Consider the following 116,571-nt stretch of genomic DNA (forward strand, 5'->3'; position numbering starts at 1 on the left):
ACAACCACCAGAGGGTAGTGTTGGACTAATTTTAGAATAGAGTGTGTGTGTGTGTGTGTGTGTGTGTGTGTGTGTGTGTGTGTGTGTGTGTGTATGAGGCTTGATTCATGCCTTTAATCCCAGCTCCGTGTAACACACCCGCGTGATTTTCTGCGTGCGTGTGACACAGCGCATAGACGTGTCATGTACTTTCCCATTCATTTCTGACGGAACGCGATTAGGCGTGCACGCGACACGTGCACGCCTGACGTGCACGCGTACTCGTGTAGTTGTACACGACTACGCGTAGTTGTGTACCAACATGGAGAACGCACGCATTAACACACGCATAAAGATAACATTTATTTTTTGGTCACGCGATTACATGAGACGAGCAATGAGGTGCGCACTGCGCTTTACGCGTGACTGGGAATGCGCGACTCACTGGATCGCGTGCGTGTGCGCGTGACAGCTGTTTGTCAAAGTCACACACACACAAGCGCGTTCGCTGATGGTTCTGCAGCAATGCGCCTGCTTTAAATTATATTTAAATAATACTTTATCTACTTGAAAAAGACGGGATACAAAGTTAGTAGCCTACCCTAGATACAGTTTATATGTTCTTCTACATTAGCTATTTAAAATCATGAATTATTTTAGAAGGAACTATTTTAATTAAATATTCTCCTTGTAAGGGACATTTAGCAGTGGTGGAAAGTAACTAAGTACATTTACATAAGTAGCCTACTGTACTTAAGTACAATTTTGACGTATTAGTACTTTACTTCTAGTATTTACTTCCAGAGTATTTCCAATTTCCAATACATTTACTTCTACTCCATTACATCTCGGATCCAAATATTGTACTTTTAGTCCACTATACTTTTATTTGAAAACTTTAGTTACTAGTTACTTTGTAGATTTTGATTATTATTACAAAACATTTATGAACCACTTCAGCAGCACACATTTCGACCATTTGAAAATAGGAGATCTACAAGCTCACAATTCATGCATGTGAGCTTGTAGATCTGCTATTTTAATATCAAAATATTAATTAGAGGGAACCAAATAGTATTTCGTAGCCAAGAGTAGGGTGACCAGTTGCCCCCCTTTGCGCGGTGGGACAGTCCCACATTTCCATGACTTTTCAGGCGTCCCACAAATTGAGACGCTGTCCCACATTGTGACTGGCAGGCTCCAGTGTACATACAGTAGCCTAATAAATCAATGTGCAGGTGTTGAGAGGTGCGCTGATTGTTGCTGAAGCTCTTAACATGAGCACACAGAAAACTAGACTGGACCACACTGGACACAGCACTGCTCAAGCGGCACTAGCCATGGTTCACATGACGCTCGGTATGACAGTCAATTCAATTCAATTCAATTCAAAGGGCTTTATTGGCATGAGAAAACATACGTTTACATTGCCAAAGCAGAAAGCATAATACAACAATACAGCAATACAATCAAAACAAAAAATATGTACATTTGAACAGTCATGTTTCAGGGCTAAAGCAGCACGTGAATAAATGATAGGGACACATTTATTTTGTGGAGAGACAATGTTCAAAGGAACTGCTGCAGCATCGTTGATCTAATCGAAAGCAAAATAGGAGTATAGTCTACTACAGAATCAAGTTAGATAACAGTTATTTGCAAACTTGTTTTAAAAGCAACGGTTCAAAATGAAACAATGTAATTGTTGCATTTTGAACCTCGTCCTCCTAATAGTTGGCTTTCCACTTGTAAATCTCTCTCATTGTCTCTTTTCCAGCAAGACATGTTTTTAAGCCTGTTAAAATAACATGAGAAATATCCCATAGCCTACAGCAGGGTCATAACAAAATGATGAGCAGTATTAGGCCTATGGACGAATATGACATCAATGCATCTAATAGCTAAGTAATAATTTGCTATAAATTCCCGCCCGTCCCACATTGTCCCACACAAGTGGTACTTCTGTCCCTCCAATGAACAGTTTGGATCTGGTCACCATAGCCACGAGATAGTTAATTTGAGACTTCAATGTAAGGTTTTATAAACCAATTATGTGTTTACCAACATTGAGACTGGATGCACACAGGTGATTGTTTCACAAAATCTATTCTCAACCTGTTGTTTTGGTGTGTTGGCTGGTGAGGCGCGTCATAGCGAGACCTTATAGAATGGGTTTCATTGCGCGCAAACTGTTTGGTTCTTATCAGTGTGACGTCGTCTGTTAAGGGGTCTATGAGCTTGATATCGTTTTATAGAGGAGTAATGAAAACATGATTTATACACCAAATGAATATAGACACGTCACAGATTATTAAGAACTTTTAATTATAACATTTGCTTGAGAATTGACAGAGTAAGGCTTAATTAAAGTGATATGAATTGGGACATAGTTTCTCTTATTCTAAAGCCTATATTTTATTATCATCAAGCTATTCACCAAGCTAATTCAGGTAATTTCTCCCAAATAAAATCCATAATTGTTGCGCCCTTGGGAAAGCGGCAAGCGCAAAGTGCGCAGATTCCACACATTTGAAGTAATAAGGCTGTCCAGGTGCACAATGTAGTGCAAAGTAGGCCTACAGCAGATAATACTATACACTGGCAACTAGGCTGCCTTATATCAATTACAATGAGCAGTCTGAAAATGCCCTGTAGCCTACATCTTCATTAGGCGGGTGCAGTTATGAAAAAAAAGCACCTTACCCAAAACAAATAGCAACAAAAAGTTTTTCAACAGTTTTTTGTAGTATTAGGTGTCCTTAATAACATACTAAAAGTTTACCAAAGTTTGATCACTGGAAAGGTGTTATTTTCAAGATGGCGTCCAAAATGGCCATCCTTCATTATTTATCCTAGACAAGTACTTTTTGTGTCTAACCCTATGTTTTGGGGGCATAGAAATCCACAGGACTTGTCCAAATTGCAGAGATACATTTAGATAATGTGAAATCCAATATTTTGTTTTTGATTCTATTAATACCCTCTGAAATGTTCACCCGTTTCAACTAGTTATATTTGTTTTACTGGAACAAGGCTTCAAGATATCCTCAAAACACAACAAAACAATAGTCACAATAGTCATTCAGAAGGTGGCAGAGAAAGAGAATATTGTCAGTTGATATAGTATTGCTTGCAATATTGAAACATTTTGGATAGCTCTGCGGATCAAATGTGAATCAAACTGTCATCTTGTAGACAAGATTTTGAAAAACTTTTTTAACACATTAGGAAGGCAATCAGTGTGAGTGTGTAAAGAGGGGTGGCTACGGAGGTTAGTGCAGAGCTGTCAGAACCCATTTCTCTACTGGGTGCCTAGGCAGAGGGGAGTATGAGGGTGGGGTTGTGTGAGGAGGTAAAATGGGGTCTGGTGTAGAGTTTAGTGGGCCTCGGGTTCCCCTCAGGTGGGTACAGGGGAGTATGGGGAGTGGGGGTCACTGGATTGCTCCCTGGGCACACAGTTATAGGAGCCAAGGAGACCCTGAGCTTCTCCTCTCCCCCATGTCCGAGGTGCAAAACCTTCAACAGTTGGCTCAGACATGTCCCATTAAAGCTATAGTGGGCACTTGGGAGCTCAGGACGAGTGCTCATAGGCAGCTAAAGAGAATGGGGCTTGTCAGCCCCTGATGCACGTTGTGCATCGCGATAGCCAAATTCCAATTTTCAAGTGTCCATCCTCAAGTCCTCCACTCCCGCCTAAGCCCTGCCTCCGAGCGAGGAGGCGAGGAGGCAAGGAGCGTAATTTTGAAGTGACAGCAATTATGACGTGTCACACAGTTGGATTGCTGGACTATTCCAGAGCTCGGAGGGTCGTCATGTTGAGGAGGAGAAATTATACGCCACGCATTTCAACGAAGACAGTTCCCCAAACGATACATGAAAGATACACTTGTATCTTGCCAGATTTCACTCCAAGTGGCTTAGGGAGCCTGCGCTCACCTCACGCTGGAGGACAGAGTGAGGAGGAGGCAGAAATGAAGCTTATGCGTTAGGCTGAGAGGAGTATCCCTATGTCGCCTGGCTCACTGGATAGTCCCACTGGTCCCAAGTGGACCTCTATGCTGGCTCCTATGCCCGAGATGTTAAAATTATCCAGAAAAAAAGATTTTAAAAAAAGATCAAAGTTCAAGGTTATTGCCAGCAGTACCAATCACAAAATAAATGACATGTGAAATTAATTTTGCACTAAAACCCCACACAACTACTACAATCTCAGGAATAAGATGTCTGTGACAAGCAAATCTGAACCCTATCCGGCCACACTCCTCTACCACCCCTACCCAAGACAGTTGACACTAAATGTTGTGATAGCTCTGTGCTGACTTACAATGTTTACAAATGTCACAGTACCACCCAGTAATAATGAATTTATTCCTTTTTGGTATGAAAAGAAATCTCCTGAAAGCTTCAACAGAATGTGAATTACCAATTCACCAATCCTGGGCATTATGTAGAAAAGGGAGACATGTCAAACTACATTGTTATATATATATATATATGTGCTTATAACCATGCTTATAACCAATTCCTTTATAATTGAACTTGTAATCACTTGACAAAAATTTATATATGCTAATTAGATTTCAAGATTACCAAAACATGGGGTTAGGCACCAACATTACTTGTCTAGGATGAATAATGAAGGAGTAATGGTCTTTTTAAGGAACTGGCGGCGGCCATCTTGAAAATGTTACCTTTCTAGTGGTCCGATTTTGGTAAACTTTTGATATGTTATTAAGTACACCTAATACTACAATAATCCATTGAAAAACCTTTTGTTGCCATTTGTTTTGGGTCAAACCATAACTGCACCCGCCTACATTGAGACCATCTCTTTAAAGTTTCCATGATTGACTTGGACACACATTTTGCTTATCCTGCATGTTATTTTTTATTATTGTGATGACAGTAGAACATTTCTTTGACCTTCACAGTTCATATTTATTAAAGCCTCACTATGCACTTTGATGTTGTAAATCCAATTTTGAGAAAAAAGCATAATTGATTATATTTGCATATTGTATTTTATTCACGTTTCTTTCTTGCATTACGGTATAACTTTGCAATGGCTCTTTCAAAATCAATCAAACATGACAGTCATGACTTACACTTCAACATAGTGTTTGCACTTTCTCCCTATTCGGCCTGTAAATCTACATAAAAGTTCATAATCATGTACCCAACATAATCCAACATAAAGGGGGTCCAGAGCCCAATAATTGTCTATTTAGGGGTCCTTGACATTGAAATGTTTAATAACCGAGATAAACCACTTCACCTTCATAACATTTCACTGCCGTGTTTTCCTTCCCATTTACTGGGTGTTTATGCACACTTAGCCTATACTCACCTGGATCAAGGTGCATCGTCAGGACATTAAAAAAATGAGTTTTATTTTCATCATCAATTGGTTTATTACTTTCACTGGTGGCAGTGTGTGACCTCAGATATATAGAGCACAACGTATTTAATTTAGTTTAATAACTACACTACTGTAGTGCAATAGTCTAGTTTTAAAAGTAAATAAACAAGCCGTTTTTTGGTGTTGACGTCATAGAGTAATGCATAGATATAGTGACATCAGTTAATACAAACAGTCAGAGGACATACGTTACTCAATGGTTCTCCACCACATCGAACAACATACATAGTGGCGTTGCATACTCATATCATATACTATAATACAGTAAACCAATACTTTATAGCTGGGGTAGGCAACCTTAGGCACGGGTGCCAACGTTGGCAGAGGGGAGGATGATCAGTGGCACCCTGGCATAAGTGTGAGAGAAGTTTTTTTTTTCTTTTAAATTTTAAATATTCAAAAAAGGGTTTAGTCAAGTTAAATTAAGTCCCCTCACATCTATGCACAAATTACATCCTGCACATAATTCTATATTCATTCAAACTCCTAACTCTGACTGGGGAGGGAGTCTGGGAGATAAGTGGGTTATTGATCCGAGTTTAATGATCATTACATCATGATAAAGAAGAAGAAAAACAGTTATGTACAGTATATGGACAATCAAAATCAGTTGGAAATATAACATTTTGATGTGGTGTCATAATTAAACTTAATGTTGACATGGCACACTGACTATCAAGAAATTAAAACATGGCACTCATGTCAAAGGTTGCCATCCCCTGGCCTATACATTCAACCGCAACTTTAAGTGACAAGTTTCAGGTAGGCAAGTATAGAGAAAACATTTTTATAGCGTGAAGTTGGAACGGTGGGCATTGGTCTGCAGGGTAGCTTGGGTTTGAGCGATGGCAGCCAGCAGAGTAACGTAGAGTTGAACGTGATATGGGCATCAGGTGTAGAGTGGGAAGGACTGGCGGTTGGTGCCGACTCCTGTGGGGAAGGTGGTGCTCATCTGTTGGCTACAACAATCCTCCCTGGTCATCTGGAAGGCAAGCCTACGAAACTGATGACATCAAAGGGCCACAATGAATTATTACACAATTGGGGTAGGCACCCTTACATACGAGTGCCAACATTGGCACAGGGGAGGGTGATCATTGGCACACTGACATAAGTGTGAGTGTGTTTTTTTTTCTATGAAAATTAAATATTCTAAAAAAGGTTAGTCAGTTAAATTAAGTCTCCTCACATCTATATACAAATTACATCCTGCACATAATTCTACATTCACTAGGCAAAGAAACACACCTTTATGGAAGTTTAAGGGTTTTTATTGAATAAATGGAATGGAATGGAATGGAATGGAACGGAGGGGTGGAGGGTTCCGGGGGAGGGTCGCCGACCCTCAAGTCTCTGGGGTGGAGGTCGTTAGCGTGATCAGCACGGTGCTCGAGGTTGGTAATAGGAGTCATCAGCACGGCACGTTTAGGCTGTTACCCCCAAAAAGTTAGCAAAGATCGGTAACTAAATTACGGTGAATTATGTGCAATTCTGAGGTCCTGGAGGTTAGTGCGGATGTACCTCTGATAGGCCTGAGAAATTCTCTGCGGAGAATCCGGATCGGGTGAGGATTTGGCGGAGGTGGTGTAGGAACCAGCTGCGGGGTGGCTACAGTTCCATGCTCGTTAATGAAAAGTGGGTCTGATGGTAGGGGGTTTTGGGAAAGTCTGGTGTGGACGTAGTTAGCCAGAGGTTCGAAAGGGCTGACTGGGGAATTGAGACGGAACAGATAGATGGGTGTTAGGCGGTACTGGGACGATTTGCTCCGTTTGATGGTGAAGACTAGTGAGTCGTGGACTGCTAGGTCGGAAAGGCAGGGTGAGATGGAGGAATCGAAATGGGTATTGGCTGTGGTGAATTCGGAGCATCTGAGGAAGCCATAGAAGACTATCAGAAACATGGATTCGAGAGTGAAGTTGGTGAAGGGGTTGGCGTAGCCGGATCTAATAGTGTGGATACAAGCGGTGAGAATATCTAAGGTGAGGGGTAAACGCCTGGGAGGAAGGCACGGTTCGCTGCGCTGCAGTCCTTTGAGTATGAGAGCGTATGGAACGGGCGGAGTGACAGTGACTAATGTAAGCTGAAAGTGTGATGAGGTCTAGGGAGGGAAAGTGAATGTCGTGAGTGTGGTGGAAATACTTATAACTTCTCCAGGCTGTCCAGTAGGAGGACAGGGTGGAGTCGGCTACACCTTGGAGGGCAGACTGCTGGGACTGGAGGATGAGGTGGTGGAGAGGATGGGCTATGGAAAGATGATGTCCAAAAATGGAGGAACCGGGACAGGATGCGGGTCTGAGTGTGGAGCCAGTGTCTTGAACTTCTGAAACAGAAAAGGGGAAAGTGCATCAGCAATAGCATTGTGGTGACCTGGGATGTGGGCAGCTCTGATTATGAATTGGTGGGTAACGGAAAGACATGTGAGACGGCGCAGGAGTGACATGATGGGAGAGATGAGGAACGGCCTTTGTTTATGATGTGGACGACAGACAGGTTATCGGAATGGATGAGGATGCTGTGGCTGGTCCATTGTGAACCCCACAGGGCTGCAGAGATTACAATGGGGTAGAGCTTGTACGGGGTGGAAGATTGTGTGTGGTCCGGGTCGAGCTGGTGGAAACCGTCTGGCCAGGGGGACGAAAACCATTGTCCTGCGTAGTAGCCTCTGAATCCTGCGGAGGGGGCGGCATCGGTGTAGAGTTGTATGTCCTCTGGGGAGGAAATGAAATTGTTATAGAAAAAAGTGATTCCGTTCCAGTTTGTGAGGAGGAGATGCCAAAGGCGGAGTTCCATCTGGCACTGAGGGTCAAAAGTGACCTGGTGGTGGAGGGAAGGGACAGAGGTAGAGAGGTGTAGTCTGGGTGGAGTGGGAGGACCTTAAAGGCTGCAGTGGCGTCTGCTTTCGCGAGCCACACGCCTTTGCCGGCTAGCCGGATCAGATTAATGGCGCCGTCTACTGTGGAATATTACATTGAATAATGTTGACTGGGGATGAGGCTGTTAATGCTGGTGTGGAAGTGCCGTGGGGGTAGGAAAGGTCGACTACGATTCTCTTTTTCCCTGAATATTTCCTTGTGGCAATGCCGATGGGACTGATGCGGAAGGTGGGGAAGGGTGGGGTGGAAAAAGGGCCGATTATGAATCCATTGGCCACTTCCTTGGCCAGCAGGGTGGTGACCGTGTCGGGGTCGGTGGTGGCGGACTGGAGGTTGCGGCAGAGGTGGGTGTCGGTGGGGAGGGTGACAAGGCCAGGGGGAAAACCGAAATTGAGGCCTCCTAGGAGGAAGCAGACGGTTGCTGAGTCTGGGTGGTTTGACAGTTCGGAAGCCAAGGCAGGAATATTAATGGGAGTGGAGAGGTGCTTGGAATGTCAGCTAGGGCCGGAGGGTTTGGTGGGGTGTTGGGGGCAGGAAGCCCTGGCGTGTGCGCCGCCGCAGTGGTTGCAGACGTGCAATAATTTGCAGGAATTGCATACCATGAATTTCCCACAAAACAAAACTGGGCGCCCGCGCCAGTCAGTTGTTTTGTTGTTTGCGGGGTATATAGGGGAGGGTGTGGGAGGCGCAGTGGGTAGGCCAAGAAGGGAGGGGGGGAAGGGCCGGGGGCTGATCTGGCTGTGGTGGCACGGGAAGTTGATGGACGGGAAGCAGCTAGGGTGCACAGGCTGGCGGGGTGGGCAGGGTTCCCGCAGAGGCTGCAGGAAACTGCCGCCCTGCCAGCGTAGAGGCGGCAGTACAACTCCAGGTCTAAGTGGCCCCAGTAGGTGGCCAGGTTCTATTACTGGATCCTGGCAGCAGCTGTAGCGTAGAATTGGCGGTGCTACTCCTGGTAGAGGGTTCCTCCAAAACGGACAGCTTGGTCTAGTACCACCGCCAGGTAGTCATCTAGCTCTTGGCGCCGGGCTGGATAGACGGAGCAAATAACATCACGGTAGATTCCGAATGCCAGGCAGAACTCCGCTACGGTGAGAACGGATGAGCGTGTTGGGCCGGCGCTGCGGAGCTGTATCGATATATCGCCGCAGTCCACGAAGCGGGGTTCGTTATTGCTGGAGGGGCGAAGGAGTGAGCTTAGGTCGATGGCGTTACCTAGGAGGAGCTGGTTGCGGAGAGATGCAGAGATGGTCTGGGGGTTCCTGGATAGCGCGTTGGGTGGTGGGTCCACGGGTCGAGCTGTGGAGAGGGAAAAGGGAGGATGGGGGGAGGGGTTATTGAGAGGTGGACAGGAAAGCAAAGAGGGTGGTAGTGAGGCGAAGCCACCGCAGTTAGTGGCAGCGGTGTTTGGCTGGGTGGCATGCCCTGGAGTAGAAGATAAATTGAAAACAGGCGGAGCCTGGGGTGTGCTGGTGCCAGGTGTGGCCACGGCAGTGCTTGGTTCTTGAGATAAAGTGACAGAGGAAGACAGAGGTAGATGTAGGGATGGGTGAGGGGGAGGGGGGGATGAAAGTGCAGCCTGCAGGACAAGGGATGATAAAACAGACAAGAAAGACATTAGAGGGTGGGTGGCAGGCACAGAATTAGCAGTAGTAGTCATAGTAGTAGTGGTAGTGATAGATAGGGAGGATATAGCTGCAGGCTGACTGGCGGTTTCGAGGAGCCAGCGTCCCCGAAACCGCTCGCCTCGCTCCCCCGACCGGAGCCACCGAAGCACCCGGCCTCCCTTGTACAGGCTGGACCACAGATGGAATGGTGATGAGGGAGGGTCGATGGTGTGATCGGACAGTGCCCACTGTGAATGTGGAGACCCCCTACAGACTGTGGAACACATCATGACCAGCTGCCCGAAACACCGCCCACCACATGGCGACCTAGGCCTGATGAACCTGGATGACGAAACGCTGGACTGGCTTGCTGCAACGGAGCTGAGGATCTGATGACATACGCAAGAAGAAGAGAAGAGGAAGACCCTCATTTACAATGATGCCGAGATTAGACACATAAATAACATAGGAACAACAAGAGAAACGATAATGTTTACAACAGTAAAAACATTTGCATGTTGACAGCAATCAGTTAAAACGGTTGCATACAGGTAATGCACGGTTATTATATAAATTCCTAAAATGGCCAATAGATGCTAGGGTATTCAGTTTAAGCTCTTGTTGCAAGAGGTTCCAAGAATCAGGTGCACCAATGCTAAACGCAGTCTTTCCCAGTACCGAACTGGCAAAAGGAACCAGAAGGACTAGCCAATCGCTGGAGTGAGTTAGAATGTGACTAGGTTTTTGACGTAGCATGGATGAGATATAAGGTGTTAATTTTCCAATCAGGGCTTTATAAATAAATAGGTGCCAATGACTATTGCGCCTCTCAGAGAAGACCAGCCCACCTTATCACACAGGGCACAGTGATGAGTGTCGTAGCTGTCACCAGTAATAAACCAGCTGCTCCACCACTCCTGTCAGAGGATACAGGAAAACTAAAATGCATACATTTATATATATTCTATTTGTGGAAAACGTGTGCAACTGAATGATTCAAGTGTTACTCACGGAATCGGATTATAAAACATATTACAATAAGCAGTGATACATAACACACTGTATACAAGGACCCAACAGGCTATGGGTCTAGCTTACCAAAGAGGTAAACATGCATTTTTGTTTGTTTGTAATTACTTACAAATTATCATCATCTACAAATAATTGTAGTAGTGGAGTAAAAAGTTCAATATTTGCCTCTGAGGTGTGAAGTAGAAGTACAGTATTGAATTCAAGTACAGTAAAAGTACCTAAAATGCAGTACTTGAGTAAATGTATTTATATAGTTACTTTCCACTACTGCTAATCATGTAATATACAAAAATATCATTTTCATATGACAGCTCTAAGACAGGTAGCTTTACAAACAAACAGACACACGTTTTACTGTGTACTGTACACCAGGGGTTCTCAAACATGTTTGTCTCAGGGCACCCCTGTAAACAATGTCTTCATCCATGGCACCCCATCATTTTTACATTGTTACTTTGTAATATATTTTTCCATTATGACAGATTGAAAATAACTTTATACTTGACGGTTAACCACTTGAACCCCAGTATCCCCATTCTGGGAGCTGGGGGGAACATTCGCCAAAAATAGCAGATCTCACCGTGAGCTTGTGGATCGGCTATTGTTGGCGAAGAGATTTGGTGTAGAAAAAGAACACAAGTACAGTGCAAGTACTAAGTATAGAGGGTCTAAAAGCAGCTTTCCACCGCACCCATTTTGGAAGCGTTGTTCAGTCGGTTAGGGGGGTCCGAAAGGGGTCCGCCGACTCCGCCGTAACCCCGGGCCGATTAGGTTACGGCGGAGTTTTATTTGACGATAATAGCAGATCTACAAGCTCACAAAGAGCTTGTAGCTGATGTATATGTTTAAAGTGCTCATATGGCCCATAATCACTTCTTTTGGGCTTGTTTCCTATAGACCTGGTTGCTTGTTTCTCTCACAGAATCTGGCAAAAAAAACTCGCAAGCTAAACGTTATTAATCCAAGTGTTAACACAATTACAGTTACACACACAAATGTCAACGAAACCTTTTGACTACTTAGAACTGCATTTGGACCGAATGTTTGAGGGGGAAGAACATAGATATATATATATATATGTGTATATCTATGGGGAAGAAGGCTTTGTGGCTAATTTAAGGAGGGCTAACGTTAGCTCCCTTCCTAGCTGTATGCTCCAATTCATTTACGTTAAAGTTATTATTTAACATTAACACAAACTTACCACAGAGGTCTTTTTCGGATAAGAAATGTGGTTCCACTTCCAGTCCAACACACATAGTAAAAGCAAGTAAAATGTCCGGAGATTTTTACTAATTTGGAAGAACGCACAACAATGTGTACACCGTACCATGATCAATGGCGGCTCTCACTCAAATGCCCGCAGAAATTATTTTGACCACAATGCATTGCGCAAATAAAAAAACTACTTCAAGATAAATCACAGTTTGACTTTATATGTGTCATATTCAAATTGCAGATAATATGATTACCTCTTGTTTCCCTAACTCCCTAACTATTTTAGTTATGTTACAAATACATAGCTAATAATTATATTATTATTATTATTATTATTATTATTAATATTATTTTTTTTGGCTCACTGGCACCATCTACTGGAGGAAAAGGGCACTAATGGACGAACGCCCTTGTATGTGACTTTAACAAACAGCTGTCACACGCACGCGCAGGCGAAACTGTGTGTCGTGCGAAATAATTCACGCGTGAATGCTCAGCTACACACACACACGCACGCACACTCGCTCGTGTAAGAAAACGGTAGGCGTTCATGCATGCGTACTTCAGGAAATCTCATCTATTAAAGGCATGAATCATCCCTCATAGTATGTGTGTGTGTGTGTGTGTGTGTGTGTGTGTGTGTGCGTGTGTGTGTGAGTGCGTGAGTGCGTGCCTTGCGTGCGTGCGTGCGTGCGTGTGCGTGTGAGTTTAGGTACAGGTATTCTTATCTTTACAATGGGTTTACACGATGGTATAGTGGACATGTGAGTTGGACCCAGAATTCAAACCTCACAATAAAAAGTATTGACACCAAGTAATGACTACAAGAAACAACACCATTTTGTTACCACCTTTATTGAATACAATAGGTCATATTTTATGACTTTTTGAATACAATAGGTCATATTTTATGACTTTGTATGGTGACTTGAGTTGGAGAACTTATTCAGCAGCTTCTTTTCCCTGTAACAATAGGAACATCATTTTAGATATTCAACATGAATCTTTAGTTAAATCTTAGTTAAAGATAATGAACGTTCAGTTCATATTGCACATGTATTACCTTGGAGTCACGACCTTTAGCTCTCATCTTGTTGACCTGGCCTTCAGCGATGTCAGCACGCTCTTCAGCCTCCTCCAGCTCATGCTGAACCTTTCTGCACTTGGACAGATGAGTGTTGGCTGCTTCCTCCTACAATATGATAGAGATGGTTCACAGCCTCAATATTTGAAAATAGCATCTTACAAGTATAGTCCAAAACAAGACAATTTCAGGAATGTGTGGTTGTGAATAATACAGTGGCCCATGCAGCATGTTTATGAGTGCCATGGGACCACATGAACGAGCCTTGACAGGTTATCATTGGAACGGCACAATCAAGTCTGTGTTCTTGTTCAACACCCGAGCCAAAAAATATCCAGCTTATAGGCAACAAAATCTATTGCTTTCTGTAGTCCATTCAGCAAATGTACTTTTACCAATATGCCTAAAACTGCCTGCATCTGCAGCATATGTGCATTGTGGAGCAGCTTGCTTTACCTTTCAGCACCCATGTTACAGGGTCAGAGCTTCCACAACACCATGTGTGCAGTGCAGTGCAGTTCCGTGGTGCACATGCCATACTGCAGAAGCATGGCAAGCTAACGATTCCGTGTGCCTCGTGCAGGAAGCAAGATGGGCACTGAAAAATGCTCTGCCGTTGGTAATATTGGCATTATTTTTTACACAATTGATTCCTATTAACCCATTAAGACCTGAGGCCGATTGAAAAATATATTTTCAATCCTAACAGTTTTCTGAAAAACGTATGTTTCTATGTCATTGGTTTGCAACCTTTTTCAAGTCAAGGACCCCCAAAATGATTTGGCCACAGACCCCCATCTAAAAAAAAATTTTTTTTTTCCAGGGACCCCCCAGGAGAAAAGATTTGTGTTCAAAATGTTTGCTTTGAAAAATATATTTATTCAAAGATTTGCAAAAATGTTTACGGTTTAAAACAAAATAGAAGATCTACAAGCTCATAGCACGGCACGAAGTGACGCGCTATGAGCTTGTATATCTGCTATTTTGGAATATCCAAAGTATAAAATATGGTTAAAGTGGTTAAAATGATTGACACAGATACTTTCCCAGTTTTAATTAGTTAATCCTTATAGTTACACTATGACAACAACACTATGCCCCATGGCAACCACTACTAAAAATACATCACTATGTATATTTGTTACTTACCGCTTCCTCAGCCTGCCTCTTGTAGCCCTTCACCTTCATCTGCAGCTTGTCTACCAGATCCTGAAGCCTGCCAAGATTCTTCTTGTCCTCTTCAGTCTGAAGTGAGAGTGAATTTATATCATTAGTTGTATGTTCATGCAATCTATTCATTTTGTCAATGGCATGATGGTCATTAAAGTGAACATGATATACAGTACCTGGTATGTCAGCTCCTTCACTCTCCTCTCGTACTTGCGGACACCTTTAATAGCGTCTGCTCCACCTCTCTGTGCAGAGTCAACCTCTCCCTCCATTTCACGCACCTTCACAATTGAATTATACATTGTCAAATGATTTCTTCTCATTTCATTGACTATAACCCGCGTTGAAGTGAACTACATCTTACCCTAGACTCCAGTTTCTGGAGCTGCTTCTTGCCTCCCTTCATAGCCAGGTTCTCTGCCTCATCCAGACGGTGCTGCAGGTCCTTGACTGTGACCTCCAGGTTCTTCTTCATCCTCTCCAGGTGAGAACTAGTGTCCTGTTCCTTCTTCAGCTCCTCGGCCATCATAGCAGCCTGGGAAGTCATTTTTGTATTAAGATCAAATATATGTTTCCCGCAAGGAAAAGACATGTTGGTATCCATGCCGCTGCCACACACACTTGCCAAGAATATCACAATATACAAACATGGTACAGTGGTAACCACACTATAAGCGTGCTTAAATTCACATGTTGACTGTGAGACAATAGCTCATTAAAAGTATAAATAAACAGATACTGTAATAGTGTCATAAGACCAAAAGGAATCAAACCAGGTAGTAGGTAATACAATCACGATATCTTAGTACCACTGTTGTTGCTACTCATATTTTTGACATGAATATTGAAATTATTTTTGCCCAATGATCTTCATGGCTGTTTGAATAAGACATGCAAGTTTAGGATTTAGTGTGAGCCTTCTAAAATACATCCTCTGTTGTAGCCTATAGAGCAAAGGTTTTCAACATGCGCATGTCATGAGCGGGCTGATTGTATTATATTGATATATTAAGCATGCCATAAGGATGTCTCATTGTCCTGGCATATTGTATTGTATATTATGTTTATATTTAGCATGCCATAAAGATATTTAATTGTCCTGGTATATTAGACAAGGGGCGGACATTCTAACTTACATCAGTGATGGCTTTCTTGGCCTTCTCCTCAGCATTCCTTGCTTCTGAAACACTGTCATCCACTTCACCTTGGACCTGGATCAGGTCACTCTCAAGTTTCTTCTTGGAGCCCAAAAGGCTTGTGTTCTAAAATAAAGATTCAGTTTAGCAATGTAAGTATGCATGACTTGTATGTTAAATATTTGATGTTGAGAGTTTTCCATTGACTTACCTGAGAGTGCAACAGGCCAGCACGTTCACTAGAATCCACCAGTTCTTGTTCAGCCACTTTGCGGCCTCTCTCTGTCTGTTCCAGAGCCACTCTCAGCTCCTCAATCTCCGCGACCATGAGGCCGTTCCTACGCTCCACCATGGCAGCTTGCTCCTTCAGATCTTCTTGGGATCTGAGAGCATCATCAAGGTGCAGTTGGGCATCCTAAAATAAATCACATTTGAGGTGGTCATGTTAAAGGAGAATTTTGGACTAAAGTTTTATTACCTTTTCTATGATGTTATGATATCTTAGGATGAATGGTACAGTAGAACAAATTCATTTTTTTTTTTTAGATCTGATGTTCATAGTGACAGAACACTATGCAACCAAAAAGAAAAAAAAAAAAAAAAAACTATGTCTCGCTAGATGAGATTGAAATCTCGAGATTTCAATCTCGTCTAGCGAGACTTCTGTTTTTTCTTTTTTTTTTGGGACAGTGTTCTGTCACTATGAACATCAGATCTCTCTCACAAAAAAAAAAAAAAGAAGCTATTAAAATATGTCATCTAACCTAAGGCCTATCCGCGCACATTTTAAGCTGTAGCGGACCAGGGGTGGAGTTATGACATTTTTCTACTGTACCATTCATCCTAAGATATCATAACATCATAGAAAAGGTAATAAAACTTTAGTCCAAAATTCTCCTTTAAGAGAAACATCAGAATGTGACCACTCATTGTTCAGCTCCACTGTTTGGATATGTGTCTAACTAACTACTTTGTTTTTGTACCTTAAGCGTTCCCTGGACATTCCTCAGCTGCTTCTGGGCTTCAGCAGCCTGGCGGTTGGAGTGACTCAGCTGAACCTCCATCTCGTTCAGGTCTCCCTCCATCTTCTTCTTGATCCTCAGGGCATCGTTCCTGCTCCTGACCTCAGCATCCAGATTGTTCTGCATGGAGTCAATCACCCTCTGGCTGTTCCTCTTGATCCCCTCCATCTCTTCATCCTTCTCTGCCAGCTTCCTGTCCACCTCACCCTTGATCTGGTTGAGCTCCAGCTGGACACGAAGAATCTTGGACTCCTCGTGCTCCAGAGTACCCTAAAATGTAATACAGGATCAAAAGGTCGTAGGACCTTGTAATGTCACATTGATCATAAACTGCTACGCTGTTTGAATATAAAACCTATTGAAAGAAATCCAAGATATAGACAATTGCATTCTTCATCTAGAAGCTAAAGGTTTTACCTCGGCTTCCTCCAGAGATGTCTGGATCTCTGACTTCTCTGTCTCCGTCTGTTTCTTGGACTTCTCCAGCTCATGGATGCTCTTTCCAGTCTCACCGATCTGTTCAGTCAGGTCTGAGATTTCCTCTGCAGTTGATTGAAAATAGGCAATGAGGAACTTTTCAATCAGCAATTGCAAGTTGGTGTAGCCTAATCCACTTATTGATCTTGAACATTTAATGAATTTCTTATGAAAAATAAATGTGTATAGAAAAACTCACGTTGCAGGTTCTTATTCTCACGCTTCATGGTCTCCAGGTGGTCCAGAGACTCCTCGTAGGAATTCTTCATCTTAAACATCTCAGTGCTGAGAGAACGAGCCTCTTTCTGAGCTCCTTCCAGCTCTGCCTGTCCCTCTTCATATTTCTGCTTCCAGTCTGCCAAGACCTGCAAACCATTTGTAATTAAATTTGTCATTTACCCCACTTTAAGGACTTGCACACCATTTGTAATGACATGTGTCATTTACCCCACTTTAAGGACCTGCACACCATTTGTAATGAAATGTGTCATTTACCCCACTTTAAGGACTGGAGGATTATTTAGTTTTAAAATGATGAATGTCAAAGCACCTTATCAAAGTTCCTCTGTTTCTTGTCAAGGTTGGCTGCCAAACCGTTGGCCCTCTCCACATCAATCATGAGGTCTTCCACTTCACCCTGGAGTCTCTGTTTGGTTTTCTCCAGAGAGGCACACTTGGAATTCACAGCCTCAATTTGCTCCTCAGCTTCCTGAAGACGCTGGGCGAGCTTCTTCCTGTTGGTCGGTTTTGAATGGAATCAAATTATATTGTGGGCAGTATTTTGTATAGTGAGTGGTGCCTGATAGTGTAAAACATTGGTTCCCCCCTGGGGTCCTCGGGGGGAACCAACGTTGCCATTTTTGACAATTATTGAGAAATCTTGAAAGTGTTTGAAAAATGTTGAATAATCTTCTCTGCTGGGGGTCCCTGGCACAAAAGATTGACAGAGGGGGGTCTCGTCGCCAAATATCAAATTTGTGGGTCCTTGGCACAAAAAGCTTTTAGAACCACTGGTGTAAAACATTGACCACTTACTTAGCTTCCTCCAGCTCCTCAGTGCGTTGGACAGCGTCAGTCTCATACTTGCTCCTCCACTGACACACCTCAGCGTTGGCCTTGGACATTCCACGCTGCAGTTCAGCCTTGGCCTCCTGCTCCTCCTCAAACTGCTCCCTCAGAAGGTCACAGTCATGGCGAGCTGACTGCACACCATGAGCAAGGGAATTCTTTGCCTGTCAAAGGAAAATAATGCCAAAATCATGTCAACTGGTTATAATTAAAAAAAAATACAAAATAGGCCTATTTGTAAAAAATGAAAAATAAAATAAAAAGCTGTTCCTTACAATGTTAAGGCATTTAGCAGACACTCTTATTCCAGAGTGACTTAATACATCAAATGGATAGAAATGGTAATCTAGGATCATAGGTAAACCAAGAACCTAGCATCAGTATAATATACAAAATATGAATAATCTGTACATTGAAACTATACAAACTATTACAATAGGTTGCCAGGTAAACAAATGAACCTGGCACCTGTCTACATAACATACTAAACATTTTAACCTTTGCATAAGCCTGCAAGGCCATCAAGGCTATAGGGCAAGTGCTACTGTTTAAGGTGGAGTCTGAAGAGGCAGATTAGGGCGGAAGATTGGGAGTGAGACTGCAGTTCTAACTGCTTACCTTAACCTCTTCTTCAACATGTCTCTTCAACTCCTCAATCTGCTGGGTGAAGGCCTGCTTGCCTCTGGTGAGCTGAGAGACGAGAGCTTCTTTCTCCTCAAGTTGACGAGCAAACTCACCTGGTTAGAAATTTGAATTTGAATTTAAATAAATGTTTGTTGAATACATATTCCTTAAAATCCTGGGATAATTGCTGATAAAAGCATTAAGTACGACAAACCATGTAGGCAAAGCAGACTTTACGGTGAACATTTACCGTTTTCTGTCAACAGTCTTGCTCTCTGAGCTGAAACATCATTTATCTGGCGAACATTCTCATCACTCTTGGCCTTGATTTCACCAAGTTGGTCCTCAAGGGTGCGGCACATCTTCTCAAGATTTCCCTGTTAATTAATATTGGGACATATTCAATCACTGAAGTAACCTACCTGTTTGATCATTGTTTGTGAATTGTCATGTCGGTTCATTGTTTGTTACATGAAATGGAGAAGTGTCCTGTAAGTCCATATGGGCTGGGCTTCCTTGAAAGCATTACACTTTACATTGAAAATCAATCAATCAATCATGTATTCCCTCATTTTTTGAGGTTTTGGTTCATTGAACGAAGTATTTTGTATTACCTTTGCCTTAGCGACAGCTTCCATGTTGCTGGACAGGTCGTCGATCTCCATCTTGTATTCGCTCTTTTCCTTCTCCAGTTTCTGCTTGACTCTCTGGAGGTTGTCGATCTGTTCACCCAGTTCAGCCACGCTATCGGCCTGTTTCTTACGGAGGCCAGAGGCGGTGGCCTCATGCTGCAGGGTGGACTCTTCAAGGTCACGACGCAGCTTCTGGAACTCAGCCTCACGCTTCTTGTTCATCTCGATCTGAGAGGCGGTGGCTCCACCAGCCTCCTCCAACCTCTCACTGATCTCTTCAAGTTCCCTGGAGAGGTCAGCTCTCTGCTTCTCAACCTTGGCGCGAGCAGCGCGCTCTGCCTCTATCTCTTCCTCCAGTTCTTCAATACGAGCCTTTTAAATGAATGATTTTAGATTAATATATTAAAATCCTAATACACGTACTTATTATTAATGATTTTACAGAAAGGAAAAAAGAAATACCTGGAGTTCTTTGATCTTCTTCTGCAGCTGGGCCCCCAAAGATTGTTCATCCTCAATCTTACTCAGAAGTTGGCTTGTTTCAAAGTCCTTCCTGTGGAATACAGTACATCATAATTAAGTGACATTCTGCAGGTATAGTTTTTCTCCATGGCATTTAATATTGTTTATTCATTATTATTATTATTATTATTATTACACAAATTATGAATTAATTATTCATATTGTGGTCCACGTTACTTCTTTATCTTCTCATCAGACTGCTGCTTGTCATTCTCCAGGTCCATGATGGATTCCTGGGTCAGTTTCAGATCACCCTCAAGCTTTCTCTTGGATCTCTCCAGGTCCATGCGGAGCTTTTTCTCTTGCTCCAGAGAACCCTCCAACTGCACATAATAATATTATTGTTCTTATTATTCATTAACAACAATAAACATACAGTGTATGTCCACTTCTATAAACTCACATCGTCGACTTGCTGTTCCAGCTTGGTCTTGGCCTTGGTCAGAGTGTTGACTTTGTCTTCCTCTGCCTGCAGGTCATCCAGGGTCTGCTGATGTGCCTCTTGGAGGGCTTTCTTCTCCTTGGTCAGCTTAGCAAGTCCTTCATCCTGAGAGGCCATCTCCTCAGTCAGGTTCTTCACCTAAATGAACCCAACATAGACAGTGTTAATAAGTCCTTCATCCTGAGAGGCCATCTCCTCATTCAGGTTCTTCACCTAATGAAGCAGAACATAACTTGTTTTCATGGAATAGATTTGTATTACACTCGGTCTCTGTCGGGTGGAAACCTCATTACGTCCAAAACAGTTACGTTTCAGGATTCACAACCAAATATAGCAAAAGTAGCAGATCGACAATCTTGTAGATCTGCTACTTTTGATGCTTTTGTGTGACGCTGTAGTATGATCAAGTAAGTTAAAATGTGGAGATAGGTTTCTCCCCGACAACAACGACTACAAACTTGATAAAAACCCCAGAGAGTGTACGATCACGAACCTTGTTTTCAGTGGCGTGTTTCTCCTTCTCCACTTTGGCCAAGGTGAGCTCCAGGTCATCAATGTCCTTCTTGAGCTCAGAGCATTCGTCTTCTAGCTTCCTCTTCTTGGCGGTCAGTTCCGCGTTGATCTCCTCCTCGTCCTCCAGTCGCTCAGTCGTCTCTTTGACCTTTGCCTCCAACTGGATCTTACTTTTAATAAGACCCTCACATCTCTCCTCAGCATCATTCAATGCTTCATCTCCCTGGTTGTCAATGAAAAAGATAAGTGAGGGAACTTGTTGCAGCATTTGTTCTGGGTGAGATATATGAGATTTGTTTTGCAGCTGCTTCCTGGGGGGGGGGGGGTACATTAACACAGGGGACATTAACTGACTGAACAAGCTGGTGGAAAAGGCAGGCTATATCATTGTAAGAGCCTGCACCGTACGGAGGCGGTGGCGGAGGTGAGGACAAGGCAGAAGCTAGAGGCTCACAGTAAATAAAGCAATAGCCAGCACTCCGAAGTCCTTCTGGTACTTTTAATTCATATGCACGGACAACACAGCACAGCACAGACGGACGCGTTTCGCCGTCAAGCCTTCCTCAGCGTGTATCTATGATACTATCTATGAATGTTTGTGAGCCGTGCACCCGCAAACTGCACCATATACAGACTGAGAGTGCTCGTTGTTATTTTCTATTGAGAAGCTAGAGGCTATCAACCTCCTCCAAAAGGATATACTATAGTAGTGCGTGGGTGAGGAGCAGTGGCATATGCAGATTCAACCTCCCCTACAGAAGAACGACAAATTGGGTCAGGCCTTTGTGCTGGTAGCCATCTAGCTATACAATGATGCCAACAGCCGTTCGACCACCAGACATTCTCTGCCATGGTCTACATCTACATTCTACATTAGATAAAAAATAGGATGATAAGCAATATGAAATATTATCAACACTTCCTGTACAAGTGTAGCTACTTACTGATAACGCTGACTGTGACAGGTTATTCCTCTCCTGCACCACAGCCACCAGTTTCTCTTCCAGTGTCTTTTTCGTGGCCAGGGCCGCCGCCAGGTCGACCTTCATCTTTTCGTAGTTCTCCTTCATGTTCATCAGCTCCTTCTCAGTCTCAGCGCTCTGCAGAAGAGGCTTGATCTTGAAGTACAGCGCCATCCATGGCCAGTTTTTCACATTGCAGAATGAGCGCACGTTGAACTGGATGGAGTAAATGGCCTCTCTGTGGAAAAAAGTTAAAGTACTCATTTAGCACAATGTCCCATTTCACAAGTTTTAAAATGTATAAAAAAATCTATTGAAAATAGTGCAAACTGACGCGTTGCTTGTAGATCGGCAATAGTTGCCTCTTAGATGTAGTGGAGAAGAAGAAAAAGTATTGAACATTGGAAATGCTCCAGTAAAGTAACAAAATCCCTCAACATTGTACTTCAGTACAGTATTTGAATACATGTACTTAGTTACTTTCACCACTGATTGTGGAACCCTGCCGAACTGCAGATGGAGGGCTTCCATGACATACGACCGCAGGCTGTTATTATACCATTGCTATAATGGTGTCATTATAGTTGTTACTATTGTTGTCGTTATTATTGCTGTTGGTATCATTGCCGTTGTCCTCTACTCCCCCCGACAAGGTAAAGGCCAGATGGCCGCCCACCCTAGAGCCTGGTTCTACTCCAGGTTTCTTCCCCCGTTTAAGGAGAGTTTTTTCCTTGCCACAAAAGCTTATATTATAGTGATTTGACACAAAGAAAATATTTTATTGAAAAGTAATGGAACAATTGTAGTTTATACTTTTTTTTATAATAAATGATTAGTATTATTACAAATGACACTAACTATTGAATGAATTAGGTTTTCAAATTACCTCCTAGCCATCATCTTGACAAACTCCTTCCTCATGATGTAAGCTCGTGCGAGAGCCTGAGTCATTGTGACCAGAGCAAACAGCTTTTCATCTCGCATCTCTTCAAGGACACCCAGCAGACCAGCTTTGAAGAACACCTACAATACAATGTTACAATGTAACCGTAGAATCAACTTTTAGTCCTCTGTCGATAACGTTAAACAAGATTTGCAGTGTGTTTACCTTGGTGTGTCCAAACTTGTACTCATCTACAGGTACGTCAATGGACCCAAGCAGCTTCTCTGAAGCTTTCTTGTTGTCCATGAACGCGCCGTCGGGACATGCGCTGGCATTCAGTACTTTGTACCTGTTTTGTAAAAGTTCATGGTCATTTTGCACTGACGTTCAGTACTTTGTACCTGTTTTGTAAAAGTGTTAATAGGTTTGGAACTAAAAGCTGCTGGAAAAAAGGAATGAATACCTCTGCTTGAAGTCAGCATAGGGAATTCTGCTGGGGAAGCCCTTTCTACAAATCCTGATGCCCTCCAGCACACCGTTACACCTCAGCTGATGGATGACCAGGAAGTTCTCCATCAGGCCTGTAAAGATTTTGCTCCATATTATTAGGACAGAATAGTAACACACTGGCCAAAGTTACATTAAATGACCACAATCATTGTTAACATTTTTATTTTCTGTGTTTACCTGGAGTCTTGGACTCGTTGGGAATGAGGCAACGCACAAAGTGAGGATGAGTGCTCCTCAAGTTGGTCATCAGCAACCCCAAGTTCGCCTATTGAGACATACAAGAGCCAATTAGGCTTATTATTAGTAAGTCTAAAACATACATTAACCACTTAAAGGAATAGTTCACCCAAAAAACAAACAAAAAAACATATTCTTACCCTGAAAGCACTAGACACAGTCTGCATGGAACCACCCTTCTTCTTGCCTCCCTTCTTTGTTGTATCTGTTTATATTCGTTGGAATCATCAAATCAGTTTATTTATATAGCACATTTTCAACGACCAAGGTCAAACCAAAGTGCTGAACCAGAGCAAATTAAAAAGCAGGCAAACAGAGCAAAAGAAAACGAATTAAAGCAAAAGAAAATAATTAACCGTTCCATTGTGTTAGGGTAATCAGGTGGGGGAAAGAACACATTATATTATATTCTTAAACATACCTTCAGGCTCAGGTAAGGGATACAACACACCCAGCAGTTTAACTGTAGACTTCTGGTACAGCTGCACCACAGAGTCGTTCAACGGGTCTTTGTTCTTCTCCAGCCAGCCTGTGATGCTGTAGTCCACAGTTCCAGCGTAGTGGACCAGGGAGAAGTGGGCCTCACCCTTGCCTTTGCCAGGCTTGGGCTTCTCAAAGGCCTTGTTCTTCCCAAGATGCGTGCCATGCAACTTGTCATTGAAAGTTTTGTCTGAAGCCTTTGGGAACATGCACTCCTCTTCAAGGATGGAGAAGATGCCCAAGGGCTTTACAAAGGAGACAAAAGAGACACATTACAGAAACAAAAACTTAGTGCCAATGACAAAAACAATATTAACATGTCATGTCCATTAAAGCACAAACTAATTGTATACCTTCTCAATGAGTTCAATGCAGACAGCCAAGTCCATGTACCTACCTTCTCAATGAGCTCAATGCAGACAGCCAAGTCCATGATAATATATAATAGTATAATAATAATTGTATACCTTCTCAATGAGCTCAATGCAGACAGCCAAATCCATGCCGAAGTCAATGAGATCCCAGGGGATTCCCTCTTTCTTGTATTCCTCTTGTTCAAGAACAAACATGGTGTGGTTGAAAAACTGTTGCAGTTTCTCATTGGTGAAGTTGATGCACAGCTGCTCCAGGGTGTTGAACTGTGAGTGGAAATATCATTAGCCCAATCTCTTGTAGTTGTGTAATTTTGACACAAATATTTAGTCTCCCACTTAAAAAAAAGTCCATGCTTACATCAAAGATTTCAAAACCAGCGATGTCCAGCACACCAATGTAATAGTTTCTCTGCTGCTTGGTGTCCAGCATCTCATTGATCCTAATGACCATCCAGAAGAACAGCTTCTCATAGATGGACTTGGCCAAGGCACCGACTGAGTTCATTACCTAAGGAAATAGGAACATTGTTAGTAGGGGTGTGAATTTACAATTTAGAATTTAGGCATTTAGAAGACGCTCTTAACACATTGACTGCCATGGACGTATGAATGCTGCTTTGACTTCCAGAGAAGGATAGAGCTAGAAGGGAGAAGAGTCTGTCCCGGGTGTTTTAAGGAAGGTTCTGACAGCTTCCCTGTGTTAGCTGATCTAAGTGAGCGGGAGGGGTTGGTTGAATACATAAATAGTGTTTTTTTTCTTCTTTTTTACAGGTACAACAATACTGTTAAAATAATATGTCAGAGGTGCATAGAACTGCACATGTTTCTGCAGAGTGATATTTTTTGCATGCTCGTCATATATTAAATAAATAAAGAGTAATGAATTTGAATAATGTTGGAGGATCATTTTATTTCCAGAAGCTGATTTAAGACAGTCTGGACACAACTCAAAAAGATATGAGAGTTGTAATGGTATGTTGTACTGGGAATATAAGGTGTGTATGAAATCAGAACATGGAAATAATGTAACTTACTCACCTGTGGCACAGTCTGTCCCTTAGTGACATACTCGTTTCCGACTTTCACTCTGGGGTAGCAGTATGCCTTAAGCATCTCTGCTGAGTTCAGACCCAACAGGTAGCAAATCTTGTCAGCCTCTGAAATGTTCATACAATTTGTAATTTTCAATTAAGGCATTAATAGCAGACGCTCTTAATCCAGAGAGTGACTTATAGTAAGCAAGGCAAACACGAGGTGATACGTCAAATGCATAGAGATAGTAATCTAGGATCATAGGTAAACCAAATAAACTGTATAATATCAAAAAATAAACTAGAAAAAGTTCTCCTCAGAGCACAGGTCTCCGCCAGGTCAGCTCGGTTATTGTGGCCTCCTGGTGGCGCTATAATAGGCCAATGTGAAAAGGGTGCCATTTCTTCTTAGGCCTTTCATGGCAATCGGACACTGCATGCATGATTTGAGGCATTTTGTTCCAGAAATGTGTTTTGCTAAATTAAACCTGCTGGTGGCGCTATAACAGGCCAATGTGAAAAGGAGGCATTTCTTCCTCTGCCTGTTAGCCAATTAGGAAGGAATATGCAATATCGGACACATCCGCCTTGATCAGTGTCGGCCCTATGGGGGATCATTGGGGGGCAATGCCCACCCAGATAAGACTTTGTGCCCCCCCAGTTCAAATTGGCCAGAATATATATATTTTTTTTCTTTTTATAAAAAAATATTTTACAGACATATATTTTTTTCGGGTGTTAAATATATGTTATTTGTATGTTCTTTGTGATTATTATAAATATTTAAATTTTCAAATAATTAATAGTTTGATGAAAATGCAATAATAAAAGGTACACTCTAACACTGGCACCGCCACTCCACTGCACCGAGTCGGATTTGTTTTGAGTTGGGGCGCGTTCGAAAATACAGCACTGAGCGCACTGGCCAATACAAACTAATAGGCGAGTGTGCTCCGGTGCGTAATTTCCGAACGCACCCTTGACCACCTTCTTGATCACACCGGTGCGACGTCACGTCATTACCTCTGTGTGTATTGTTGTGCTTTTCATGCACGTGAATTCAAATCCGAGACTGAGAGAGAAGAAAAAAGACCAAGGTGAAGTTGACTTTTTTTTTCTCCCTTTCCTCCCGCCGTGGAGATTGCGACATAAGACTCTTATGTTATTATGAGTGATAAGACACTAGGCCTATAAATGAATGCTCAACGTATTTGTGTTGGTGCATAGCCTTTTCCCCCCCTTTTCCTCCCGCTGTGGAGATGGTGTCATTATAGCTGTAGTAACTCTCGTAGACGCATTTATGATTCTGACGTTTTCAATCTACGAGAGTTGTAGGGTTCACCCCCCATGGACACAGGGACTTTCAGCACCATGCCCCGTAGTCTACGGGGCATGGTGCTGAAAGTCCGTAACACTCCAAACATGTACACATTGAAAAAAACGGTGCTTACCCCCACACCACAAATGTTAACTCTTGCTACGGGGTAGTAGTTTAATGTAATGATCCATATCTTTCAATAAAGAAGTGTTTTAATGCCGTCTGTGGCCGATTCTGTCGGAAGTTCCCAATGGGCGGTAGGGACGCGCCCATCTGGTGAAACCCGGAATTACACTCAATGTAAATAGGAAGTAAACGAGGGCGAAAAATGGCGTTCGGCCACAGACGGCATTAAAACACTTCTTTATTGAAAGATATGGATTATTATATTAAACTACTACCCCGTAGCGAGAGTTAACATTGGGGGCGTGGGGGTAAGCACCTTTATTTTAACACCTTAGAGTGTTATGTGCATACAGTATGTATATTATGTGATATTAAGTGAAAGCCCGCCTGTTATGTGCGCAGCGGCGCAGTAAGCTGCCTTTTTTTTTCTCCCGCCGTGGAGTCTGTGGAGATGCGATGCCGAAATTACATTATTAAAGACATTATAATGCTATAATTGTATTTGTTGTTGGTGCATAATAGTAGCCTATACTACTTGTAGCCCTTTTCAAAGCACTTTCACTGTGTTTATTGTATAGGTGACGATTTGCTTGCTTGCTATATATAGGGGCAAGGTAAATGAACCGAATTAACCGAAATAGTTACAAAACACCCCAAAAAAGTACAATATCAATCCAATAACCGAAGAAAAAAAAAAAAATAATAATAATAATATATATATATATATATAATAAATACAGATGCAGCTCACCCTCCGTGCCATCAGGCTCAGCCTGCTCCTCACGCTGCTTCTGTTTGAACTTCAAGACTCCATGATGCATCACTGAACCAGTGAACTTGTAGATGTACTGTTTCTGCTCAGTGTCGAAGCCCAGGATGTCAATAGCATCCTGATGTCAATAAGCAGAGATGTATTCAAAATATTGAGATTAACCATTAGATTAACAAACATACTTTAAAACTGTGTACAACTCAACAGTAAACAAACCAACATACAGTATACAGTAAGTGTATGCAGGGTATCTGCACATTTCTAAAGTGACAATTTAAGGACTTTCAAGACCTTTTAATACCTATAAAATAAATAAACAAAAATAAAACAAATAAGACTATTAATATGCAAAAGCAATCAACAAACTATACTATACAAATTGTCAAACATTGGCCAAATTGTCAAATATTACCTAAGAAAGAGGCAAACAATTTGAAAACATGTACTGTAGATCGGCTATTTTCACAATATTTATATGTGGAACCGAGTCAAACTAAATGTAATCCCTCAACTGCTACAATTCCAAGTGCTTGTCAGGGTGGGGGGGGGGGTCCCCAGTTCAAAAATGATTATTTTGGGGGGGGCACGGCCTGAAAACTTTGAGAAGCACTGCTTTAGAAAAGACATTTTGCAGAGTAACTGACTGCAGCAGCACAGTGAGTATTAGAATGATTAAAATAATGTTCACTGACATCAGTAGCATCCAGCTCCTCTTTGTCATTAATGCTGGCCACAGTGATCTGACCCATGCTGATCAATGGGAAGTCGTAGGGGTTGTTGGTGATCAAGCACATTTCTGAAAAGGGATTAAAAAAGGGTGACATTGTGTTTTTATTCATTCATTTATGTTCTCACTGCATCATCAGTAATTCCACTTACGAATAATCTCAGGTTTGTGGTCGGTCATCATCTGGAAAAAGATGTGGTAACCTCTCTCTGCAGGAAGCTGGTAGGTCACTCTGGACTTCTCCAGCAGATCTATATGGGTTGTACATAACTCATAATAATAATAATAATATAATAATAATTATTATTATTGTTATTATTACCCTTATTATTATTATTATAATTATTATTACCCTTACCCTTATTATTATTATTATTATTATTATTATTATTATTATAATAATAATCAATATGGGTTGTTCATAGCTCAAAATGTAATCCTCAAATGAACACATATAATTTATAATCTGTGAACTTCATACTTACATGTCTCAATATCAGCACTGGACAGTTTACCCGTTGTGTTGAAATGGATTCTGATGAATTTACCCTGTTTGATATGGCACAATTTGTTGCATTGCTCTACATTGTGGAATTATTGCAGGTATTCTCATAAAATGTCATTATTTACACTTACAAAGCGGGATGAGTTGTCATTCCTCACAGTCTTGGCATTACCATAGGCCTCCAGCAAGGGATTGGCTGCAATAATCTGATCCTCTAGTGACCCCTAGAATGTTTTAGACATCGCCCAATAAAAAAATTGGTCAGAATTCTTTCAAATTGAATTGCTATTTTGCACATAAATGCTTTATGTTCAAAAACATTTCTTTGTTGAAGTTAAAAACCTGTACCTTGATTTTACCACTATCGGCCGCTTTTTCTCCAGAACTAGTACTAGCTGTTGCAAAGTACTGGATGACACGCTTGGTGTTCACAGTCTTTCCAGCACCGGATTCTCCACTGGTTATAAATGCATAAATTCAGGGAAATGCAGTTAGTGAATTTGTGTACAATGTTCCATTTGTAATGCCTAGTAGATGGGAAACTTACGTGATCAGGACGGACTGATTCTCTTTATCTGTAAAATGTAAAGCAAACTTTTAGTCATGGATGCAGCACAAAACCATTATGGTTATATATTTTTGACATTGTCTTGACTAGTACGTACCCATCAGCATGAACTGATAGGCGTTGTCAGAGACAGAGTAGATGTGGGGTGGAGCCTCAATACGCTTCTTGCCTCTGTAGGCATTTACAACCTCCTGGTCGTACACTGGGAGCCACTTGTAGGGGTTCACAGTTGCACAAAACAAGCCAGAGTAGGTCTGAAGGGGAGAAGAGAGAGAACATTAACATCAAACAACGTAGCACTGACCATGCCACATATCTTGGACAACGGATCACTAGAGCTGGGATTACAGTCACGAGTTGCAAGTGGCATCAACAAATGAGCAAGTTAACTTCAGAGAAAAAAACAAGAGTTTGTTTGCAATTTTTTTCACTTGATGATTATAACTTCTAATGTACTCTGTATTTTTCTTTCTTTGCTATCGACAGGTGCAATACTGTACAGTTCTCAGTATGTAGAAAACCTTACATAGATCATCCATGCTGCATAACGCTCTTTGAGGTTATACAGGACAGTGGCTTCAGTGAGGTGTGTCATCATGGCCATGTCCTCAATTTTGTCATACTTAGGAGGGTTCATAGGGGTGACATCATCCTCAGGTACAGTTCTTTCCTAAAAAAGAAAAAAAAAACACCACTCCAGAATGTATTGCGATTACAGTTGTACTGTTCCGTTATTTGGTTTTAGATACACCTCTACCTACCATCTTATCCAAGAGCGTTTCCACAGTGAGTTTGTTACCGTCCTTCTTTATAATTTTACACTTGAGGTACAGCTCAGCCTTATCGGCCACATATGCTGCCGTTTTGGCATCAAAGGGCGCACTTTGAGACTCCATTCTCTCCTTCTCTGGCTTACGGAGATAAATGGCGGCCTTGCCATACTGCTGCATCTCTGCGTCCGTACTCATGGTGGCGGCTTTCTGTAGACAGACAAATAGATGGTGTTGATGGCTTTGCTGACTTGAGATCTGAGCAGATAACTGTAGCACTATGAAGGACTATGGTTATAGTTTATTGTAGGTTTAATAGAAAGATTATGGACACTCACTTTTCCCCTCTACCAGTAGCAGTGTAACCTTGTGTGCAACCCCTAAGTGTGGGAAAAAACACATCATTTTGAGGACGTTAACATGAGTTGAATGATTTAATACACTACTATTTATAATCATGAATTAAATCAGATGACATGAATCCTAATCCTATCCACACACCACTTCGTAAGAGAGAATTTCTTTTTGTATTTCTCATTAGTTCCACATCCGAAAAGATTGATCCATTTCAATGTTATTTACATGTAATGAAATAAAAATGATCCTTGCCAATTCTGTTTATTGGTTTGGCTTGTTTGTTTGTTTTTAGCTTATTCTTAATTTCACCAAGTATTCTCTTTTTCATTACAGCAAAGTTTATTTTATCTGTACTGAAGCAATGCTAGATGTTTTTTCTTTTACACTTTGATTCCATTGTATGAATTAAGGTTACATTCAGAGTTGGGTTGACTAGCCAAACTGTACTCCAGTAAGAATATTGTTACTTTAAAATGATAACTCTAGTAGTAAAAGTACTCTTCCAAATAATTACTTGATTAAGAGTAAGAAAGTATCTGGTAAAAATAAATACAATGTGAATTATTGTTTAAATAATCATAACATTGTTGAAATATCTAAATAGAAAAAAAGCAAATTCCAATAAGGCCTAAACCATATCACAATCAATACACAATCAATCATTTAAATCTGTACACTACAACAAATTATTCTGTCAACTCATTCTTATGTGTGTGTAACCTCGGATCAACAGCGGTGTGTAGCTATGTGGCACTATGTACGGAGTCATAATAAAAATGAATATCTAACATGTCTAATACATTTATAAGACTATGAATAGCCAACATCTCCATAACATTTATACTACTACGAATAGCTAACATCTCTAAAACATTTATATACGACTAAGTATGAATAGCTAACATGTCTATTAAATTAATAGGACCATGAAGGACGGATGAAGTCTCACTCACCTACAAATGGAACTCTGAACTGCTGCAATGGGTCCATCTCAGCCTGCTTTATATGAGGTGTTTAGTGCATGCTGTGCAGAAAGTAAAAGTAGGAGTTGCCTTTAAAAGGTCATTACATTCCGGTTAACGTTGCAATAGTATCCATTTAGCCACTAAAACTAAACATTTAAAATCTATTAATAAAATTGTAAAATTATACTTGCAACATCCACATGATAGGCTACTTGGTGTTGCATCTTGGCAAGGTGTTTTATGTCCATGACGCTCTGGTATAAAAATACTCTTTAATTGGCAGGGTGGTTGGGTGCTACTAGGTTTATTCATTTGGTAGAGTCATTACAGCATGTCTTGTCAAATACATTATTTGGAACATTGTAATATTCAGTGAGGAAAGTAAATAAGTCAATTCACTCAAATGCTGTACTTGAGTATAATTTTGAGGGAGTTGTCATTTTACTTGAGTATGTCCATTGTATGCTACTTCATACTTCCACTCTACTCCATTTCAGGCAGAAACTTCACTTAATTTGACAGCTTTAGTTCTTATGTTTTTGTAGTCAGGGTTACAGTTCAGATGTCTATGACAGTGGTTCTCAAAGGCCGCGACCCACATAATCATATTAGGACTGGGGACCCCCCACTCTGACAAGCACTTGGAATTGCAGTAGTTGAGGCATTACATTTAGTTTGACGCTGTTCCACAGATAAAAAAAAATAGTGAAAATAGCAGATCTACAAGCTACTTTCACAATGTTTGCCTCTTTCTTATTTTATTTGACATAATGGCCAATGTTTGACCAGTTTTTACAGTATAGTTTGTTGATTACTTTTGATGCAGTAATTGTCTTTTTTGTCTCCGCCAGGCCGAAAGGCATTATTTACCCCCTGTCCGTCCGTCCGTCCGTCCGTCCGTCCGTCCGTCCGTCCGTCCGTGTGTGTGTGTGTGTGTCCATCTGTCCGTTAGCAGCTAATCTCCGGCACCGTTGGCCCGGTCGCTGCGAAACTGTGCCCATTTTTCACATGGGCCTGTTATAGCGCCACCAGGAGGCCGATTTGTGCAAAATCAATTTTTTGACATTACTCCTACAGATTTTATCCAAACATCATGCAAATTGGTACACAGTATCTCTACAGTCATGTGATCAACACGGATTTGTCCGATTTCCCATATTCCATCCTGATTGGCTAAGGTTGGCTTCCAGAGTTTGCAGGATTGGTCCGTTTTGAACAAAAGGCCTCAAATTATGCACGCAGCTTGCAATTTCCGTGAAATTTCACACGCACATTCCCACTAGGCAGAGGAAGAAATGCCGACCTTTTCACAATGGCCTGTTATAGCGCCACCAGCAGGTCTAATTTAGCAAAACACATTTTTGGAACAAAATGCCCCAAATCATGAATGCAGTGTCCGCTTGCCATGAAAGGCCTAGGAATAAATGGCACAACTTTCACATTGGTCTATTATAGCGCCACCAGGAGGCCACAATAACGTACCTGACCTGGCGGAGACCTGTGCTCCGAGGAGCACTTTTTCTAGTCTTCATCTTTTTTTACATGCCTATTAAAAAGGTCTTAAATTGTCACTTCACTGTCATCTGGGTCCAGACCCACAGTTTGAGAACCACAGGCCTATGAGCTTTTTAACAGCTCCAACAAATAGTCTGGCACTGGCTTAATGGGACTGGCTTCACTTGGGCACTGGCACTTGAATCATGACCAAAAAGTGTCCTAACGTTATTTCCATTCCCTTCCCTGTACTCATCACGTTTCATTTCAGCATTAGATTTCACCATGATTGCATTCATTAACAGACCATGTCATGTATAATTGCACACGCAGCCTCTCTCACACAGCTGATACAGTCCAAGGTAAGTGGTCACTCACAGCTTGCCCATCCAATCAAGCAGATACAAAGTAGCCTAAACCCAAATCTAGTGGGTTTAATGAATAGACTAGTCAGGGCTGAGCCCAGCACTATATGAGCACTGAAGTCCTGACGTCACTGCCGGTAGGGGGCGCTGTTCCGCTGGTTCGTGGCTTTATTTTTTGTGTTGAAATCCCCATTGGGGAATCTTAGATCACGTCATAAGAACTGTGTTCGAAAAATAAACACACCACCCCGGCAATTTTATGGATTAGAAGCATCGACTGAAGGTGAAAATGTACACATTTACCCAAAGAGTAACACAATAAACGTTAGAAACGAGTCAAACGACCCAAAGACTACATTTCCTATGAATGCGGCTGCTGTAGGGACAGTGATTTCAGACCCGGAGTAGTAGTTCTTAGGACTTTTAAGGCAGAATGAATTCCATTTTCGCCAGAAACAGGCTGTATCAAATATGAATGAATATCATAATCAATGCAGAGCCACCACCCTGACAGAATCGCCGGGAATTGAACACAACATTTTGGGTGGTCCTTGACATGGAAAAGTTGGAGCACTGAATACTAATTTAGTCCCCTTTAGTTATGCTTTTCTCCTGGACAGCGTTGCCAGATTCTGTGAGAGAAACAAGCAACCAGGTCTAGGAAAACCAGCCCAAAATAAGCGACAATGGGCCACATAAGCACTTTAACATATACATCAGCTATTTTCAAATACAATCTTGCAGGGAAATTATAATAAGCAGATCTGGCAACCCTGCTCCTGGACAGAAGATAAACAATGTGTAACCCTTCATGTCGTCATCTTTACCCTGACTGGGTGGGACCTCTTATAGAGTTTATGTCCATAGTATTAATAGTAGCAGATGGTTTAGAAGTTGTAGTACTAATAACTGTATAATATCACTTAAATGTTTTATCTAAACAGTTAAAGCTCTATAAAAACGTGTCACTTGATGTTTTTTTTTGTTTCTTCCCCCAGATGAAGACGTTGAATGTAATGATGATTTTAACAGGTGAGGCTAAAATAAGTTCAGTACATGTTGTGCAGCATATTAACCCTTTAAGGCCGGGAAACTTTGGCTATTCAAAAATAGCAGATCTACAAGCTCATAGCAATGAACTTGTAGATCTGCTATTTTTTTGAAAAATCATGAACATTTTGGCAAATCTTTGAATGTATATATTTTTAAAGCAAACATTTGTAACTCAAATCTTTACTTCTGGGGATTCTACAAATGTCTTCTAAATCCTCATGTTGCTATAATCGGTGATTCTCAAACTTTTTCATGTCAAGGACCACCCACAATGATAATGTATTTGGCCGTGGACCCCCATCTCAAAATATGTTGTTCCAGGGACCCCCCAGAAGCAAAGATTTGAGTAAAAAATGTTAAAAATGAATAAATATATATATTCAATTCACCCCCTGTTCTTTTCACCATATTTGAAATACGGCTTAATTGCTTAAAGGGGTATCACTTGTGGGGTCATTTTAACATCTACTCTGGCTTTTGTGTGCAACCCAGACAGTGTTTAAACGTTACTTGATTCTATATTTACATATTTTATTTTAATTGATACAAGAGGAGAATTATCCGGGCGATGGATAAGAAGCCCTGTACAGCATTATTCCCTATACATGCGAGTTAATGGGTTTTTAGTGAAGGAAGGATGGAGAGAAAAGGAGAATGGGTGTGGCCGTAGGTTATTGGTTCTCAAAGTGGGGTCCGGGGACCCCCAGGGATCCTCGGGAGGGTTCCAGGGGGTCCCAAGCAAGTTAGTTAATATAGCTCACAATCATTTTAACCACTTTAACCATATTTTATACTCTGGCTATTCAAAAATAGCAGATCTACAAGCTCATAGCGCATCACTTTGTGCCGCACTATGATCTGCTATTATTATTATTATTATTATTATAATTTTTAGCAAATATATACAGTATATTTTTAAGCAATTCTTTTACTCAAATCTTTGCTTCTGGGGTCCCTGGCACAAAATATCTTTGAGATGGGGGTCCGCGGCCAAATGCAAATACATATCATTCTGGGGGTCCTTGACATGAAAAAGTTTGAGAACCATTGGCATAGGTGAAGCTGAATGTTCACCTGCTATTGAGAACCTGGGCGGTACAGGGTGGGGTGACAGGCTGACCATAACTGACCCCCCTATACTGGTACGTGGCCTTTTTCTCTGATGGCTTCAGGATCTGGAAGGAACATAGGAGGGATTCATCCACAATCATCATGGCGGCGGCGTTGTCGAACTCGCCACAGTAATTTGGAGCAGAGAAAATGGTGACTAGCTGGCGTTTGGCAAATAACTCGTATCCGTCCTCCACGACCTGGTGGGCTCAGCAGACGAGGTCCAGGTCGTGATGGTGGAGGAACTTGCTGACGACGTCGGCGCCGAAGGTGAAAGAGACGCCGCGGTTGTTTTCCCCCCAGCCTGTCACGTCCCTGTCTGGGTCCGACCACAGCAGGTCACACAGCAGGCCCGAATCGGGCACATCCGTCGGCCTCATGATCCTGCGGATCTGTTCCATGGACTGCAGATCGGGCGACAGACCTCCGTGGCAGCAGAAGATCTTCTCGTCGACGACGGCGGCGACGGGGAGGCAGTTGAAACAGTCCGTAAAGGTTTTCCACAGCTTGACGCTGAACCTGCGCTTGCACTCGTCGTAGAAGCCGTGGATGAGGTTGATGGAGGCGCACTCGTGGTTCCCCCTGAGCAGGAAGAAGTTGTCCGGGTATTTGATCTTGTAGGCCAGCAGCAGGCAGATGGTCTCCAGGGACTGTTTGCCTCTGTCCACATAGTCCCCCAGGAAGAGGTAGTTGGTCGCCGGAGGGAAGCCACCGTGCTCGAACAGCCTCAGCAGGTCAGTGTACTGGCCATGGATGTCACCGCAGATCTTCAGGGGAGCTTCCAGCTCCAGGAGGATGGGCTGGCTGAGGAAGACCTCCCTGGACTTGATGCAGAGCCCCCGCACCTCTGCCTCGGTCATCTCCACTAACTTCACCCCACGACCTTCTCGCACCTCCAAAAGCCGAGAGATGATGCTGTCCACATTCAATTGACTGTCCAGCATATTCGTAAAGAGCTACTGTACAAACCCACAAACATTTTTAAACCATGTTTCAAAATGTGTGTCGCTTTATAACTCTTTGCGGGGAAAAGTTGACACATCATCATGACGTCATCACAACAAATAATGCAGATGGCACTGCGTTGGCCAGGCAAAGTGACAGTAATGGAATCTGAAAAGTACACATAGAAGAGAAGCACACTTCTATCATTGTCATTCTGATGTGATGGGCTAGACTCTAGAAATTATATATTTTTTTAACTTACTCTAGCCGCTAGACTCAGAGTAAGCTCCAAAAATATACCAAATAACTCAATCCCGCAAGATCACCACTAGATGTCACCAGACGTTTTGGTATTCCCTGTGTTGACGCCGACATTAAGGCGAGGCGTGCGCACACACACACACACACACACACACACTCACACACACACACACACACACACACACACACACACACACACACACACACACACACACACACACACACACACACACACACACACACGGCGATATGAATTCAAAAGAAAATCAGTTAGGCTATATATTCATAATGGTTTTAGATAGTTCACCGTCCTTTCTGTCTGTGCAATTCATCTCCAATAAACAGCCCCCCCGAGCGATGTGGAATTATTTAGGGAAGAACTCTGTGCAAGCAGTGAGTGCGTGGTACGGCGCTGAGCAGTGAGAGGAGATTAGTGTGTGTGTGTGTGTGTGTGTGCGTGTGTGTGTTTGTGTGTGCTTATGACGGCCCGCTTGTTTCTCGCACATGATTGGCTTGCAAAATCGTGACGATTTTGACTTTGGAGCACATCCGGAAGTAATCTATAGGGGCGGCCATAGCTGAGTGGTTAGTGAGCCCGCCTAGGGAGCCAGAGGCCCTGGTTGCCCCAGGTACCATTCCAGGCCAGGCCAGCAAATGTGTCGATGAAATGAAATATGTCACTGAGCAAGACTTTTAACCCCTAATTGCTCACAGGCCCTCATTGGAAACAAGACCGCAAGGACTTTCATGAACGGACCTGTTAAAGGAATTATCCTTATCTGCGAGCAAAAATATTGCAAACATTTTGTGATTATTAGAAGTGGAGACACATGTGAAAGTGGAAAAGAAAGTAGCAAGTTGTAGCAAGTTGGGAGATTGGACCTCTGCTTTGGCACTGAGCTGCAGCTGCACCTAATTGTTTTGGTACAGAGATAGGGTACGGACTTGAATTATGTGGTAGGATCAGTTACTGCACAGCAGATTTCATTGCAACTGTGTGTGTGTGTGTGTGTGTGTGTGTGTGTGTGTGTGTGTGTGTGTGTGTGTGTGTGTGTTGGGGGGGCTGTTTGCCACGAGAGTGCCTCTGCCCAGAGCCTTCTATTAGAGAGTTGCGCCAATGAGGGGTCAGAAACAGCGTCGGTCACGTGGTTCATGTAGCTGGAAATAGTGACAAGGAGCCGTCGACTTCAATGCATTCCATGAACTTCCGGTTTAGGGATTTGTCACTATTCGCCAATGTATGTGTATGTAGAAGACCTGGCCCGAAGAAGTGAACGGAGTTGGCGTAACTCTCTAATGGATGGCACTGCCTCTGCCCTGCTCCTAATAATTCCCCACCTCCTCTCCTCACTCCCCTGAAGCCTGTAGTGATGAGCCTGATGCACTGAGTGCCATGATCACCTGTGTGGACCAGCTGAGGCTGGTTGGGGTGACGAGCTCTCTAGAATAAAACATACTCAAAAGGTCTGTAGTGTCAGGTTCTCTCCCGTGGTGTCAGAGGTTAAGTTAGTTTGTAGTATGACGTGATTGTAGTCTGTTCTCAAATTAGTTAAGTATTGTGTGTTACTGATTGATATTGTGTGGGTGTGTAGCCTACTTTGTGTGGTTGTGTAAGCTGTATTCTTGTACTGTAAGTTATTCGTTGTTGACTGAGTAAAGTTTATTGTGATTCATCGGCTCCTGAGTAATGGTGTGTTTTGAGTTCCTACAAAAACTAATAGAATATTCAATACGCACATCATTTAGCTGACTGGGTTGGAAAGTATCATGAAGAAGAATAAAATGAGCGTCGCACTTGTCACAGACATGCGCAGAGCAAGTTCTGTCAGGGAACTCAGTGCAGTGTTGGTGGCCTACTATTGGACCACATCAGCTCCACCTACACATCCACTCATCCACTCACACTCATTTCATTCTCAGACCGCTCTATTTAAGCTGGAAGGTTGCACTTCTCATTTAGTCCATGAGCCAGAGCCCCAAAATTGAGCAATTATTATCGAAAGAGTGGGCAAAACCAAACCTATATTAAATTGTTCAGAGGGTCAATACGAGTAAATAAATGTATGATAACCTCACCACAGGAGCAGCTTTTTCATGGTTATCACACATTTTGTAATTTTCCCCATACGTACATGACAGGTCAAAAAATGACAACATTTTAAAAAGAGTTATCATAATGAAACTGCCTGAGTTGATTACTTACATGAAGACGATGATTTATCGTATTACAAGTTTTCTGAAATTGTATATTTAAATATGCAAATTAGGCATAGGAAAATATGCCCAAATTTGCATAACTTTCCAGAATCAACATTGGACAAAGCCAGAGTCAACATACTTATTTCATTTCGTTAAGATGTTGGATTCAAAGGTTTTTAACGAGGGAATATTCAATATCTGCTCAATTTTGGGGCTCTGGCTCATGGACTAAATGCCTAATTTGCATATTTAAATATACAATTTCAGAAAACTTGTAATACGATAAATCATTGTCTTCATGTAAGTAATCAACTCAGGAAGTTTCATTATGATAACTCTTTTTAAAATTGTCATTTTTTGACCTGTCATGTACGTATGGGGAAAATTACAAAATGTGTGATAACCATGAAAAAGCTGCTCCTGTGGTGAGGTTATCATACATTTATTTACTCGTATTGACCCTCTGAACAATTTAATATAGGTTTGGTTTTGCCCACTCTTTCGATGATAATTGCTCAATTTTGGGGCTCTGGCTCATGGACTAATTCTGTTGTTTTGCTGCACACACACTGTTGCTGCTGCTGCGCTGCTGTTCATTGCTGTTGCTAAAATTGCTGCTCACCCCCTCCACCACCCCATGCTACCACCTGTTGTTTGGATCTGCTGTTTATGTACGGGGGATTCTGAGTCCCTATGGTTGGAAAATGCGCTTTATCAGAGTACCTAAAAGCAGATCCAATTCATTGCCAAATCATAATAAATATATTGCCAATTTTATATTCAATAAATATATCTTATCCTTCATGATTTGTCTTTTTCTATTTATGAGTTGTCCTGACAGAACCTGCACACTCATCTGCTCCAATGTAATTTAATGAAAACATCTCGAAAAATTGTCATTAAAATACATTGGAGCAGATGAGTACACTGTTTTATTAATTTTCTTTGTGAACTTGTAGATCAGCTGTTTTCTTATATTTGACAATTATGGCCCATGTTTGACCAGTTTTTATAGTTTGTTGACTACTTTTGATGCAGTCATGGTATTTTTTCTTTTTTTTTGTTTTGTTTTTGGTATTACAAATGTCTTAAATTGTCACATACTGTCATCAGGGGACCCACCAAAATCATGTGGGGGTCCCGACCTACAAGTTGAGAACCACTGAGCTAGATGATGCTCCAAAAACAAACAATGCAGTACTAACTTAACCTGACTCTGCCAGGCTGAGGCATAACACAATACCACAATATCACCACTAGATGTCACTAGAGTCATGTTTGTTTACACCAGTAGACCAACTGCCTGCACAGATCTTGCTCAGGAGCTACTTTTCACACTTTCAATTTGCATAGAATGTGTACAATTTGAAGCCCTACACTACACAAAAACCCTAGTTCATTTGTAGAAAGTCTAAACTACTGAATGTTGCCAGGATAATTAGACATGGTTTCTTGATATAGGTTCCAGTTCAACATGGACATTGTGCAGTAATTCTTATTTGAAACACCTGTGGTATAATTATTATGCAGTGATGGGTTGTCTCTCAACACATCACTGCATAACAATTATAAACGCATTTTACATTGTAAAAAAACATGCACAATATACGTTTTATATTATTTTGCATGTATTTTGTTTATTTATTTGTTTTGTTTGGTAAAATGAATTGAATGATTTAGATTACAACAGTATTATTTCAGTAAATGTTGTGTTCCAGCTAAATGTTTTTTTGTGTATTTTTTTTTAAGGTATTGGGCAATTGGGGTGCACATGTGAATTTATTTAACAGTCATCAGACTGACCGAATCAGATTCATTGTGAGCTTGTAGATCGGCTATTTTCAAATACCCTAAGTATGTATAGGGCTGAAGTGGTTAATGTATGTTTTGTAATAATCAAAATCTGCAAGTAACTAGTAACTAAAGTTGTCAAATAATTGCAGTGTTGTTAAAAGTATGTAGTGGCGTAGAACTAAAAGCATTGAAATATAGTATTGTTAAATGTACTTAGTTACTTTATACCACTGCAATTCACCGCTACAGTAGCTGTTCCATCTCTGTTTGTTTGTTAGTTTGTTTTTGTACTAATTGTATCAGCCACCAGACATGTGAAAAGCCACAGGGTGAGTTGATCAAGTCTCCAGATGTATGTCACACAAGACATGCAGTGTTTAATTAATGTAGCTGTCTATTCATACAATATACTGTAGAAAGACAGAATAAGTGTGTCGCTGTGACTGAACATCTGACAAAACAAAATATTTTGTTTTGGTAGTTTTGACCAAGTATACACCAGTATTATGTGAACCAAGACATCAAGGAAATACAGAGTTAAAGTAACCTGTATAAAAGATGTTTGTGTGAGGATAATTCTCTAGTAAAGCAATTTCGTTTATAATGTTTTTCCCCAAGACAATAATCTAGACAACGTGACAGTGTTGGTTTATTTCATATTTGAGTATCCAGTATAATATAAAATTCAAAACAATATTATATATATATATATATATATATATATATATATATATATATATATATATATATATATATATATATATACTGATGTCTTCTTTATTTAATAGGTAGTATATTCATATATAATAACACTACCTGTGAACATGACATTCTTCAGTCCACTCATTACTTATTTAACATGGAATACTAGTAGTACTAATATTCTCTTCACTATTTAATTACTTAAGTCCCAAGCATTGTTTGTTCTAACTTAGTCAAATTTGACCTCGAGCACCACACAAGTAACTCCTCTCAAATCAGGCAGAGAGGCCTTATTTTTTCAGGAGGAACAAATTGGGGGAGAAAAAAACCTCTTAGTAAGCAGGCAGGGACTAGAAAGAGTTCCATGTTTGGCAATATAGTCCCCAAGGCCCAACCGAGAGCCCCCCTCCGAAGGGCAGCTGAACCCCCCTCCACCCCTCCCTCCAGAAGGTGCTCTGGAAGAGAGTAGTGGCTTTATTGGAAATGTGCTGAGCCAAGCGAAAGGAATGCACGGCTCCCACCAGGCCAGCAGAGAGCTGGTTTGAAGTGGTGTGGGGGGCAGGGGGGGGGGAGGATCGTGGTGTGCTCTGAACAGACTGGGAACGATCACAGTGTTCTAAAAAGCTTCATTTATGTGTACTCCATCCAGTGGTGTAAAAGTAACTAAGTACACATTTACTCAAGTACTGTACAAGTACAATTGTGAGGCCTTTTTGTTTTACTGGAGTATTTCAAATTTTCAGTACTTTACTCCACTTCTACTCCACTACATCTCAGAGGCAAATATTGTGCTTTTACTGCACTACAATTATTTGAAAACTTTAGTTAATAGTTACTTTGCAAGATGTTGATTAGTATCACAAAACTCACATTTACCACTTCAGCCCTATATACATTTCGGGCCATTTGAAAATAGCTGATCTACAAGCTCATCGCGACGCATTGTGAGCTGTGCAACGGTGTTGCTCACTGAAAATAGGCGATCTACAAACTTGCGACACTACGCATTGTGAGGTTATAGATCGGCTATTTCCAGTGAGTGACACAGTATACATGATTAGGCTTTAGAAATGAAACGTGAAACAGGCAGAATGGATACTGCAATTAGATAATGCTGAAACATACAGCTACTGTATATATGCAGTGTTATCATGTGATGTGCACAGGCAAACCTCCCAATGTCCCCCCCCCCCTCTATGAATGCATGAACCATTGTAAAGCGCTCTGAGCACTTGGAAAAGCGCTATAAAAATGCAATTCATAATACAGAATGCAATTAATTAATTCATTATAAAATCAAAGCAAACATGTTACAATATTAGAACTCCAAGTCCTCGCTAGTGTGACCATGGCATCCCATAATGCAACAGTCCCTTGTTCAATCCCCACTTGTCCGTACAGCATGTGTCCTTGAGCAAGGCACTGAGCAACCCCATAGCTGCTCATTCACTGAAAGTCACCCTGTATATTTATTGATCAAATGTAAACACACCTGCTGTGTCCCATGAAAACCAGTGATCTTGGCCTGGATTCTGACAAGAACAGGGGCCTTAAAATATATTATATAGCCCCAGCACAGCTTTAATCTCTATGCAGTGTACTACTGGCTTTATTATAATATGTTTGGTCAAAATGAGATGTATTGCTAGTCCACACCATTGAATATCACCGATTCTACGAATGCCTTCTAAATCAGTAAATCTCAAACCTTTTCGTGCCAATGACCCCCAAAATGATATGTATTTGGCCGCGGACCCCCATCTGAAAATGTTTTGTGCCAGGGACCTCCAGAAGAGAAGATTTGTGTTGAGAAATTCAAAATTATTTTTCAAACACTTTCAAGATTTTTCAAAAATGTTCAAAAATAGCAGATGTACAAGCTTGCAGCAAAGTGCCGCGCTGTGAGCTTGTACCAGGGATTCCATTAGCCGGTTTTTACCGGCCATTGACCGGTAAAATGTTTAATTGGCCGGTAATTATAAACACCACCGGCCACTGTGGCCGGTTGGGAAAATGCTGTTATTAGGCTATTTTATCATTTAAGCCTATTATTAATATTATTATTTGGATAAAGTAGTTGGCTACAACCATTCAAATCATAATCATTTAAAGTTTTTATCATGACTGTGTGGTTTAATTCCGACAGCCTGCTGCTGCTGCTGTGCGCTGCAGTTATAGATTAGCCTATTCGTTGTACGATGGTGTCGCGCGTTGAAAATATCAGAGCTACAAGCTCACAGCGCGTCTCAACGCGCCGTGTTGTGAGCTTGTATGTCTGCTATTTTTGATACGCCACAACACCAGCTGTGTCTCCTCCTAATCAGCGCTGAGTAGGGTGGTTCGCTCGGGTGTTGATAAACAGAACCGGGATTTTCCGAGGTGATAGAATCTGAACCAAGCCGGACCCAGTTGTCGATAAAGGGACCCGAACACGTGTGGGTCGTGGATATTATGCAAGCACAGTGACTGTCTGTCTGCAATGGATAAAGTGGTGAAAGTTGGTGAAAGCTGGTGACACTGATTGCAGCAGGCAACTATAGAGGCAAGTAATCAACCGTGTGCAAGGCCACATATATCATGACATATATAATTAACCTTAAACAAAACAAAACAAAACCTGCTTTTGCATATCAAGGTTGAATGAGAATCGATGTAAAGCCCAAAATATATATTAATATTTTGGGCGACGGTGTCGCGCAGGGAAAGGCTCTGGCGCAAGCTAACCGGAGGACTCGCCCCAAAACACCCTCGCCCCCATTTTTCAGGCGGACCAGCGGTTCTTGTATTCTTGTATTTGTTTTACTGAGGATAAGGGTAGAAATAGGTTTAGGATTAGGTATAGTTTTACTGAGGTTAAGATTAGGAATAAGGTTAGGTTTAGGCATAGTTTACTGATATGTTGAGGAATACCAGGCAAATACCGCCAGATTTTCCCCGGGGCGACTGTGTATTGGGGCGAGCGGGCGTTTTGGTATTCGTCGCGCAGCAGTTCACTCTTGCCCACTTTATTCATTTCATTTTTGGCAAGCGACATCTCTGCATGATATAGTAGATCATATCATTTAGTTATCTATAAAAACAGGAACAGATTGCATTTGTGATAAAGTGGAAAGAAGCGCAGCTCTAACGTAACAAGGTGTAATGATCAGTTAGTTGGGTGCATGTATGCAGTGCAAACACGCATGTGACGTTAATTATAATATATGGCCGATAAATGTATTCTTTGGCCGGTAAAATTTAATCCTGCCGGCCACCGTGATGGTGCCACCATGGTGGCCGGCCCAAAAAATGCCTAGCGGAAACTCTGGCTTGTACATCTGCTATTTTTGAGAACCACTGTTCTAAATCCTCAACACCGTTCCACAGTTAATTTCTTCCGTCAATTGGGGCATTTCTTTGACAAAAGAAGTGTTAACCACTTAAGAAGTCCTATTTTATACTTTGTCACATGATGGTGTCATGCGAAAATAGCTGCATCGCAACACGTTTTGAGCTTGTAGGTCTGCTATTATTGAAGAATTATTACGATTTTTTTCCCTATAATGACATGCCCAAAATAGGGACGCCGTGGGTTATAAGTGGTTAAATTCAGCTGTGAATGTCGGTGCCAATTCATTAGACTGAGTGTCTACTGGCTCTGGAGATCCAAGTCTCACACAGAAACCTAATTGAGACAGCCACGCAAAGTACAGGAGAACACACAACATTATTACACAAGACTAGATTATGAAATTCCAATAACTTTGGTTATATCTCATGTAACCCAACTTACCAAAAAGGTAAACCGTGGCCCATCCCTCCCAGACCTCCAGCTCATATCTACATCAATCAACCATCTCAGATGCCATGCGCCAAGAAAAACACAGTTTTCCATTTCCAGTAATGTCTTCACCAGAGGACTCTGTTTTTAGGTGTGTGCTGCACAGTATATATAAATGTATATAAACATACATGAAGACCATGTTTTGTTTATCTTGTGACTAATCCTGTATGTTCTAATTCTGGTATCTTTAGATTTTTCTCAGAGTACACACTGAGCCAAGCAGAGGACAGGTACTCGATTCTTTTTCAAAAGCCGGGATAGTGACATTAGTGGCTACCACAGTGAAGTCCTCCTATATGGGCCATAGCATGTGCTGTGTGTACGTTTTATATAAATACTTAAGATCCCAGCAGGTGGTGATGACCACACCCTCATTCTAAAGTAGAAACCGTCTAAAGTAGATCTGACCGCTGGAGTCATCTCATGGCAGAGCCCATGTGTGATTCATGAAATGGCCGTATTCTGCCAATCACTGCATAAGAATGTTTGGGTGTTGATAAATGTGGCGGCTGAAAACGATCATCAATTAAATATCACGCCCTTAAATATCCTTGTTTCAGAGGCCTCGCCCCCTCAAGTCTATGACATGAAGAAGCGGAATACGGCCCAGAAGAAAAACGTAAAAAATATATATATATTGTTTTTAATTGCAACATTTCTATTGCTTGTAACTATGTCACCCGCTAACCTCATAATTACAAGTTGAAAATATCTATTTATATAAGTTGGTGGCTGCCTCGTGACAAAATCATGTTGGGGCGAGCCCTCCCGGAGCACATCGAAAATGCACTGAAATTCGAGGGGTGGGAGAAATGCTCTTAACATGGAAGTCTATGTGAGTGATCTGGGGCGATTTGCAATCTTACTGAAGCCTCAAAGGAGCGGTAATCCTGACGCTGACTGGACATTCGGTGCCGTTACTGTCTTAAACAGACACAGATTTGTGTGTAACACTCTAGAATGGACAGTTGCAGCAGTGTAACACATGTGGTAGAATCTTGTGAATGAAAATGTCTCTCTCTTTCCCCCGTAGGCGGGGCGTCACCCTATCGCCGTAGTGACCAAACTGTCACTGGATATGACAAATAGGGTAAGGTTAGATATTAACCTTAGGTTTGATCAAACGGACTGAGAGAGTGAACTCTCAACCCTATAGGCTGATATGGCAGCTGACTGATCAGTACAAGCTAACGTGCCATCCAAAAATACTAATAAAAAAGGGAAAATAGCGGATCAACAAGTTCACAATATCCTGGGCAAGAGGCCCACCTCACTGTCACAGGTCCCTGTACCGCATCTGCATGCTCACAAATTAAATGTCAACGTTGACTGTAGGGGTAATACTTTGCTTAGAGGTCGGTATAAGGCATTATAACACGTGTTATACATGTTTAGAATCATGTATGACAACTTATAACAACGTTTATAACGTATTATAAGTGCTGATCATAAGGCATTATAAGTTCAGTGGTAAACATTATAAAGTTATAAAGTGCACCTGCTTATGTCAACCTGCGCTGCTTGATTTTGTGCCGTATCCCACATGACAGCCATGTAAACAGACACACAATGTCATTTACAACTAAACATTGCTTTCAAAAATGTTTTTAAGATTTAAAATTTCGGTAAAGCTTACATTGTACTTTACGTTGGTTCTGGGAGGATGAAACCACTTCAACCACTTTAACCTACTGTCTCCATTTTGGGCATCTCAACATAGATGAAAATGTTCCAAAACGTTATGAAATATCCAAAGATTTTTAAAAAATAGCTAAAGTATTAGATCTACAAGTGATCACTATTAGTTGTACGACTAAGTAGGACATAAGTGCTTAATAAGAGCCCAGCATATCTTATATCATAATGTTCCCTATTAGGAATCGAATCAATACATCTCAACTCATCTTATCCCATTCATGTTTATCTCATCTCATCATCCCATCTCATCTCATCTCATCTCATCCATCTATGTTTATTAGTTCAATCAATCAGTGTTGATTTCGTCGACTAAAACTATGACGAAAAATGTTCGTCGACGACCTTTTTTCACAAGTCATTTTATGACCCGTTGCGCTCTGAAAATAGCAGATCTACAAGCTCACAACGTGTCGCAGCTATTTTCAGCATGCAACCAAGTGTAAAATCAGCCATTACGACGCCATCAAGGCCCGCCAAAATACATTTTAGTCGACTAAATTTACTGTTGATTTAGTGGACTATTAATGTATGTTTGTACTATAATCTTATATATTACTCAATATATTTGATATTTACTCAACTAAAACTAGACTAACAGTAAAACATTTCAGATGACTAAAACTAAATGGAATTTGATTCAAAAGACTATGACTAAAGCTAAAAATTGGCTGTCAAAATCAACACTAGAATCAATAATGTCCTATGTCATCCCTTCCCATCTCAGTTAGTCTCGTGAGCCAGACTGTTGCCTCCCACAATGTTCAAATGCTCCCGTCATACAGTTTGGAGCAACAAAAGCTCTGAAAATGAACAAAGGATGAAGCGGATGTTGACGCCTCCTCCTCCCCGCTTCCGTTTTGTCTATACAGTCACGCAAATGTGTCTAAATCTAAATCATCTAAGCATATATAGCTTGGTGCTTATCAGAAAATTCAAAAAGAAAGTGTGAGGGAGGATGTTTTAAAACATATTTTCATATGTACGGAAATGACAAACAGATGCCAGCATCCTGTTTCGGATTTTGGGAGGTGTAGTTCCAGACCCTATACAGTAGCATTCGGAGATTGTGGAATAGTTGTCTAAATACACAAGACTACTTCTCAGTCAACCCATCTCATTCCATCTCATGTAATATCCCCCCTATTAGGAACCAATAAAATCCTATGTAAGCTCATCCCATCGCTTCCCATGCCAGGATCTGTGTCATGTTCTGTCTCCCTGCTGTGTTTTCTTGTGTTTTCGTTTCCTGGTTATAAATTAGTTTTCAGTTGTGTTCCTATAGTTTTGATGTAGTTTTGTATATTTCTTAATTGCAGTTAGCTCTGGAGATACTATGGGGGCTGGAAGCTCCACATGCAGGCGCGAACACGCACCGTCAGCGGCGAGCCGTCTTTAACACCTTAAAACAATGGCCTCAACCTGGCTGCTTTGCATAACATTACGTTCTCACTTACGTCCTTAAACGGGTTAAACGGGTATCAGCCTTGATGTTCATCAAGTTACATGGGCCATTGGGCCACCTGTAGAGGACTGGGACCCTACAGATTATGTGCTAAATTGGAATAGATTCCATCGCTTAGCAGAGGACCCAAGAACGAGAGCTGTACACTCACAAGGTTATCCCTGACCATTGTTGGAAGTTCTTGTGACTGTTCATATGATTGTTAAAACCACTGTTGAAAGCTATGTAAGTGATGTTGTCATCTTGTCTTTAAAAAATAATTAAGTCATTGAAGTAAAGATGAAGTAAAGTTGTAAAGTTGTCTGATTATTTTAAGTACTTATGTGTGGGTAAGTCTATGTAAAGGAAAATAAAATAATTAATTAATTGAAACAAAAATAAAAACAACAAATTAACAATGCAACAAAATGATAAGAAATATCATTACATTAAATGTGTTGAATACAGTATTTCAATTAGCACTGAGCTGAGTGGCTATGTGCACATGCCCGTGCGTGCACGTGACGTCATAAAATAGAGCCCCCCTAGCTCAAAAATCCACAGCTCATCACTGGTTACTGTTACCTGTCTTGTCTCATTGCCCTTGCGTTTAGTCCTCCTAGCCAATCATGTGTTAATTGTCCTTATTACATGGCTTGGTTGAATGCTTGATTCTGATTGGTCAATCGCTGAATTCAGCGGTGTGTTATTTAAGAAATATTACACTCGAGGGTGTGCTTTACCGTCATTATTGGCACGCCAGTGATGCGGTCAGGAACGAGGCGGAGCCGAGTTCCGCAAGCATCACTGAAGTGCCAATAATGTAGGTAAAGCACACCCTCGAGTGTAATATTGCGATTATACAACAGTTACCAACAAAACACATCCAAATGTATTCATATTGTGGGGCAATTCATAATAAAAATGTTTCGCTATTATCCGTTTCCCTGTAAAGAGAAGAGTTTATTTGACTGAGACATTAAATAGTCCCTGTAGCAGCGCTCTGAGGCACCGTCTCATCAACACAGCTGATTCCAGTAAGCTATATGCTCCGTCGTACGACCGTGTCACGTGGCCAAATTAGCTGATCTACAAGCTGACAACGCGTCGCGATGGCGACGCGTTGTGAACTTGTAGATCGGCTATTTTCGCATGCATAGTCCATTTTGCATAGCTGTTTGTTCACCGGTGGCGGCGGTGGGTCAGGCTACTGTCTGTTTGTTTTCCTACCGTGCAGCGTGACGTCACAGCACAGCTGTGCCATATATGGTCTAATCAGGTGCGGACTGCAATGCGCAGTGATTTATTAATGTGATTAGGCCCGTGCTATCATGCTGGTTTGAAGCACGGCTAGATAGCTATTTCAACCAATCAGATTGCTTGGTCGGAACTACCTGTTGTATAATTCTTGATAATGACCGATGAGCTCTACAACAGACCGCTGTCTAATCAAAGGCTCAGAGCACCTGCTCATATCAATCTGCGCTGCTTAAATTTGCGCTGTATCAAACATGACAGCCATGTAAACAAACACACCATGTCGTTTACAACTAAACGTTGCTCTCAAGAATGGTTTTGAAGCGAAAAAATTCGACGATGCAATAACCGAAAATGTATTCTATTTGATCAACACTTCCTTGTTTTCCGAGAAGACCGTTTCCGCCAAGCACAACACTTATGGAATACTTTCATTACCGTAAGCAAGAAAATACTTTGTTTTGTTGTTACCTTTGGGTCAATTTATTAATTAATTTATTAAGTAGCCGTGTAATAAGCAGGATAATTGACATGTCGCCGGTCATTATTGAGAAATAAATCCCTTCAGGGTGATGAGGCACCTCCGCCACGCGTCGGTGCCTCATCACCCTGTCGGGATTCATTTCTCAATAATGACCGACGACCTGTCAATTAATTATCCATTGCTTAGTGCTCATCTGTGTCCTGTTAGTCCCTGTCTATTTAAAAATGAGTGCCCTCAACTGTACCGATAAAGGTGATGATGATTTAAACCCCTGTGTCTGTTCATTGTCACGTGAGTATGTAAACATTGTTCTAGTTTCTTTGATACCCAGTATCTACGCATCTGTAGTGTGATCACATCTCTTCTCATCCTAGTGTGTCCCCAGTTTGTCAGATTATTATACTTTTTTTTATAACTTTGATAATTTATTGTACAAGAAAAAGCACACTTGAGACCCACTTAAGCCACATTTATTCCAATAGAGTGAGACAGTGCATATTTAATTACAGTAGTAGTGGGGTGGCATATACCTTGACGGCCTACAGAGGTGTTTGAGAGTGTGTAGAGATGGAAGGGTTGGACGGACGGAAGAGAACAATACAATCCAAAATGTCACAATCAAAAATATCTCACTCTTGTTACATGTCTTAACAACACAGCTGATGATACATGAGTAAAAACAACTGAACGGAAACTTTCGGCACTTCGTATAACGACTCGCCGTGACCAGCTGTCGTCTTTTTACAGCCGTGAGAAACCTGCGCGCACACACACACACACACACAAACACACACACACACCAGCACAAGTTCATTTGGAAAGTGAGATGCAGCAGGTGTGTGATCTGATCTGATCTCCTCTGGACTTCCCGGGGTCCTGAATTCTCCTCGTTTCTCAAACACAAGGTTTTTGTTTTTTTTAGGGCTGGAGAGGTCATACAGATGAGGAAAGGAACATTCTTTAGCCATGGGTTGCGGGGGAGAAACCAGCTGGTCTGATCTTCATCTCGGTGAAGGGGATGGACGAGTCTTTGCCCTTCCAGTCTATCCAGACCACGCCCTGCATCATAACACAAAACAGTTGAGAAATTACCATTTGGAAATATGTACTATACAGCTTTTACATGTTCTACTTCAAGGATCCCCCAGTTTGACATGCATTAGGTAGTCTCGCGTAGCCAGACAACTATTCCACAATCTCTGGATGCTATATAGAGTCTGGAACTACAACTCCCGAAATCTGAGAGAGGAAACTGGCACTTCCGTTCACGAAAATATATTTTAAAATATCTTTATATTTAATTTTTTAATTTCCATTTCTGCTAAGCAGCAAGCTATATACACTTAGATGATTTGTATTTATATTAGGATAAATTTGCGCGACTGTAAAGACGAAACGGAAGTGGGTCGGAGGCTTCACATCCGGTTTATATTCTAATCATGATCAGAGCTTCCGAGTCCCAGACTGTATGACCGGAAACATTTGAAAATTGTGGGAGGCAACAGTCTGGCCATGCGAGACTATGCATTAGGCGACAGAGCCCCATTTCATACGATTTTTTGGGACCCCACACATCCAGTGTTCATTTAAAGGTAGGGTAAGTGATTTTATTTTGTTAAATAAATAGCTCTATGTTCTGATACTACTCATTGCTATAGAGTGTTTGTTCAGTAACAGGGGCCTCCCTGACTCCAGCTCTTTAGCAAACAGAAAATGCATTTTCAGGTCAGGATACCAAATGTATCCAATCAGGAGCGAAAACTCATACCGGATAAACAGGTGCATTTGGAAGTGTTGACACAAATAAACGAGCAGACATAAGTTGGAACTGGAACACTATCAAATTGAAGCTGATAAATGGGTACTCTCTCCTGATTGGCTGAAATGTAGCAACCCGCCTTTTCTGTTTATTAAAAAGCTGGAGAGACTGAGAGACCCCTGTTACTGAACAAACACTCTATATTAATAATAGCCATCAGAATATAGTAGTGCTTTAACCTTTTAACACAAAACTTTTAGTTTTAACCAAAAAATATCACTTACCATACCTTTAGATTTACAGACTTGGCCATTGGTCCCTAACTGTCAGTCCTTTAGCTCAGGGGTTAACAACGTTTTTCAGGCCAAGGACCCCTTAGCCGAGAGAGATGAAGCAGGGACCCCCACGACATATTGGATTCATGTTAAATGTGTGTTTTCAGGCATTTAACGACTCTCAATACTTTGTAAACTTGACCTTTGGCTCTCAGACTATAGTACTCTTCCGACTTTATTATTCTAGATAAACTTTATTTTGTCCCGCTACTCCTCCCACAGTTTTTTTCCCCAAATGTCGTGCCATATGTCACAATGACCGGCTTCACCGGGAATCGTGTGCTATCATTTTGCTAAGAGATTGGTAACATATTTGAATTGATATTGATTTATTAGTGCATTAAAATTCCCCATCCACTTTAATGGGAAAATGAAAAAACTCCCATTCAAGTATTATTTTCTCAGAAACCGTACGAGCTACAGTTACAAGACTTGGAGGGGAGGTTCATAATTTAGTGCAACATTATTTAAAAAATGTTTACACCAGTCGGACTCATGGTGGCGCTATAACAGCCCACTTTACCTTTTGGCCTATAACTCTTGAACCATAGGTCGTTTCCCTGGATTCCTTGGGTCATGACGCAACTCCCTATATATTGACGCCCATTTGCGTCAGGATAGATTTTCTGCCATTTTGAATTTTCTTCAAAACACCCTTTTAGCTCCTCCTCCCACATATTTTGTCCAAATTTCACAAAAATCAGTACACATGATATCTGGACCCATGCTATAAACATCTCCAAGCGGAACGTTGATAGTCCATACCATTCGTCCGTAAATGGCTTCCAAAATTAGCGGGAGGGGCCTGTTTTACAAAAAAGGCCAAAAATCACAAACGAAACGTCCGGTCAATCCCAAATTTGAAACGCATGTCAAGGGTGGTTTACTCAACGAATCCCCAAAAGCATTTCCACTTTGATTCATAGGGGGTGCCACAAATGCAGAAAATGTAACCGTTTGATGCAAAAACATTATTTTGGGGGGGATCAATCCTCTCAAAATGAAACGCAAGTGATCTCAGGAGTGACGTGACAATGTAATTGTCGCAGCCTCTGACAGTATTCCTCCCTGATTGTTGCTGTTCATGTACATGTGCATCTGATTGTTGCTGTTCATGTAACTGTGTACCTGATTGTTGCTGTTCATGTAACTATGTACCTGATTGTTGCTGTTCATGTAACCATGTACCTGATTGTTGCTGTTCATGTAACTGTGTACCTGATTGTTGCTGTTCATGTAACCATGTACCTGATTGTTGCTGTTCATGTATATGTGCATCTGATTGTTGCTGTTCATGTAACCATGTACCTGATTGTTGCTGTTCATGTAACTGTGTACCTGATTGTTGCTGTTCATGTAACTGTGTACCTGATTGTTGCTGTTCATGTAACCATGTACCTGATTGTTGCTGTTCATGTAACTATGTACCTGATTGTTGCTGTTCATGTAACTGTGTACCTGATTGTTGCTGTTCATGTAACCATGTACCTGATTGTTGCTGTTCATGTAACCATGTACCTGATTGTTGCTGTTCATGTTTATGTGCATCTGATTGTTGCTGTTCATGTAACCATGTACCTGATTGTTGCTGTTCATGTAACTGTGTACCTGATTGTTGCTGTTCATGCCGTGGAGGCCATTGAGGTTGGTTTTGTAGCAGTTCTTGTACCACCAGCCACCCATGTAGGCCCGGGCACAGTGGATGCCCAGAGGGTCCGGGTCCTTGTCCCGGGTGGAGAATGGACGCCCGTTATGGTACTTCATAGAATCGCCTAAAGCACAGCAAAATGATCAGACACAGGATGTAAATTATACAGGCACAGCTGAATTCACCTTTTATCCAATGGTAAACAAAACGTACTTGAGGAAAATATATTTGTGAGTATGTTCGCACAAAATGCAAATATTAAACAGCATTTTTATATGGAGCGAGGTAGATCTTTGTATTTATTTATTTTTTGCTTCCACCCCGAGAATAAAGATATCACCGTGTATAAATGAGGCATCGACTACTGTATATGAATAGAATCACCTAAAGCACAGCAAAATGAAAACTGCATGCATTTCCTGCATAAGAAACGTTATTTGTTTCTTATGCAGGAAATGATCAGACAAGGGCACTGCAGAATTCTCCCTTTATCCAGAAGTAAACAAATCATACTTAAGGCCCTTTTTGTGCAATTAATTTACCTGAAAATATATTTGTGTCATCATGAGTATATTCACACAAAATGTGAATATCAAACAGCGATAAAGCATCGTCATTTTGATATGGAGCAAGGTTGTTTTTTTTTTGCTTGCGGCCTGAGAATAAAGGCATCACTCTGTATAAATGAGGCCTCGACTACTGTATATGAATAGTTTTGATACTAAACATTCGGCTGCGAGTATTTCACATTTTAGTACGGTTTATTCATCACGCCCCATGGTGTGTAAAGACCTTTAGAATAAATAAAAAGTAATGTTACAAGCCGCACTAGGACAGATGCTATTATGTAACTGTACCTGCTGTTCCGGTGTAGCCGGAGAGCGCGAGGGCGTAGTGATGGTCCTCCGAGTCCACGGTGAAGTTGGCGTAGTGGGCGTAGACGGTGTCTGGTCCAGAGGTCATGTCCACCCTCAGACTCACAGCGCCCATGGTGGTCAGGTTGTGCAGCAGCCCGTTTCCTGATGGTGGGATGGAGAACAAAGTCGCTTGAATTGAATTTTGTTTGTGGAATGACTGTATGAAACACTCTAACAGTAGAGATGTACCAATACCGAAAGTTGGAGAACCACTGATCTAGGAATAAATACAAATCCCATTAATAATTGTTAAAGTGCGGCTACAAATTAAAATGTAAATAGTACAGTAAGAGTATAAAACAGTCATGCAACATCAACTGAAGCATTAAAAATATGACTGTAAATAAATGACGTGGTATCGGAATGGCATACTCGCCGATACCGATACCAGCATTTTAAGCATTATCGGCAGCTTTTCCAATACTGGTATCGGTATCAGAACAACTCCACTTAACAGGATTGGATCCTGCAAGTGTTCATTTAACTCTGAGAGCGTACATAATGTAACCAGATGGACCCGTAAGGATCCATTTGGTCACTTTCTCAGAGTTACACAACCATAAGGATCCATTTGGTTCCTGTCAATCGTTTAGCTGTTATATTGTACTACATCATTGACAAGCATTTCTTGTTTGTTTTTTTAACAGAGGATGTAATAAGAATCCGGACGAGCCCCCAACTGTACCGAGCCAGAACTCTTCACTGATGTTTCCAAAACCAGTGGTGTATTCACTCCAGGTTCTGTAGAAATCTGTTTTTCCGTTCATCCTTCTCTGGAACACCTAGATAATGATCACAACACAACAAATTAAGACACTGTACAAACTAAACATACTCCTTATCAACAATAACATCGCTAAATCTTATTTTGCATGCCACTGCTTTTTAGAAGCAGCACTTACACAGCGTTTTGGTTATTTTATGCAACGAGACTGTTTACAATGTGTTCATTATCTCTGCCAGGCCCAGAGGTAAGATGGGATATTTAGTTTTCACCTCTGTTTGTCCGTTTGTCTGTGGGGCTACCGGTCGGATCGGGCTCAAACCAAACTCAAATATGAAGGCATACGTCGCAAGAGGACAGACGCCATAAACTTGCCCAAATATGGAGTTCCACCAGGGCTGGCGGAGATATTCTTTCTTAATGTATGCTCTGTAAATCGGGATACATAGTATGCACTCCGTCGAGCGCACCTCTCTAGTTGTTGTGTTGTTTTATTAGGGACACCAAAACCGAATGCACTAGATCAGTGGTTCCCAAACTGGGGGTCGGAACCCCCAGGGTGGTCCCCAAATTATTTTGGGGGGTCCCCAGATGATTAGCTTAATGTGCAACATTGTTTTCTCACTCAACAGTAAACAAACCAACATACAGTATACGTGTATACAGGGTATCTGGCACATTTCTAAAGTTACAATTTACAGCTTTTAAGACCTTTTTAAACAAATTGGCCAAATTGTCAAATAGTATGTAAGAAAGAGGCAAACATTGTGAAAATACCTTGAGCTTGTATTTCGGCTGTTTTCACAAACGTCAAACCAAATGTAATGCCTACAATGCCAAGTGCTTGTCAGGGTGGGGGGGGGGGGGTCCCCAGTTCAAAATACGATTATTTTGGGGTGGGGGGGGGGGTCCCCAGTTCAAAATATGATTATTTTGGGAGGTCCCCAGTTCAACATACTTTGGGGGTCCCCTGTTCAAATATGATTATTTTGGGGGGTCCCCAGTTCAGATATGATCATTTTGGCGGGTCACAGCCTGAAAAGTTTAGGAACCCTTGCACTAGATGAGCTTCCTCACCGTCCAGCCGCCTCCGTCTGTCTCCATGTCACAGTAGACCCTGACAGGGCCTCCCTCTCTGCCGGACGGGAAGATGTCCACCTCTCCTGACTGCAGCGCTCCGTTCAGCAGCTCCTGAGCACACTCCGTGGGGAAGGGGAAACGCAGCTTCCCTGCAACATGACAGTTGGTCAGTTAGAGCTCATGGCTACTGAAAGGATCACAATGAGGAAGAATCACATTTTCAACTACACTTCATCTACATTGCACCTACTTGACAGTCTTGTTTTCAGCGAGCGACTTTGGTCGGATAAATTATTAATTTTAAAAATACAAATTGTATCCAATCCAATCCACTTTATTTATAGAGCACATTTAAAACAACAGTGTTGAACCAAAGTGCTGTATACTCAGTAAACAAATACTAAAATTACTAAGAGTAATACAATAAACAATACATCCGGGGGGGGGGTGCAACACATAGACATATTGATAACGGATCATTGAAAGCCAAGGAGTTTCAAACGTGATTTAAACACAGGTTTGAGATCTAGAAATGACTGGTCAGTAGACCTCAAGACCCTTGTGGGTTTTTTGGGAGGTAGAAGCTCTGATATATGTGCATTGGTGCCAACCCATTTAAAGACTGTAATGTTGTACCTGTGATGAACTCTGTGGTGATGATGGAGGTGTAGTGTCCATCTCTCTCTCCTTGGACCAGAACAAAGTACTTTGACATTGACAGGAGACCTGTCAGCTTATACTCTGTGATGGTGGACTCCAACGTCACCTCCTGAACAAAACACACACACACACACACACACGCGCACACACACACACACGCACACGCACGCACACGCACACGCACACGCACACGCACACGCACACGCACACGCACACACACACACACACACACACACACACACACTACATTGTCACCCTCTTCCGGCGGAGCGAAGTAACTGCTATGTGTATCTGATTCAAATAACTTTACTGACATTGACAACCAGTAGGTGTCCTACCCAGACACAAGGGTCTATGTCACAGTGGAAGAGTAGGGAGACCACCTCCAACCACTGACACATGTGCTGATTATCATTTATTAACAGTTTAAAAATGTGTTATTCATTCAAATAAATCCCGGATCGTAGCTTTAACATTCAGACTTGAATGAAACCCTAGGCTGATTTTGTAGTTTCTTTTCTAGATCAGATTAGAAAACTACAGCAGGGTAAAACATGGCAGGCTGCATACATACGGTTGACTTTATAGTATAAGCAACACAGCTGCAGCTAATCAGATTAATAATGGGCGTGTTACAGTGGATTTAGATGTGTGAATCTCATTTAGATGTGTGAACCTCATTGGCCGCTGCAGTTCATTGGAGCGACCTGTATCGCGGCCGCCATATTTGGGAAGACTTTTCCGGGACTTGTCAGAATATAGCTGTATACAAATATTTTTGGATACAACTAGATTCTGCCAATTCCCAGAAAAGACGCGCTGTGATTGGCCTGTAGTCACTTTGATAGGCAGTTTGCCTTCCCAAAAATGGCGCCCGCAGATACAGACGCCCCCCGAGTCGGAGGAGGTGTCTACCTTTATATGTTTATGGTGTGAGTGAGCAAGCATTGACCAGTGGAACACCCATGGCCCTGGGCACGCCTAAGTCTAACACGACCATTATTGATTTTATTAGCTGCAGCTGCGTTGCTTACTAGTCTGCCTTGTTTTCTTTTTTATCTGCCGCAGTTTTTAACCTCAAGTGGAAAACAAACTAAGGGTAAGTGTGAATGTTCAGATGACTCTCTGACCTTGGTCTCCTCTCCTGCTACCTGGTACGTCACTCTGTAGCTATGGAAAGGAACAGCAGTTGCTCTCCATGCGATCACCGCAGAGCGAGCGGACACCTCACTGGCTTTAACCGCTGTGGGACACAATATTAAGCAGTTTCAACTAATAGTCGTACAGATTGTTTTTCCCAAAATGTTCAGGTTGTCCCTTGTCATAAGAGAACTGCCTTTGGGGACACTTCAAGAGTGTGGGGCCCCTGACAACATCATACACCACATGCCCAATCCTTAATGATCAAACAAATCTATAAACCGTGGCATCAACAACAACAACAAATATGACATGTTTTCAGCTGTAAAGAGTTGCATCTGACACATCTTTAAACGGTCTTTGTTAACTACAGGCCCATGTTAAGTCATGTTTGTTGTTCACCATTAGCAGTAGTGAAGGTGGTAGAGATGGACGTGCTCTGCAGGCTGTCCTTCTGGCTCAGGGCTTTGACGGTGTACAGAGTGCCTCTCTGCAGGCCTCTCAGGTGGTGTTCCACCGAGTTCCCAGACACCATCACGGTCACCGTCACGTTGGGAGCTGCAGAGTGTGGGGAGGGAGATCAAAACAAAGAAAGAGGTCGATCTCAAACACAATTCATACTACCATCGCAGGCAGACTGTTGTTGGCTGCCGAAAATAGCCAAGTTCACAACGTGTCACAGACACAATGCGTTGTGAGCTTGTTGTTCGGCTATTTTCAGTCTGTGACATCATCGTGCATAATTGTATCATGAGCCCTTTCTAATTTAAAGGCATTTCTTCATGTAAGGGTGGAATAGTGGTAGGATTGTGGGGGTTACATGTCGGCTTTCCGACATGTCGCCTTTCCGACGGTTACTAACCCTATACCTAACCCTAACCCTAACCCTAACCGCACGCGGAAGCCACTAGTCGGAGTAGTAAGATGTCGGAATGGAAGGAGCACCCCGATTGTGGGATATCGCTAAAACACTTCACTCACTCTTTGAGGACTCGTAGCTGATGATGAAGCGGTCTACCTTCCCCAGACTGGGGGTCCATTGTAGCACAGCCCTGGTGTCTGTGATGTTGACCACTTGGAGATGCGTTGGCGGGGCGGGCACTGCAATCAGGAAACATGACATGTTACTGTCTTGAAGTTCTTCCATGTGTGTCACTGTCACTGCTCGGTGTGTGTTGGAGTTTTATGACAACCACACATTATCACAATATATACAACTATACAAAAAGTTATGAATTATTTAATGTACTAATAGGCCTATCAGTACATTGTGTGCGCTCATTAAAACCACTGAGCTAACGCATGCCAAATTCCTTTGGGAAATTCATAAAAGAGACCATAAGGCACAAGGTAAGGTGATGAAATGACAAAACAGGACTGATCCCTGAAGGGGAATTGAGTTGCTACAACTAGCAGGAGAAAGATCTGCATAGACCACTATGGAAGGATTAACCAATTAGGCATACCTGTGGTGATGGTGGAGGTGAGGGCATCACTCTGGATCTTGCCCTGTGTGACAGTAACACTGACCATGTAGGAGGCCCCAGCAGACAGCTGGGACAGAACCACATGGGACTGCTGTGGGTCGACGGTCACAAAGCTGCTTTGGCCTGCATGATTGGGGGATATGCACACAGCGTCGCAAATATCACCAATAAGCTACTTACTGCAGTATCAGTAAATCATTGTTTTTACACTAAGTAATGTGATCAATGCTGGCAGGTACTCCTGAGTATGTAAATCTCATATAGCCCTGTTTGGACCAATTATTACCCTTTTACGCACATCGTATCGTTTGCAAAATAGTCGGAAAGAAAAATTTTACCGACGAGTTGAAACAGTCGTTTAAATCGCTTATTTAGTCAGCCTGCTCCATGTTTTCCCATTCAACCCCCGACCACAGGTGTCAGCACTGCTCCCAATTTAGCTGCAATGGGGTTGAATGGGAAAACATGGCACAGGCTGACTAAATAAGCGATTTAAACGGTTGTTTCAACCCGTCGCTTAAATTTGACTTTCGGTGACTTCTGCCGGGTGCAACCTCCGCCGGGGCTTGAAGCAGCGGAACCTCATCTCGGCGCTATCGTGGAGAGTGAGGTTCCAAACGGGGCTATAGAGCTCATATAGGTATGAGGTAGTTGTGTCAGACCTGTGACAGAGTGAGTGTAGGTGATCCTGAAGCCTGTGAGCGTGGTCTTTGGTTTGGTCCAGGACACAGCCAGAGAAGACTCTGTCACATTGCTGAACACAAGCTCTGTGGCAGGCTCAGGTCCTGGTGTGAGAAAGAGAGAAAAGAAGGTAGTATGAACTAGAGTGGATTCAACTTCACATGTCTACATAAACTTCTGCAAGAAACTATCTCTAAATAAACAAGTCGTTTTTGAAAGATGAACTTTTATGATCGCTATGATTACCTGTCATCACGGTCACTCTATGAATCTTGGACCTTCGTGCGGCGGCAACACCGTATATGTGCAGAGAATAGCGGGTCAGCGGACGGAGGGAAGTGAACTCCACAGAATGCTCAGTTCCAGGAACAATCACAGAGAATCTCTTGCTCTCGGCTTTACCTCTGGTGGCGGGAACTTTAGTGGTGGAAGTGGTAGCGTTGTTGCTGTTGCCGTGTACCTGGACATCGGTGGCATTCTTGGCTGTGCCTGCCTTGTCGTCAAGAAGTCCTTCCTCTACCTCCTCTTCTTCGTCTTCTTCCTCTTCCTCGCCCTCTGCTCTGTACTCCCTTCTGTTCACGGTGAAGGAGTTGAACATGTCCTGCGGGGCGGACCATGATAGAGTGAAGGTGTAGGAAGTGATGTTTGTGACCTTGACAGAGCCAAGGCCGGTAGCTGGTGCTCTCTTGGTGGCGTCACTTGTTGAATTCACTAGATACTGACTCCTCTGTACGCCTTTCCCTTTCCCAGGAGCTGTCTTCTCAGCCAAGGTGGACTGTTCAAAGGCCTCTTTCCCGGATCTGGTCTTGTTGTTGGATGCTCCGGTAACCTTGGTCAGAATGGTCAGGACTTTAGCCGTACCATTGGATTTCTTCACCACACTCTGAGTCATGTTGATTTGAGGTTGGTCTTTCAGTTGGCTGGTTCTAGCATTGGCTTTATCTGCAGCGCCCTCTTTAACTAGTTTGACATCAGTTTTGGAAAACGTTTTAGCAGTCAGGACTGTGGTTTTGCCTTTGCGGGCCTCCTCGTGCTTTCTGCCCTCGTGTTTCAAGAGAACCTGGCCAACGGTTGTGCGGACGGTTGTTCTGCCACTTGCAGAATCTTTAACAGTTGTTTTGCTAACAGAGGCTCCCTGATTTGCTTGTGTTTTAATGAGACCCACTTTTACATGTGTGGCTTTCTGTTTGGTGTCGACCTCTGTGGCCTTCTTCTGGTCCTTCTTCTGTGTGGCGTCCCTGATGTCGTTGCTTTCCTGGTTCACCTGCAGTGTCATGGAATCCACGGTTACCTTCTCTTTCGCACTTTCTGGAATTGAACAGAGCAGAGGTTGGGAGAAGAAGATACATGGGATTATATAAACCTGTCTAATAGCCCTCCCCGGCTCTACCATGTTCCAGTGCATTTGGAAGCTACAAATGAACACTTACTTTTGTTACAGTCGACTCCAGGGGCACATTTATTGCAGTCTGGACCTAGGAATCCATGCTGGCAGACACATTTGCCCTTGTCACATCTGCCATTGCCACTGCACTCATTTGGACAGTTGAGTGAGCACGGACCTTGGCACAGACAAAAGGAAACTTGATAAGAGAGGTTGCTTATGAACCAAAGAGAGCTGTGGATCATGTCAGGCATAAACCTTCCTCTTTAATGTATGTATGCGTATTAAATAATTAAACAATTAATAAAAAAATCACACCCTGTGTGAAGTGGGCGGTGTCTTGCTAGCTAATCACAATACTGAATGGAGTCAACCAATCATGTACAAAAGATAAATACATTTATTGAAACACTCTTTATGATGGACGAAACCATAACTTGAAAAAAACAAATTTTTGGTTTTTTTCAAGTTATGGTTGCTTATATAGGGCTATGCACATGTGTCATGTGACACTGGCCAATCACAGTCCTGAATAGACTGTGATTGGCCAATCACAGCGCAGGATAATTCTACAAATTTCCTGGGCCCAGATCACAGCGCAGGAAAATGTACATTTTTCCAAATCTCACTTATAGGGGCGGTTTCACCGCCCAAAAACATCATACATTTCATCTTAAGGGTGGACATCTCTTTTTCAAGCCTTGCCACGCGTCCTTTGAGCGCGGCCATCTCCCCCATGCAGCTCCCTGTGCAGGATCCAGGCACCAGGCTGATCTTATGTGTCATCACCAGAGGAGCGCCAGGCTTCAGCTTGATCTCCTGCTCCTTGGTCTGGCTGGGGTCAAAGCCACTTATCACCACCTGGATGGGCTGCACTGGGGCTGGCTTGTCTTTGGCCACCGCAGTCTGGTTGGCGGAGGAGGCGTTGGCCTTGTCTTTGGTGGTCTTTGTGTCTGGCTTTGTCTGGACCTGACTAACTGTGGCTGTGGTCTTGTCTTTGCTGACGGGCTTGTCTTTGTTCGTCTTTGTTTCATCGGTTGTAGGGGACTTGGCGGCAGCCGTCTGGCTGGCTTTGTCTTTGTTGATTGCTGTGCCGCTCGCTGTAGCAGCCTTCAAAGGAGTTGAGTGAACTGTCTGGACCACTGTGGGAGTGTTCTTGTCTTTGACGGTTTTCTGGACGCTGGTCGCTGCAGGCTTTGAGAGAGCGGTTTGAATCACTGTTGCAATGGGCTTGCTTTTGGTGGTCTTTGCAGCGTTGACCACTGGAGGTTTTTGGTTGGTGGCTGGGGCGGCTGAAACGGTCTGATTAACTGTGTTTGGCTTTGGGGTGGCCCGAGGGGTCTGTCTGGCAGGAGTCACAGTGGTTTTTGGTTTAGTGAGGGTGAGAGCGACGTTGGATTTGGTCATGTCACTTCCTGTGGAGTCTCTCCTTTCATTGGCCGGGGTTTGAAGGGAGGGGAATGGGGTGAGCAGGAGGAGAAGGCCTAGAGTAAACAACATTTTCACCGGCCAGTAGTAACTTGAGATGGAACGGCCTTTGGAAGATGTGTATGTACAGTATGCTGTAGGGAAAGTATGAACTCCTCCCTCTACTTGTCAGAGACCAGGAGGTTAGGTCCTTTCCTAGGAAAAACAAGAAGTTGAAGATTAATTGCTGCTCAGATGATTGCTTAACTTTTACTACAAGCCACTGAGGAGGTTTGGCTGTGCTGTTTTCACACACCTCAGATTCCATTAATATATAAAACACAGCTGTAAGTTATCCACAATGGATATTTGTATGATAGCATACTACAATGTTTGTTGCACGTTATATATCAAGATCAGTAATTAAAAGCACATTATTTGTTCATACTTCTTTCTCTGCATCACGCTGAAATGAACCACTGATGTTTGTGTACTGTAGATGATGTTCAGTATATACAATTTTATCAGATAAAAACAAAAAAGCTGAAGTATATATAGTATACTATATACAGTATACTGCTGAAGTCAACTATGGAGGTTAATTGAATGGCCTGGCAGGGTCAATGAAACCTCAGTGAAGCTGGCACCAACCACTTATGCTCTTTATACTTTGCCATACGGCAAATATGAAAAATAGCCTTTCTGTTATTATTTATACTTTTGAAAAATACATACATTTGAAAAACTGAAGAATTCTGCGGGGATTTATTTTTTATAAAAGTTGCTCTATATGGAGAAGGCCAGGCAGGAAGGAAAAAGGGTGACTGGTGCCTGTGCTGTGGAGAGGCTGTTGGCTGTCAGAAGACAGAGTGTGCAGAGCGCTAACAGAGCCGTACTGTATAGACCACTGGGACACTGTATGTCTTTGACTATACAGACCTACAGTTACATAATCCTCTGCACCCGCATATCATGAAACCGCTGGGAGAAATATGTTGCCGTCTCGGCCCTTAAATCTCTCAGGGAATTAAATAAATCGGGTAGTATGTTGGAGATCCATGAAGGAACTCCTAACATCTAGCAAGCAAATATTTTCTGAGCCCACGCATGCAGGGGGTTGTTTATGTTAATTGGGCTTAATGGCTAATTCAGTTTTACGAGTGCATTTACAGTGAGTCACCCTTTGCTTCGCTTTACGGCTGGAAATGGACAAACTACCACAGTGATTGGTATATGGAATATGAAAGATAATAATCAAATTTCAAATCAAATCAAATATGGTTAAAATTACAATTACTGAAGCATAATATATTGCAACAAACATAAAACTATAAAGATTGTTACCTCGCATCCAATTAAGTAAATAATTATGTAGAAACAGTGCCTTTGGATAAATAAAACTGGATTCAAAGTATTGTCCCCTTCCTATTACAGGATATTAAGTCTGAGTCTAATTTGTTATTCACATCTGTCTAATTTGTCATAATTTATCCACAATATTACTGTTATCTGGCCACAAGCAATCTACACTACACCACACAGTAAAATCCTCAGTGTTGATTTATCCATTTGTAACTCCGAGAGTTACAGTTAACACTGAGGGATTTATACTGTGTAACTACAGTAGATCAGTGCATTGATTCAGTTGATCAGTATTACTATAATATAACACATACTGTATGATAGAAAAGATCATTAACTCACCTGGATAAGGATTGTCTTCCCCCTCTCGACTTATACTTGTCTTTCTGTCTATCTGCACATTGCTTCCTCCATCTGACAGGGACAGCTCTTAGACGTAGACGTGCTGGAGACTGACGAGGAGAGGAGAGGAGAAAGGACCACCACTAGAAAGGAGGCGAGTGATAAAGTCTGCTCCTACTTAAGGACCCCCCCTCCTCCTCCTCCTCCTCCTCCTCCTCCACCCTTCTGGTTCCCAACTCTCTGCTTCATGCAGCCACCACAGAAAATATTTGTATTGGACAGGTAAGAACAGTGGCATTTCTGCATAGATTAGCACTCTGTCCGAATGTAATCCTCTGCAGTAAATGTGATTTACAGTAGAGACAATTAATTATGTATTTATTTTTAAATTGGGGGGGGTAGTGCTTCCGCAGAACATGGGTTGTAAATTCAATCACATACAACTGATCAATAATTGATCAGTTGTATGATTATTATTCTCAAAGCAGTGATTTGCTGTTAACACATTAATGATTTGTCTGTTTGGAGTCAATAGTGTTTCATAAAATGCACAGTCATAGCTGAGTGGGTATAAAGAGGCCGTCTGGGAATTAATCAGAAGGTCACCGGTTCAAAACTTGACTTTCAAAGTGCCCCTGAGCAAGACACTAAAACCAATAACTTCTCCCCGGCCACTGCATTAGCCACTTAAGCCAACTTGTTCTTTTCACCTTTCCAAAATATGCAGATCTACAAGCCCCAGAAGGGCTCACAATGTGAGCGTGTAGACCTGTTACGTTATGAACATTTTTGGAATATAATTTCGCTCAGTGGAATGTTTGGGGAATGTCACGTTCTGTTGGAAAAAAGCTGCACGACATGCATGCGTGTTTCACTCAACAATGTTTTGTCACCAAACATGAACATGAACATGAACAGCATGAATCCACTGGCTACGGCCTGTATCAGTTGGGAGTTACGTGACTAACACCTTTAGGGGCAGCTTTTTTGATTGAATAAAGCCCTTAGTCTGCGAACCATGATTCAGCTGGAACACATACCTTCACACCACAGGTATTCACCAGCGGCCCTGGCGGACAGGAACCTCTCTCCATATGAATCGGCTGTTTGTTGGAGCTAATGAGATGTAACTACGTGGGAGTTATGTAAGTGACCAAATATCCAGCAGCCTTAACGGATGCTCTATGAAGGGCGTTGCGTCTTGGACCCAGCGGCCACCCACCAGCCCACCTTTTGTAGACCACATGAAGATAAGTACACTCTGCTCATGCATACTGTACAGTACGTGTACACACACACACACACACACACACTCACACACACACACACACACACACACACACACACACACACACACACTCAACCCTGAAAACATGTGCCAGCCCACATGGACACTGACACGTACACTATGCACGCACGTGTCCAAACACGCATTTGCATGCACAGATGTGCCCATCTTTCGCGCACACGCTCACACCTCTCACCTGTCCAAACGTTATTCATAACGCCATACGGCAGAGCCAGCTTCATTTAGTCTCTCTTCGGTGGTGTTTTGCTTTATTTACTTTTATGTATCTTTTCATCACGTTTGATTTCCAGCCACGCAGCTGTTGACAGAAGCTGCCCCCCTGTAAACTTTGCGACCCGCGCTAGAAAGTGGAAAAATACTGGAAAACAATGTGTCCTATCATGTCCCCTACAGGTATGATAAGGTAGTGCATTAAGATTAGCCCCGCATTCGCATCTCGCTGGGTCTGTGATGCGAGAGACGTGCCAAGTACACTTCACGCTGAGATAAAGCGGCACAAAGAGCACTTGTCACTCCGGTGCGGACTTCAGAGTGGGTGGTCCCATCTCATTAGCGCCTCCATCTGGTGGCGGCCTCGAGGAGCAGCTCCGCCCTCTCCCTCCCACCCCTCGCTACACCACGGACGGACCACCATCACACCGCTGACCCTGCCTTGGCCTTTAGAAAAATGGCGGGTGTCAAAACCTTCGACGGTCACATACAGAACGTTACGCGGCGCACAGATTTCTACGCGGTCGGTCACACGTGTTTCAGTCTCTTGGCCACAATTCACAGAAGCTACAGAAGAATGATTTTTACTTATAGGTGATAATAATCAAGGATGTATTCCCCGGATATTCACATTTTGGGTTCCTTTATCAACTGCTCATGTTTTACCATTTAAGCTCTTATATTTGTCAAAGGATATACGAGTTTCTTTGTCATAATTTTGACATACCGGTAAGCATGACATGCAGCAGCATTATTATTGGGCACTCAGTTTAAATAGAAATCTAGTCATTTATAAAGAATCATGACGGTGAGAAGGTTTACAGTAGGCTACATATTGCCTTCCTCGTGTAAGCACAATAGGAGACCATTTACAAGCTCCGCTTACCGCAGGGATAAAAGGTGCTTACACACACACACACACAAAAAAAAAGAAGTGACGAACTTGTGACGCGCTGACGGTGTCGGCTAAGGTCTCCTGAGCTGAGAAGTGTGATGTTGAAGGCAGCGGACTGGCCTGCCCCCTTTATTGATTCAAATTTAATGAGAAGTCTAATGGTAAAGGCTGAAACAGTGCGGGCTTTGAGCGAGCCTGTGATTAAAGTGATGGTCGCTCCTCCGCGTTGCTTACGTTGGACTTGGCTTCACAGATTAGAATAATACACACACATAAGCCCCGGCCTGTTCCACCCTGCTCAGCCCCATAGCCCACTGCCCCCACCTCACATTGCCTCCTTCTCATTATAATGGCTGTCTTTAGGCTTACCTGTATACTGGATACATACTACTATGGTACCTTAGTATCCACTAAAGCACTGATTATTGACCCCCTTTCATGCATTTTGCACGCATTAATTATGCCACAGACCCCCATTTGATTCAAATTCTTCTTTTCTTTTGTATCCCTGGGACCCTGATCTACACTGCAATATCCCCAGTGTTAACTTAACTATGACAGTGTACAAATGGAACCAAATGTAAGGGTCCATTTGGTTCCCAACTACCAATCATTTAGCGGTGTGGGGGACCCCCTGGAACCCACTCAAGGACCCCTTAGGGGTCCCCGGACCCCATGTTGAGAAGGGTATGTGAGAGCAGCATTTTGCTTGCTCTCATGTCGCTATACGAGGCCACCTGTCACTCTGTCACTCTGTAACTCCACCTAGAAGCATCTCAGGCCAGGCTCTTAGGGAGAGCTTGATGTCTATCTGCACCAGTGTTGCCATGTCTGCTTATTATAAGCGACTTTGTTTTTTTGGGGCTTGTTTCTTAAGTGTAGTTTCTTATTTGGGCTCAAACATTTTCATTTTCAAGGACCGGGACCACGCCATACAAGTTTGGTGTCGTTAAAATGTTTCAAAGATATTCCAAATATTTCACTTTTTTTCCTCCAAGATTTATTTTGAAAATAGCCGATCTACAAGCTCACAATGCGTCTCATGGCGACGCGTTGTGAGCTTGTAGATCGGCTATTTTCAAGTAGCCGATGTAATATATCGGTTTAAAAGTGCTTATGCGGCCTATAGTTGCGCTTCTTTTCGGCTTGTTTTCATAGACCCATGGCTGCTTATTTCTCGCAAAATCTGGCAACACTGATCTGCACCACCTCCACCACTCGTCCTCGTCTCGCAGATGTGGGGGGAAGGGGGGAAAAGGGGGGGTGCTTTCAGCACAGAGGCCTCTCTCATGTCCTCCACTGCCAAGCAAGAGAAAAAAAAATATCCCGACATAAAAAATAAACACATTTTGGTAGGAAAGCTAAATCACACCAGTAAAAAGCCAACTGGATCTCAACTCTCCGCATGGCTGGACATCAAAGAAAGACACCATGTTTGTGGATGCTCTCTAGCCGGCCCCGTAGCTGTGCTGCGCATAGCAGCGCTAAGCTGGCTTGTTCTTGAGTATAGCCAGGAGCGAGTGATTTGTTAAAAGTGGGCTACGGTTCTGTTCCATTCTAAATATTATGTCGTGTGTTGTATATCTCAGATCACAGTGATTTACTGTACCGCTCGGACATGTATACAGACACCACAGCATTTGACAAGATGGCACTTTTTTTTGTATTGGTTAGCATGAAATGTGTTTTGAAAATAAAATGCAGCTCCACAGTGCTATAAGCAGTAGGCCTACACGTTTTAAGATATGAAACGTTTAAGTCATATTTCAGCAAGTGGCAGTAGTGCTTTCTCAGAGGTGATAACTAAATATCCCAGCAGCATTAGCAGTCATGTAAAGCGTTCTGGAAGATGATGTTCTACCAAAGCATTGGGAGAACGTTCACTGTCTGCAGCCGTCTGTTTGGTACTCAGACACAAAGGTGTTAAACCAGAGGCAGGAACGTTTGAGTGAGGACTTTTTACATTCTGTTGCTCCAGGCCTTGGTTCAATCCAAGCGTTAGATTCCAATAGATACTGCATCCTAGAGAGAGAGAGAGAGAGAGAGAGAGAGAGAGAGAGAGAGAGAGAGAGAGAGAGACCGAGAGAATATGAACAGTAGCTTAAATACATATCCAGTTAAACAGTAATCATATTTTTGCTTTTTGGATATTGTTTACAGGTACACAGTGTTAATGTATCCATTTGTAGTCTCTCATAGTTACACTAAAAACAGGATTGTACTTGCGTACCATACTTTTCAAAATGGACCTTGTGGTCTGAATTGCAGAGCACCCTCCCAGGAAGAGACCCTGTCATAATTGTGTTGTCTGCACTATGCATGTGCAATGTGACAAATTAAGCCCCCCCCCCCCAAAAAAGTGTGTGATCGTTGAGGACACTTACTTTCCGTTTGAGTCTGTGGTTTCGCCATCTTTGCCCATGATCAGATATTGTTTGCCTGTGACCAGCTTCCCTTTACACTGCAGCCTCTTGGCGAACACACGAGTGTCGCTCAGCTTCACCAGTGTGTCTCCGTCTGTAAGGCACAGTACACACACCGTCACTCACTACCCTTCACCATAGAGTTAAAAATAATAGAGAGGGCACCGGAAATCCCCGCCCATCCACTTGTATGGAGTTGCTCACCCAGCGCATACTCCCGTTGCCCTTTTCACCCCTTCTTCCGGGTTGGGAAATGTGACGGGCGGGGCCTATGTGACGCGTTTTGCGTCACCTCCGTGCGCAACCCTGTGCGCAAGCTCGTGAGTCGAGCCCATTGGTCGAAACCGTTTTCGCTCGTTCATCGTGTGTCTGGTCCCAGCCATAATAAGCTGCAGTACCTATGATTGGCCAGCGTGTCCAATGCTTTTCACTGCTCCCTCTCGGTTCTGGGGGCTTATTGCCCTTCACGCGTTGGAAACCATTAGGGCCAAAGAAAAATGCTGACCATGTAAGTTTGTGCAATGCACAAAGGTACAGTAGACACGCGTCAGCGACTCGAGTACCATTCTAGATGCTTACAGTAGCCTTACGAGTCCATTTGGTCCATTTTTTACACTCTCAGAGTTAGGATTTTACTATGTAGATTGGGGTCCCAGAGATAGAAAATTGTACGAAATGAGGTTCCATGGCATAATAGTGCATATCAAACTGGGGGTCCTTGAAATTAAAAAGTTTTAGACTGACATACAGGATGAAGGAATAAATTAACACCCTAAATTACATGATCTCTAACAATATGTCTGGTGAGTATTACTTACTTGCCCTGAGTAGCTCCAGTACTCTGGTGGTGTAGAGCTCAAAGTTGCTCTTCACAGAGACATTGAGGACCTCAACGATGAATCCTGAAATAAACATCAAGTTACACAGTATCAGCCATGAAAGGATTTTCACTTCACCAAACTCTTTAAGAGTCTGTATTTATAATGACTAGGCATGTAACGATTCACTTAAATCAAAATACGATTCGAATCACGATACTAGGTTCACGATACGATTTTTCACAACAGAAATTTATTTTCCAGACAAATTACTGAAAAATATATTTTTTTTCTTATTTCTGTTACACCTATACAGTATATATATATATATATAATATATAAATATATATTTTTTACAATACTGCGTTTTTTCTTATCTCTTTTCAATACAGTAGCAAATGACTGTAAACTATTTTTTTTATCAATTCTCTTACAAGGATCCTGTATTTTTTTACGCGGCCTCTGCTGTTTGCATTGCAATACATTTTGTATTAAATAGATTTAAATTGTCATCAGTTTGAATCAATTTTAATCGATTTACGATAAATTGTTATTAATAATGACATCATTTCTTATGGATCAGTTGGGGCTTTTGGGGGGAGAGGGGCTTTTATTTTGGACCCTTCCTTGCTGTACTTACCATAATCTACTGAAGGGAAGTAACAAGCATGTTGCTGACGCTCAAGCTGCTTTGGTCTTGTGCTCTGTGCTCCAGATATACTCCTCTCCTTATGGCAGGGTCCTCCAGAAAAGAAAATAATGTATGAATGTATGAAAGAAAAACAACAACAAACAACCCTGTAGGTCTATATTCATGTTATTACACTAAGATCGTTTCTCAATAGCTGTGATCTGTACTCGTGTTCTCGTGAACTTGAAATGTCATCAGTCGCAGCCCAAGCACTGTCCCGATTCAAAGGTTTGCGTCTATCGCAATGCAGGCCGAAGGCCCGGATGTGAACTTTTATCTTCATCTGGGATTTATCGGGAGCTGTGGATGTGGGACGGCCAAACTTCCCAGAATGCATTTCCCATGAACAAGTGGCAATGACAAAATACTACTGTTGTCGTGTCATGTAGTTTTAAGATTTTTTTTTTAGTGATAATTATTTGTTTAAACTTCAAATCTGCAGTCGATTTATCAGCCTACTTGAAAAGCTCTTGATTGACAAGCTACCCAACCAATAGCATTCAATTCCGGTTGCATTAGCTATGACGCGTATGACGCGATATATTTGAAATTCCTGAACAATCGGCTTCATTTACGGTCTGTAGAAACCAATGGTGTTGTTTTGTCCATAATTTTTTTTGTCTATGGTTTTGGCAGAGACACACACACACACGCACGCGCGCGCACGCACGCACACACTCACACACGCGATCACGTGACCTATAGCAGTGGTTCTCAAACTCCGGGTGGTCCCCTCATGATTTTGGTCGGTCCCCAGATAATTAGCTTAATGTCCAACATTCTTTTCTCTCTCAACACTACCCAAACCAACATACAGTATGAGTGTATACAGCCCTGCTAAAAAAACCCTGCAAAAACCAGCTTATGATGGTTTCTGGTTTTAGCTGGTATTAGCTGGTATTAGCTGTATTAGCTGGTATTAGCTGGTATTAGCTGTATTAGCTGGTATTAGCTGGTCTTAGGCTGGTTTAGATGGTATACCAAGCTGGACAGGCTGGTGTACCAGCATGGGCTTGCTGGTTTAGCTTCACTGTGCCCAGAGATACCCTAATGGGTAGATACCCCAGTGGGTACATTTCTAAAGTTACAATTTAAGGACCTTTTTAATACCTCTAAAATAAATAAATAAATCAAGATAAGACCGTTACTGCGTCATACATTGGCCGAATTGTCAAAGAGGCAAAAATTGGGGGCTTGTAGATCAGCTATCTTCACAATATTTATCTGTAGAACCGAGTCAAACTAAATAAGTTTAAACTAAATGAGTAATGCCTCAACTCCTACATTCCAAAGTGCTTGTCAGGGTGGGGGGTCCCCGGTTCACATTTATTTCGGGGGGTCGCGGCCTGAAAAGGTTGAGAACCACTGACCTACAGGAACAAGCCTGTCTCAAACTAGAAAGATGTGTTCTCTGGTCTCCTGAACTTATAGAACGTTCGCCCCCAAGTTAACGTGACGAGTTCATTCTATCCCGAGGACGCAAGTCGGTTCTTTGCGTCGTTCCCAAGCCCCCAGAGCCACAGCAGAACAGTGAAGCAGGCGTCGCCTGGTGGTCAAATCTGAGATTGCACTAAAAACGCTACAGTGCATGCTTCTACCGTTTGAAACCCTAGTGTGCCGTGTTGATTTCACTAAATCTATGACGAAAAATGTTCGTCGACTACCTTTTTTCAGTGACGAAAACTAAATAAAAACTAAGCTACGAAGACTAAATATATTTGACAATTTCATCAACAAATAAAAACTAGACTAAAATGTTAGGGACTAGTGGAGAAGAGATCCAGTAGAACTAAAAGACAAGTCCTTTTATGTTTGGTTGCACTCGGGTGTTGTGCTCATCTACAAGCTCACAACGCGTCATGCTGCGACATGTTGTGAGCTTGTAGATCTGCTATCTTCAGCATGCAACCAAGTGTAAAATCAGCCATTACAACCCATTTGGGCACCCACATTTGGTGCCCAAATGCGGAAGTATAGAGTGTTCTTCCGGGTGCTTCAAACGCCAGTGGGCAACTTTCCTTGAAATGAATAGCTGGGGGGGGGGGGGGCAGTCCGTCCTCTAGATATAGCTCTATGGTCGTTCCTGGTATTGAGAAAGGGCTTGTGTGTGTGTGAAGGTATGCATGTCTGTGAGGATAGAGGTTGGAATAAAAAGGCCTACTTTCTGCACATTGGCACACATCCCCTGAACAAAGTTTAGAGACCATCTTGCTTCTGTGGGGGGCAGAGTAGAACACAGTGCACTTTCTGTCTGTGGAGGAAAGGAAAACACAGAGACGCAGTGTATTCCCTGGTAAATTAAACACAGATGACCCAGTCCCTTTTTAAAGGTGATTTCACAGAGCCAGAACATACAGTACATCGTTGCTGTCAGGTGGAAACCTTGTATGTCCAAGACCATTACTTTTCAGGGAAAAAAAAAGAAAAGAAAAAAAGAATAACCTGTGTTCCAGTCAATCCAATGAAGTTATATTTAAGATAAAATGATCTTAAAAGGTAGAGTAAGTGATATTTTTTGGTTAAAACAAAAAGTGTTTACAGCATTATATTCTGATTGTAATCATTGCTATAGAGTGTTTGTTCAGTAACAGGAGTCTCCCTGTCTCTCCAGCTCTTTAATGAACAGAAAATATTTTACATTTTCAGTAGAGAGTTATCAGCTTGTTCCAGTTCCAATTTTAATTCCTCCCTGCTTTGTGTCATCACTTCCAATTTCCCTTGTTTATCCTGTATCCTGACTGACTTCTCTCATGATTGGATACAATTTGTATCCTGACCTGAAAATGCATTTTCTGTTTAAAAGAGCTGGAGAGACAGGGAGACTCCTGTTACTGAACAAACACTCTATAGCAACGATTACTCTCAGAATATAGAGATATTTTAAACTTATTTTAACAAAACAAAATCACTTACCCTAGTTTAAGTACAGTACTTGAGTAAATATACTTGGTTACTTTGCACCACTGCTTACCTGGCTCATAATAGTCATAGACTGAGGCTGGGGCAGGCTGTAGAAGGCCAACAGGAACACGCTGTACTGCCCCAAATGTGATGCATTCTGTGGGGTTCATGAGCTAGCATGGAAGAAGTACAAAAAAAAACATTTCACATTTTGTTGTTGTCGGGCAGAAACCTCCTATCTCCATTATTTTTTACGTAAATTAACACCCCACTTGAAAGCGCTGCGTTTTGAGCTTGCGGAAAGATTGCTGTTTTTGAATTTGAAGCCTGAAAAGTAACAGTTTTGGATATATGAGGTTTCTACCCGACAGAGACGATTTACTATTTAAAGTAAATTTTCAATGACAGTGGGCAGTTTCAATCTTTATTTCAACAGAGAGGAATAGAAGCTGTACTTGTAGGTATAAAAGCGGATTCCCTTCTGAAATACTGTTGCAAAAATGGATTTCCCAACATAGTAAAAAAAAATAAGAAAGAAATGTAAACTAGAAAAAGTGCTCCTCGGAGCACAAGTCTCCGCCAGGTCAGGTAAGTTATTATGGCCTCCTGGTGGCGCTATCATAGGCCAATGTGAAAAGGGTTCCATTTCTTCTTAGGCTTTTCACAGCTATCGGACACTGCATTCATGATTTTGTTCCAAAAATGTGGTTTGCTAAATCAGACCTGCTGGTAGCGCTATAACAGGCCAATGTGAAAAGGGGGGTATTTCTTCCTCTGCCTAGTGGGAATGTGCGTACAATTTCCCGGAAATCGCACACTGCTTTCATGATTTGAGGAATTTTGGTCAAAACTGACCTATCCTGCAAACTTTGTAAGCCAATGTTAGGCAAGTAGGATGGAATATGAAATATCAGACACATCCATCTTGATCACATGACTATAGAGATACTGTGTACCGATTTGCGTGTTTTTTTGACATAATCTGAAGGAGTAAGAGGAAAACATTAAGTTGTACAAAAGTCAGCCTCCTGGTGGCGCTCTAAAAGGCAGATGTGAAAAATGCAGGGCAAAGGTTTTTCCTTGGCCTCTAGGGAGTGTGCTTGCAAAGTTTCACGCAGATCAGTGCAGTTATAGGTAAAAACGTGAATCGGCCTGTTACAGAGCATGTGAGCGGAGCGGAGCGAGGAGTGGAGCGACGCGATTTTGACGTGAGCTCGGAGCTGGCTTATAAAAAAGGTTGGAGCGCTACTCAGAGCGAGGACCGCCGCTCCAACCCGCCCCGGCGGGGGCCGCACACCGAATGTTTGAGCATGCCCGGACACACAGACATCCAGCAGTGCACAGCGCACCGAGATTTCATTAGAATTTCTACTTTTTTTTTACTGTTGATTGACCCGGTTTGAGCGGAGCATGGAGCGAGAGGTGTGCAAATCAACGTGAGCGACGGGGAGCGGAGCGCGGGGGGAGTCAACGTGAGCGAATAGCGAGCGTGAAACCAGCCCCCTGGAGCGCCGTGCAGCATTTCCACCCGCTCATGTGCTCTGGCCTGTTATAGCGCCACCATGAGGCTGATGTGAACGTTTTCAAGTGGCATTTCTTCCTGGGCCAAGTGTGCGTTCATCATTTGAGGCATTTTGTTCAAAACGAACCAATCCTGAAAACTTTGGAAGCCAATCAAGGTGGAATATGTAAAATCGGACAGATCCATGTTGATCACATACTATAGAAATACTTTGCACCGATTTGCGTGTTGTTTGGACCAAATCTGTAGGAGTAATATCCAAAAATGTGTTTTGCAGAAGTCGTCCTCATGGTGGCGCTATGACAGGCTGATCTGAAAAATGTGGGGCAGAGGTTCTGCTGTGGCATCCAGGGAGTGTGTGTGCGCAGTTTCACAGCGACCGGGCCAACGGTGGCGGAGATTAGCTGCTCGCAGACAGAAGGACGGACGGACGGACGGACACACACACGGACGGACGGACAGGGGGAAAAACATCCTCTCTCGCCATGCCTTTCGGCCTGGTGGAGACAATTACAATTGGCACAATAGCGTTCATATATTTTGAAACGTTTAAAGTCTTGTATATATATATGTTTTAAATGTCTCTCTTACCTCGTTGAAGTAGAGCACCACTCTTCCCTGGTTGACTTCATAATGTGAAATGTATTGTTCTGGCATGTCTTTCAGCTGTGGAAACACAGACAAGAAGAGTTCAGAATGGGGAGTGCAATCATTCCCGTTTCGTTTTTAAAAGCTGCAATTTTAGTATTGGTCGAGGAGAACCCTAATTGTAATGATGATGATGATGATGGAGAGGAGGATGGTACATGACTCACCTTTTCCAGGTCTGTGGTTTGGGCCTCAAAGCCACTTAGCAGTCTGATGTCTGCGATGGCCATTCCTGTGAGGTTTCTACTGAGACTGTAACTGGACAGACAGACAGACAGACAGACAGACAGACAGACAGACAGACAGACAGACAGACGGACAGACAGGAAGCTGAGAGTGAGTTACGTCACTCATACAGGGCAGTAAAGACAGACAGAAAATAAAACGTGGAGGTACTTCTGTCTGTATAGCCTACTGAAGAAATCTGTTGCTGATCAGTCCAGTGGTTTGAACCATTAGCATATAGACGGCTTAGACAGCTAAACTCCTGCAGAGCCACCACAAACATGTGCAATTATGATATAAATAGCCGCATAGATTAAATATCTGTCAGACAGACAGACAGACAGACAGGTTGGTGTGTGGGAGTATGAAGGCGCGTGCGCTCAGGGATGCTCCGATGAGGCTCTGTACTTAACCCCTATATGGTTGACCGGAGTTGCCTCAGGGCTCTATACTAGTGTCTTGTAGGGCATTAACGAATAGTGATTTATGATATTCAAATTATTCGACCCAAAAGTATTCGAATAGTCGATTATTCGGTTTGATTAGAAAAAAAAATTAAAATTTAAAAATTTAAAAAAAGTTTTTGTTTTTTTTTTCAATGGCATTGATGACTCGACTCAAGGAATGCGAGTTGACGTCACACCAGAGCTCACAGCTGCGTGTCTGCTCTTTTTGCTCTTTTTTTTTTTTTTTTTTTTTTCGAATAGTGGTTTGATAGTCGAATAGTCGGTTTGATATTCGAATATTCGAATATTCGACTATTCTGTGAATGCCCTAGTACTGTCTTGTATGTTTTATGTTATTGTGGGGAAAGCTTTCGCTGAAAATAGCCGATCGTCACGTTGCGTCGCGTTGTGAGCTTGTTGATCTGCTATTTTCAGCGAAAGCTTTCCCCACAATATGGATGCTAGGGTTTAAGTTTTTAACTGACCTGATGCAGACTTCATAGTCCACAGCACTGAGTGTTTAACTGACCTGATGCAGACTTCATAGTCCACAGCATTGAGTGTTTAACTTACCTGATGCAGACTTCATAGTCCACAGCACTGAGTGTTTAACTGACCTGATACAGACTTCATATAGTCCACAGCACTGAGTGTTTAACTGACCTGATGCAGACTTCATAGTCCAAAGCATTGAGTGTTTAACTTACCTGATGCAGACTTCATATAGTCCACAGCACTGAGTGTTTAACTGACCTGATGCAGACTTCATAGTCCACAGCATTGAGTGTTTAACTGACCTGATACAGACTTCATAGTCCACAGCACTGAGTGTTTAACTGACCTGATACAGACTTCATAGTCCACAGCACTGAGTGTTTAACTGACCTGATGCAGACTTCATAGTCCACAGCACTGAGTGTTTAACTGACCTGATGCAGACTTCATAGTCCACAGCACTGAGTGTTTAACTGACCTGATACAGACTTCATAGTCCACAGCATTGAGTGTTTAACTGACCTGATGCAGACTTCATAGTCCACAGCACTGAGTGTTTAACTGACCTGATACAGACTTCATAGTCCACAGCATTGAGTGTTTAACTGACCTGATACAGACTTCATAGTCCACAGCATTGAGTGTTTAACTGACCTGATGCAGACTTCATAGTCCACAGCATTGAGTGAGCTGAGGCTGTGCTCTGTGTCTCTCCTGCGTCTGGTCCGAGCATCAAACCACTCGATGGCTGATGGTTGGACAGGCTCCTCTCTCACAGCACCACCGTCACTCTGATAGTCTTCATCATCATACTCATCGTAATTTTCCTCGATCTTAGCTGGTGAGAATGAAGCAGTCAGAGCAGGGTTCATCAATATGTCCGTACACGGACAATTGTGTCGACAAATGTGTCGTTGTCCTTGGCAAATTTTAGATTTTGTTTTTACATAACATTATAATGTTCTTATTTTGATCATAAGTCCCAATTTCTGAATGTCAGTCTCCAGTTTTTCTTCTGAATATAAATAAAGGGAACTTTATTATGACCAACAGATTCCATTTGTACTTTCTCAGAGTTACAGACTTGTAATGGTCCATTTGGACCACCTTCAAGGAACGCTGAAGGTCCCTCAACCCACTTTTAGGACCACAGCACTAGTATACATTTAGGGCTAGCTCTGTTTCTGGTAATATTTGTATGTCCATGGCAAAAATTTAATTTTGACAAAAATGTTCACCACAAGCCGGCATGGCCATGAACCCTACAGTAAGTCAGAGGTATTGTAATGATTCTCTCTCCAGAGTGCATCATTTTCAGATTTGTTTAATTTTTGATTGTGTTCTACAAATGTATTATTGTATTGCAATCATTAAAATGATGATGTAGGGCTTTATTGAAACCGAATGGCAATGGCACCATCAGTGTCAACAAAATTGGGCAAAGAATAGCAGATGGAACTGCAGCTAATTTGCTTAATTTGCCTCACTCTGATAAAAAAAAAAAATAGCATAAAATTGTTTAAAAACAATAAAGTCAAATAAATGCCCTAAAGCTCACCAGTATACAGCACTTTGCCCTCCACCTTGACTTGGATTGAAAGGAGTTCACACTTGTCCTTAGGTGCCATTAAATGGTAGACCTTTACAACCTGCCAGAAAGACAGCTTAGTAATTGTGCTATGCCAGGAATTTTCAATAACTTCTGCATCTACAACAACAGGGACGATAAATAATAACTGAAAAGTGATGGATTCGAATGAAGACCTGCATACACTCTAATCTCCATGATACATGACGGAGATCTACAGACATACAGTAAATCAACACTCACTCACCCTTATCTTGGTTTCCCCCACTCCTGTTAGCTGCATAGTTATCTTGTTCCCCATTAATTTCTAATAATAACAAAATACAAGAGAAAAAGAGTGAATGCAAATCCAGGGGTAGACAAAGAATTTTCAAAACACAAAAATGGCAGCAGTGTAGGTGAACAGGATGGGACAGGACCTTCAGTTCGGTTTCCACCTTCTCGTTGTTATTTCTCAGTGCCAGGTTGACAACGGTACTCTTTCCCTGGACAGAGAACTGTATGTCCATGTTGGTGGGTTCTAGGGGGGTGGTTCTGGACAGATCATACTCTGAGAGGGCCTCCAAGGCTATGAGGGTATCCTGAACACAGTATGTATGCAGTGTTAACACACACATATCCCTTTGCACTAAGACTGTGAATGATCCAAGCACCACTGAAGAAGAGTACACCCAGAAACCACGTGATCACAACAAAAATAATCTAGGCACCTTTCATAAAGGATTTATAAAAGTCGAATTTTCTCGTCTTTCTGTTGTTTTTCTGCTGTTTTTCAAAAAACAAGTCACATTCAAACGGCCATAGCTCTAGAATGGAGAATCGCGACCGGACAATTTATTTTTCCCTCCACTACGACACCCCAGTGCGTGTAATGAGCCGATCTCCGCGACGACGGAGGTCACAGAGAATATTCCATGATTTTTCAAAGGTACAGTAAAATCACTCTTTTTGCTGGCAAGGGGACCGGAGACGGATGAATTAATTAATTAATTCCTGGCAGTAATTCCTGTGTAAGTCAAAATTAATTCTCACATTCAAAGGTCATTTTAGACAAATCTGAATCAAGTCTCAAGTCAAATTTCAAGAAAAAACAAGTCATGCATCACAATTTGTGCATGTTGCGTTGCATCCATCTCATTCTCAAGTCTACAGCTCTGCCCTTTACTTGAAGTTCCCCATAATCGAATATCCATGACATATCATTTGTTTTAATTGTTTTACAGAAAGGCAGAACTGTGCATAAAGCAGTAGGCTACAGTACTAACACTGAGTGTGTGTTACTGATACACAGACATTTGCATTGTTCTTTGAATAAGCTGTGCCTCTGTGGATTTACCGGATCAAATCTGAACACATTTCTGTAAAGTTCCAAATAAGTCAAGTCCCACTGTAGAGGAGTCCAAGTCTTATCGCAACACCTGATTTCAGAGTTCAGTCTAAGTTTTAAATGTGTACGTGATATTCTTTGGTAAAAACTTTGGTAAACGTTAGTTTAAAGTTCTATATTCTGATAGTAATCATTGCTAAAAGTGTTTGTTCAGTTCCAGGGGTCTCCTGATCTCTCCAGGTCTTTAATAAACAGATGACACATTTTCAGGTGGGTTGCCAATTTCAGCCAATCAGGGGAGAGTACCCATTTATCAGCTTCAATCTGATAGTGTTCCAGTTCCAATATTGTCTGCTCATTTCTTTGTGCTGTGTCATTACTTTCAATTGCACTTGTTTATCCTGTATCCTGTATGAGTTCTCTCTCCTGATTGGATAAAATTGGTATCCTGACTTGAAAATGCATTTTCTGTTTACTAAAGCGCTGGAGTAGAGACAGGGAGGCCCCTGTTCATGAACAAACACTCTGCAGCAATGATTTCTAAGACTATTTAACACTATTTTAACCAAAACAAAATAAAACATGCACGTTTACAGCTCACTAGCTCTGCCGCTTTCATTCAGTCTGACATTCAAATGACCTGTGTTGATTTGAAGCCTCCCCCGTAGTTCTCCTGTGAAGTTAGCCAGCAGGCGGCGCTCTTTGCCCACGCTGTGTCTTGGCGTGCCACTGCTGTGAGGAGGGCGTAGGCCGTGGTCTCTACGGACACGGCCTCCGCCGACGGCGTGCGGGCCCATGTGGTTCTTAACACCTCCTCCTTCAGCGCTTCAGCACTGGCTGTCCATGACCTACAACCATCTTTATCTGGTGAGTCAATGAAACAAAGGGGAAAATACTAGGGTGACCATACAGTATTTTCAAAAGCACAAACTTAAATCTCATTTCAAAATAGTGTTTGGCTATTTTAGCTACTTTTGACAATTTCTTTGAGATTTTTTGTGGACAATTATTTGAACGCTTAGTTAGCACACCTAGTTACAGCACCCTTCAACGGAACAGAACATAATAGACATAATATCTATGTAAGCACTCAAAACAAGTAGGCCTATTTTTATTTTAACTGTGATGAAAAAAACAGGACAATTTCGTAGTGAATGAAAACCCAGCTTGAAACCGGGACGTGTGGTCACCATAGTAAAAACGAATGTCACATTAAAGCAAGACCGAGTTCTATTTAAAATAAAATAAAATATTATAAAACATTTTCTGGAATTTTCAATATTCTGGATTTACTTCCTTCGCCCACTGGCAAGCATGCACAAAAAAATGTCGTGTTGATTGGCCCATAGGAAGGACACACACACACCCACGCACACACCCACACACACACACACACACACACACACACACACACCCTCTTTATAGACGGTTTGTCCGAGTGGCCCCATTTTGTCCGAGTGGCCCCATCGGAGCCACGCTTTAAAAAGTACTTAAACAAGACTTAAAAGTGATCTGGGTATGTTTGCTCCAGGTGGAACGTGCCTGGTTCCGTAGCCAATGCCTGGAGTTTCTTCCAGGCGATGGCAGCATCCTGGCTGTCGGGCAAGCAGATAGAGATGCAGTAGGCTGTCATGGCAACAGCATAGGGCCTCTGCAGTCCATCCATGTTTCTCAGGAGGTACGACGTCGATAGAGAGATGCTATTCTCCTAGTGAAAAACAGGCAAGTTTTACAGCATACTTTTAGCCACAATTCAGGACTTATTGCTTTAATGAATAAAACATACACGTACAGTATTTTAAACAATATAGCTAGCTAGTACATCTGCGGTTGAAGGTGGTCTCCCTTCTCTTCCATTGAGACAATTTGACCCTGGTGTCGGGTAGGACACCTACTGTATTGGTTGACAGTGTCAATAAAGTTATTTGCACAGGATTGGACACTAGATGCGAATCCATCTTTATTGTATTTGGACATGTTGCAGTTACCTCTCTCCGTCAGGAGAGGGAGACAATGGATATAAAATGTAGTGATGGCTTATTTTTTTTTTGCAGATTTCATATCATTTATTATATTGAAACACAAGAAAACAAAACTAACAAAAGCATCATTGCTGTCGGCATCATGTTCAGAGAGATGTTTCAGCTCACCACTTGTCTTCTCTCTTCCGCCGATGAATTGTATGAATGTATGAATTCCAGGGACCGTTTCAGTGCAATAGTTATGAAAGCAGTCATGGATGCTTCTTGCTCTTTGCCTCCCATGCCTCCCTACAGCAAAAACGGAGAGATTAGGTCATACTTCACCTCCTCCATTACTCACATGCATGTTTCTTGATCACACCACACAAAAACGTCTGCATTAACCCGGTAAATCATATATGTGTGATTTTATATTTTAGCTACTGTATATATCGTCTCTGGCGGAACCTATATGTCCGAAACTGTTCCTTTTCAGCATTCAAATTTAAAAATAGCAAAAGTAGCAGATCCACAAGCTCGAAGCGTGGCGCGAAGCAGTTTTTGATGCTTTAGTGTGCGACTGTAGCATGATCAAGTAGGGCATTAATTTACGAAAAATAATATAAGATATATAGTATATGAGAAAACTGTTCGGATTTATAAGTTATTTGTAGAATCAGCCTCGGGTCTAAATGGGTTAAAAGTGCTCAAAGCACTCACACTAGGCAAATACAGTGTCAAAGTTGCATCCACGTTTTATTTTGAAAAGGAGTGTTACCTGCATCTCTCTGTGTAAGACGGGATGTGGGTCGTTGAAGGAGCCGTCTTCACTCTGCACAGAGACCAGGTATCTGGCAGAGAGAGTGATCTCCTCTGGAGATACAAACCAAGTCCTCCTCCCCTGAGCTTCCCTCACTGTCTGGCGCGCTGCCACCATGGAAAGAACTTTAACAACAAGGCCTGTAAGCCTGAGGATGGAGGCAAAGGCAACGAAGAGAGGAATCAGAGAAACAAATGAGGGGGGAAAGAGAGAAAGGAAATGGGGAGATTAGGTTTAGGTTGTGTAGAGTAGGGAATAACAATAATATTGTTCTATATGAGGCCAGTGGTTCTCAAACATTTTCATGTCAAGGACCCCCAAATTGATATGTATTAGGTTGTGGACCCTCATCAAAACATTTTTTTCCCAAGAATTTGTTAAAAAAGTTTTAAAAAAATAGTCTACAAGCTTGTAGATCTGCTATTTTTTAACAGCCGAAGTATAGTGGTTAAACTGATTGTGATGCAATATTACATAATTTTGCTGGGGACCCCCTTGGAACCCCCTCAAGGACCCCTGGGGGTCCAGGGACCCCACCTTGAGAACCACTGAACTACTTTGAGCAACTTTACTTACCAATAACTTGACGACCTGTGAAGCCATGCTCCATAAGATCCATCTCCTTTTTTGAAAGTTAAAATTCTTATATAGCCTAAAGAGGAAGAGAATTTTAATTGTCATTGTCTGATTTCCCCACACTTTAAAACAATCACATTAAACGTGTCTCCCCAAACTCTTTCTCCAAACACAAATCATCCTCACCTTGCTCTGCAGTGTGAAAGGCCTTGTCTCTGGTGCCAGCAGGCAGCTGATGCCAAAGCTGACCAACATCAAGGTAGCGGAGGGCTATGGCCGTAGGGGCCAACATTTTCATAGTCTGTTCTGCACAACCAAAAGGCAGACTGAGCAGACCAGAAACCCCCTCAGGAGAGAGGAGGGTCCGGGCAGTAGTCTCACCAAAGCCATCGCCTGTCCCTGATTAGATGAGAACGTGGAACAGAAGCACACAGTTATAGTGATAATATCAACCTCCTCACCCATAACCACTGTATACTCCGTTGTATGTCAAGTATGATCTACTACAAGCTCAACAAACTGTGAGCTTGTAGATCTGCTATTTTCACCGAATGTTGGCCTATTTTTGACGAATGTTCACCTATTATCTCTGAAAGTTTGCCTATTATGACGTGCCCAGAATATGGACACTGGGGTTCATGGGGTGAAATCACACAAAGTATGGCAACCTGTGTTTTGGTAGATGGAGAGTAAGGAGAATCTACAGAGTTAAGGTCGTTTCAAACGGGGAGCGGTTGACGTGCCATAATTCATTTTTAATGAGAGGCGGGCGATTATTTGGGACGCGCAGAGAAGTTGAAGGGCGGTGAGGCAAGCGGGCGCGGGTCCCGTGAAATTCTCGCGCTCGTTCCGTGCACAGGCCCGCGGGCGGCAAGAGCTGAATTATAGTCCGCTTTTTTCCCTCGCTATACAGTATGTGCAGGAGGACAAATCAACAATGATCGCTGGCGCGATCCCCGCTGATCCGAGTGAGAACGCCCGTGTCAACCGCTCCCCGTCTGAAACGACCTTTAAACTGCACGCACACACACGCACGCACTGGGTACAGCCACACATGTCCGTAAAGCGTCCGTCAAGTTGCCGTACGGACGCCGGAAGTCCCATCCACTCCCATGTTAAGTTTAAAACCGGAAGTACCGTTCCGTTTTTTTTTTTAACATGGGAGTGGATGGGACTTCCGGCGTCCGTACGGCAACTTGACGGACGCTTTACGGACATGTGTGGCTGTACCGACTGACTGACTGACACACACACGCACACACCTTCCATCTTGATGAAGATGTTGGAGGAGGAGTCAGGGACAGTGTCACCTGGCAGACGTCCATCTATGGTGACAGTGTGGGTAGACCTGCTCTTCCCTGTGCAGACGATGGAATAAAAGAGATTATTGGCAGTTGATTGAAAAGCACCGTTGAATTGCTGGGAGAGAACAATGACAATATTAAAGCATGACTGAAAGATGAGTTAATTCATGGCACTCACACCTTTACACACACACCTTTGCACTCAAAGGACCACAATGGAAAGCTCTCGAGCTTTATGTGTTTTATCCTTTTGACAGATATGTACAAATAAATGTTCATGTACTGTAAATGCACGTTGTGACAATCAATAAACTGAAAAACAAATAAAAACATCTCACCCTCCAGTTTTACCACAACAGCTCCAGCTTCCTCTCTCTCCACTATTCCCTCTGTCTAAAACATAAGAGAAAAGTGTTGAATTCTTCTTTCGAGTTATCGTTGTGTGTTGTACTTGAATGGTTATTAAAGTGTCTCCATGCAGGTTCCTAGCCTGTGGTTAGGACTTCAAAGACTTTGAAGTTTATCACATAAGAATAGATTATCCACACACCATTCTTGCTGCACCTAAAGTGAATTTTATTAGTCGGCCTGTGTGGTCTTCATCAGGAACCTAATGAAGACCCACATGCAACTAGTTAAGTTATCATTACCTTGTATAGTCATACTGTAGTGTACATTACCAGCCCATTTCCCTCTGTTCTCTGCCAGATTGTCTTTCATCTACCCTGTGTGTTCATCAGCCTTATTCACAGGGTCTGTTTTTCTTTTTTAAGACATTTTTGGGGCTTTTCTAAAACATAAATAAATACATTTTATTTGTTTTGCACTTTTCATTCACAGGGAAATTCCAGAGTGCGTATAGTACACAGTGGAGATTGACAGTCAAACAGGGAGAGAGAGACGGGGAGAGACACGCAGCGGTCATCAGGATCGGCATTCGAACCCGCGACACGCTGCCAGGCATGCATTAGAGCCTGTATGTGGTATGCGCCTGGACCACTAGGCCAGCGGGCGCCCACAGGGTCTGTTTTTCCATGATTTACTTTATTTATTTATGTTTTATCTTGTTTTATTTCTACCTGCTTATTGGATTGTGCCTTCTCCCTATCTGGGTTTGTTTGCTGTGGTCGGACTGATTGTTTGTATGGACTTTGCTGTGTACTCTGGTGTGGATGTGTGCCTTTTCCCTGTTTGGATTTGTTCACCTGTATTCAGACTGCTTACATGTGTGTACATGTTTTTTTCCACTGTGTCCTGAGCCTTTCTGCCTACCCGAGTCTCTGATGTGCTGTGTCATTCATTACCATGTAATTTAAGCATCAGTACAATGGTTTAATTTGTTCACCCGAGTACTTTGGCGCTTCGAGTGGTTAAATCAATTGACCAAAATCAAAATCCTTTTATTTTTTTTGTGCCTGCACTCCCCTTCCGCTACACCCCTGGATTTTTAACATAGCTATGAATAGAGGGACGTTCAAGCTACTTACTGTAACCTTCAACATCTTTTCAATGGCGTCTATGCCCCACTCATGTGTTATACCGTAGAGGCGTATTTTGACGGGTATCTCCCCCGTTTCCATTGGAACAGCAGAGAAAGAGACCAGCTGGGAGGACTGAGGCTGCACTGTGATGTTAACAAAACTTGTAGAGGTGGCCGAGCCTGGAGAGCAGAGACCTGGGGTTTGAGCCATGTGCACCGCTATCTGCAAAGAAAAGCAAGTACAGTATTTAGAGCAGTTGTCAATTTACAGTTTAATCATTTAGCAGACACCAGAGCGACTTATAATAAGCAAGGTGAACACATACATCAAGTGTTACGGGTCCATTTGGTTCCATTTGCACACTCTGAGTATTATACACATCAAACTGGGGGGTGGTTAAAATTGAAAGGTAAGAGGGGCACTGTGTTCTACATTGTACTACTTTGGCATTAAGTATACTGTACCTGCACTTGATCCTTCTCATGATAGTTGTAGATGACCGGCTCGATGGCAATCTGCTCGTATCGTCTCACTGAATAAGGCAGTCTCAGAGACACGAATACCTCCTTAAAAACTTTGAACTCGTAGGGCTCGGCTACACAAAATCCTGAAGAGATGCGGGGTAAAGCATGAAGTGAATTGCAGTGAATCGTTTTATTCACAGATCCAACTGACGATGAAACAAAGGGGAACCCATCTTACCGTGAGTTGCAGACAGACTGACAGCTTGCATCTCCCATGTGGTGATGGAGTCGGGCAAGATCAAAGAGTGACTAAAAAGAATATAGTTATTTTGCGTGTGATGATAGTGATTCTGGTATGAATTGTGAATAACTTGATATTCCAGGCCTTTACGGCACCACCTAAAACTCTTTTACAAAGCAATGCTACTGTGCGTGCAACAGTAGAATAAGCTTGAATTCCAAGGTCACTCATATTGCAACACCCAACTGTATTTATCTGTCTATTTTTCGTTCATGTTTTGTAACTTAAAAGTGTCCAGATCCTACCTTTTTTCACCCCTTACATCTAATACTGTGAATTCAAAGCTTGGAGGGAAATGTCGCCGAATTTCTTGACTGGTTTGGTCGAAGAATTCTTCAACGTCCGACTCACTTGCAGCTATAGGGACGAAAATATATTGTTCCGTGATTAAACTCTCTTTAATGATGTTGAGCTCTAGAATTCTAATGGCCTGTGATATGACAAATCATTCTCACTTCGTGCAAAATCTCTCTGAGCGGCCTCTTGCCTTCTCCTCTCTCTCAGCTTTTGTCCTTGGCGGCAGCATTCAAGGAAGGCCTCAGTGCAGCCGTCTGCGCGTGTGTTGAGCCGAGAAACCCTCTGTGCTCTTTCTTCACACGTTCGCTTCATAGGAATGCTTGCAAGACCACTGGAACAGCACTTTTGTAACGTCTCATCATTGTAGTTTGACTCTGTGGTGAACACATGAGAGAAACATGTACGTGGTGATTCATTTTGTTTTGTTTGGGGTTTTTATACGGTTATAGGGTTCAAATCGATTATATTTTTAGCATTCCGAGTTATGTGAAGGTCTTGTGGAGCAACCCCAAATATTGCAACAGTAAGCAGAAGGGTCTAAGGATATTTTTGGACCTCAGAAAAGACATTGAAACTTGACTGCCAAAAAACATGCAATTTTTGTCGCAGCGCAAATATCAGAATCAGTTTTTCAGAACCAGTTTTTATTGTCACTTCTATACTACACACTCAGCATACATGGGAGCGAAATAGCGTTCTCTATGGATCATGGTGTTTGTCACATTAAAAACACACGTATTTAAAATGATCAGGAGAAGCCGCTGCAACCATCTCTCCATGTGAGAGTGGAGCTGATGCTTACTATAGTATTCACATACACTTGCTTACACCAGTCACACATGGAGTTAATAACATGGTACACCTTTATACAACTGGGAATTGAACTGCTGTCAGTTCCTGTATTTGAGCCCATGTGGTACGCGCCCTAACCACTCGGCTATCGGGTCACCCCGGCCATGGTATAATCTAACTTAATCTGACAATATTGTTACTCACCTCTTATTATCAACATCTTGTTTGTTGATTTCTCTCTTTCAGTTTTCCCATTATGAACCACAGTGGAACCTTGGTTTACAAAGATGCCATATATTAATAATAGTGCATTACTTACTTAAGTTTTGAAATGCTTTTCGTAGGTCCAAAGAGCGACTTTTCCGTGTAGGATGTGATTCACAGCCAAACCCTGGGAAAGACATAATATGGTTATGATTTGCCTGGGCCTACTTGGTTCACATCAGAGGAATAACAGCATGGTCTCTATGTCCAATCGTTATCGGATATTAGATAATATTATATTAAATAAACAATACCAATGTGAAACATAATGCAGCAAATGAATACCCATACCATTTCTCCTTAGTGACAGCTGTGACTCAGATGGAGAGAGAAAGGCGAGGCCTGCATCGTTCAATGTTGAAACTAGGCCAGATCCTCCGCTATATGAGCAGCCCAGGTCATAGGACATCATAGAGGAAAACACCTGGACACACACACACACACACACACACACACACACACACACACACACACACACACACACACACACACACACACACACACACACACACACACACACACACACACACACACACACAGTCAGTGTAGTTCCTAGATCAATTCCTACAATATTTTTTGTAATCATTATTTCAGTTGGACAGCCCTGTCCAACTGAAATAATGATTACAAAAAATATTGTAGGAATTGTATTTGGAAAAAGGGATATTTACACAAACATGGGTGCACAACCCAAAAATGAGTCCCGACCCATTGTTTGGGAAACACTGCCTACAGGAGCCTAGTGTCAACCAGGAAAGGGGGTGACTAATTAGTGAAATCACCACGAATCACCTGCTGTTTGGTTGGAATAACAACCTGCATACACTGAGCCTTTCATGATTAGGCATTAAGTGAACTTGGAGGTGAACTTGACACCATAGCTTACCTGTTTGGCGGTGAGCTTGTTGTTGGCTTTGAGAGCGTAGATGGCCTTGTCCACGGTCAGCAAGGCTACTTTGGCCCTCTGGCCTTCTAAGTCAATCTTAAATGCTGCCCTTTTCCCAGGCTTAAAATCATGTTGACTTGAGGTGACCTGGTATTTGAGTGCAAGCGGTGAATTAAAATCAAAATATAAAGGAAAATATACATTTGACATCATCATAAATTTGTGCACACTTATGTCCGTGTGCACACATACTTGAATATTGCAACACTGTCGTACACAACAAAGTATAAAATAGGACATGGTATTAGGCCGATCACAGCCCCATTGACTTCCACAGTAAAATTAAAGATAAGTATTTCAAAAAGTATACAATTTGGGGGAGTTCCCCACATTTCTCCTCCTCACCTTGAGCTTGCCCTCACATTCATCCTTGACATCCATCCACACAGAGTCAGCAACGACGTCACCGTTGGAGTGGTAGTAGTAGCCAATCACACGGAAGGATGGGATCATATCGGCTGTGATCAGCAACAGGTGTTTTGATAACGCTCCAGAAGTCAGGGAGCCATGTTTAACGAGCGCCCCTCGGCTAATGACCTGCAACACCCGCACATGTTTAATTAGTTCCCTTATACAGTACCTTCCCTTCTAAAGAACAATAACATTTCACAAAACTATGAAAACTCTATATTTTGGAGAAAATATCTAGCATAAAATATAATAATACAAATGTTTTACTTTGAAGAAAATATATGGCATAAAATATAACAATCCCAAATGTTTTATTCAATTTGTAATTTCATAAACATAATATGCAAGTCTATGACTTATTATATATATTTATATGTTGTTGTTTTTCAGTAGGCTATTTTCTGTTTATGAAAGAGCTGGAGAAACGGGGAGACCCCCTGTTACTGAACAAACACATTAAGCATTTAACAATAAACGTTTTGTTTTAACCCAAAAATATCCCTACCTATTAATAAGTCTTACCATGTAGTATAGAGTCCCATCCTGTGGCTGCCCATTAATAACTTGGTACGCGACACTGAGCTGTTCCCCCACAGAGTGAGGGTTGTTGCTGATGCTCATGTACAAGTAACTGTTACTTTGTGAAGGGGCTCGTTCAATTACTTTCCTCTCCTGCTGACCATCTACTGTGACCTATAGGAGAAACAGTGGGAACATGTAAAAATCAAAACAAAGGAAGTGAGGGAATCAAAAAGGCAATCAAAACTGCCAGCAAAAATGTAATCATAGATTTTGAAAGGATTGTATGAGTTGACTGCACTGACTTCAACATTAACAGCATTGTTGTTAGAAGTGGGTCTGGCGAGATTAAAGGTGGAAAACACTGCCCCCCGCTGGTCTGTTTCTGCTTGATGAGGCACCTCTACAGATGATACATTAATATGCACTGTCACTCCATCTGCTGGGGAACCATTTGGTTGACGTACCACCACCTATATTACAATATTACCATATTGACACACACACACACACACACACACACACACACACAGAGAAACATTTCCTTTAGGTGATTAGAAGTCTTATAACCAACCAGCCCATCTTTCTTTTATTGTTTTGCTTTCCTACCACCACATCTAGCGGGACCCCAGGAATGAAGTGGGAGCGGGTTCGAGACCAATCAATGGTGTAACGTTGTGAGACGATGGGGAAGGAAATGTCTGCTTCTTGTAGTTCACCACCTGTGTAAATAACGCAGAGTCATGGACGTTATGAATATGCTCAATGTGGTGCTGTGAGAACAACTGCACAAATTAAATCAAATGGACCCTTATGGGGCCTTTGGTTCCATGTGTACACTCACAGTTACATTAGAACTCAGGATTTGACAGTGTGGATTTAGATAAGGAATGATGTGAGTCCCCACCAAGAGGGGCTCGGACTCCAGGTTGGAATCTACTGCTATCAAAAAGCACCAAAATGCTGTGCGGTGCTGTGCGGTGCTAGTGCGGTGCTAGTGCGGTGCTTGTGTTGTGTTGTGTTGTGCAGTATTGTGCAGTGCTGTGCGATGCGGTGCTAGTGCGGTGCGGTGGTATAGTGCGGTGCGGTGCTAGTGCGGTGCTAGTGCTAGTGCTAGTGCTAGTGCTAGTGCTAGTGCTGTGTCCTGCATGCAGGGCCTTACTGTAGATATCAGTCACAGACACGGCCATGTAAAGCTGTGCTCCGCTCTGCTCCAGGTCAGACAGTTGCTGTTTCACTTGATTCTGTAGATGCTCGTTCAGTTTAGCAGTCGATAGATTGCATCTGGCTTCACCCTGCTGGATCTGTAGAAAGTGTGTTTTAAAATGAAGTAGATTGAGGAGTCACTTGAACACAAAGTGCGCAGTCTACGCAAGCTGGCAAGATTCCAAGACTAAGAGCCTCTAGAGACAGTTCCCTCTAATGATCTACCTTGTCTATAGTATTGACATGACATTTGAGAGTTTGATTATTGTGGTTTATCAGCTCAGTGGCCTTGTGGTTAGAGGGTCCGCCCTGAGCACAGGAGGTCGGTCGGCCGGGTCATACCAAAGCCTATAAAATGCCTCCCATAAAGGGTTGGATTGGGGGTCCTGTAACATAGTAGCGTCATGTCCAGGGGATCAAGCTGCCTCACACTACAGCAGCAGGAGATAGGCTCCTGCCCTGTGGGCCGCTAGGCAAGGCTTACTTACTTACTTTTGCTGTGGTTTACGGGACAAAAAAAAGAGGCATGTTTCTAATACGTGTGGATGTATACAGTAACTTGATTCAGATTTGTATTTGTTTAAGTTAAAAGTTAAACTAACAGGAAGTTTCAGTTTGTAGATATTTATTGGTGTTTAGTTTAGTTGTCCTCACCGAGCCAGTCATCTCCAGTCCCCTGATGAAGACAGGCTTTACTTTTGGTCCTTCATCAGAGCCTGGTATTATCACTCCAACACGGCTATGGTAGGCTCCTTTCACCTTCTTACCAAACGAGTACCTGGAGGTTAACATGTTATTAAACACTGTCAACACTGACATGAAGTAAACATGGTTATTAAACACTGTGAACACTGACATGAGAATAAAACTACTCTGGTACTTGAGATGAGCATTAAGCCCAACAGTTAATCTGTCTGCTCATTCCTACTTGCTTTGTCTTCTTATTGTCTCCGCCAGGCCGAAGGCATGGCGAGAGAGTATGTTTTACCCCTTGTCCGTCCGTCCGTGTGTCTGTGTGTGTGTCCGTCTGTCACCAGCTAATCTCCGGCACCGTTGGCCCGGTCGCTCCGAAACTGTGCACACACACTCCCTGGATGCCAATTCAGAACTTCTGCCCCAAATCTTTCACATGGGCCTGTTATACCGCCACCAGGAGGCCGATTTGTGCAAAACCCATTTTTTTATATTACTCCTACAAATTGTATCCAAACGTCATGCAAATCAGTACACAGTATCACTATAGTCATGTGATCAACAAGGATCTGTCCGATTTCCCATATTCCATCCTCATTGCCTAAGGTTGGCTTCCAAAATTTGCAGGATTGGTCCGTTTTGAACAAAAAGCCTCAAAGTATACAAACAGCTTGCGATTTCCGTGAAATTTCACACGCACATTCCCACTAGGCCGAGGAAGAAATGACACCCTTCTCACATTGGCCTGTTATAGCGCCACCAGCAGGTCTAATTTAGCAAAACACATTTTTGGAACAAAATGTCTCAAATCATGAATGCAGTGTCAATGCAAGAATAAATGGCACGGTTGGCACCCTTTTCACATTGGCCTATTATAGCGCCACCAGGAGGCCAGAATAACGTACCTGACCTGGCGTAGACCTGTGCTCCGAGGAGCACTTTTTCTAGTTTGACCTTATTTCTGTTCTTTATGTAATTACAATCTAGTATTAGCGCTTTTATTATCTTGTGCATATTGTATTGCTGTTGTTAGCACAGTCTTGTGGAAATAAGCCCCTCTTGATTACTGACATTGTGACATATTGAATATCGACACATTAAATATTGTGATACTTTTAAGTCATATTTCCCAGCACAAAGTGATTTGCAGGGTAGTCAGGGATGTGATATAGACATGTTAAATCCAGTACTTACAGGGCTGTGATGGTGAAATCCAGCCGCTCTGCGTTCAGGAGCACATAGCTCTGCTCTGATTGGATGTTCACCTCGAAACTTGGCATCACTGACGTGCAACGACAAGACATTGAGCAACGTTACCTATGTGTTCACAGTGTGTGTGCGTGTGCGTGTGTTTGTGCATGTGTGTGCGTGTGCGTGTACGTGTGTTTGTGCGCGCGACCAGGGATTTTAATGTTAGGCTTGGGTTGTGGTTAAATTAAGTTTAGTATTTACCATATTTAGACCAGCAGGTTAAATAAAACTGTATTGTTCCTCTACCGTATCTTTCCACATCAGAGGATGTGTATGAGTCTGATGAAGAGGATGTGTATGAGTCTGATGAAGAGGATGTGTATGAGTCTGATGAAGAGGATGTGTATGAGTCTGATGAAGAGGATGTGTATGAGTCTGATGAAGATGACACCAAATCTGTCTACTCACCAAATTTCTGGACCTTGAACTCTCTAGTTGCAATGTTTGATTTAGAATCATCGTCTTCATAGTGCGCCTCGATCTTCCATGTACCCATTCTGTACAACAAACCATACTTCGATGATAAATATGACATATACAATGCATACTGTATGTATCATTGCTGCCGGGCAGAAACCTCATATCTCCATATTTCAACTTTTTATGTTTTCTTTTCGTAAAGTAACGCACTACTTACGTCATACAAGAGTGTTGCACAAAAGTAGTGAAAATAGCCGATCTACAAGCTCACAACGTTGTGGGCTAGATCTGCTATTTTCACTATCTTAATGAAAAATAAATTATAATATTTAAAAGTCGGTTTCCACCCGACAGAGACGATATACACTGCCCAAAAAAAGACACTTTGATCCCTTAATTCTTTTGAGTTTTCATGAACTGTGTACATACTGCTAACAAAAACTGCTCAAAAGAATTAAGGGATCAAAGTTTTCCCTTTATTTTTTTTAGCAGTATACTTCATTGTATTACTGTGTCGATTGCTAAAACTAAGATCAACATAGTACGATAACGTAAACTGTGGCTTGTGAGTAGTTCTATAGGTCATCAACATACTCTGACACATCTGGGATGTTGAACGAGTCACTCAGTATCCCCTCCTTGGCTAGCCGATTAGTCTTCAATATTTTGTTTCCGGCGGCATTCTGTGGGAGAAACGTCAAATCAGCTCAACTTTACTGTAAAAATGACTATTTACTAGTTACTATTCAATCCGGGAACGCATCTCTGTCATTTTTTATTTCTTTGGCTATTCCAAAATAGCAGATATACAAGCTCATAGCGTGGCACCAAGTGCCGCGTTATGAGCTTGTAGATCTGCTTTTTTTATCGTGAAATGTTGTGCAAATCTTTGAATATAGATCTTTTTAAAGTGAACATTTGTAACTGTCAAGTGTCTCAACAAATGTCTTCATTTTTCTGAAAAACTATTGTTGCTATTGGTGCTCAAACTTTTTCTTGTCAAGGACCCCCCAAAATTATTTGTTTTTGGCCGCCGATCCCCATTAAAATATGTTGTTCCAGGGACCCCCGCCAGAAGCAAAGATTTTAGTTGAAAATGTTGTACAAATGTTCAAGATTTTTCAAAAATAGCAGATCTTTAAGCTCATAGCGTGGCACTCGTTGCCACGCTATGAGCTTGTAGAGTTTTGAAAGTATAAAAATAATGGTTATAGCTAGAATCTGAAATGACACAGATGCGTTCCCGGATTGTCGTGTGTCCCCCCTCCGAAAATAGCGAGCTGCAAGCTCGAGCTTGTATATCTGCTATTTACGCTCAACACTGCTCTACGACAAAACAGCAACTGTGAACCAATCAGTGCACAAATGTACCGTACTCACAATTATAGAGAAGTGGAAAGGTTCCTCGTGTGGTCTCATGGTGTGGTCCAGGGTGAATATCCTGTACCTCACTAGCAGAAATAAAATGGTATTAATGGTGCATTTATCTTCTCCAAAGTGCATTACATGATTCATCCATTCACACACCAGTAATCTTTCAAGAACAGATTCCGAGCTGCGCTACTGTCCAAAGATTCTAGTTCAGTTTTTTTTGTTGTTTTTTTGCACGATGGGTTCCCAGGTTGACACACCAGTGACAGCCATGAGAGGCACCGACCTGCTCATCGGTGAGCAGTAAGGGTCTTGCTCAAGGACACATCGACGCTAACCCACGGGGGAACCGCGGAATCGAACCGATTCCCAGTCCAGTCGGCCGCTCCACCTCCTGAGCCACTGCCACAATAACTATTGTACAGTAGTTGAAACGACTAGCAAACATTGAAACATCAACCTAGTTTTGTCACTCTCATATACATTATGTATCAGATCATTGGTTCTCAAAGTGGGGTCCGGGGACCCCCAGGGGTCTTTGGGGGGGATACCAGGGGGTCCCCAGCCAAATGTGTTAATAAAGTGTCACAATCATTTTAACCCCTTTATCCATATTTTATGCTTTGGCTATTCAAAAATAGCAGATCTACAAACTTGTAGCGTGGCACAGAGTGACGCGCTACGAGCTTGTAGATCTGCTATTTTTGAAAAATCGTGAAAATGTGTGCAAATCTTTAGAAATATGTTTTTTTAAGGCGAACATTTTTAACAAAAATCTATGCTTCTGGGGGTCAGCAAATATTTTCAGGTCCATGGCCACATACATATCAATTTGGTGACATTTAATTACGACATTTAATTCTCTCTCCTTACCTTTCTGTACGGGGGTGTAGATGGGCTGGTCAGTCTGGATAAAGATGTAGCCCCTGTGTTTGGACACTAAGACCCTGGTTTGTCGTCTCCTGTACACCTCAGGGAAGGAGTCACTCTCTGCCACCAGCATGAGGTAGGGAGGAGTTCCTGTGTGGGGGCGCATGTCTAACATCTTCTCCCTGTCTATCTATATAAACAAGACATAAATATCAGTGTAAATATGGGTGTAAATAAAATGTCTAAAGGAGGGTGTATTTTCTCTATGCAAAAACCGACGTGCAATTCACAAAGGGGTGTGTAAATCCCTGATATGTGCGGATCACAGTTGTTCCTCATTTTTGCATGAAGGTCAGAGGCGCGTTCATATGGAAGATTCTTTGCATTGCTCCACACCACCATTATGGGTGTAAACAGCTTAGTGAATCGGGCCCATTGACCTTTCTGTAAATACTTTGAAAGGGACAAGGCACAGAGTGTAGGAGGGAGGACAAATACAAGGGAGGGAAGATATCCAACACAGAGATGGGAATGGAACCCCAAACATTGGTTATGTGGTCTGTGTGTGTTAACACAGCTACGCGGCCCTCACATCCAGAGTTTGGCCCTCACATCTATGTCGCTGAGCTCCATATATGGAGCTGACTGATTTGTTTGCGCCTGATGCCATGACAACACGTTGAGGTTAGACAACACACTCCATATTTGGGCAATTCTGCATTGGGAACTCCTTATATGGTTATGGCCAAATCATAGTGACATGAGTGCGACGACGTGGTCCATTTAATATAGGATTTCCTATATTAAATGGACCACGTCGTCCTATGTATGAGGAGAAGTTTTTCTTGAATAATTTAGGTAGGATCCGAATCATCCAATGGTTTACATATTTGCAACAATGTGTGTTATTTGTGTTCGTATGATGTGGGTGGTCTCTGATACCTTGAGCTCCACTGTTTTGATCTCCCCAGCCTTAGAACAGGAGGTGGAGACTCTGGCAGACATCAGTCTTCCATTCCTCTCGTCCTCCAGGTAGAGGGTGACCTGTCTGTTCAAGTGGGACCCTCCCATCTGGACAAAGACCTTCTCTTTGACCCCCAGGTGGAACACATTGGGAGCTGAGATGAAGAAGCTGGACATTTGGACAGAAACAGATTAGCCTCGGTCAAATCCCCAGTGTTCATTCACCCATTTGTAACTCTGAGAGTACAAATGTAACCAAATGGCTAAGTTTGTACACTGTCAGAGCTGTATTAACACTCGCGAGTTGTGTACAAAAGAACCATGCTTCTCTGCCTAAAACATGAAGGTGCATGTAGATTTTGTCCAACCTATCTTTCTACATTATTTATTTTATTAATTATACTTTTCATTTTCTTACAGAGGTACAAGGCGCTTCAATGAAAGTAAATACATAATTTACTTGAAAACATAAATGCACACAAACATAGGTGCACACCCATACTGTACAATGCATGTGCACGCACACGCGCACACACACACACACACACGCAAGCACGCACGCACGCACGCACGCACGCACGCACGCACGCACGCACGCACGCCCACGCCCACGCCCACGCACACACACAAATAGGGACTTGGACCTTTGACATTTGCAGCTGCCAAAACTGTTGCAAGAGAAACAAATTGCATAGACAGATTAGTCTACTAAACATTTAAGAGAATATCAACCAAATATAAATGCAATGTCTTGACTTGAGCAGCTTTGTCTTTAATCTAACCTTCATTAGAGGAATTGTATCTGCTGAAGTAAGACAGTGCTTCTGAAATACATGCCATGCCATGAAAGTAAAGGTAGAAAAAGTGATATTTAACATAGAGCTAATAACAAAAGCGTTAACATTTACCTGTCCTGTGCACTCACACAGCCCAGGGCGAAGATGAAGACCAGGGCAGGACCAATGGGAACCTCCATTGTCGTCCAGCTTCCTAAAGGTTGTGTTCTTGTGATGTGGTGGGTGTTGGGTTCAGCTGGGTGCTTTTATAAGCTGTTCTCTCTCTACCCCTCTATTTCTCAATCTGTGAATTCCCCCTCTGCCTGCCCCTCCCCCCGCTGTGTCTCTGGAAGCAGATGTTGTGTTTTTGTTTGTTTTCGTAGCTGGTCATGTAAACAGATGTACCTGTATCATTGGAGTAAAGTAACTAAGTACATGTACTCAAGTACTGTACTTAGGTACAATTTTTAGGTATTTCTTACTTTACTGGAGTATTTCCTTTACGAGTTACTTTGCAGATATATACATTATTATATTATAAAACATACATTAACCACTGTAGCCTTATTTTATAGGCTATTTGAAAATGCCTATGTATAAACATATGCTATTTCAAACATTTTAGTACTTTTAATTTTGGTATATTTTGATGCCAATACTTTTGTACTTGAGCACAGGCCTTTTACTTGGAACAGAGTATTTTTATATTGTGGTATTGGTACTTTTACTTAAGTAAAAAATCTGAGTACTTCTTCCACCACTGACCTGTATAGGCTACCTCAAAATATACGGTTCCGACAGATGTGGGGCTATAGACTTGAGACAACACATGTAGCCTACTGCTTTAAGACTACAGCAGGTTAATTGATAATCACTGATGATCCACTTGGTTGTAGTTACTTCTTTATCCTGCATTTCAGTCCAGCTGTGTTGGACAGTGGTTCTCCAGGGGTCCTTGAGGGGTTTCCAGAGGGTCCCCAGCAAAAGTAGTTAACCCATTAATACCTGGAACTGTCATTTTTAGATTTGAGCTATAAAGCATTATTTTACACTTTAGGCTATTCAAAAATAGCAGATATACAAGCTCATAGCGCGGCACCGAGTGCCGCGCTACGAGCTTGTAGATCTGCTATTTTTGAAAATTCGTGAAAATTCGTGAAAATCTTTGAAAATATATATTTTTAAAGCGAACATTTTTAACTCAAATCTTTGCTTCTGGGGGGTCCCTGGAACAAAATATTTTGATGGGGGTCCGCGGCCAAATACATATCATTTTGGGGGTCCTTGACATGAAAAAGTTTGAGAACCACTGATATAGAAACATACGTTTTTCAGAAAACCGTTGAGATTTAGGAGACATGTAGAATCGGCTTCAGGTCTCAATGGGTTAATATAGCATAAAATTCAGTTCAACCACTATAACCCTGCATGTGTACCTGTGGCTGTTTGACAGTAGCCGACCTACACGCTAAACATTGTAACAACCCATTATTGTTTTATGGAGGTCCCACACTCCCTGGCACAACATATTTTCAGATGGGGGTCCGCAGCAAAACACATGTTATTTTGGGAGTCCTTGACATGAAATACTTTAAGGACCACATGGTGTTGGATCTGCACACCAGTAACCTTTTGTTTTGTCAATCACTGAACTCATAACAGGCCAGACTGTGTCTCTGTATCTTGCATACAGTCGTTTTTTTGGAAGCTGTGTCTGTCATTTCACAATCAGTACACAATCCCTTCAATTTCGATTTCCCCAAAATCATGTGACATGAAGGAATTCTGAAGCCATTCCACGTCGCCCCCTGTTGGACAACTGGGTGATTTGCAAATGATTCATTCACCAACATGTTTTCATGACTTTATATGAAATGTAGCCTATATACCTATCGCACACATTAGACCCCTTTACCTTTGCTTTCTCTCTCAAATCAACCAGATTTATTATATTATCTTGTAGTAGTACTACTACTATATATTGCAATTTTACCTTAGCGCTAGGTATACTCTTAGTTGCTTGTTTTAGAAGAGAATGCACTTTATGGTGATTAGTAGTTTCCTGGCCTACCTATGTTGAATGCACTTATTGTAAGTCGCTTTGGATAAAAGCGTCCGCTAAATGACTGTAATGTAATGTAATGTAATGTAATGTAATTTAATGTACTATTACTACTGATAACAATAATGATAATAATACACTTTATTTGTAAAGTACCTATCAAACAAAACATGCAGCTAAGCATTTTACATTAGAGATTAAAAAACAAAAACAAATTTGAAACCGATTTAAAAAATGCAAACAAGAAAATATAAGTGCTTTGCATTCAAAGAAGAAAACAAGAATATATATATTTTTAAATAGACATGTCTTACCCATTAAGACCGGGAACGCATATTGTGTCATTTTAGATTTTTAGCTATAACCATTATTTTATACTTTGGGCGATTCAAAAATTAAAAAACGAGCTTGTAGATCTGCTATTTTTGAAAAATCTTGATCAGGGGCAATGTGCGCAAATCTTTGAATACATATATGTTTTTGAAACAACATTTTTAACTCAAATCTTTGCTTCTGGAGGTCTCTGGAACAAAATATTTTACAAATGTTCCCTTTAAAAAAAATATTTCAAAGATTTGCACATTTTTTCACGATCTTTCAAAAATAGCCGTGCTATGAGCTTGCATATCTGCTAGTTTTGAATAGCCAAAGAAATCTAAAATGACAAAGATACTTTGTCTAAATGGGTTAACTAGAGTAGATAATCACCCAACAAGATAGTGACATTTATAACGCAGGTCTTCACAGCTGATGCACATTGAAACTGCTTTATTCATGCTGACTTCATCTTGTCCTTGAATAGTAGCCTGGATTGTGGGTCAAAGGGAATTGAACAAATATAGAAGTGCCAAGCTTTGCTGACCATGTGCCGTCCTGCCAAACCCAGACAGGCCACCTGATTCGAATGCTATCAATGCATTGAATGGGAGATTATCACGTTTTATCTGACCTTTGAATGGGCGAGTATCCGCGATTTAGACCTACCCGCGATTTGTCAGACCATTCATGGGGCGTAATCAGGAGCTACTGACCTACTTGGAGGCGGAGCAGTCCCCACAACAATATTTACGATTCTGTGCCTATCGGTACGTAACTCCAACGGCGCTGAGTAGGCACAGGCGAACGTCACACCGTTCAGGACGGCAACTCGGTCGCCTTAGCTCCCTCGGTGGTCCTTCACGGGGTGACTTTCGCCTGTGACTGCGCGCCTCCGTCATGGTCCGAAACCAAAACCAAAACCGAAACTGAACTATTTAAGTCATCTCCGTTGGTAGGTCAGTATGTCTTGATAACACGTAATGAATGGTCTGATAAATCGCGGGTAGGATCAGTATGTCGCCTATTTCGCCCATTCAAAGGTCTAATAAGTCGCCTATTTCGCCCATTCAATGCATTGTTAGCATTCGAATCAGAAGCCGGTGGACAGGCTGAAAGGAAACGGCTCAGTAGGTTACTCTTACCAAACCAAATGGCACTGTAATCTAATCAGTGGTGGAAAGCAACCAAGTGCATGTACTCAAGTACTGTACTTAAGGTATTTTTATTTTTTTTACGTGAGTATTTTCAAATTTCAATACTTTTACTTCTACCCCACTACACCTCAGAGGGAAATATTGTACTTTTATATTATATTGTTGTATATTGTACAATTTATATTGTACAATTTATATTGTACTACAATTATTTGCACACTTTAGTTACTAGTTACTTTGCAGATTTGTATTATTATTCTTACAAAACAGCCCTGTATTCAGCCCGAAAACAGAAAATGCACGTTCAGTACTCTGATTGGCTTAAATGTTGTCATGAAAATGTACACATATTCTGTTTAGTAAAGAGCTGGAGAGACCCCTGTGACCGAACAAGCTCTCTGTAGCAATACTATCAGAATATAGTACTTTAACCTTTTAACAAAACAAAAGAAATAACAACAAAATATCACTTACCCTACCTTTAAATTTTGAATACTGTACTTTTACTTGGAACAGAGTATTTCGTCATTGCAGTATTGATACTTTTATTTAAGTAAGAAATGTGAGTATACTTTTACCACCACTGACTGTAATACTGTTTCCAAGTTCACACACAAATTCAACCTCAACTTGCAATAATGAAGATGGAGAAACCTGAGACATATAGAGACTTTATTTCTTTAATGTTTCCACGTTGCAACCTCAACACTGTAGCTGCATTAATAAACAATAACAAATAAATGATCAAAAAAAGCAACACCGTGTAAATGCACTGCATGTGTGTATAAATAACTATTTTACATGTATAGTATATGTTTATGTACAGTCACACGTGTATATATGTGTGTGTGTGTGTGTGTGTGTGTGTGTGTGTGTGTGTGTGTGTGTGTGTGTGTGTGTGTGTGTGTGTGTGTGTGTGTGTGTGTGTGTGTGTGTGTGTGTGTGTGTGTGTGTGTGTGTGTGTGCGTGTGTGCGTGTGTGTGTGTGTAGGACTGGATACGTCACATTTGAGTCGATGCTGATGTCAAGGTCGTGCTCCAGAGTCAAGAAAAGGTTTAAACCTGGTACCAAACCACCAGATTTGTAGATCTAAATGAAACACTTTTAACCACATGAACCCCAGCGCCCTTATTTTGGGTACGTCATAATAATTTGGCAAAAATAGCCGATCTACAAGCTCACAACACTATATCATGTTAGTGATAGTGATCTAGTACAGACCCCTGGGGGACCCCGGTCAACGAGGTATGTTGGACTCTATAATTAGGTTGCCACTGAAGTCAACTGTACAGGATTAGTGCTAAGACGAAGTCCGCTAGAAACATTGGTTCTCAAAGTGGGGTCAGGGTCCTTGAGGGGGTTCAAGGGGGTCCCGAGCTAAATTTGAATAAATATGATTAATAAAAATCTAATTTAACCACTTTAATCATGTATAAATTGTCTATTTGAAAATAGCCGATCTACAAGCTAAAAAGGCGACGCGTTGTGAGCCATGCGACGCGTTGTGAGCTTGTAGATCTGGTATTTTGCGACGCGTTGTGAGCTTGTAGATCTGCTATTTTCAAAAGAATCGTGAAAAACATTCGTTGAAACATTTGGAATATTTTTTGACACATTTTTAACAACACAAATCTTGTATGGGGGTCCCTGGCACAAAATACTTTCAGATGGAGGTATGCGGTCAAATACATATTAATGTAGGGGTCCTTGACATGAAGAAGTATATGCGCTAGAAACATTGCAAGATGCCACCAAGACCGGTCCGTGCCTTCTGTAACTCTACAATATAGAGATCTTTTTCATTTGCATGAACAGATGGGGAGATAAATCAGGTTATAAGTCCTGCAGTATTAACAGATGTAATGAACATGACTTGAGTGCGCGGGTGGTGCAGGGGGTAAAGTACCTGTCCACCACCGTGGAGTCTAGGGTTCGAATCCGGTTTGGCCGAGCGTCTATAGTGTATGTACGAACATAATCTCAAAACTGGAGAGATAGATATAGAAAAACAGATTGTCTCTTTCGGGTGGAAACATCATATGTACCTCAACTGTTACTATTCAGGATGCAAAAGTAACTTTTGATGCTTTTGTGTGATGCTGTAGTAAGCTCAAGTAGGGCCATTAAAGTTGCACTATGTAACTTTCCTCTTCTACCTCGGATTTGAACCTGGTTTCCTGTGCAAGTGCTGACATTTTTACCATTGAGCTAATAGAGCCTGCCTGCTTGCTCAGGGGATACATTTAATATTGACCATCAGGTTAAAATTTGTGTCAGATCCTGTGTCTAGGTGAGATTTGACCTTTGACACAATCTAAATGTCTCAATAGAAGAGCAGGGAGACAAAATACAACCACCCCAATTGTATACGTTATATTGTATTAACCTACTCTACCATACAGATTGGACAAAATTACATTTTATTCATTAAAACAAAGTTGCATAGTGCTGCTTTAAGTAAAAGTATCAATACCACAATATAAAAATACAATTAAAATAATTCAAAATTGTAATTAAAGTACAAAAGTATCGGCATCAAGCACCAAAAGTAAAGAGACCATTTTGAAAACAGATCTATAAGCTCACAACGCATCGCATCGCATCGCGATGTGAGCTTGCAGATCTGCTATTTTTGAATAGCCAAAGTATAAAACAGGGCTTGATTGGTTCATTTGTGTTTTGTATTAATAATCTAAATCTGCAAAGTAACTGAAGCTGTCAAATAATTGTAGTGGAATAAAAAGTACAATATTTGCCTCTGAGATGTGCTGGAGTAGAAGCATAAACCTATCATAAAAATGTATGTATGTATAAAAAAGTAAATTAAATGCATCTCAAAATTGTAACTTAAAGGAATAGTTCACCCCAAAAATTACTTATTTTCTATCAATTACACAACCCATGAAGCCTTGAATTCATGGACATGGTCCATGAATCCATGGTATTTTTTTTTGACACATTTAAGACAATAATTTGATGACTGTCATCAATCTGTTGGAGACTCAAAGAGTCTCCTTTGAGTCTCCTACCGGAAACACAGCCGGTCATCAAATTATTGGCTTATAGGAATGTATCAAAAACAAAAAGAAATCCATGAGAATGTCCAAGTATTTGATTTTGAAATATGATTTTTGGGGTGAACTACTCCTTTAAGTGCAGTACTTGAGTAAATGTACTTTAGTTACTTTCCACCGCTGTTATCCATCATGGTCCTTGTGTCAGGTCGCCGGCCCGGGGCTATAGCGGAGGGCCTGGGGGATGATGTCCATGCACAACTCCTGAATATGCATCAAGGAACACAAGAATTGCGTTTGGACAATCACACCCTGACTCCCTGTGGCGTAGTGGGATGATGAATAGAGTCCTCGAGGCCATCCATACACCCCCCGGCTGTCAAAAACCTGCAATGCATGGAATTATTAAGTATTAACCTATTATACTGTGTCATTTTAGATGTTTAGCTATATAACCATTATTTTATACTTTGGGCTCTTCAAAAAATAGCAGATCTATAAGCTCATAGCACGGCACTCGTTGCAGCGCCATGAGCTTGTAGATCTGCTATTTTTCAAAAATCTTGAACATTTTGTGCAAATCTTTGTAATATATATATTTTTAAAAACAACATTTTTTAACTTAAAATCTTTGCTTCTGGAGGTCCCCGGAACAAATATTTAACAAATGTTTGCTTTAAAAATATATATATTCAAAGATTTACACACATTTTCACGATTTTTCAAAAATAACAGATCTACAAGCTCATAGCGTGGCACTCGGTGCTGCGCTATGAGCTTGTAGATCTGCTATTTTTGAATAGCATGGGTTAAGGTATCACATACTGTAAGGTTACACCAACAACTATCACTATATATAATAGACACATTAATGTAGAGTATTGTAGAGTATGTAGAGTATTGGCTTAATATGAAATTCAATATGATCAGTGCAAATGTTTGTGAACCAAAAGAAAAGAAAAGCACAGTTTTAAACATTATGATTGTAAAATAAATCAGAGGATGGAAAAAGTCAACATTATAATCTACCAGCAACTTGTCTTAATTGGGAGAGAGAGAGACATTTGGTTGCAAAGGTTTCTCTCTCCTTCAGCCATCAAATGCAAACGTCACATAAAGCCATCACAGTTTTTTGTCTCAACAAACTAATATAAATTTGAGTGATAAAAGTATGATATCATTCCTTATAGCTGTCTTTCAACATCAATTGAATGAATGACCCGCTGATGCAAAGTGCACAGAGGCCATGTTCATACTTACATCCTGGTTGCACACAGTCGATACTCAATAATAATCCTGAAGAAGTGTTTGTTTGTTATCTAGCTCTATGTGCACATGAGACAACAAAATGCCTAACTTTTCACACTAATATAATATAGTCCCAAGTCGTTGCACAGCCTGCACTGTCCCACGTCCGTCCTGGAGAGCTGTGTGTCCCGTCTGGCTGTCCATGTCCCCCTCTCTCTCTCTCTCTCTCTCTCTCTCTCTCTCTCTCTCTCTCTCTCTCTCTCTCTCTCTCTCTCTCTGTCTTCCCCTCTGTCATCTCATTTCATGCAGCACTGGGGTTACCTAAGAGACTGGGCCTCAATGGAGAAAATCTCTTTTGCTACAATTAACTGTGAAAGTGACAGAGGGCGGGGAAGGAGGGAGCTACAGAGAGAGAGAGAGAGGGGTGCAGAGAGAGAGAGAGAGAAAGAGAGAGAGAGAGAGAGAGAGAGAAGGGGGAAACATGGAAGTGCACATGGCAGTACGAGAGATGATAACTTAAACCTTAATATTTGCCCTCATTTGGGCGGGCTATGGGCATTGGCAACAGAAAAAGTCTGTTAACTCATTAAGACCTGAGGCCAATTCTACAAATGCCTTCTAAATCAGTAATTCTCAAACCTTTTCGAGCCAAGGACCCCCAAAATGATATGTATTCGGTCACAAGGACCCCCTGCTTTTGCCAGGGACCCCCAGAAGAGAAGATTTGTGGGGGTTTTTTAAATAAAAAATAGCAGATGTACACGCTCACACGCTGTGAGCTTGTATATCTGCTATTTCAAGAACCACTGTTCTAAACCACTGTTCTAAATCCTAAGATTTTTTTGAAAAACTTGTGCTATAAAAATGTTGCTATAACATATACTGTAGCTAAAATCTAAAATGACTATAAAGAATACATCACATGGTCAAATTTGAAAATAATTCATAAAAATAACTACAATCAAATCAAATGAAAAAAAGATTTACAAAAGACAAAAAAAAAAGTTCAGAAATGTTCAAAAGACGCATTTTGAGTTTGTAGATCTGATATTTTCGCTATACGTCCCACAACAAAGTATATATAGGGCAAGTGGTAAAAGCTGATTATTATGAATCACTGATCTGAAACGTGTCTTAAGTTGCTGGTTTCTCTTTAGGTTTGACACCAAGTCCAACAAATTCCAAACCCAGAAAAATAGACAAAAAATAGTCAAACTGTTGATCTCTGGTTGTTGTATGCAGACATGTTTTGGTCATTTAAAATATATATATATTTATATATTAATATATTATCATATTGCCATAATAGCCAAATGGCATTGCTCGCTTGTGATTTAGGATTAGGCCAAATTAGGTTGCATTACACTGATCCCAGTGAGGGTGAATTAACGGCTGGCGCGCTTCGATCTCCGCAAGCTGTGGAGGGGAGTGACCAGCGGGTTACCATGGAAAGGCGGGCACAAAAGGGTGTGGCGTGGGAATGTCTCCAAGGGTCAGGAGTGAGGGTCAAGGGGTCGGGAGGTCACAGCTAGCCGGACAGCACACAAGAGGAGACGAGGGTGAGAAAAGGGGGAGGGGAGACCGACCGAACGACCGACCGGACCCGATGGGACATTAAACCCACATGAACCCCAGCGTCCCTTTTCTGGGCAGGCCATGAGGAGCGAACATTCGGCGAAAATGTGGCGAACATAGCCGATCTACAAGCTCACAACACGTCCACGGCGCGTTGTGAGCTTTGTAGATAGTGTGCTCTTTTATTTTTGCTATTTGACGTACAACAAAGTGTATAGGGTTTAAGTGCTTAACATTGAACTGATGGGAGACGAGCCGACCAATGAAACGTAAGCTGTGACACACTGGTGTCTAATGGTCCGTGGTAATTGACAAGTGACATGCCTCTCATTATGGATGCAAAAACTGCTGCCAATGCACTGCGAAATCCTGAGTGTCCATTTTAACCCTGAGAGGGTAAAGATGGACCCTCAGAGTTAAATCTACAATATTTTACAGCGTACAATTTTTATGAGAACTTTTCTTCAGAAATGAATACCTCTGCAAAATATTTGTGTTGCTTTGGTGTGTCTTTTAAAATGGGACATAGCTAGATGATTGTTCTTTAGCCTTGAAAATGACACCGCAAGGGCAAGTTTATTTTATAGCATATTTCAACAACAAGGCAGATCAAAGTGCTTTACACAAAACTTAGGATTAAGATATTAAGACAGAGCATTAAGAGTGTACTGTATGTATCATCTAAGAACTGGAGTAGGCTACGTGATATTAGTAAGGACTGGAGCAGCAGCATTCTGAATCAACTGCCAGCGTCTGATCAATTTGTAGGGAATACCTGTAATGACACTGTTTACAGTAGTCAGGTCTATACTGTAACATCTCGCTCAGACATAAATCTCGCTCAGACATTAATATTTGATATTTACAATTTAGGCATTTAGCAGACGCTCTTAATCCAGAGTGAACACAAGCTAATACATCAAATTCATAGTGACAGTGTAGTTCCTCAGTAATCTAGGATGATAGAGAGAACCTAGCATCAGTGAGAACCTAGCATCAGTCTTAACATTATTATATCAATAAAATAGATAGCATGTACATTGAAACTATCCCTGGGACATACTAGCATCATGTCCAGAGGGTGTACTTGTACATCAAGATGCCTCACACTACAAAAACAGGAGACAGACTCCTGCACTATGGGCCTCATGGCTCGGCAAGGCTTACTTACATCGAAACTATGGGATGCCAGGTCAACAAATGAACCTGGCATCTGTCTGATAGTATATTCTTAATGTGGTAGTAAACTGACAATGGCCCCTAAACATGATCTTGCATGAATTGGTCGTTCAAAACCCTCACCACCGTTATACTGCAACCAACCATGAGGTTTGAACTGAGTAACTCTTTCAAATCAAACCAATTTGTAGGCCTACTTTTTATTTGTATTTGTTGAACCAAATTAGAGAAAATAACATATACGTACACTTCTTCCTCAAACTGCAGCTCCTGGTGGGTATATAACATCGTGTTTGGGGAAATAACAAATATACAGATTGATAAAATACACTTTTTCACAGTGAAAGTATACTTTTAGTACACAGTGGTAATGTATCCATGTATTACTCTGAGAGTGTACCTATTTTGCTGTGAATGCAGGACGTTGAATATAGTTTTAGCGGAACTTAATCTGTAACAATACATACCTAATTTATGTGTTGATTATATTCTATAGTGTTAAGCTCAAGCTACAAAGTAACTAAAGGTATCAAATTTAACTAAACGTATCTATGTTTTTAAAAGAGTATTGTAGAAGTAGAAGTATAGTGTCTCTGTCGGGTGGAAATCTTAATGTCCAACTGTTACTTTTCAGGATTCAAATTCAAAAGTAGCAGATCTACAAGCTCGAATCGCGTCGCTTCGCAACACGTTTCGAGCTTGTGGATCTGCTACTTTTGATGCTCTTGTGTGACGCTGTTGGCTAGTATGATCAAGTAGGGCGTTAATTTACGAAAAAAACACAACAAGCTAAAATATGGAGATAAGAGGTTACGATAAAGTAGCAGAAAATGTAAAATGACCTCAGAATGGTATAAACTCAAGTATAACTGAGTTACTTTTGCTCCAGTGGCTTTGACTGGAGCTGCTGCAGGTTTCTCATGATGACCATGATGATGGACAGACCAGAGAGCAGACAGAAGACCCTGATGTCCTCCCTGTGGCTGCTAGTGAAGGTCAGGTCAAGAGAGGGCAGCAGGCAGTCTGGACCCCCGCACTCCCAAGCCCCCCCACCACCACCCCCAATACCCCATCCCCCCATCCAGCATCCCCCCCCAGCCCGGTGGTCTCCAGAAAAAAAGACAATCTAGGGGCCCAGCTAGCCCGGGGGGTCAATATGCAAATAGTCACCCCGAAGTGAAAGGCAGAGGGGAGCAGATCAATGTTTCTCACATCAGTGGGCTGCCCATGACTGTGAATGTCTCCTCCTCCTCCTCCTCCTCCTCCTCCTCCTCCTCACTGTGCGGTGCTCCTGCTCCGCGCTGCGTGAGAGAGAGAGAGAGTCACCGATTCAATGACATTCAGCCGTTCCCCCACAATGGAAGCCACCGGCAGCTGGATGTCAATGGATGGATGGATGTCCCATCACATCAACTCTTACACCAGTCCTTCTCCAACCCTTTTCGTTTTGATACGCATTAGGCCATTGGTTCTCATTAGACTTTAAGGATACTTTAAGTATAAAAATGTACTTATAGTATCAAAAGTAAAAGTATTAAAATGTTTGAAAATAGCAGATCTACAAGCTCACAACGCGTCACATCGCGACGCGCTGTGAGCTTGTAGAACGGCTATTTTCAAATGGGCCCTATTTTCGCCGGTGCTTTACCCATTATCCTTTACTATTTTTAAAAACATTTTCAACAAGCCGTCGACACGTTGTGAGCTAGATTTGCTGTTTGAACTATTTGAAAATGTTTTTAAAAATATTAAAAAATGGTTTAGGGATAATGGGTAAGGCACTGGCGAGAATAGGGCCCAGCATGTATAAAATAGGGATAAAGTGGTTAATGTATGTTCAATAATATTATAATTTATATTTGCAAAGTAACTAGTAACTAAAGTTTTCAAATAATTGTAGTGGAGTAAAAGTATAATATTTGCCTCCGAGATGTAGTGGAGTAGAAGTAAAGTAAGAAGAAAGCATATCATTCCATTCACATGGCATGTGGCCCAAATGCCATGTGAATGACATATGTTTGACATTTAAAATCTGTTTCAATATGCAAATATCTCGACCTGTATCGTTAGAAGGATGCATTCCAGATAATGTAAGGAGTGCTGCTTCCATTCTTAAATGTGCACAAACAGGTTTATTAATTGCAATGGTACAGCATATCATACTATACACGAACATGCATGCACAATGCACATGCAAGAGCCACGTGCTACAGTATGTGAATGGCAACGCCGTGTAAGTTACATTTCTTTGATAAGACTTTCAGAGGTCTTTTAGCTCAGTTTGTTGCCTTTTCATTCTCTCACTGTCTCTGTCTCTCTCTCTCTCTCTCTCTGTCTCTCTCTATGCATGCGTGCATGACAGGAGATAATAAAACACCTTTCTATCTACTTAGATAAAGCCCAATGCAAATTCATTCATATTAATATATAATAAATAAAAATAAAATAAGTAAAAACATTATTAGAAAAAAATTGATAGCATGTTATTTAGACAGACATGTGTGACAAGCTACACCTATCAGGAGATATGACCCACTGGTCCTGTTGGTGTTTTTGTCTATCAAGTGACAACTCTGCATGCCAGAAAATGTATGCATTGAATTGTGAACACCTTGGAAGGAGCCAGCTTAGGTTGTTCGGCCATCTAGTACGAATGCCTCCCGAGGGTCTCCCTAGAGAGGTCCTCGCCGTACGTCCCACTGGGAGGAGACCCTGTGGCAGACGGTCTCAAAGTGGGGTCCGGGGACCCCCAGGGGTCCTTGGGGGGGACCCTGGGGGTCATGTTAAAAATTATTAATATAGCATCACAATCATCTTAACCACTTTAACCTTTTGTTCTTTGGCTTAGAGTGCCGCGCTATGAGCTTGTAGATCTGCTATTTTGGGAAAATCGTGAACATTTGTGCAAATCTATATTTTTAAACATTTTTAACTCAAATCTTTGCTTCTGGTGGGGGTCCCTGGAACCAAATATTTTGAGATGGGGGTCCGCGGCCAAATTCATAATACTTTTGGGGGTCCTTGACATGAACCACTGCATTAGGCCACGGACTCCCATTTGTTTTTATCTCTGGGACCCCCCAAGCTACACTGTTAAGAGGTTTATCATCATACCTGCCGTTCTACCTGTGCTTCAAATCAATTCTATCTTTTCTATATCGTGGCTGTCGTGCAGAAACCTCTTATCTCCAACTTTTTGTGTTTTATTCGAAAATTAATACTACAGCGTCACACAAATAAGCAACAAAAGTAGCAGATCCAGCTTGTAGATCTGATACTTTTGCCAATTTTGAATTTGAATCGTGAAAAATAATAGTTTTGGACATATGAGGTTTCCACCCAACAGAGACTATATTTTTTTCTTCATTTGATTTATTTAATGTATTACTTTATTATTGCTATTAATATTATTATTATATTGTTATTACAGTCTCTGTGGAACATGTCTCACCAGCCATTATGCTGCTTTGTACCTGCTTGACAAATAAACCCCCTTTTTCATCTTACACTGTGAAATCCTCAGTGTAATCCTTAGTTTAACTGACCACATGATCTTTATAAGATATAATGTATCACATTTTTATTATTTAGATTTGAATGAATTTTACACTTTTAAAAAAGATTATCACATCAGGATCATAAATAATAAAATAAAGCAAACACAAACAATAAAAAGCACATATTAAGATGGTCTGAGAACAAAGCGCCAAGTAAGATTCCATGTACACTGTGTGTGCGCATATTTAACTACTAAACGGACTGAATCTGGTTCTAAACAGACGTATAGACTCTGCGTTGCTGTTAGGATTGTACCTGATAGATGTGTACAAAAAGATGTAAAACAAATAACCACAGACATCTCTAAAGAAGTCCTTTGAATTCGGTTAAACGGGTAAAAAGAAGGAAAAAAAGAAAACAACAGCAACACTGGATTTAACGGATACCTTAAGGAAGGTTAAGGTTGTTTTCCTTCACCAGTAAAGGAAAACAACATGAATACTAAAAACATAAACAGTTCCACACAGAAAGGCAAACGATGACATGATGTCCACCATGGCCAACTGATAGAGCGGTGACTCTCAATCTTTTGTTCATTTCGAGGACCCCCCCCCCCCCCCCCAGTTTGATGTGCATTAGGCCACGGACCCCTATTCGACGCATTTAGTTTCATGCCGTGCCTTAGCAGGTGTCTATAGTTATCTCTGGGACCACAATCGGCACACTGTAAAATCGCACCTAAACACTGGGGAGTGTTCATTCAATAAGGACCCTCGAGGGTCCATTTGGTTCCATTTGCACACCCTCAGACTTACAGACCCATAGGGTCCATTTGGTTCTCATCAGTCATTTAGCCAGGACCCCCCCTCCCTCCCTCCCTGGAACCACGGCAAGGACCCCTGGGGGCCATAGAGCGTAGAGTTTTTTTTTTTTTGAGGGGGGGGGGGGCTAGCACGTGAGGCAGATGAAATTATAGTTCTCTGTTTCGGCCAAGCCGACCCACCGCTGCCCTCCAGTGGCCTCAATGGCCCCTGCTGGCGTGGTGACCTCACAGTGCTGTTGTAGGCCCTGGCCCTCCTCCGGCCCGTGTCCCGGGGCCCAGTTCTCGTAGCCGCAGCCGTGGTCCGAACCGATCCAGAACCAGAAGTGGAACTTGCAGGTGTAGCGGAGGCCCAGCCACACGTAGGGCGTGGTGGCGGCGCGGGCCTTCTGGGCCACCATGCGCTGGACGTCGCCAGAGGTGACGGAGACCAGGTCCAGGTGATGCTCCCTGCAGTAGCTCACTGCTTCCATCCACGTCCTGCTCTCCCGGATTAATACCAGGTTGTCTGGTGGGGAAGGGAGAGATTTCAACATTATTCCGTGTTAATACATTATATCGTTGCTGTCGGGCAGAAACCTCTTTATCTCCATATTCTAACTTTTGGTGTTTTTTCGTAAATTAACGCCCTCTACTTGATCATACTACAGTGTCACACAAAAGCATCAAAAGTAGCAGATCTACAAGCTCGAAACGCGGCGCGAAGCGACGCGTTTCGAGCTTGTAGATCTGCTACTTTTGATGCTTTTGAATTTGAATCCTGAAACTTGATCATACTACGGCGTCACACAAACGCATCAAAAGTAGCAGATCCTCAAGCTGAAAAGTAACAGTTTTTGTACATAATATGAGGTTTCCACCCGACAGAGACGACATACTGTGTGACATAATAGTATTATGTAATACAGTGGTTCTCAAACTTTTTCCATCTCAAGGACCCGCTAATTATATATATATATATTATATGTATTTGTATTATATTGTATAAATATGTATTATATTATATGTATTTGTATTATATATATATATTATATGTATAAACTTGTCTCTTCGCGCCACGTTTTGAGCTTGTAGATCTGCTACTTTTGCTATTTTTGCATTTTAATCCTGAAAAGTAACAGTCTTGGACATATTGTATATATATATATATATATATATATATATATATATATATATATATATATATGGCTGCAGACCCCATCTGAAAAGGTAATATCTCCCCTGCTTGCCCAGGGGAGATATTATTACACTTGAAGCAGTACCACTTGTCAACCAGTAGGGGTCCTACTCAACACCAGGGTCTCAGTGGGAGAGTAGGGATACCACATCCAACTACTGCAGTTGATTGTTGATATTTCACTTTCAAAACATGTTTGGGGTCATTTAAACTTCTACTCAGGCTTTTGTGTATCACCCCAGACAAGTTGCTTGATTCAGTAATTAGATATTTTATATTCTTTTTATTAGACACGCCCCCTTCCTATACAATCTTCATAATACATGAGGGGGACATGTAATTTTATAATTTATGTTCATTTATTTTATTTTCCCCAAATATTATACAAAATAAATGAAACATTTAATCGTAAAAACAGCCCCCTCACGTATTAGACGCCAGAAGGACGGTGTTTTCAATTGATCTATCATGGTTAAAATGAGTTTGAAGTTACAATGGATCTATATAGGCGTGTCTGATAAAATTAATATCAAATATCTAAATACTAAATCAAGCAACTTAAAAACTGTCTAAGGTGCTCACAATAGCATGAGTAGATGTTATAATGACCCCAAACATGTTTGAAAGTGAAATACCCCTTTAAACCCTAAGTTGATGGGGTCCCCCAGGGTCTACACTTTTTTTCCTCAATACCAAACCATGTTGCCAAAATTGGTCAATCTACAAGCTGATAACCTGAAGTGTCATTTCAGAAAGAAAAAACTAGAGGGTGGGCAAAAAAGTGACCTATTATAACATTATATACATTAAAACAAGTTTTGGATTGCATTTTTGAAGTAAATACGTTTTGTGCATTTTGGTTTGACCTCAACCTTGAAAGTTTCCAGGGGGGGTTACAGTGGAGGAGTGTGCAGTGTGGAGTGTAGTCTTCTCTGATGATGCATGGATGTCACCTGGACGGTGATGTATTTCACTATCAGTTTCAGTCTCTGTGTTTACATTGACAAGCTCTGTTATTGAGCTGAGAAATGTCGCATTGTGTGCAGTGTCCAATGTAGTAGGTTCAATTTCTGTTACATTTTGATCCAGACTATTTCCAGTTGTGTTCCTGTTAGTAACGTTTGTTAGTTGTGGAGTATTAACAACAGTGTTTGGTTGATGTGTTGTAATGTTTGATTGTTGGGGTGTATTAGTGGTTGGTTCAAATGTTGTAATGTTTGATTGCTGGGAGGGTGCATTAACTAAAGTGGTTGGTTCAGGTGTTGAAAGGTCTGATCGCTGGGAGAGTGTATTAACTAAAGTGGTTGGTTCAAGTGTAGTAAAATTAGATTTTTCGGAGGGTGTATTAGCTACAGTCATTTGAAGTTGTGTAATTTTTGATTGTTGTTGTGTAACTACAGTGGTTGGTCCAAGTGTAGTAATGTTTGACTGTTGGGTGTGTGCATTAATTAGAGCAGCTGGTTCAAGTGTTGTAATGTTTGATTGTTGGGGTGTATTAGTAGTTGATTCAATTGTTGTAATGTTTAATTGTTGGGAGGGTGTAACTACTGTGGTTGGGTCAACTGTAGTAATGTCTGATTGCTGGGAGGGTGTACTAACTACAGTGGTTGGTTCAAGGGTAGTAAAATGTGATTGTTCTGAGAGTTTATCAACTACGGTCATTTGGACTGTTGTAATGTTTGATTTTTGTTGTGTAACTACAGTGGTTGGGTCAAGTGTAGTAATGGTTGGTTGCTGGGAGGGTGTATTAACTACAGTGGTTGGTTCAAGTGTTGTAATGTTTGATTGTTTGAAAGGTGTATTAACTACAGTCGTTGGTTCAAGTGTTGTAATGTCTGATTGCTGGGAGGGTGTTCTAACTACAGGGGTTGGGTCTAGAGTAGTAATATCTGATTGCTTGGAGTGTGTATTAACTGAAGTGGTTGGTTCAAGTGTAGTAACATTAGATTTTTCTGAGAGTTTATCAACTATGGTCATTTGAAGTGTTGTAATGTTTGATTGTTGTTGTGTAACTACAGTGGTTGGTTGATGTGTTGTAATGGCTGATTGCTGGGAGGGCGTATTAACTACAGTGGTTGGTTCAAGTGTTGTAATGTTTGATTGTTGGAAGGGTTTATTAGCTACAGTGGTTGGTTCACGTGTTGTAATGTCTGTTTGCTGGGAGGGTGTACTAACTACAGTGGTTTGTTCAAGTGTAGTAAAATGTGATTGTTCTGAGACTTTATCAACTACGGTCATTTTAAGTGTTGTAATGTCTGATTGCTGGGAGGGTGTGCTAACTACTGTGGTTGGGTCAAGTGTAGTAATATGTGATTGTTGGGAGAGTGTATCAACTACAGTGGTTGGTCCAAGTGTAGTAATGTTTGATTGTTGAGGTGTATTAGTGGTTG

General features: G+C 41.9%; 5 protein-coding genes and 1 pseudogene across 8 annotated transcripts in view; all 6 read right to left on the reverse strand.

The window, feature by feature from the left end:
- Nucleotides 1-4,981: 4,981 nt before the first annotated feature.
- Nucleotides 4,982-12,239, reverse strand: LOC308083882 (uncharacterized protein). The gene is made up of 4 exons (XM_080426294.1): nt 12,112-12,239; nt 10,724-10,792; nt 9,484-10,264; nt 4,982-7,718 (listed from the first exon to the last, which is right to left on the reverse strand). The coding sequence occupies exons 3-4, from the start codon at nt 10,163-10,165 to the stop codon at nt 7,342-7,344; spliced, it is 1,059 nt and encodes a 352-aa protein (XP_080282420.1). The 5' UTR covers nt 10,166-10,264; nt 10,724-10,792; nt 12,112-12,239; the 3' UTR covers nt 4,982-7,341.
- A 724-nt stretch (nt 12,240-12,963) lies between these two features.
- On the reverse strand, nt 12,964-30,461 carry LOC308083248 (myosin heavy chain, fast skeletal muscle-like). Its single transcript, XM_080425508.1, has 40 exons — nt 30,417-30,461; nt 30,070-30,288; nt 29,835-29,978; nt 29,406-29,562; nt 29,288-29,315; nt 29,089-29,197; nt 28,872-28,964; nt 28,721-28,784; nt 28,388-28,486; nt 28,201-28,304; nt 27,488-27,626; nt 25,300-25,418; nt 24,620-24,769; nt 24,355-24,525; nt 23,829-24,132; nt 23,548-23,612; nt 23,348-23,435; nt 23,124-23,241; nt 22,886-23,009; nt 22,664-22,800; nt 21,760-22,015; nt 20,796-21,038; nt 20,264-20,440; nt 20,038-20,183; nt 19,801-19,891; nt 19,321-19,710; nt 18,957-19,083; nt 18,701-18,819; nt 18,050-18,246; nt 17,565-17,748; nt 17,214-17,379; nt 16,955-17,079; nt 16,499-16,807; nt 15,727-15,930; nt 15,516-15,641; nt 14,744-14,914; nt 14,556-14,660; nt 14,359-14,454; nt 13,189-13,317; nt 12,964-13,088 (listed from the first exon to the last, which is right to left on the reverse strand). Exons 2-40 carry the CDS (start codon nt 30,274-30,276, stop codon nt 13,068-13,070), a joined length of 5,802 nt encoding a protein of 1,933 aa, XP_080281634.1. The 5' UTR covers nt 30,277-30,288; nt 30,417-30,461; the 3' UTR covers nt 12,964-13,067.
- A 4,921-nt stretch (nt 30,462-35,382) lies between these two features.
- On the reverse strand, nt 35,383-36,366 carry LOC308083435 (serine/threonine-protein phosphatase PP1-beta catalytic subunit-like; annotated as a pseudogene). The gene has a single exon. The product of its transcript is annotated as a serine/threonine-protein phosphatase PP1-beta catalytic subunit-like (transcript).
- Nucleotides 36,367-50,480: 14,114 nt separating this feature from the next.
- On the reverse strand, nt 50,481-65,093 carry tnxba (tenascin XBa). Its single transcript, XM_080426269.1, has 15 exons — nt 64,953-65,093; nt 62,507-63,464; nt 61,888-62,019; nt 60,704-61,765; nt 60,439-60,561; nt 59,756-59,899; nt 59,271-59,390; nt 58,692-58,847; nt 58,280-58,392; nt 57,126-57,258; nt 56,487-56,638; nt 55,371-55,467; nt 54,626-54,787; nt 53,729-53,892; nt 50,481-51,085 (listed from the first exon to the last, which is right to left on the reverse strand). Exons 2-15 carry the CDS (start codon nt 63,339-63,341, stop codon nt 50,987-50,989), a joined length of 3,492 nt encoding a protein of 1,163 aa, XP_080282395.1. The 5' UTR covers nt 63,342-63,464; nt 64,953-65,093; the 3' UTR covers nt 50,481-50,986.
- Nucleotides 65,094-69,016: 3,923 nt separating this feature from the next.
- Nucleotides 69,017-98,380, reverse strand: c4b (complement C4B (Chido/Rodgers blood group)). The gene is made up of 41 exons (XM_080427052.1): nt 98,269-98,380; nt 97,340-97,529; nt 96,401-96,587; nt 95,537-95,607; nt 94,751-94,839; nt 94,145-94,233; nt 93,680-93,767; nt 92,447-92,570; nt 91,749-91,890; nt 91,196-91,308; nt 90,892-91,059; nt 90,590-90,760; nt 90,002-90,193; nt 89,597-89,743; nt 89,002-89,134; nt 88,766-88,837; nt 87,813-88,028; nt 87,603-87,714; nt 87,295-87,365; nt 87,057-87,199; nt 86,599-86,814; nt 85,450-85,504; nt 85,070-85,165; nt 83,994-84,206; nt 83,808-83,883; nt 83,190-83,379; nt 82,601-82,720; nt 81,993-82,158; nt 81,091-81,314; nt 79,543-79,704; nt 79,371-79,430; nt 79,094-79,184; nt 78,190-78,373; nt 76,537-76,627; nt 76,313-76,387; nt 74,270-74,372; nt 73,460-73,549; nt 71,248-71,349; nt 70,608-70,691; nt 69,751-69,883; nt 69,017-69,388 (listed from the first exon to the last, which is right to left on the reverse strand). Exons 1-41 carry the CDS (start codon nt 98,334-98,336, stop codon nt 69,247-69,249), a joined length of 5,259 nt encoding a protein of 1,752 aa, XP_080283178.1. The 5' UTR covers nt 98,337-98,380; the 3' UTR covers nt 69,017-69,246.
- A 13,165-nt stretch (nt 98,381-111,545) lies between these two features.
- The window catches only part of LOC308084422 (macrophage mannose receptor 1-like), a 52,238-nt gene continuing 47,212 nt past the window's right edge, over nt 111,546-116,571 (reverse strand). For 2 of the 3 annotated variants that reach the window (XM_080427078.1, XM_080427077.1), the window contains 2 exons: nt 112,833-113,512; nt 111,546-112,764 (listed from right to left, as the gene is read on the reverse strand). In XM_080427078.1, coding sequence (XP_080283204.1) covers nt 113,133-113,512 — 380 coding nt within the window. In that variant the 3' untranslated portion in view covers nt 111,546-112,764; nt 112,833-113,132. Of the gene's footprint in view, nt 112,765-112,832; nt 113,513-115,053; nt 116,515-116,571 lie in introns of those variants that run through there. The other variant, XM_080427079.1, reaches the window with a different exon arrangement.

Source organism: Gymnoscopelus braueri (genome assembly GCF_963280865.1).
Source record: "Gymnoscopelus braueri genome assembly, chromosome: 4".
Lineage (NCBI taxonomy): Eukaryota > Metazoa > Chordata > Actinopteri > Myctophiformes > Myctophidae > Gymnoscopelus > Gymnoscopelus braueri.

Coding starts and splice junctions, on each gene's coding strand:
- LOC308083882 (XM_080426294.1), bottom strand. CDS start 10,165: ATGATGTGTTCCACAGTCTGTAGGGGGTCTCCACATTCACAGTGGGCA. Junction 7,719..9,483: donor CCGCAACCAGCTCCTCCTAG/GTAACGCCATCG, acceptor TTTCTGTTTCAG/AAGTTCAAGACACTGGCTCC.
- tnxba (XM_080426269.1), bottom strand. CDS start 63,341: ATGTTGTTTACTCTAGGCCTTCTCCTCCTGCTCACCCCATTCCCCTCC. Junction 60,562..60,703: donor TAGAGTGACCGTGATGACAG/GTAATCATAGCG, acceptor TTCTCACACCAG/GACCTGAGCCTGCCACAGAG. Junction 59,900..60,438: donor CTACACTCACTCTGTCACAG/GTCTGACACAAC, acceptor CCAATCATGCAG/GCCAAAGCAGCTTTGTGACC.
- LOC308083248 (XM_080425508.1), bottom strand. CDS start 30,276: ATGAGTACGGACGCAGAGATGCAGCAGTATGGCAAGGCCGCCATTTAT. Junction 28,965..29,088: donor CCGATAGTGGTAAAATCAAG/GTACAGGTTTTT, acceptor AAAACATTCTAG/GGGTCACTAGAGGATCAGAT. Junction 21,039..21,759: donor TGTCACAGTCAGCGTTATCA/GTAAGTAGCTAC, acceptor ATTGACAACCAG/GGAGATGAAGCATTGAATGA.
- c4b (XM_080427052.1), bottom strand. CDS start 98,336: ATGGAGGTTCCCATTGGTCCTGCCCTGGTCTTCATCTTCGCCCTGGGC. Junction 87,715..87,812: donor TCAGAGAGATTTTGCACGAA/GTGAGAATGATT, acceptor TCGTCCCTATAG/CTGCAAGTGAGTCGGACGTT. Junction 79,431..79,542: donor AGGTGGAAACCGAACTGAAG/GTCCTGTCCCAT, acceptor TGTTATTATTAG/AAATTAATGGGGAACAAGAT.